The sequence below is a fragment of the Cynocephalus volans genome, chromosome 2 (assembly GCF_027409185.1).
Source record: "Cynocephalus volans isolate mCynVol1 chromosome 2, mCynVol1.pri, whole genome shotgun sequence".
In the NCBI taxonomy this organism is placed as follows: Eukaryota; Metazoa; Chordata; class Mammalia; order Dermoptera; family Cynocephalidae; genus Cynocephalus; species Cynocephalus volans.
In genome coordinates, this window is record NC_084461.1 from 133,982,351 (window position 1) to 134,126,529 (window position 144,179).

Sequence of the window (144,179 nt, forward strand, 5' to 3'; positions counted from 1 at the left end):
TATTGTACATTAATTAGATCTCTAGACTTGCTCATCTATATATCTGCTACTTTGTATTCTCTGACATATCTCCATCCCTGGTAGCCACTGTTCTGTTCTCTAAGTATGATCATGCAATAGTTTCCTTCCTGTGCCTGGCTTATTTCACTTAGCATAATGCCCTCCAGTTTCATCCATGTTGTGGCAAATGGCAGGATCTCTTTTTCTTTTTTTAAGGCTGAATAATATTCCATTGTATATATATACACCACAGTTTTGTTATCCATCAATGGATATTTAGGTTGTTTCCATATCTTGGCTATTGTGAATAATGCTGCAGTGAATGTGGGAGTGCAGATATCTTTATGAGGTGGTGATTCCATTTCCTTTGGTTAAATGCCCAGTTTAATTGAGATGATCAGGTGGTTTTTATCTTTTATGCTGTTAATATGATATATCACATTCATTGATTTGCGTGTGTTAAATCAGTCTTGCATTTTAGGAATAAATCCCACTTCATCATGGTGTATAATCTTCTTGATGTGTTGTTGAATTTGGTTTGCTAATATTTTGTTGAGCATTTTGGCATCAACATTCATCAGAGAAATTGGCCTATAGTTTTTTTTCTTGTCATGTCTTTGTCTGGCTTAAGTATTAAGGTGATGCTGGCCTCATAAAATGTGTTTGGAAGTACTTCCAACGGTTCTATTTTTTGGAAGAGTCAAGGAAGTATTGGTATTAATTCCTCTTTGGATGTTTGGTAAAATTCAACTGTGAAGCCATCTGGTCCTGGGCTTTATTTGTTGGAAGGTTTTTGATTACTTTGTCAATCTCTTTATTTGTTATTGGTCTGTTTAGGCTTTCTATTTCTTCCTGATTCAATCTTGTCACGCTGTGTTTTTCTAGAAATTTATCCGTTTCCTCCAGGTTATTCAATTTGTTGGCATATAATTATTCACAATAGTCCCTTTTTAAATCCTTTTTATTTCTGAGGTGTCTGTTGTAACACTTTCACTTTCATTTTTGATTTTGCTTATTTGAGTCTTCTCCTTCTTTCTTATTCTAGCTAACAGTTTGTTGTTTCTGCTTATTTTTCAAAATACCAACTCTTCATTTTATTGATTTATGGGGCTTTCTGTTCTCTATTTCTGTTTGGCTTTTTCTGTTATTTCCTTGAGGTATACTGTTAGACTATTTGGGATCTTTCCTTTTTGTAATGTAGGCTATAAACTTCCTGTTTTTAGTGCATCCCATAGGTTTGGGGATGTTATGTTTCCATTGTCATTTGTTTGACAATGTTTTTTAATATTGCTTTTGATTTATTCTTTGACCCATTGGTTGTTCAGACACATATTGTTTAATTTCCACATTTTTGTGAAATTTTCAAGTTTCCTCCTGTTGTTGATTTCTAGTTTCATACCATTGTGTTCTGAAATAATACTAGATACAGTTTCAGTCTTTTAAAATTTGTAAAGACTTATTCTGTGGCCTTACATATGATCCATCCTGGAGAATGTTCTAGGTGTACTTGAGAAAAATTTGTATTCTGCTGCTGTTGGATGGAAAGTTCTGTATATGTCTGTTAAGTCCATTTGGTCTGATGTGTAATTCAAGTCTAGTGTTTCCTTTTTAATTTTCTGTCTGGTTGATCTACCCATTGTTGAAAGTGGGATATTGAAGTCCCTTACTGTTATTATATTGCATCTATTTATCTCTTCACATCCATTAATATTTGTCTGTATGGATTTCGATGCTCCAATGTCAGGTGCATATATTTACAATTGTTATGTCCTTTTAATGAATTGACCCCTTTATTATTAACTGATGACCTTCTTTGTCTCTTGTGATAGTTTTTGACTTGAAGTCTACGTCCATATTTTTTAAAGGAAAAATCTATAGCAAGAAGGAGGAAAGAGGAGAAGCCTAGGTAATATAAACACCTTAAACATACTGAAATGTTGCCATCATTTAAAAATGTTACTTCACACAGCAAAATTGCTGGCTCAAAGGGCAGATGTCCTCGCTGCAGGTTAATCTACTGATTGATATGTTGAGAAAGTTACTTGATTTTTATGTAAACATACTGAGGAAATTGCTGTAGGAAAAGAAAGTGTTTGCTAAGAACAAGCTTTTGTTGGTGGATGGACTTAACCTTTTGCAAATTGCATTAAGGAAAATCACTTTGTTTATTTCATGGATGTTACCAGTTTCCATTGTTAAAACTATACTTAGCCAGGGGGTGGCCCATGGCTCACTCGGGAGAGTGTGGCGCTCACTAGGGAGAGTGTGGCGCTCACTAGGGAGAGTGTGGCGCTGATAGCACCAGGGCCGCGGGTTCAGATCCTATATAGGGATGGCCGGTTCACTCACTGGCTGAGCATGGTGCTGACAACACCAAGTCAAGGGTTAAGATCCCCTTACCGGTTATCTTTAAAAAAACAACAACAACAACAACAACAAAAACACTATACTTAGCCATAACTCTGCCCATGTCCTTGTGTTCTTTGTAATGATTAAATCAACTGAATTTTCTTGTGGAAAAAAAAAATGTTACTTCAAATTTTTAAATATATTAAAAGATAGTGTCGCTCTACCCCACATTCTTATTGCTAGTAGCAACCACAGAGAGTTTTTGCATACTTCTAGAAATACGATTAGTTGATTTTTAAAAAGATGTATATTTCTTGATTATAAAAGCAATGCATACTCATCTAGATGTGTTAAAAATGGAGCAAATGTACAAATTAGCGATATTTCACAAGCGCACAGCTCGGGGCACTGTACTTTGACTGAACTCTGCCCATGCTCCAAGATCAGTGCCTTCAGTTCCCACTCCCAGTCCCAGTTCCCTGCAGTTGGTCGCCAGGTGGTGCTGCGGAGCAGAGCGCCGGAGCACTGAGAGGAGGAGCGGCCAAGCAGGGGAGCACGTGACGTCGGCTTCGCTTCAGCGCCTTAATCATGTGACGCGGCCCGGAAGCGGCTGCCGGGCCAGCCCAGGAGGATGGCTAGGGGTGGGCGCTGAGGCAGGGAGGGGTGGTGGGCTGCGCTGGAGCCGGAGCCGGAGCCTTAGTGGTGAGTCCCTGCGCTGACCTGCTCCGGCTGGCGGCCGTCACCGCCTCGGGCGGGACCCACCTCGCCCTCCTCCCGGCGTAGCAGATGCTCCAGGTCAGGCACTTGACCCTCCTGGGCTGCGGGTCTGCGAGTCCCCTCGGCTCCCGGGCCGCAGCTGCGGTACGGTGCGGGCACCCCTCCCGGATGAGGGACCTGAAGAACCCTTGTCTCTCGCGCTCTCTCTCTTGACCTCGTGGGGTTGGGGTCTCTCCGTCCTTCTTGACAGGTGGTGAAACTGTGGTCCCGAGATGGGGAAGATCACCCGAACGACCAGCTAGGGCTTCTTCCTTGCTTCTCGAAGGGCTCGGGTGTCTCCGGCATGTCTCTTGCCCGCAGCGGAAGCCCGGCTCCGGGCTTGCTAATAATGGGTCTTAGGGTCATAAGAGTAGCAGAACGGCAAGAACCCTGTGAAATCATTTGGTGCAACCCCTCCTGGGACAGTTGGAGAAACAGTCCTAGGAAGGGGTAGGGGCTTGCTTAAGGTCACCCAGTGAGTTAGAATCCAGGTCTCCCTAAGCTCCAGCAGCTGTTAGCTTTTCACCACACTGCCTCCTGCGGAGAACTTGACACGTGAAAGGCAACCCCTTTCCTGTCCCTTTCTCTTTTAGTCCTCTCCTTTTCTAGCTCTCTGCGTTCTCCATCGCCCGGCTTGGTTTGGCTCTGGGTGTGGTTCCCTGTATGTTCATGATTTTTCTGCAAACTCATCATTCCGTAGGTTTGATTTTTAACTGTCCTGCAATTTTGTGTAAGTCATACCAAAATGTGAAATATGAATCGGAGTATGCTTCTGGGAGGTTAGGCGGCTCAGTGGAGGTTGAGCAGAGCCCTGACATTAGCTTGAAGAATGCAAAAACCTTTGCTTTATTTTTTGTGTAACTTGTCAGACTTGGAGAGACAAGAGACTTGGTTATTTGTGTGGATGTTTTACAGTTGTTTGAGACCTACTGAAATAAGATAGTAGCATGGAGTCATGGAAAGAACTGAGATTGGGGAATTGGAAGATTTTTGTTCTAGCTCTGCCACTTACTTAGCAACCCTAGGTGACTCCCATCCTCACCTGGGTTTAGGTTTCTCAGTCAGCACTATGATGGGATTGAATCCCTAAGGGCCCTTCTGCTCTGACACTCTGTGTGTCTAAGCCTGTTTTTTATTCAGAGAGATTCCCACCTCCCCCACCTTCCCATCCCCTCACTGTGTACATTATCAGCCTTGCAACAACATTTAATCCAGTTGTCCAGGAAGCACTTTCCTGTATTTATCTTATTCCTAGGTTGCCATGAAATCCTCCTCCTCATTCTTCCTATCACTGTGTTATGTCTAAGCTAAATGTTCGTAGTTGAAAATGATTTTGACTTGTCTTTTATTACTTTAAGTATGATCAGGGCCCTCTTTTGACTCTTGTCTAGAGTCCAGTTTATAGTAATTAGCTTGCATTCAGAACATGTTTTCTTTAAAGATGTCCTTGAGTCAAGAAGTAAGGGGACACAAAAGGCTCTGTCATTTGCTCTGAGTTTGAGACCGTCTCAGGGTGGAGGCTATATGTAGCAGAGACCGCTCTGATAACAGTATTAAGCCTCTCTCCCTTTGTTTTCTGACTGTGTCATTTATAATTGCCTGATCTTGAGTCCTTATTTTCCTTCTAAGCCATTTAGCTGTTCATTTGGCCTCATCGCTGTGGCATTCCGAGTGCTCAGAGCTGTCTTTGTCTATTACAAAGGCTATGCAAGGAAGAAAGTTTCCATTTATTTTGTAGTATTCCAGAGACTACAACTAGGACCAAAGGATGGAAGTGCTATAGGGAGATGGTGTTTGGTGAACATGAAAGTTTCAAAGAATTAGAATTCTCCCACATTGGAACACAGAGCATGGAGCTCCCTGTCCCTAGAGATAGAGGGTTGGACTAGATAAAGTTTTAAGTTATCTTCCAATTCAAAGGTTCTGTGAAATTCTAGGACTGGGCTTGTTAGCATGTGGGATGTGAGTTAGAGTAGATGGAGTAGGTGGTCACTTTTGTGAATGCTCTATGTATTTTTCCCATTGCCTTAGGTAACTATTCTCATGTTAAGTACTCTTGCTTTTCTTTCTTTCTATCCCCCTCCCCCATAAATGTGTCATTTCTTTAAATGCTTGATAACTCTTCAAGGGCCAGGGGTTGAGGAGTCATTGTTGTTAATAACATTTCTTCTTTCTACCCTGACCTGAAGTAAGATCCTAGGACTGGGTTGAGTGAATGAGCTTCTGTTTCTACCTTTGCTGGCCTGGTGCTGATAACCTTTTCCAGAACTGTGTGACTGACTAATACCACTAACATCTAAGCCATCTTTTCTCTTTTTCCCATAGAGGAAGCTCACATTGAGTCTGTTTACCTCAACCGAGGTCTTGGAAGAATCCTGTACCTCGCTCCTTGGGCTACGTGTTGCTGGGTTGAGCATACAAAGATAGCCTCTGTTTAATGGGTGTGGGGTCCAATGGATGGGACGTTGTAAGTACGCCAAAATAGGAACCACATGATGCTGCATTTGGTGCTTTCCCTTCTATTATCCTCCAAAACATTTCTCTGGGAAGCCTTGACACCCAAGGCCAGTTCTCAGTGACCCACTCTAGTAGGAAAGGCTCCTCCGTGCTTCCCTTTTTCATATAGTCAGAGAATCTGCCTGTGTGGGTTATGGACATGCTTCAGGCACTTTGACCACCATTTTCAAGATAGGGACCTGGCTCCACTCTCCAGAGTATTAAATGGATAATGTACTGCAGAGTTTATATGGTGAACTTTCTCATTCCCTGTGCCTGAACTTCTGTATAGTAATAATCACAATTGCTAAAATTAATAAGGTTCATATGTGCCAGACAACATAGCTAAATTTATTTATCTTTTCCTCCTATCTTCATAACAATATTGTGAAGTAGATATTATTAATGACATCTTTCAGATGAGGAAATTGAGTCATAGGTAAATTAATTAACTTGCTTAGAGTCACACAACTGGACTCCAAACTCATGCACTGATGCTCCTCAGCTTACAATGGGGTTATATTCCAATAAACCCACCATAAGTTGAAAATATGACTTAATATACCTAACCAACTGAACATCATAGCTTAACCTAGCCTACCTTAAATGTGCTCAGAACACTTATATTAGCCTACAGTTGAGTGAAATCATCTAACACAAAACCTATTTTAAAATAAATGTTGAATATCTCATGTAATGTATTGAATCCAAAAAAACTGTTGCCGTGAGCTTTGTCTTGATTGGTCTAGTCTTACTTTGACTGGACCACTTCTGCCTCTTGATAGCCACTGCTTTGATTGTGCTTTGTCTTCAGGATTGTACTGGTAAAGCCATGTTTCATCTTCTGTTACAGTTGTTCAAAGAAATGCTTCAGGTTCTTGATCCTACTTGTTTAAAATTTCCATTGAAAGCTCTGACCTTATCTGCACTGATCTGGGTGCAACAGTTTTGGCACCCATCGAACAGCAAGTTTGCTCAACTGTAATTTTTCAGTCAGAATTGTGTAAGCTGAACCAATTGAGATGTCTGTGGTGTTGGCTATTGTTTTTGTTGTTAATCATCAGTCCTCTTCAATTAGGGCGTGAACAAGATTAATTTTTTCCTTGCAAATTGATGTGGATGGTCTACTGCTGTGACTTCATTTTCAACATTGTCTCATCCCTTCTTAAAACGAGTTATCCATTTGTAAACTGCTACTTTCTTTGCAGCATTTTTCCCATTAATTTTTTGTAAAGCATCAATAATTTCACCATTCTTCTACCCACGCTTCACCATAATTTGGTGTTTTTTTCTTGCTTCAACTTTAGCAGAATTCGTATTGCTCTGATAGGGGCTCTTTTCAAATTGATGTCTTATCTTTCTCAGTGCCTCAAACTAGATCCTGTTCAGACATGTTATAAAAAGTTAGTACGAGTTTGCTTTGGTGCAAAAAGTGTTTGTAATCCATGAATAGTCTTTTCATAATACAAGTTTTTTGTGAAATTTTTTTGAGAAAGGGCTTCTACTTGGACTTTTCCAGGGATGGGGAACATACTTTCTCCTAGAGCAATCTGTTCCATTTGGACTACTGTCTTTGATATAAGGTTCTTCCTTATGTCTAGCCTAAGATCTGTCTGCTTTTACTTTCCACCTATTGACCCTGGTTCTGACTGATGATCTTTGAGGCCCCAGAGAACATGTCCAATCCATATGACAGCTTTTAAAGACAGTTTTTGTACTTCCCAAGTTGCCAAGTTGAACCTTCTCAGTGTTTCCAGCCATTCCTCGTTTAGTTGGTTTCCATCCCCTTCTTGATCATGGTGTTGACCCCTGGATATAGCACAGTTTGTCATTATTGCCTTTGTAGTATGCTGCCTGGAACAGATTATAGTGCATGGTAAAACTGAATGGTGCTGTCATCTACCTGGGATTCTCTCTCATCCTAATGCAACCTAGAATTGTATTAGTTTATTTGTCATCTATTATTATATCATTGACTTCTATTGAGCTTATCATCAACCAAAACCTATAAGTTGCATTTTTTTCCTTTTTTCAATATGCATGTGATTGCTAAGCCATATCTCCCATATCCTGCAGTTTTTTGTTGAACTCTGAACTTTAGATCTATAGATTACAGCCTTTTTAAAAAATTTTTTTAGCAGTTTTCTTAGCAACATTCTGCTGAGGGTAACTTCAGTTTTTATATACAACGTGAAGAGGCCTCTTTACAGTGTTTGAAATAAATTGAGCATCTATACTAAGTAAGCAACAGAGTGGTTTCTTGATGTATGGGGAGGAATTGGGAAATTTATCAGTTCCTATATTCTATCCCTTCACCTTTAGTATTATATAGGTGTGATGTTATGAGTGTGTGTGTGTATGTGTGTGTGTATGTTTTTGTCCATGATTCCTGGCTCGTAACTCCCATAGTCCTTGTTCTTTCCTAAGTGACTTCTCTCTGACCTTCTCCTGCCTCCCTTTTATCTGCTCCTTTTTCTCCCCAAGGCAGGACTCTAATCTTCCCCCACTTTTCCGGCTTGGAGCTTGCCATAAAGATATTCTCTAATCTGCTTACCCTCATATATTTGTCTATTTCCTGTCACTGATAACAAAATACCTGAAACTGGGTAATATATAAAAAGAATTTATTTCTTACAGTTTTGGAGGCTTGGAAGTCCAAGGTACCGGGAACACAATTAGTGAGGGTCTTCTTGGTGGAGACTCTGTACAGAGTCCTGTAGTGATGCAGGGCATCACATAGCGAGAGGGCTGAGCAAGAGCTTTTTCCACATGCTTTCTCCCTCTCCTTAGAAAGCCCCCAGTCTACTCCCTGATAAATCATTAAACCATATCCATTAATCCATGAATAGATTAATTCACTCATGAGAGCGGAGTCCTCCTGATCCAATCACCTCTTAAAGGCCCCACTTTCAAATACCATATTGGGAATTAAGTTCCAACATGGATTTTGGCAAGGACAAACATTCAAACCATAGCGCCCCATTTCAGAAGGATTCTTGCCCCATATCCGAGAGGAAGGAATGCTGCATAGAGAAACCACGAAGAATCCAGACAGGCCTTGCTGCATTTCCCCAGTTAATCTATTAGTGTTAGATCACACGCTTTTGCCCAATCACATTTCTGCATGGTTATCCATGCTTCAGTCATGCCTGTTCAATGAAGTCTCCATAGAAGGTTCAAGAGGACAGAGAGCTTCTAGGTAGCTGAATATGTGGAGGAGGTTCCTGGAGGGGGCACACCTGGGAGGGTGTGGAAGCTCTGCACCCCTTCCATATGCTGCACCCCGTGTACCTCTTTGTCTCCTCTATAATATCTGTTGCAGTTAACCAGTAAACCTAAGTAAGTGTTTCCCTGTGTTCTGTGAGCCATTCTAGCAAACTAATTGAATCCAAAGAGGGGACTATGGGAACCCTGATTCATAGCCGGCTTGTGAGAAGCACAAGTAAAGCAGTCTGGGGCTTGCAATTGGTGTGGGAAATGGGACTCAGTCTTGTGGATCTGAACCTTCAACCTGTGCGATTCTTTTTCTGTTAAATGAGGGTTTGGAGTGACCTCTGAAGGCCCTTTCAGCAACAGTCTCTAGAATTCTGGGGGCCTACATGACTCCCAAAATGTATCCTTATTGTGTATCTTAATGAGGCACTGTCCTTCTTTTTTCTGTGGTAGCATTACTGAGAAAGTCCACCCAGGGACACCACTTTTACTGTCTTTCCCCAGCACACAACAGGAAGGGTTTCTTCTCTTACTGTCTTTTAAAATGAGCAAATCCATGAAAATAAAAAGGAAGAAGAGTTGTGGAGGGGAGATGTTGAAACAAGGGCAAGAGGTAAGCATCCCTCATGCTCCTGGTCTTCCTCTGAGCTGCCTTCAGCTGCCACTTCTCAGTACTCAGGAAAAGAGTCCTAGGGCCAAGGGATAAGAGTTTCTCATGGCCTCCGAAGAGTATAGGATAGGACTGAGGTCATGGCAGAGAGAAGGAGAACGTCATTTGTGACTCTTGCACCTGGTGGGGAGTTTGAGCAGAACCGGATGGTCCAGAGGGGATTTCCTGAATGCAGTAAAATCCTCTAATGAAGGTAGAGGAAAGAGGGCACAATGAGAAATACCCAGATTCCCCTCCTCTGAGAGCTTGCTTTTGTGAAATCTAGTTTTCAAAGCCCAAGAAATGAGCTCAGAGGAAGGAGTAGTTAATCCTGACCTAAGTAATGGGGAAGGCTTCCTGGAAGCACTTGTCTGTGTTTCTAAACATTTTTCCCAAACAGTGTCTCACCTCTGTTCTACCCAGGTGTACTTTGGTGAATTTAGAAATTTATGAGTCTGATACCAACTGGGAAGGTGGGAGGCAGAGGCCGAGGGAGCCATGCCCGCCCTGTGTACTTTGCACCTTTTCCATTTCCCTTGATACCAGGCACACTGGTTGTACTTAATTCATAGAGCACCTGGCACTGTAAGCAACAGTGACAATGGCTGCTTCTGCCCCAGAGCCCACCCCAGACTTGGAGCTCAAGGACCCAGCTGTTGGAGGTCTTAATGCTGGCCCTTTCCCTCCAGCTACCATGTCCACGCAGAGACTGCGGAATGAAGACTACCAGGACTACAGCTCCACTGATGCGAGCCCGGAGGAGAGCTCCTCGGAAGGTCTGAGCAACTTCTCCCCCAGCTCCTACCAGCGTTTCGGGGAAAGCAACAGCACAACGTAAGTAGCCGTTATCTTCTTCTACCCTCCTGAGTGGGGCCATGTTCCTATGTCTCCCTTGGAGTTACTTCTCCATGCCCATTTCATCAGTTCCCCACTTTACAGATGAAAGGAGTGCTGAGATTTATGCTCCTTGCCTGTTACTCTCTAGTCTGTTTCTTCATCTTTGTTCATTTTAGCTGTGTTGATCCCAGAAGGCTGGTGCCTAGTAACAGCTTGGCCTGAAGAAAAGCTTCTGGAAAGGACAATCTCTTAATTTAGAACCATGTGTCATCTGTGCTAGAACCTCAAATATTGCCAAGCCCAACTGGAAGCCTCCTTTGCAAAGTCTCCCCCAGACTTCTATCCCCATCACCAAACAGCCAGTTCATTTGGCTGAAGAATAGTGTAGAGGGAGGAATAACTTCTGCACTTAAAAAACTCAGGTACTGATAGAGAAGAAGAGATCTGCTTTGCATTCCCTAAGGAGGGCTTAAGTCTCGTCCCTGGAAACTGAAGCCCAAGATTCATCTGGGCTGAGACCCTCTTCAGGCTTCTGTTTCCCCAAATGTAAGAAAAAATCGAGGACCCCACTATGAAGCCATGCCGACTGTGTGGTGCTCACCACTTGTATTAGAAAATTCAGAGGAAGGTTTTCTGCTCTATTGAGTTTCCCAGCTACTCCCCAACGTCAGCAGCCCTCTGTCATTTTCTGGATCCCAGCATGCCATCTGTTGCAGCCCTTCTGTTTATTCCTCAAGCTTAGCTGTTACCCTTTCTGTGTTCCCTTGTGGGTTGGGTGTGGCTTACCGAGGGATCCTTTCTGTCCTAAACTTGTGCCATCCCCTATGACTGTCTGAGGGGCCCAGGAAAGCTTCTCCTGGAGCCCATCACTGGTGAAGCTTCCTCTGCCTGCACTCTCTCCTGGTGCAGGGCGTTGTCTCTTACAAGCTGGGAAGGAACTAGAGGATATGGTCTGTCCACATTTCTGGCCCCTCACCACCACTAGCTGTTTTCTGTTCACAGAGATTCCACCTTTATAGTTTATTTCTCATATGGCTTGCTTTTGTAGATTTTGCATTTGCTTGCAGTTTTAGCTGATGGAAAAGATTGCTCAGAGCACAAATGGCAGCAGTGAAGACCATCCTTCTCCTCTTTCTTCTACTTTATTTGTCCCCTGGCATCCTCCAGATAGAGGAGCTCCACACGCCCGTGACAGCTTCCCTTCAGAGGTCACGCTTGTTATTGTGAAATACTTTTTCTCAGCTTCTCTCTCTGTAGTTACCCTTCCAGTTTTTGGTCCTTCTTATTCTCTGACATCATCTTGTCTAAGCAATACTTGCCATATGGAATCTGGAGTTTCATTTGTATAGAGACCTCTCTGAAGCTCAAAACCAACCAGCTAGCAACTTCAGGATAGTAGCTCATAGGTTTTGGACATGTGGAAGCTGATGCCTGCTTGTTAGCTATTCTGAATATCTCTTTTTTTCACATTTTATTTTAACTAATAGTCAACCAAAAATTATTCCCCCTGTTTGCTGGAAGTTGAGCAAATCAGAAGGTACTTTCCTTGGGCTTGCATTGGGACATTTTCCAGAGTATACTTTGTTCTGAGTTCCCTTTTCTGCCCAGATACTGTGATACAAGGTAGGTGACCAAGAAACCCCATCTGTAGGTGAAGGCAGGTATTGCAGTCCCATCACACGTACCTGGAAAAGTACACCCCTGGGACGTGGAGGACCAGTTCAGTACTTCCAGCCTGTGGCACAGGATCCACACAAGCATTTAAGTAGAATACATACCATGTATGATTAAAATATAAGTTGGTTTCCAGAAACTTTTTAACCCAAATGAGTCTTTAATATGTAAGAAGTGTTAGGGACAAGTTTTTGAGCTAGGTTGCTTTTCCATTTGTAATTTGCCGCACCCTTCTATTTGGTATGCCAAGGACAAAGTACATGGAAGTACTTCTTAGACTGCTGCACATATACATGCACACACCCAGCTCTTCTAGAAGTTAAGGGCTCAGTAAAAAACCCTGATTGGGGGTACAGATAAGAACCCCCAAACACTTCCATAATGGTGTGTTTAGTGAGATTATTTTCTAGCATTTGGTGTTATCAAGCTGTTGACCGCTTTGACAACAGCCTCATTTTATGCTTCTGGGCAAATTTTTCTTGTTCCAATGTTGCGTTACATAATACCACCTATTAATCGAGCCCCAGTGCTTCTTCCCCAGGCTGGCACGCTGAGAAACTAGCTGATCAAAACTGCCTTTCTCTAGGTGATCTGGAGCCATTTGCAAAGTGTGGTCTGCAGACCTTTTAGGGTGCCCAAGATCATTCTGAGAAGCCTCTGAGGTCAAAACTATCTTCATAGTAAGACTAAAGTGTTGTTTGCCTTTTTGCTGTGTCAACATCTGCACCGATGATGCAGAAGCAGTACGGGTGAAACTGCAGGTGCACTAACACGAGTTGAGGCAGTGGCACCGAATTATACTAGTCATCAGTGTATTTCTCATTGCCACAAACGCACAGAGGAAAAAGCCAGTTTCATTTAACAGTGTCATTGGTGCAACAGTCCGATTACTAATTTTATTAAATCAAGACCTGTCAGTACAGGTGTTGTAATATTCTGTGTGACAAAATGGGCAGTGCACTGGAGCACCTCTGTGGCATACCAACGTATGGTCCTTGTCTCAAGGTGAAGACCTTGAGTGATTCAGTTGTCAACTGAACTAGCTGTTTCTTTTTCATAGAACACTATTTTTACTAGAAAGAACAACTAAGAAATTAAAAGTTATTCAGACCTGAGTACTTGGCAGACATTTCTTGAAAATGAAAGAAATGAGCTCATCACCTCAAGAAAAACAGTCAACAGTATTTGTTGCCAACAGTAAAATTTGAGCTTTCAAGCAAAATTAGGGGAAAAAACCCAACAACTTGTATTCAGCACTGACAGCTTCCCTCTACTTAAAGACTTTTCTGATGAGCTCAGTGGTGATATTAGTGAATGTGATTTTTTGATATTGTGCAATGAAAGGTGTTAGCATTTGGAAGATCTGCATAACTCAGGGAACCAATATCCTCCAGATGACCAAAGTATGATGTTAGGAAATTGTGCATGGGGAAAAGATCCATTCAAAGAGCAAGACCACCAGTGGATTTTAATGTAATAGAGTATGAAGAGTTCAGATTCCACCTTGCAACTGGCTTTGAAGAAACCATCATGTGTTGCATTTTGGAGTAATGTCAAAGAAAAATTACCCTAATTGTCTGAAGAGGCTATTAAAACACGCCTTCCCTTTCCTACTGCGTGTCTAAGAGGGAACAAATTTTCTTCATATACTTCAGCCAAAAGAGTGTATCACAACAGATTGAATGTAGAAGCAGAAATCCAGCTATCTTCTAAGTGAGACATTAAAGAGATTTGCAGAGAAAGTAAGACAGTGCCATTCTTCTCACATTTTCTTTTCCAGAAAATGGAGTTATTTTTTATAAGAAAAATCTGTTTTTTATAATAACATGTAATGAACTTACTATTATTTTCAGTAAAATATTTTAAATTTTTTTTCAGTTTTGATTTTTAGTATAGTATGAGGAGTACTTCAAAAGTTCTTGGAAAAATAGAATTAAGAGATAATATGAATCTTTCCATGAACCTTTTGAAGTACCCTCATATGTATCAGCATATATAATCCACATAAGCAAAAGCTATTTGGGGTTCTTAGTAATTTATCAGAGAATAAAGGGGTCCTGAGACCAAAAAGTATAAAAACTTCTGATGGAGCATAAATGGAACTATAGAGATTTGCCGGACTTCTCCCTTCTTCCCTTTTTCAGAAAGATAGTCCCCCTTGTAGTTAAGACTGCAGTCCATGGAGTTGATTTTGTGATATCCACAGTATTGGGTAATCCCAGCTTGGGGCCATCTATTAAAAAGAGTAATTTTGGTCAGTCATCTAGAATCCTGGTATTTCAGAGCTGAAGGGACCATGGAGATCATCTTGTCCTAGTCCAGCTCCCTCACTGTACAAATGAGACAACAGGTCCAGAGAGGGGAAAGGGATCGTCATGTGGAGGTGATGGCACAGCTAGGGCTACAGGGACCTGACCTCCCATGAAATCAGCTCAGAGTCATTTGGGGGAGGCCTCTGGTAGGCAGGTGGGTTTGGTACAGTGTTTACCTTTGCCCTTAAGTGGGTTAAACATTCGTCAAGATAGAAGTTTAATAGGCCCATTATCCTGACCACTGCTGATAATGAAGGAGTCAGCACTGGGCCCTGCAGTCCTTAAGCTGTTTCCTCAGGATAGTCCAGGAGAGCACTTAACCTCCTCTCATTTAGAGTCAGAGTAGTTTCCTTGCTCAATCCTGAAATCAAGAGATCTTCTTGAATGTAAAAAGAGAAAGGTTAAAGTAAAATTCCTTCCTAGAAGTTGTAGATGGATCTGATAAAGGGCCTTTATGAGTAACAAGTGTTATTTGCTTTCAGTTTCTGCTGAATTGCATATTTGAAGAAATGTGTGTGAGCATAAGTTTTGAGGGATTTAGGTTATTTATAGTGCAGAATTTCCAGACAGTGCCAGGGGCCAAATCCTAAGTGATTTGGGGCATAGTGATGCTGTATTTGACCTGCTTCCTATTCTTCTGGAAGTAACAAAGGATAGAAAGCACTGCAGGCAAGCCATTCCTCTGCTGTCAGTCCTTTGATGACTTCCTATTCTCTATAGAAGAAAGAAAAATTCTCTGCCACCCACACCCCTACCTGAGCAGCTACTAAACCCCAGTATTCTTGTTCCTCCTGTCCATGCCCCATGTATTTCTCTAGGGTCTTGTTCCCAGGCCCTTTCCTGTGCCCAGGTGTCCTCTTCCCGGTAGCACATTTACAAATCCTGCCTGTCCTGCTGGGCTCAGCTCATTCTCTCTACTATAGAAAGACTCTCCTGCCTCTCTTCTCCCTGGGCTTTGTTTCTGCACTTTTCTTAAAACAGGGATCCTTTTACCTTGGGTGGTTATTAATATGTCTCCTTATTTTCCTTGAGACATTATTAATTTCTAGAGACTTAAGGTCTATATCTAATTCATATTCATCTTCACCACTGCAGTTAATACAATGTTTTATACATGACAGATGGTATTTGTTGCATGAAAACATGAATGAGGAAATGTGAGAGGCTTTCCATGGCAGTTTGAGGGGGACAGTCTACACAAATAGATAAGGGAAAAATCTGCCCTCAAGGCAGATGGATAAATTCAGTGACTATCAGCAGAGGGATTCTCCAATGCTAGGGCTCTATGGCATTTGACTTTTTTTTTTTTTTTAAATACAAAGTGCCCCAGAGACTTCCAGCCTCTTATGGTGTTATATGACTTTTATTCTGTTCACGTTGTATAAAACTTTATGTTACAAGGTTTGGGGCTTCCATTTTTTTCTTTCCCCTCTTCTCTCACACCAGTTTTTGTCCTTCATAGTTTTGTCTTCCTCTGTTGCAGTTTTGGGAGTCTTTACAGTGGCCGACCCAGTGGTTAGAACCAGGCCCAAATGTAACTAGGGAAGGACAGGGTGCCTGGAGGGGACCCCATTGTCTCTCTGAAATGCCATGGGGAGCAGAGACTTATAGCATAGAGGATACGAAAGTGAGCTCTGGGGTCAGGCCATTTGGATTTGACTCCTGGCTTAGCATTTACTAAGTGTGTGACCTTGAGCAAGTTCTTTCCTCATCCATAAAATAAAATTTCATAGAGTTGTGAAAATCAAGTGAGATAATGCATGTAGGCATAAGTGCTAATAAAAGTTAGCTATCATTATGGTTAACATTCCCTTGTCTACCTTCTTCCCACTTCAGATGGTTCCAGACCTTGATCCACCTGTTAAAGAGCAACATTGGCACTGGACTCCTGGGGCTGCCTCTGGCAGTGAAGAATGCAGGCATCTTGGTAAGGGTCTGCAGTGGTGGAGAGAAGTACTGTGACAAATTTTAGGAGAGAGTCCTTTAAAAAAAAAAAATTATTTAAAACATTACTAATAGGTAAACTTTTTTATTTTTTAATTCAGCTGAGAAAAAGCAACATTTAGATGTTGATTCATCTAGAGATATTTATGGAGGCCTTCTGGGTGCCAGGCACTGTTTCAGGTTCTTGAAATATATCAGTGAATTAAACAGATCCCCGCCCTCATGGTGCTTACCTTGTGATGGAGAGAATGTACTTAAAATGACTCAAGCAGTTTCTATCAATAATATGAGCTAATGAGTTAGTTGCAGATGTCTGTCCATTTTCTACATAGTCCCTCTATGCTCCATCCCTCAATGGCCAGCTCTAAGAGAGACTTCCTGTCCAAAGCCATTCTGGTTTTTTTTTTTAAGAGTTGGGGGTAGCTCAGGGATGTGGGTTGTGCTTAGCTAAGTTCTGTCTTTCTTGAACTGGCATTGCTCTAAAGATAACTTCCCCCTGCCCCCACATCCCTTAGCCCATCTCTTCTTCCCACAGAGTCACAGGAGAAGTCTCTTCTGCTGATTTGCTACAGTCTTGGAACGGACTTATCTTGTGTTCTTCTTCTCTATGAGATTAAATTTCTCAAAGGCATGCTGTGATTCAGACAGCAGCCATCTCACAGAGCTAATCTCCATTATCACATTTCTATCTATAAAGATGGTCCAGAAGTTTTAGCACTGGAAAGTGTCTTAATGGCATTTTAATCATGTGCAAATCAAGTCTCTTTTGGGCTCACTTCTAATTCTACCTGCTTGTCTCTCCCTCTTTTGCCTGCAACACCTGTCCCCAGATGGGTCCCCTCAGCCTGCTCGTAATAGGCATCGTGGCCGTGCACTGCATGAGTCTCCTGGTGAAATGTGCGCATCACTTCTGCCTCAGGTGAGAGCCCTCTGAGCCACCTCGTGAGAGACAAATTATCCTTTTGGGTTCCATTACCAACTCTGAAAGAGAGCACTTTTGCAGAACACTCTCAATTCTTTGCACTAGCTAAAGATGACTGCTTATTATTACAGCGTTACCTTTCTCTGGTTATTTTTGTGTTCTTTTTTGGCTCGTTGTCATCTGTTAAATTTACTTATGTTCAGTGGACAGAGACCACATTCTAATTGTATGTGCTTTATAATGATGATTCTTCTAGCTGGTCGTTAATTATAATGAAAGTAACCATCCAGTTGTCAGCTTAACACTTCTGGTCCTTGAAAGCATTAGTTACAGGACTCAGAGTGGTGCTTCAGGGTGACAGATAGGGAACTGGCCCAGGTCTCAGTGGCCACATTTGTTCAGTCACTGTCATTGTCTAATCCTCACACTTGCTCTTCCTCTCTACCTGCCCTTTTTCCAGACTGAACAAACCCTTTGTGGACTATGGGGATACTGTGATGTATGGACTGGAATCCAGCCCCAGCTCCTGTCTCCGCAACCATGCGCACTGGGGAAGGTAACTGGTTTCCTCTTTCCTTTGGGCTGTGGCCTCCTTGTGTTGACGCCTTCACATAGGGAGGCATGATGTGGGAGACTGTGTAAGGAATGGAAAGAGTGGTGTTTGGGTCAGTGGCTTGGGTTCTAGCTCAGCTCTGCTTATGGAAAGTTGTGTGATCCCTCCCCTGTCAGGGCCTCAGTTTCCTCATCAGTAAAACATGGAACCTGGCCTGAAAGGTCTCTAAGGGCCATTCCAGGTTTGACAGTCTGTCCCCACTCATTATATTTGATTCACTCATTTGTTCAACAACTGTATTTAAGTACTCTCTTATAAGTGGCACAAAACAGTTCTAGGTAGAGAGGGAAGATTCCCTGGGGTGCGTGATGTGGCTTCCGCGCTCCATAGGCTGGTAGTCTGTGTAAGGAGAGAGATGCATGTGAAGAAAAGCCAGAGAACAAGACCAGAGATCAGTGATAGTATACACTGATAGGAAGAGAGTGTTGTGAGATAGAAGTATATCCTAGGTGCTCAGTGGGAGGAACTTGAGAGATTCTCTCATCCAGCTGGGCCAGATGAGACAGCACATGGTAGGCAGGAGAAGAAAGGACTTCCAGGAGGAACCAAGGTGAGCTAGAACAAAGCGGGGAGGTGGGTTTGCCAGGAGGTGAGGAGTGTTTGGAAATTTCTCCTTATGGTAACTTTTCAGGTGCCTGGCGGGAAATATTCTATTTTATGTTTCTGATATCTAGATGTTGGGAATTGATACCATCAAGGGCTGATTCTTTTTTTTTTTTTTTTTTTTAAGTTAAGCTGCATTAAAACTATTTTTTCTAGAAAAGTTTCTTTTAGTGTTCATAGAGGAAACTTTTACCTTCATTCGTAGTCACCTTCATCTTGTGATGCATTTTATGTAAGTCTTTTGACAAAATTATTTTCTGTGACTGGGAGAAGCCAAATTGCCAAGTGACCACTGTAGGTTGATTGGTTGTTAATTTTTCCTTCCTTTCTTACCTGCTTCCTTTCTTCCTTCCTTTCCTTCATCCCTCTTTTCTTTTTCCCTCCCTTCCTTCTTTTAATAAAATTCATGCCCTTTTAATGTGTGCTCATAGTAAAAACACTTTTTTGAACAAGATAAAGGGACATACAGTGAAAAGTAAAGGTAATACTGGTCACAGTTGCATGGTATCCTTTTGGAATTTTCTGTATATATACAGACATACTGTGTTCTTAAAATTTTTTTGCACAAATTGACCATACTAGGCATACTGTTTGAAAACTTACCTTTTCCCTTTAAATATCTTAGACAATTTTCCTCTGTCAGCACATATAGATTTGATACATTCTTTTAACTGCTGTGTGTTCCATTTAAGACTGGTCTATAATTTAACCACTTTCCTTTTGGTGACCCTTCAGGTTGTTACCAGCTGTTGTTATAACAATGCCTCAACTGGAAATCTGTTGTGGTACATCTATTTCTGTGTACTTATGTGAGACTGGGTTGGTGTTGGAACCAAGTTAGAGAAAGAGACAGTGAAAAGGTCCACTTCCTGGTCTTTGGTCTTGTGGGCTCCCTGTAGCTTTAGAAGAAAAAAGTGTGAGATGGGATGGGTGGGCAGGTGGGTAGGTAGGAGGCCAAGGGACTGGGTAGTAGTCCTGGTGTCTGTGCTCTGCCTTGGGGGCTGCCTGACCTCATGCATCATTCTAGACTAGAAACCAGGAAGGGGACCTTGGAAACTACATGGATAGCACCTACCTCACTTTCCTCCAAAAGCTCCAGACTGGTGGCACCTAGCACAGTTTCTTCTCTTACTTTGTCACCTTGCTTGTTCTTGTCACCTGTTGGGAAGAGACAACTGTTGTGATGACTTGGGAAAAAGCACTATTTAAAACACTCATTCCTCTGGGAGTCTTGCATTTTTATTATAATGGTCTTTGTGTTCCTTCCTTCCCCATCTCCAGGCACATTGTGGACTTCTTCCTGATTGTCACTCAGCTGGGATTCTGCTGTGTCTATTTTGTGTTTCTCGCTGACAACTTTAAACAGGTAGGGTCCTGGATTTAAAAAAAAAAAAAAGATGGAGGATGCGAAGAGATGATGGAATTTCTTTTTAGGATTCCTTCCAAGCCAGTTTTGGTCAACAAAAGAGCTATGGTTTTAATACTGACATAGAATTGTCTTTTGCTTGATTCTCATCTAAAGACCTAGGGCATAGAGGAAATCCTGCATGTCCTCTCCTTTCTCCTGTCTTAGGTGAAATATGATCAAACTTAGCCCAGACACTTAGGTTGCTGATGATAATCATGAAGATCCCCAGAGGAGGCTCACTGCTACAGACTTCCATAAGTTCTGTTCACAACCTGAGCCTTTAGTCAAGAACCTCCTCCAGTGGGAGATCCACTGGCCTTTGTCCCATAAGAGGCTTTCCTTTTTCTTTTCCTCTTCTCATTCTAGGTGGTAGAAGCAGCCAATGGGACCACCAATGACTGCCACAACAACGAGACAGTGGTTCTCACTCCCACCATGGACTCACGACTCTACATGCTCTCCTTGCTGCCCTTCCTGGTGCTGCTGGTCTTCATCAGGAACCTCCGAGTCCTGTCCATCTTCTCCCTGTTGGCCAATGTCACCATGCTGGTCAGCCTGGTCATGATCTACCAGTTCATTGTCCAGGTATGAGTCCAGGCCCTCCCCAATCCTATTAAATATCAAAGAAATAAACAGAACAAGTAGTTATATGCTGCTTATGTGTAGAGCGTTTAGATTAGAGGTTCTTAACTTCAGCACTGTTGACATACTGGGCCAGATAATTCTTTGTTGTGAGGGCTGTCCTGTGCATTGTCGGATGTTTAGCAGCATCCCTGGTCTCTACCCATTAGGTGCCAGTAGCAACCAGTCCCCCAGTTGTGACAGCCAAAATGGTCTCCAGACATTGCCAAACATCCCTGGGAGGCAAAATCACCTCCACTGAGATTGCTGGTTTAGACTCATTCTGATTAGATGGTCAATGCATGATCATTGTATACAGTTGGAAAATAGGGAAAAATATTAAGATGAAAATAAAAAATCAATTTTTCTAACCTGTATTTAGGTAAAGTAATTCTTTACCAACTCCAGTTTTATATTTATTTGTTGAAATTATGAATCCATTTATTGTGTCCCCACACCTCCCCATCGCTTAGCTCAGGTGGGCAGGTCTGTGGGGTAGAGTGAGAGAGAGCATCTGCATATAGACAGGTAGAAGATCAGGCTGAGGAAAATGTGCTTTTAAACACTGTGGCTGTTAGTGAAAAAGTTTATTTTGCCAAGATTCCAGAAAAGGAATAATGTAAAAGGTGAGTAAAAGCATGACTTAAAAAAAGTTATTTAGATTTAATTCTCCAAATAATTCATCAACACGTATTCATTAAAATGCAGACAACACAAATACCTCTTGAATACCACATCCCCACACAGTTTCCTTCTCTCAGGGACCTACTGTGTGTGATTAGTCTGTTTCTTTCTAGAACCTATGAATGCATTTACATACTGTTTAAGTATGCAGAGAAATATATAATACAAAATTTGTGTGTGTTTTTCTAACATAATTTAAAAAAATTATATGTAGTATTCATCTGCCTTGCCTTTTTCCCTTGACAATGCCTTAAGGAGCTTTCCAAGTTGATATACCTGGCTCTACTTCATTCTTTTTAAGTGCTACATAGTATCACAGAGAACAGATGTGCCATAGTTTATTTAACCGGTCCCCAATCAGTGGAGTATTGGGTCATTTATCACTTTTAGTATGTTTCAGTATTAAGATAGTGAATATTCTTATTTATTTATTTATTTAAATCGACACATTGTAACTATACAAGCTCATGGGGTATAATCTGATGTTGTGTAATGATCGAGTCAGGGCAGTCAATGTAACCATCACCTCATGTATTTATCTCTCTCTGTGGGGAAAATATCCAAAAGCCTCTGCTAGCTGTTATGTAATACATAAAACTTAACTGTTGACCATAGTCACCCTACTGTCCAATAGGACACCAGAACTTATTCCTCCTGTCTAATTGTAATTTTGTACCTGTTGGCCAACCTCTCCCTGTTTTCCCTGCCTCCCCCCCACCCCCACTCCGGCCAGCCTCTGGTAACCACTGTTCTACTCTCAAGACAGTGAGTATTCTTATACATTCCTTTTTGTGGACATGTATAAATACTTATCTAAGATATTTATCTAGAGGTGCAATTGCTAAAGAGCATGCACTTTTGAATTTTTTATATTGTCAAGCTGCTTTTTCCAAAAGCTATGTACTGATTTCATAGAGACTCCCTTCCCCAGTACATAAGTGTCTGTTTTACCTCCCTAGCCAGCACTGGATGTACCAATCTTTTTAATTTTGGTCAATCTGATGGATGAACATTACTTAATTTTCACACAGTCTGCTTAACAATTACCCAGTTACCCACTGATATGCTTTCTAGGAAAACAGTGGGTCATAAAAAACAGAAACTTCCTGTACAAAGGAAGGGACATGATGAATTTAGATTAACATTGTACTTAGTGAGCATTTACTGTTTTTTCCTTGTCATGGTAAATCAGATGGGTGGCAGATACTGACTCTTCCTCTGCAGAAATATTTTTTAAAACATAACTCTCAATGTCCCATTTTTCACGTGACTATCTATAGGGTCTGTGAACACGTGATCAACTGTTTCCATCCTCAAGCAAGGAAAAGTAAATAAATGCATGATTTGACTTTGTAATAAGAGCTCTCAAGAAGTGCCTGGAACATACTCCAGGGGACATAAAGGTGAAGTGAGTGAGGCCACCTCTCATAGACATGCATACGTGCTTCATTTAATTATAAACATCGCAGGTAGTTGGACTGTGGTGGTTGCTATAATCTGAGATCTGGGTGAGAGTTCAGGTTCCTGCAGCATCTCAGTCTCAGCTAACTGGTAGCATCCATCTAGAGTGATGTCTATGCACAGCACAACCTGCACTTTGAGAGGAGGCAGTCCTACCGATTTCATGAGAGCAGTTCTGAGCTTGCTTTGGGCCCAGCCATACGGTGTGCTGTGACCTTGCAGTGCTGTCTGCCATGGGTGCAGCATGGGAGGAATGGGGACTTGACGGTGTGTTAGCATCGTCACCGCCCACCGTACTGTGACCGCTTAATTGTGATGTGGCACACCTCTAAAGATGTGCCCTCTGGGTTACTTTTGTTGTTGCTGCTGCTGTTATTTGTTACTACTGTTCTGTTTTGGCATTTTGCCCTGCTTACTGTGAGGGTTCCCCTGCTGTCTGGTGTTGGTGAATTTTTTCCCTAATCCTCAGCATGTATGTGACTGATACTCTTGCTCCTCATGCACGTGCCATCGTAGGAGGCAGACCACAGTCTTCCACCTGAGCATGTTTCCCCAGACCTTCAACGTGGGATGATGTTCTGAGCAGAGTGCCTGCCCAGAGGGCAGTGCACATTTTTCATTCTGAAAGGCATTTTTTTCACAGTTATAACAATTCCAAAATTAGAGTACATCTTGCAATCCGTATGTACACTTAACAGCATCTTCTCAGAAAGCTGTTATTATTATAATTGATAGTACTGTAGAATTGAGGAAATATGTTGATAATGAGCTGATTTTAATTTGTGTGTTTCTTTGTAGATTAAACTTTCTCCATTTAGTTGGTTGGGTTATTAGTCAGTAGCAGTCATTAAGTGTGTAGAATTATATATTCCTTCTGCTGGTCTCATTCACAAGCATCCTCAGATGTGTACTGTAAAATTCCCCACCTGATACCTCAACCTGTGTGAATCTGGGAAGTAGTCATCCACTAACCAACAGATAACACCCATTTCCAGGAACTTAAGTTCCATTTGTGACTCAGGAATAATTACAGGGCAATATCATTTTCATATGTCATTGTAGAGCAGAAATACCCATTAGTCTGTCTTCATTCCAGGTACTGAAATGCTTCTTATATAGAAGTCTAACTGATTTCTTAGCAGGGGCCCAGAAAAAAGTATTTATTTTTATGTTTCCCAGAAACTATGGTATAGTTGCCTTGAAATCTTTGAAAGAGAAGCCTATTATAGAGATTATTAATAGATGTCCTTTTGTTTACCTGACTTTATTCTGTTACACTGTTAGAGCATCCCCCATATTTATCTAAATACCTATATAGTTAAATCAATTTTAAAACATTGTAAAAGGCAGTTTTAAAAATTTTGTTTTTATTTTAATCTAAGCAATATACGTACTTGGTTTAAAAAGCCAAATTCTAAAAGCACAGCAGTCTCTGAACCACCTCTGCCTGTCTTGGTCCTTCGACATGGTCTGTTGCCAGTGATCGTTGTTCAGTGTGAGCTGAGTAGGATCTGTGACCACACCTCCTCGTTTGCACAGCCTTACACTCTACCTGCAGTTAACAACTATCTTGCTTTTTTAAAACTTGCCTATTTTTTTTAAGGTTATTCTTGCTATTTTTCCCAAAATATTCCAGTACTCCTCTTGTGTGCCTCTTGATAATATTTTCCAAGTGTTCAAACTCATTGACAAGAATTAAAAATGAAAAAAGAGAAAGAGAAGAAAAAAAGGAAAGGAAAAGAGCTGATCTAGAAATCTACCACAATCCCTTTCAGCTCTGTGTGTAGCATTTATGTAGTCGTATTATAGCAAATACATACATTTAAAAAATATTTTCTCACTATTATTTCATAAGCAGTTTTTCATATTCTACTTAGTTGTCTCAATTTTTACTTTTTAGATGGTGCATAATATCCTGTGGTACAGTTGGTGTGTGGTTAATGACTTAACTGATCACTTGTTTGTGAGCATTTAGGCTGTTTTCAGTTACTTTGTTAAATAGCTTTGCTCAACTTTTTTTTGTCTTTTGATTTTTCTGCTTGAATTAAATTTCTGGGGATGGGATTACCTAGTGAAAGAATGTGACTCTTTTTATGCAAGCTCAAACATTTGACTTTTTAACAGTACATTGGGCTAGTCTTTCCTCAAAGCAAGTAGGGTTTTTCTCAGCTGAAAGAGAAAAAAATACAAAGGCTAAATGTCCCCAAATCCCATTAGGTATCAGACTTTCTCCTTTCAGAGAATCTTGGATTTAGGAAAAGGTATGACCTGTCTGATTCAAGGTTCAAATCTTGAATCTCTGTATCGCCTTTTGCTTTGTTTTGTTTTCTGTCTTTCAGAGGATCCCAAACCCCAGCCACCTTCCCTTGGTGGCACCCTGGAAGACCTACCCTCTGTTCTTTGGTACAGCCATTTTTGCATTTGAAGGCATCGGGATGGTAAGAGTTATGAGCCTGGTTGCCCTGGTGCCCTGGAAGTTCTTGCAGTGTGCTTCAATGAATGCTGAGGAATGCTCTTAGAAATTATGCTGAGACTTACTGGCCAGTTAGTGAATAGTGCTTTAGGGATATCATTGAAGTTTCATGGCTCCAACTTTTGAAGTTAAATTATACATAATTTTTAACTGTTTACATTCAAAAGCCGTCCTCTGCACACTCATCTTTTGTGTGTGTAGTAAGCAATAGTACATAGTAGTCAGGAATGCAGGGTGCAGAGTCAGACTGACTTGGGGGTAAGTCCTGGCTCTGCTGAAGAGTAGCTGTGTGCTCTTGCACAAAGACTTAACCTCTCCAAGTCTTCATTGTTTGCTTCTGAAAAGTGAGCGTAATGATCAGTAGCTGTTGGGATTAAATGAGGTATGTGTAAAGTGCTCTCTGCACAGTCCTTGACACAGGTAAGTGTTCAATAAATTTTTATTTTTATTAATAATATTATTTATTTTATTCTGAGGGTATGTGGAAAAATAGAAGGAAAAGATAATGCAAATCTTCTCATGAACTTTTTAAAATATGCACGTATTAAATCCGTACACATGTGAAAAATTTCTCTGCCCTAGGACATTGGCATGGTGTATTTTCTATGTGTAAAGGAGCAGCCTTCAGTCTTGGCTCAGCTTCCCCCCATCATTAGTGCGACTTCACAAAATCCTCTTCCTAAAGAGTAATCTGCCACTCAGTTGTACCTAATTTGATTTCTGTTTGTATTTTTCATAATAAAGGTCAGAATTCTTCTCTGAAGAAAGTTAGTTATTGGTCCTGTCGACCAAGGGCTTAGAAATGGGAAGAAACTTCTTTCATGGCATTTCTTTTTCTTTCTACTTCATTTCTCTCACACCTTTACTTTTAAGAAAATCTAGAAGCTGGACAAATTTTTTATCAAAAGATGAGTCCTGATGATTTGCCAGGTGTTGTAGATGGAACATGTTAAGGCTCTGACATCGTGGGGGAGGCTTTGTGAGTGACAGCGTGTAAATGGCTCATTATTCTGAGGTTTCAGACCTTTCCCTGTGCTCTCTCTTGGGGCTTCTCATTGCCCATGAGGACTGTCCTGCCTTGATTTGTAAACACTGTGGTTCCCTGCTGCTGGGGCAGAGGCCTGAGTGCTACCGTATTTCAGCAGTAAGAAAGAGATTCCAAGAACTCAGGACTTGAAAGAAGAGGTTGAGAAAGTCTGGAAAGATGCCCAGAGACTAAATTTTTATCAATTTCCCCTGACAGCCCAGTGCAGAAGTTGTTCTTTGCTTCATTTCATTAGCCAAGTCTTGGATACAGAGTCATTCTGTAAACCTTGTTATCTGTTACTTCAAGATTCCTTTGTACTTTCCATTTTTACAATGGAGAGAGAGCACTGCTATTTTGATTTAGTTTTAGATTTAGGGGTTATTCAGTGTGTCAGGGTAAAATGCCAGGTTGCACACTGTGCTGTCTGTATTTATGCAGCTGACCCAGGCCTGATAGGACACAGAGATGAGCTTTCTGCTCTCTGGCTCTTTGTATTGTTGGTCTGAAGGAAACAGATGCATGAGTTTAGAAGCTGTTTCTAATTGGTTGTGGATTAACTGAAGTGTGAGACCCTGGAAGGGGGGGTGGGGGTTGAGGGCCAGACAGAGATGCAAAGCTGTGATGTTCCTCAGAATCCAGGCCGTGGTGCCAGGTGTATACAGCACAGACCAGTTGTGCCTTGTGGCCTCATGCACTGCAGGAAAATGAGTGTCATGACTAGATCAAAGAGAGTTTGTGGGGCAGCTAGACATTGCCCTGCGTTGCTTTTCCTCATTGGCCGTACCAGATCCAGTTGATAGATTGTGCAGATTGTCACAGTCAAACCTTCTATGTTCCCCGTTTCTAAATGAACTCATCTTCATACGGGGCCTTTACTTTGCTTTCATCAAAGTTAAAGAATGTCCCCTTTTATGACAAAGGAGTCAGCTAAGGTAAGTGACTTGAAATAGGAGTCTGGAAATGGGCTTTGTTAAGCACCCAAGTCTTGAAATCCTCTATGGACTCATGCTGACTCCTGCAGCTCCGTTTCTCTAACTTAGAAATTTAATCTGTCACTGCTGGTGCCTGCACCTATTGAGGTAAGGAAATACTTACTGGGAACTAGAACGACAATTTTCCCTGGCCCATATTTTACATTTTTTAGACAGGTGAGCAAGGAGCTGTGATCTCGGGTTAGGTACCATGCAGGCATGTTGTGAGAGGGTCTGCTGGTTGCCACATGGCTTCTCTCATGGGGTGAGAATCAATCGACAGCCGGAGTGCAGAGCGCCGGCAGGCCAGGAATCCTGCACTCTCATCCTGCACCACCCTTAGCTCTTAGGACTTCCTGCTCTGACAATGGGCTCGAGTCCCTTCTAGTCCTGAATGTACGAGTGTAACTTCTGATGAAATAACCTTGATTTTTTTGTTTGTCTGTCTAGTAAGGGACAGATGTGCTTTTGAGAAATTCTGGGGATAAAGAAGTTTTTTCTGAGGATTTTAATTTTTTTCTTGGCCATTAATCTTGCTTTTTTCTGTGCTTTCTCTCCTCTCTGACTACTCTCTTCTAGGTTCTGCCCCTTGAAAACAAAATGAAAGATCCCCAGAAATTCCCACTTATCCTATACTTGGGAATGGCCATCATCACTGCCCTCTACATCAGCCTGGGGTGTCTGGGGTACCTGCAATTTGGAGCTGATATCCAAGGCAGCATAACCCTCAACATGCCCAACTGCTGGTACGTGGGGGAAGGTGGGAACCCAGGAGCACTGAATATTTTAAAAAATTAATGGATCAGAATGTGTGTTCTTCCTCTTACATATCTCTTAAATCAGACCACCATCCCCAGCCACCAACACCCCTCATAGGCTGCCCTGAACTTCGTTCTTCGTTTGGATGGGTAGTTCCTCTGGAGGTTTGTACTGAATCCATTGGTTGATCAGCTGCCTGTTCAGCCATTTCTCCTTGGAAATCCTGAGCCTGGAAGGGCTGAGTATCCAGTCCGTTCACCTTAAACCATTCCAAGTAGATGGGGAAAGAGGAGGGCACATCTGCATTTGGTGACCAGCTTCCGCTATGTCTCCCCCTTGGCTGTCAGAGGCTTGATGTGCAGGCGGGAGCATCTCACTGTGGACCAGGGGTCATCAGTAGCCCTTTTTTACCTTTCTTTCATTGGCAGGTGTATTGTAAGGAAGCACAGAGACAAAATGAAATGCCTCCTAAAAAGGTAGATGTCATAGGGTGTATGCTAAGCAACAATTTTGTTTTGAAGATTAAAATCTCATTGTGGAGAGTACCAGTTAGCAGGCACTGAGAAACCAGTTGAGTGTCCCAGGGAAAAGAATAACCTTTCAGTCTAGCATGGCTGATCTGCCCGTGTGTGCTTTAAGAGTTCTGATCAGTGAGGCTTTGGGCAAGGACAGATTGAGAAAATTGAGAAAAATGTTTATTCAGTAATGTCAGCATCTAGCACGGGACAACCTAATCAGCAGGGGTCTGGGGATTAAATTTGTTGCACTGCCAGCCAAATGGTAGCCCTGAAGTGAGCTATTTTGGAGAAGTCTTTTTTCTCTTTCCCTTCGGTGCCTCCTTTTAAATTTTCAGGTGTTCCTGCCCTTCCAAGAGGGAAGAGTCAGGAGGTAGCTTGGTGTAACTGTGTCACCTTTCCCTGGAAGATAAGTGGATTGGGAACAGCAGAAGGAGCTACATAATCTGAAGCTTTAAACGAGCATCTGTCTTCTTCTCTCTGACACCCCAAACCCAACTGCTCTAATCTTTCTGCTCCTTTTGGGTGTGATTTATTTGACCATCTCAGCAAGTGACTCTCTTGATTCCAGACTTTGAGACACTCCAGAGGGCTTTCATGCTGCTCTGAGTTGAATTACAGAGCCACCAGCTGATTTTTCCAAAGAGTTTTTATTATCTGTTGTTGGAGTGAGTAAGACCTTTTGCCGAACTCAGTCTTTCCCAGAGTGTTCTGCTTATAGGATAAGAACATTTTCTAGGTATTAAGTTCAACCCCAGAGAAACTCAGTGCACAGTATACACACAATAGATTACCACATTTAAATAGATTTCCAACAAGGGCGGCCAAATGTGGTAATCTTTTGTGTGTATACTGTGCATTGAGTTAAGTACTTAGGAATCTGACTTGATCATCAAAGAGAAGGGTCACTCTGCCCCTAAGCAAAGCTCCGGTTAGGGCAGAGTGGACCCTTCCCTTTGATGATCCAGTCAGGTCCCTAATTACTTAATGATCACAGCAGTGGAGGCACTGGGGTGATGAGACAGAGATATCCCAAAGTGAGTAAACAGTTTCCCTAGGAAGGTACACATGAAGTGGTGGTAGGAAGGCACCCATAGTGGAGTGGAAAGATGGATTCTGCTCTGCCTCTTGGTCCTGCATGGTCACCATCCGAGTCTAGGAGCACTGAATTGGATGGGAAGGACACAGATAGACTTGTTACATTTTAATTGTATTTTTAATTTTTATTTTTGAGAGGATATAAGCCCATATGCCCATAGTAAAGATTCCAGTGTTCAAAAGATATACAGAGAAGATTAAGCTTTCACCCTCACCCCCACTCCAGTGCCCAGTTTTACAATTTTCTATTTCAGAGGCAACCATTTTGCCAAGTTTCTCGTGTTTCCTTCTGAGATGTTTAGTGCATGTTACAATGTCGATCATGTGCACACGTGCGTGTGTGTAAAGGGGTGTTTTTTCCCTCTTTTTTTCTTTTTTTAGACAAATTGTACCACTCTGTAGACACCGTACTGCTTCATGCTTTTTTCACTTGATAGTATATCGTGGAGATAGTTCTATATCAGCACCTAGAGTTCTTCTGCCTTAGACTTTTTAAGAGCTTTATGGAGACACCATGATTTATTTAACCAGTTCACCACTGATTAACATTAAAATTGTTTTCAGTTTTTCATTCTTAAATAATGCTGCAGTGAAATATTTTGAATATAAGTTTTTGTGCACATGTACAAATGTATCTGTGAGATAAATTCCTAGATGTGAAACTGCTGGGTCCGAAGGACATGTGTGTTTGTAACCTTGACAGTGTTGTCACATTGCACTGGGATGGTTCTGGACTCTCACTGATCATGTGTAAGCATGCTGAGTAGCCTTCTGAAAGCATCCTGCCTCTCTCTGTAGGTTGTACCAGTCTGTTAAGCTGCTCTACTCCATTGGGATCTTTTTCACCTATGCTATCCAGTTCTACGTCCCAGCTGAGATCATCGTCCCCTTCTTTGTGTCCCGAGCACCCGAGCATTGTGAGTTAGTGGTAGACCTGTTCGTGCGCACGGTGCTGGTTTGCCTGACATGTGAGTAGAAGACAAGATAATCGCCTTGTTTCTTTTTCCCCAAAGGGCCCCAACCCCCAAGGGCTTTCATGAGACAAAGCATGTATTGTGAAACTGCCTGTGCCATGTAAGCAGAAAACGTGGCACATTGTCTCACTTTCAGAGCTGAGCACACGCAGATGGTGAAGTGCATTAATTATGTATGTGCTCCAAAGGACACGGGTACGAGGACAGCAGTGTACTTACAGATGTGGTATGAAATGCTGTGGAGATGTCCATAATTCAGAGTAAAGACAAACAATCACTCTCCCATATTAAATAAGGTAAAAGTCCAAAAGAGAGCCATTTATCCCATATCTGTAATGAATATAGGTTGCTTTGGTAGAGGGTGCATGTTTGTGTTTCAAATGGTTGTTTTTGCGGTGTGATGATCTATTCCTTAGATTTCATTTTGAGCCTGTATGATAGATACTATTCTTGATCTTTTTTGATGTTGTTTTTATTAAATATACTTCTTAGAAAATTTCTGTTGATTAACCTAGATATTTGATTTATCACTTTGTGTTTTATTCCCCTTCCTCTGATCCCATACCAAGGGGTATGAGTTAAAAGACAGTATATCACCTTATTTGCTGTTGATTGAAAATTGGTATAAATTTTAAAAATAAAAATAATATTTTTTTGTAGCTTCTGTGAGTTGGTAGACTAGAGAATCCCTGAACAAATTGGTCTATAATATCTAATTTAAATTTCCAGGAGATTAGCCTGGCCAGTTAGCTTACTTGGGAGAGAATCATGCTAGTAACACCAAGGTCAAAGGTTCAGATCCCCATACTGGCCAGCCACAAAAAAAAAAAAAAAAAAAAAAAAAATTTAGGTTATTTGCAATTGTTTGGAAATCCTTGAAGCATAGGTTTCTCTTTTTTGGCTGTATTTGGCTTTTCTTTTTCTTTTTCTTTCTTTTTTTTTTTTTTTTTAGACTTTATTCTTTTGGGACAAGAACCTCTTATTATATTGAGACTTCCCTGGAAGTTTCCTTAAATTATTCAGTCTGAGCCTCTGTCTTTGGAATAATGATAGGTCTGTCTGATTTTTTAATTGAACCAGAGTTAAATGCTTCAGGGCTGAAAGATGTGAGTGTTGTCCAGCATTCGCTCGTAGTCTGGGAAGTCAGAAATGACTCTGTTGGTTGACTGTTGGTAAGAGGAAGGCAGGCGAGAGGCTGTCGGTTCTTTTCATCCACTCATCTAAACGTGAACAGATGCCTGCCCTGGAATTTAAGCCACCTGCACTTCTCTTCTTCATTTCACGTGAAGGACGTGGGTGGAAGCTCAAAAAAGCTCAGCATCCTGGATCTCTTTGAGGAAAGAACATACTAGAACTAAGGAAACAAAGGCATTCCCATGACCTTCTGATGTAGTCCTGGGTAGCACTCTTAAGGATTTCTTGGCAGAGTGGGGCTGGGTAGGAGCAGGGCAGAGGGTGAACACCTCGGATTCGCTAGGCCAAGAGCTGTTGGCAACCATGAATCTGGCTTCTCCTTGAAGCTTTCATTTGACAGACCTTCAGGCCCTCTCCCAGACCAGCCTATAAAAACAGCCCATGTGACAGCTAGTCCAGGGCCCAGGGCTGTCTGCAGCCAGTCCCTGCTCCCAGAGCTACTGAAAGGGAAGGAACATGGTATATCTTGCTTTTCCAGTAAACTGCCTTAAAGTGTGCTGGTAAGAAAGGATGCTTGGACTCTAGATTTTCATCCTCTCTTCTGCCAGCAGCTCCTGGTGCTTTGATTCAGATGTATATGTTTCCTCCATAGATGTATTAGTTCTCAGTGCTGAGGAGACAGCTTCCACGTGTACAGTATTTGTAATGTCCACTCTGAGGGCCCAGCTCTTGAATCCAAAGGGCGTTGTTAGAAAGGATGGGGATAACTGAAATAATTTGCCTTTTTAAAAAGTGGTTCCTCTAGAAAAAGTCTGCCTAGGTAAAATGTGCTAAACTGACTATGTAGCTCCTTGTCCCTACCCAGTGGAGGTGGGGCAGAGGCATGGGGCTGATTCCCCCCAAGGCCCCGTTTTCTTCTCAAGCCTGGCCTAGCCTCCCTGTGGCATATGTCTTGCTCCTTATCGGGTTTGTTTCCACTGTACCCCGCAGGAAGCAGCATCTCTGGTTTAGACCTCGTGCTATCCTCAGATGCCTCTTGGTTTTTGCTTGACTTTTCCTAGCTCTCTCTGGGGGTCTCATCTCCTTTCTACAGCACGATGCTCAAAGGACATAGGCTGCTTTTGATCTTCAAGTGCACATGGTTGCTTTCGCCTTCTCCCGTGATCTGTTTTGACTGAGCGTTGTGTCGTCATCCTGTTAAAGAAGGCAGGCCCTTCATCTATGAGAGCACTCCAGCTTCTCTTACCTTCCCTGGAGACTTTGAAGTAATTGTAGGAATCAGTAGACGCCGTCCATGGTAGCAACAACTTCCGTGTATTTATATGAGTTGATTTTGTTCTTGCTTCTCTTTTCTTTCAGATCTTTTTGTACGAGATTGGTACACGATTTTAGATCTTTGATGTAGTTAATTGTTTTACATCATATCCATAAATTTTAATGGCAGCTTGTTTTATTGCTATTTCTGGTATTTTCCTGTATTTTTTCCAACTTTTCCTCCTCTTCCTCACCTTCCATCTCCAAGGGGAACAGGGAGCATTTGGTCCAGCCTCATTTTGTTTCCCCCTTGGAGTTCAACTTCCTCACCACCCTCCCCCATCCCCTAAAGATTGCTATGGCTGATGACTACTTTTTGGTGCTTAATTTAGGACTGTTAGAGATGAGGGGAGGGCAAATTAGTATTTCAGAGACTGGTGCTCATTTTGTTATGATTTCTTAGGGGACACTATTTACTTCCAGCACATATTTTTGGAAATGCAGACTTACCAGGTCACCTTATGTCCAGAACTTGTGTAGAAGGAAAGGCTGGAAGAGGCTGGCTTCACATGGGAGAATCCAGAGGTGTAGGATGCATGGTTTTGTTGGAGTCCTTGAGGCACTAACCTGCCCTTCAGTGATTCATACTAATTCTCTGTGGCATTTGACACATGAAACGTTTTACTTCAGGTAGGTGTGAGAATTTCAGAAACCTATTGTTGAAGATGTCATAACATAAAACTACATTAATTAAGAGGCCTGTTCAGACTGGAATGCACAGATACAAAACATTCCAAGCATTCAGACCTTTTAGAGCATGAAGCTTCCACATCCATGGTGGCTTCTTAGTATCCTTTGGCCTTTCACTCTTCTCAGTCTTGCAGCTGCAGTGAGGAAGGGGAGCATCATTAATTAGGTGTGCAACTGTCCCCCACCCCCATGCCCCCAGGAACCCTCACAAGGCTTTAGTTTCCTCAACGGTATGATATGAAGCATATCTGATCTTTAAGGTCTCGCTCAACTCCAAAATTCTGTGGTTCTATATAGCTACTTTGGGCCTGATTTTAAATTTCTACAATAATATTGTTCTTTAAAAAAGAAGGTTAAAGTAAAAACATTTGGGAATAAAAGAAAAAAAATCCCAATATTCCACTGACAACAAAATTTTTTTTTCTTTTTATTTTCTATGTCTTAATTCTCATGGGTACATTGTAAAAATAGTTGCAGTCATAGTACACATATACCTTTGTCTTTCACGTTTTATTTAATATAGCATGAATTTTTATATCATTTATTAATGTTTTCATGACTGCATGGTATTCCATTGTTGACGGATCATATTGACTAAACTACTCCTTTAATGTTGGTCATGTAGGTTGTTTCCCTTGCTTTTATATTTTTAAAATTTATACCCCCACTAAATGAAATTATATACCTGTGCAAGAATATTGTTCATTTTAAAGGGAGATTTCTAGATATTTAAAAGTTATGCGCATCAATCATAAAATAGCAGAAAGAGCTTCCTGACAAAGGAGCTGTAAGTGTCCAAGGTATTTCTGTGTGTTTGTTCTTTTAAGTGCTTTTCTCTTCTCTTGTGCATAAGTCAGCTCTTTCTGATGCTTGTTCAAAACCACAGGCTCCAGAATCATGATCATTTCCTTCTCGGAACATGACCGTTTGCCTCATGTTGCTTCAGCAGTTGAAAGATCTCATTCTTACTGTCTCTTAGCCCGGAGGGAACATGTTCTGTAATACCACTGGAGCCCTCTTGGCTAATCATGTGGTCTGGATTAGGTTGTCCTCGGTACCCCTTCTGTATGTGCCACGTCTGAGCTGCTGCTGAGAGCTGTGTAACTGCTGCTGAGAACATGCTCTCTTCCACTTCGGATGGGGTGTGGTTTTTTAAGGAGGAAAGGGAGGGGAGGGTAAGAGGGGATGTTCCTACTTGGCTGCTTCCTAAGATATCTAACTTCTTGGTTTTCTCTTTCTAGGGGGCTTTAACTCCTAGAATAACGATATTTAGTGCTACAAGTGGCCTTAGTTGCCCCTGTATCTTTCCTAAGTAGTTGATTTCTGCCTCTAAAATTAAAGTCATTTTCATGGTGGCAAAACAGATTCCCTGCTCTGGAACCCTGGGGGCCATTTATACTGATTTGGTCGGGCATCTGTTGCTTCCTCTCCCCACCATATCAGTGGGAGGCGGAGGCTCAGTCTTCTTGCCTTTCCCCCATTATCTTTCTCCAATGTCAGGCTTTATTTAGGTTTAATTGTGGCGTACAAACCAGCTAGGACAGGAAGAGGGGCTTCCCTTTGCAGTCCTGTGGTCCTGGCTTTAAGAGAAGACTAGTGTTTTTCCCCTTTAAAAATCTCAGTTAAGGATATTTTTATTAAGCATGCTTATCTTGTGTAGTAAAAACAAGTTTTTAGATTGTGTCATGATGAAGTGGAAGATCTCTGTCCAATCTGAGAAAAGATTCTGATCCCACAAGCCTCTCTTTCTGTTTCCACTTAACTCTTATCACAGAATGGAGCCTATATTTGACTCCACTTGACGTGTATCATGGTGGGCCCACACGTCCTGCCAGGTGAGAGAGGGCAAGGAGATGCAGACTCAGGGCTGGGAGGAGCCAGGCAGGTTACTTGACTTGTCTCCTGCCAGAGGCTCCTTTCCTCTAATGATAAAACCTCCCTTCTCTTAAGTGGGCTTGAGCTTCTGTGGAGACACTCACGTGGCTGGCACTGGAGGAATAACTCACACTCCCTTTAATGGTAAAAACCAGGTGGGCTAGAATCTACCTTTTGGATACAACCATGTGTTCCAGGAGAGGAATCCTATCACTTGTGAGCAGCACACGGTGTTTTCTAGTCATCAGTGAGCTGAGGGACATGTCCCAGAACACATTCCTAAGCGACTATAACTGGATTGCATAGTTCTTTAAAATTTCAGAGTCAAGTGAGACTTCAGAGATCATCCAGTGTTATTGCAGTCACCTTATTTCATAGGTAAATGAATTGAGGCTCACCATTCTGAGCCTCAATTTGCCCAGGGACACACAGCTTGTATAGAGCAGGGACTGGTGATAATATTAGTGAACAATTAAGTGTTTATTTTATTTTATTATTTTTTTTCCACCTGAATAAATGCATATTATTTCACTTTAATTATTTTTTTGCTGACCAGTACAGGGATTGAGCCCTGGACCTTGGTGTTAGCAGCACCACACTCTAACCTACTGAGCTAACCAGCCCACTTAAGCGTTTATTATGTGCTTTTAGTACTCTAAGTTGTTTATCATGAATGACTTCATCCTTAGTTAACAGGTAAATGAGTCTCGAAGAGTTTAAGTAGCTGGCAGCTCAGTGGTGGTGCTAGGATTGGAGCCTAGGCATTCCGAGTCCAGAGCCTGCTCCTTATGCACATTCCTATACCACCCTGTCGCTGGGCTCAGTTCTCCTTATTGCTGCCTCAGCGCTGTTTCTACTCCACTGGAACACTGGAGCTGTCACTATGAGGTTGACATTAGTCAGATAGAAACTCAGACCCCAGAGAGGGCAAGTGTCTTAGTCCTGGTCACACAGCAGACCAGCTCTTGCTGAGCGTTAGATTACCCATGATGAGAATGCTGTTTTGTCATCAGCCTACAATTTTAACCTCTAGTTTTCCTCCAAATTCAACTCTCAAGTTTTGGGGGATATCACCAACTCTGTTCATTTAGAAATAGCTAAGGGCTGAAACAGACCTTGTAGCTAAGGGCCTACGCTTTTTGTACACTTTCCAAAAGCTTGAGATCAGAGAAGATGTTAATGGGAATTGCTATTACAGTTGATTAATAGAAGAAGGAAAGATGAAAGATTGCCCTAGGGTATAAAACTGTGGCAGAGATGGATCTGAGACTACTGGATGTCCTCGTACTCCCTTTGTTATCAAGCTTTGAGACCCTTGTCTGGTTCTCTTTGACAAAACAGAAAGAAGTCAGGGCTCTGGCACTGGATTCTCTGCCAAACGCTCGTGGTGTGTCCCTGGGAGAGCTAGCCTGAGTGTCCACCTCCCCAGTTCTTCACAGATAGCATCTCTCTGCTGATCTGCCAGACGCCCTGTTCTCCCTCCTTCTTGGGTATTGTTCTGTGTTTTCTCACTCTTCAGGTCTCTGAAGTTACCGCACCAGGGGCTTGAGGTCCTGGATTCTAGTCCTGGTTCTGTCACTTTCTATCATTTACTTCTCTGGATCTCTTTCCACGGGGACAGCAATGATGTTTTGGAGTTTTATACCCATGTAGCTTAGGCAGATTTAGCAGTGCTTTCTACCAGATGACACTAGTCATTCTTCAGTGATGGAAATGTTCCGTATTTGTGCTGCCCAGTGCAACTAGGCACAGGTGGCTTTTGAGCCCGTGACATGTGGGTAGTGTGAATGAGGAGAGAAATTTATTTAACTCTAATTCATTCACATTTAAATAGCCATCTGTAGCAAGTATTGGACAGCACAGCTTCAGGGTAAGTGTGAGACAGGAGATGTGAATCTGCTCCTCCCCTGGTAAGTCTTGGTTCCCACATGCCTCTCATCTTACCGCAGGGAGTGGTATTCCAGTTTAAAAGTAAGAGTTTCTCTAACATCTGGTCTCTAAATGTAGTCCAATCCTTTCATCTGGTGCTCAGCCAAAGAAGCAGCCATCAATTCAGACACTGGAGGCAAAATTGGCTGCATCGGCCTGAGGTGTTCTGGCAGGTGCACCAGTGTGGTGCCTTCCTCAGAGTGATTCGACTACGTTTTTGCTTTATGAAACGAAGTTAGAACCAAAATCCCCATGTAAAATGTAGCTCTCTCGTAGGATTCTTGAGGTGATAGATGAGGTCTGGCTGGCTGGCTGGATGCCAGGGACATCCTGTTACAGCCCAGCAGTGGGAAAGACAATCTGTCAAACTATATTTGGTTACAAACAAGTTAATGATGCACTTTTCATGATCAGCAACATGAATGCTAGTGATGATGACATTCACATGTATTGCATCCCTGTTGTCACCAGGCCTTTTGCAGAATGCCTGCGTAACCTCATTTGATCATAATGCCATCTCTGTCATGTAGGGGCAATTAGCATCCCCATTTTGCCAATAAGAAAACTGGGGAATAGGAAGAAGCCATAATTTCCTCAACGTCACTCAGGTAGTTAGCAGAGGAGCCAGGGTTCTAATGCAAGAATCCAATTCCAGAGCCTGTCCTCGTCCACGAACCTGTGAAACACTGGCCTTTGCCCCCTGTGGAAAGACGAGTGAGATGGGAACAGAAGGTCATTGGGCAGTACAGTATGTGTGGCTGGGGAAGCCTTCTCCTCTTTGTTTTAAACAGCACTATCTGACGGTCTTGAAGGTGGCTGGAGTGGTATGGAAGCTGGTGGCGTCTCCTAACATAATCCACCATTCACCTTCGTCACATCCACCTTCCTCACCCACCCGTGGCTGAGTCTCAGATGCGGGGGCTGCTGGTTGTCTTGGCATAATGGTCACTGTGTGGGGATGTGCTTCAGAGGTCAACCTGAAGACAGAACTGCTTTGCCTTTTGCCTGTATAAAAGTACTCCATGAAATGGGGTTATCACGGCATCTTTCCAGGAGAAGGAATGTTCTTTTTGTTTGTTTCTTGTCAATCAAGTAGAGATGTTTATGTTGGAGGTGCCCTCAGTGGTAAGAAAATGAGCATTTGCTGAGAAACAGCCCACCTCCTTTTCTGCTCCCTACCCTCCCTCCTTTGGTACAGACCAGATTGCCCTGGAATGTAATTTGGTTCCTTTTCCTCAGAAGGACAGAAGTCATGCACTGTGGCAGGAAAAGAGCTGAAAGCTAGGGGACTGGAGCCAGGAGATCCAGGTCACACTCCCAGTTCTGCCGACCTTACAGTGTAAGCCCACTTATTCCACATCTCTGGGCATCTATTGTCCAGAGATTGGACTGGATAGTGTCTAAGTCTTCTTAGATCTCTCCATTCTGTAGGATGGACAGAGGCGGAGTGGGCTCTGGGCAGTCTTGAACAGGCATGTCCTCTCTCCCTGCAGGCATCTTGGCCATCCTCATCCCCCGCCTGGACCTGGTCATCTCCCTGGTGGGCTCCGTGAGCAGCAGCGCCCTGGCCCTCATCATCCCACCCCTCCTGGAGATTACCACCTACTACTCGGAGGGCATGAGCCCCCTCACCATCGCCAAGGACGCCCTGATCAGCATCCTGGGCTTCGTGGGCTTTGTGGTGGGGACCTATGAGGCCCTCTATGAGCTGATCCAGCCAAGCCAAACTCCCATCTTCATCAACTCCACCAGTGCCTTTGTTGTGTCGTGATCTGGGCATTCTCTGCACCTGCCCACCCCACCCCTGTGTGTCCCCCCAGTACTTGGCCCCAGAGCTTCAGGTATGGTCTAGGCTCCGGGGAGAGGCAGGTTGTTGTCTGGGAACCCCGCTATCTAGCAGCTGGGTCCGCTGGGCTGGGTGAGGCTGAGGGCAGGTGAGAGGGTGGGTAGCAGACATGGCAGGTGCCACCAGTAGCAGTGCTTTCACTGCGCATTTGTACTTATTTTAACCCAGAACTTTTCAAGTCTTTCCCTCACCATGCCTTCTCCCTTATCACCTGCCTCCCTCCTTCTGGCCCACCTCACCCAAATTATTCCTGTTGCACAGCTTACTTTATTTAAAACTTTTAGTGTCCCCCACCTCAAGTTTTCTCCTTTCCTGGGCCAGGCTAGATTACATAAGTGGGAGCTCTCCCTCTTTATAAAGCTTGGCCTCCTCTTCATCTTCCTCCCAAATGTTGTACCTCAATATTCTCCTACCTAGTCAGGTCTCCAGGGAGTGTCTGGACCTACCTAGTAGTTTAAAACCAGTCCCCAAAGCTGAAGTTTGTAATCTTTACTCTCTGGCTTCCTGTGACCCCGAGGGCAACACCTTTTCTTCTCTGAATTCCTCAGTGTGGGTCACAACACTGTATTCTTAATTGCTTCAGCTCTTGAAAGATATCAAGTGCTGCCTAAATGGAAGATATTTATATTTTATTTAAGATTAGATTTTTGTTTTTAGACTTTGTCTCTAGATCTGGGGTTATAATGAGTTGCTTCTTCCTTAGTAACCTTTCACTCAGCGTCTCCTGCGGAAAATGAACTTGCCCCAGGAACTGTCTGCTTAGGTCCTCCGCAGTCTTGGCTGAGTGCCCTGAAGGTTTTAATCAGAATCATCTAAGTGTGTACCTCTGTGGGGAGGCATGGATTTTACCTCACATTGACCAACCTGATTTCATACTGAAAAGATATTGAAGTACTCAGGAAATATTTGCTGCACCAGGCCTAGGGGAAGGATTTCCTAGTGGGCTGTGCTTCTGCCAAGGGAGGCCTAAAATGGTTGCTTTGTACATTCAGGCCATCTTCCACCCTCGGCCCCCAACAAGCAGAAGGAGTGGCAGTATTCGGTTGCCATCCTGCCAGGAAGGCACCCACTTCATTGCTAGGGATGAGAAACTGAGGTCAGTGTGCACAGAGTTTAAGTTCATAGACTTGACACAGCTGGTCTGACACTACGTGCGGTGCTCGGCTGTTTACAATCACTGGGAGCTGGGGCAGAGCCAGTGCCTGCCCCATGCTGCCTCCAGGACCTGGACTTCGAAAGGGACCACTGAACACTAATCATGACCCCTGTTCTTTGCCCAGGGTGCCTCCCTGAGTATCACAAGCAGCCTCAGGTTTGGCTCATCTCAAGCTCAGCCTTCAGATTCGGGAGCAAACTTCAGAGAAGGCAAAGAAAGATACATTGCCTGGCTTTGAGTTGCCTCTACTTCCCTCTTGGCATGAGAGGAGTATTTCAGAAGGCCATTCATTACCTCCCATTGTGTCAGCTGTGCGGGTGTGCATGCGTGTGTTTGTATGTGTGTAACCCAGCAGATTTCTTGTCTCCTCCACTCCTGTCATCAGGCTCTTGCTCACCGGGAGATACGGTTTGCCCTGAACGTTGGTTACAGGAGAGCAGCAAACATTTATCAGGAGTTTTGTTTTTGCGTTTCACCAAAGCTGGTAAGGGCTGTGACCTACCCTCACAGCCCCAGCTTTTTTTCTTTCTCATCCATTCCAAAGCCAGTGGAGCCAAACTGAAGGGGAAGGGACAGGAAAAGTGGACTCTCTCATTGCAGTGGCTTCTAACCTACCTGATAATAGTTCATCAACTTAGGAAGATGTCACCATCATTGACTTGTCCTCCCTTAGGAGAGTGACACTTTTCACCCACCCCTTCTGCTCCTTTGTGGTCTCTAACAGGTGCCTATGTGACCAAAGTTCTAGCTGGGATTAGCAGAGGCCCTGCCCTCTGGAGTCTCAGGCTTAGACTTTACCAAAGTGGGCCCAGAAACTGTTAGCAAGCTTGGGCTCTGGCAGCCCAGCTGTTACCTAGCTGTCATCTCACAGCAGTACTGAGAGTTGTTTTCAATAAGGTACACGCCAATGGAAGGGGGCCAGGTGTGTGTCCTGCCACGGCCTCCTCGCTGGAGGCATCTGTGCACTCGGAACTGCTAGAGGCAGTCCTGTCCAGGTGACTTCTGAGATTGGGACTGTGATGTTGACCTGAGGACTGGATGACAGAATACTGAGGTCCTCAGCCTCTCTTAGCAAAATGCAGGCTCTTGCTTCAAGGTCCCTGGCCCCAAGAATATGGTGTGTAGAAGCTGGCTCTGGCTCTGGGGTTTCTGGAAGCTAATTTGGCATGGCCTCTGCCCTTTGATCTCTTTCCTGTGCTCTTGCTGCATTGACAGCTGATTGTGTGGCCACTTTAGAAGCCCAGGCAAGGTGGATCCAGCTAGAGGACCTTCCTGGCTGTGCAGTTGTACGACTCTTAGGTGTCTAGTACAGGGTCAGCCAGGAGAAGTTGGCAGTGAGGGGACGTCCTTCCTTTTCTGCAAGTAGATCTTGGTGTTATCAGCACCATGTTCTATCAAGTGTGCTAACCAGCCGGCCCCCAAATTTGCAGTTTTATCAATAGTCTTAAAGTGTTGGTCCCAAACAGTACATTAGAAAGCTCATTTTCCCCCTCCCTATTTTCTTGTCTTAATTTTTCTTCTCAAATTTCTCCCTTCCTAGAATATCATCTCTGTTTAACACTACATGTTCACCTCATGATTTTGGAAGTGCACAATCTCAATTTATTCATGTTTGCAGCTCTCACTTCCCTGCTCCCAGCAAGGGGGTCTGTATTAGTGGGTTTTAGTCCAGTTGATCAGATGTTGAAGCAGGTCTCGCATCGGCCCCTGGTGGGAGTACAATACTGTTTCCTCGAAGAGGAGACACAGCACAAGTGGCAGGACTTGGAGATGAGGAGGTCAGTTTCAAGTCTGCCTTAGAACTTAGCTTTCCAAACTACAGATATCCAAGACCTCTAGGGGAAAGAGTGCGGCTTGTCTTTGAAATCAGGGTCAGTATCTTCAGACAATTAGTGCTGCTGTGACCGCATCAGCCCAATAGGTTTCTTCCCTTTCCTGTGTACCACTGAGTCATTCCCTGGCCAGAGGACATAAACAGTGCTGAGGTTGTCAGGGTAAGGGAGGTGGAAAATGAGGGTGGAGGGTGCCTGCCGTTCACTGTATTCTTTGGTTTAAACCAAGGTGATGGTGGGGAAGCTATTTTGTTTTAGTGAACAATAAAATGCTTCGATTGTAAAGCATGTCCACGGACGTGAATGAGAGGAATAAATGTCTGACAACAGGCCGTAATAACCACACAGTACTGTGTATGTTATGTGCCTGCATGCGTGTACATTTCCAGCATGATGGAGAGATGTGGATTGTTCCAGAGCTTGTAGAAGATCTTGTTTTGGGTTCTGCACATAGATCATGTGTTAAAATTTTTCTTTTCAGTAAATGAATTTTATTTTTTATTTTTGAGAGCTTGAAGTCTGTGTTATTGTTTTCATACCTTCTCTTTCTTTTTACATCACTCATATCCCTTTACTAGATCTTAGGGTTAAAATGTTTTCTAACTTATGCCACAGAGTTCATACAAGAGCTAGTGCAAACACTAGAACCATCCATGACATTGAGAGGTGCCCCCCAAAAGGGACCAGGAATTTGTTGTTGTCGTTGTTAGACAATGTGGTCCCTAAATCTCCTGCTTCTCTTGAAAACTTGAATAAGAGTTGTCAACCCTCTCTGTGCTATCAGATGACCCTACACTACATAACAGGTGTGATGGTCAGTTTTAAGTGTCAACTTGGTTGTTCAATTAAACACGAATCTAGGTGTTGCTGTGAAGATATGTTGTAAATGTGGTTAACTTCTACTATCAGTTGCCTTAAAGTAAAAAAGATTATCCTCCATATGGTGGGAGGGCCACATACCATCAGTTGAAAGTCCTTTAGAGCAAAACTGAAGTTTCCCTAAGGAAGAAATTCTGCCTCAAGACTGCAGCATCAGGTCCTGCATGAGAGTTTCCAGCCTATTGGCCTGCCCTGTGAATTTTGGACATGCCAGTCCCTCACAATCACATAAGCCAGCCCTTGGAATTACTGTGCGTGGGTGTGTACGTATACATATATACATATATGTTGTGTGTGTGTATATATATCCTGCTGGTTCTGTTTCTCTAAAGAACTGTGACACAACAGGTAACACCCAACTTTCTCAAAATGTGGAGATTGATTTCAGGACAGGACAGTGGAAGAGGTGACTCTCCTGTTTTTGTTACATGTAAGAGGAATAGTAGGGCCATCTGAGCTGTCCCTTAAATGATTAGAAAACTAATTTTTTTGGTTACTGAATTAAATGTGTTTAAAAGCAGAGCCTTCAAGGAACACTATTAAAGTATAACACTTTGCAAAGAGAGAGAGGTGGGGAGTGTATTATGACCATTTTCATTATCTGTATTATTTCTGCAACTGGAAGGTCAATGGGATTCAGACTATTCCAGGCCACCAACCAGTAAGTGGCAGGCATGGGATACACATGCAAGCCGTCTAGTTCCAGAACCCAAGACTTCCTAAGGCACCAGCTGTCTAGCCCTCTTTGCTGCAGTTGCAGGAGGGAGGTCCACCTTGAGGGATTGCTTTGAGGGTTAGAGAGAATGTTGTAAAGTGCCATGTGTCGTAAGCGTGAAGGGCTTAAGGAAACATTTTCTGAAATGTTAGCTGACTTGAGGAAAACCGAGGCTCAGAAGGAGTTCTACTTGTTTGGCTATGCATTCATTCATTATGTTCGTACCTTGCTCACTTCTATTGTGCAGAGCACTCAACTTTTTGTGAGTTGTCTGCCTCGTCAGATGTTTTTTATTCCTCCTCACATTCATACCTGGTGGCTGAAGTCTCTCCTTCCCGATAGCTGGGCCCTCCAGGTAAGTCCACTGCACTGCTGGAGTGACAGTGGACGGGCCCGTGACTAGGCAGGCTGCTTCCTCACACTCAGCTCACTGCAGATGCCATGCTAAGAAACTGTCTTTAATGGGTGTATTTTATGAGACCCTTGGCCATTGGTCTCTCGCTTCTTTTTAAAAAAATTATATGTATGTTTACAAATAATAAAATTCATCTGTTTTTCAAGTGTGCAGTTCCATGCCTTTTACATGCAGTCATCTGACCACCATCTCAATCAAGATATAGAGTGTTTCCTTTACTCCAAAAAGTTCCTTTGTGTCCCTCTGCAATCAATCTCATTCCCACGCCACTCAGCCCTTGACAACCACTGATCTGTTTTTTCTCTCTTCAGTTTCACCTTTTCTAGAGTGTCATGTAAAAGGAACCATCAAGTATCTAGATTCACAAGAAGGTGCAAAGAAACATACAGGGAGGTCTGGTGCACCCTTCACCCGGTCTTCCCAGTGTTAACATCTTGGATAAATATAGTACATTATCAAACCAGGAAATTGTCCTTGGCACAATCCACAGAGCTCATGCAGATTTCTCCAGTTATACGTGCTCTCATTTGTGTGTGTGTGTATAGCTGTATGCAGTTTTATCATGTGTAGCTTCGTGTACACTGCCACCACAGTCAAGATGCCTAGCTGTACCATCATCACAAGCCTCCTGCAGGCTACCCATTTATAGACACACTCCCTTTGCTCCTCCACATCCCTAACCCCTGGCAGCCACTAACCTGTTCTTCGTCTCTCTAATTATGCTATTTCATAAATGTTATATAAACTGAATTATGCTGTTTGTATCCTTTTGAGATTGCCTTCTTTCACTCAGTATAATTTCCTTGATGTTTATCCAAGTTGTTGCATGTGTCAATAGTTTGTTCCTTTTTATTGTTGAGTAGCATTTCATGGTACTGATGTCTAACCTTTTAACCGTTGAAGAGAATTTGCATAGTTTTCAGGTTTGGCTATTACAAATAAAGCTGATGAGAATATCTCTGCATGAAAATACATTTATATTTCTCTGGGATACATGCCCAAGAGTGCAATTGCTGAGTTGTATGGTAAGTCCATTTTTAGTTTTAGAAGGAACTTTCAACCATTTTCTAGAGTGGCTGTACCATTTTACATTTCCACCAGCAATGTGCAAGTATGAGTGATCCATTTTCTCTGGATCCTTGCCAGCTGCTATGGTTTGAATATCCCCTCCCAAACTCATGCTGAAATTTAATTGCCATGGTAACAATGTTGAAAGGTGATTAGTTCATGAGAGCTGTGCCCTAGTGAATGGATTAACGTTGTTACCACAGGAGTGAGTTATCATGGGAATGGGTTCCTAAGAAAAAGGATGAGTTTGGCCAGATTTCATTTCTGTTTTGCGTGCTCTCTTTTGCCCTCAACGATGGGATGACACAGCACAAAGGCCCTCACCGGATGCTGGTGCCATGCTGTTGGACTTCCCAGCCTCCAGAACCGTGAGCCAAATAAACTGCTGTTGTTTGTAAATAAACCTATCTGTGATATTCTGTTATAGCAGCAGAAAACAGATGAAGATGTCAGCATTTGGTGTTGTCACTATTTTTTTATCTTAAGCAATTGTCAGATCTTGTGTTTTGTTAGATTTATACCTATGTATTTAATTTTCTTTGGAGCAGTTGTAAATGGTAATGTGTTTTTTTTAAAATTTCAGTTTCTGCATGTTCATTGGTCATATATAGAAATGCAGTTGATTTTTGTGTGTTAATTTTATATTCTGTGACCTTTCTTTATTCAATAATTCTGAGTTTTTTATTAGATTTCTTGGGATTTTCTTTGTGGACAACCATGTTGTCTGCAAATAGAGATAGTTGTATTTCTTCTTTTCCAATTTGTACACCTTTCCTCCCTCCCCTTCTTTCTTCTTTGCCTTATTGCAATGGTTACAGCTTCCGGTACTATGTTGGAAAACAGTGGTGAGAATGAACATCTTATCTTGTCCCTGATATTACAGGGAAAGCATTCAGTCTTTTGCTTTTAGTATGATGTAAGCTGTAAGATTTTTATAGAAGTTTCCTGCTGTTCCTATACTGAGATAATTTTTTTTTATTGTGAATGGGTGTTAAATTTTGTCAAATACTTTTTCTACATCAATTGATATGATTATATAATTTATCTTTTTTCACCTGTTGGTATGGTGGATTACATTGATTTTTGAATATTGAACCAGCCTTAGTTACCTGGAATAAATCCTACTTGGTATGAAAATTATTCTTTTTATACATTGTTAGATTGTCTTTTGTTTTTTCCTCACCCTCATATTTATTCTGACAGATATAGAATCCAGAATGGTGTCTTTTTATAAATGTGCAAAACCATATGCTGTAACTGCTATTTTTGGCATTAGCATACTTTTGTCAGAGCCTGGATACCCAGCTGCTATGGTGTCATATAAAGGCTGTGTGTATTTTTTTAGGACACAATTTCTTAACCTTGCTATTATTGATATTTGGGGCCGGGTAACTTTGTTGTGGGGGCTTTCCTGTGCATTGTAGGAGGTTTAACAGCATCTCTGGCCTCTTCTCACTAGATGCCAGTTGCAGCCAGGATATTGATACCCAAAAACATCTCCAGAAATTGCCAAATATCCCCTTGGCAGGGGTGAGGAGGGTGGGGTGAGTGGAAATCGCCCCCCTGCCATGTTGAGAACCAATGCCTTAGTACATTTAGCTCCTAGTCCCCACCTTCCTTTAGCTGGGATGTCCTTTTATGTTGGCCATGGAACAAAGGTAAATGTGTGGATATGGGTACTACACAAATATTTGCTTTTTTAATAGTAATGGTAAAATATCTAACAGCTTTTGGTCATTTACTATGCCAACTATGCTAAGCACTTTACCTATGTTACTTCCTTTAATACTCAAGTCCTGTGAGGGAAAGAGCTGGTAATCCCACTTGGCAAACTGAAACATAAAAGGTTAAATAACTTGCCCAAGGTCACATGTTTTCTAAGTGGTGAAGCCAGGTCTGTGTGACTTCAAGTCTCACATCTTTGCCCCTGGGATCACCTTGCCTGCGACCTGATCCTATCATTTTTTTACCTCACCCCCTTCAGTGAACACAGTGAATTTGCAAGCCCTAGTCTGGGTAGCTAAGATATCCCACATTCTGACCCTGCCTGCTTTGCTGGCCTGCCTTCTGCAAGGGTCTTCATAAAGTGTGTGGGAAAATAGAATTAAAAGATCCACGAACTTTTTGAAGGTCCCTCAAATAAGCCCCCCATTCCCACCCATGAGAACTACCCACTATTGCCCAAGTACTTAATACCTTGAGGACTTCACCATGGGTTGTTCCCTTAACCCAGGTGGTCCTTCTTTCTGTGCTAAATCTGAAGTTCAACATTAAGACCCAGCTCAGATGGCTGCTCCTCTCTGGAATCTTCTCTGACCAGGCCAGTCAGAGTTTATGACTCCCTCCTCAGCAATGCTGTGATGTTCCTTCTCTGGTTAGCTGCATACCTGCCTGGGCTGGAGAGGTGTGATTACATGGCCACTTTCCCTAGATTATGAGCTTCTTGAGGGCACTGACCAAGTCAGATTGGCTCTCTTCCCACTGCCTGCACATGGGGCTAATCATATATCTGGAACTGGCTGGTTACTAAGTTCAGCATAGTCTCTGTCAGTAGCAAATGATGCCCTGACCTGGTCAGGAGTTGACATCACTATATTATGAGTTTTGTATCAATCTAACCACGCACTTTCCTTGTTTGGACCCTGTGGATTTATTGAGGAATTTTGAGAAAATCCTAAAGGTGGTCTTTCTCCAGCCTGATCCCTGAGGAAGTTCCTGCTCTTCATTTAGTGAAAGAGCTGGTGCCTCTCCTCAAGATGGAGCAGGCAGAGGCTGCCTGAGGACGCCAAGATCTGTCCTTAGACAGTGCAACTTGGGCTATTGATCAGCACCTGGGCCAGCACCTTTGCAGGTTGGGAGCTCACCAGTTCATCAAGTTGTAAAAAGATTGGCCGTTCTATACTGAACTAGCTGTGGGCCTTGGGCAAGTCACTCCACATGTTAAAATGTCACATATTGTATCTTTTAAAAAATTTCCCCCTTTCACTCTTTTAGAATCTCCATAGTCTTCAGTCCAAAAGACAGCAGTTTTCCCCCAAGGCCTTTGGCCCTCCCTTTCGCCCACCCCAGGTACTCACTTTTTCGGGGTTCTAGCCATGGCTTCAGGCCTCCCTCCAAGAACTCACGTGTGTCCCTCCAGAGCACTGCTGTGATTTCTGGAAAACACACCTGACCTTTCTATAAAGCCTTGAGAAACACACGTGTGATGACAACTGTGCTAACTCCCTTTGCTCCTCTGGCACCTGAAGGGAGCAGCTTCACTGTCCTGGGGAGTTCCAGTAGCCTTTCCCTCCCTGTGGAAGCTGCCTTCTCCTCATCCTGAAGCTGTTCTTCCCAGGACACGGTGGTCAGTCCTCCCTCCCAGGCTGCTCTCCCTTGGCAGCACCCACAGTTGCTGTGTCACTCTTAAGGTCTGGCCCCCAAACTGGAAGCAGGGTTACAGGAGAGGCCTGGAGTTGAGCAGACTCCCACCTCCCCAAAGCTGGCCACTCTGGCTGTATTAATGCCACCTAGAATTAGAGCGGTGTTCATGGCTTGCACTGAACGCAGCCCTTCAAGTCACACTTCCTGCTCCCCAGCAGTCCTCTGGTGTCCTGTATTTGTAATTTGTTTCATGACCCCAAATGTAAGGCATAGATCTGGAGTCAGGCAGTCCTGGTTTGGAATCCCAACCCTGTCCACTCATGAACTCAGTGGCTTCACTTATTTAAGCTACTAACAGAAGTTACAAGCTACTTAATTTCTTGGTTCCTCCATCTGTAAACGGAGATGATTGATAGTACCTATCTTGTGAGGCTTTTGTAGGGGTTAAGTGAGATAAGACATGCTAAGTGTTTGCACAGCACCTGACACATAGCTCAGTAAGAGGTGGCTGCAGAGGTGAGATGGCTGGGGGCTGATAGTAGTGAGGGTTGTTGTGGTGAACTGTAAAATCTGCCTGCTGTGTCAGACTCAGGGCATTTGGAATCAGAGGCCCAGTGGCTTGAGACGGGAAGATTTCCCTGAAAACCTTTGGTCTTCCTGGGCTCAGTAAGCTGGGTCTTTATCCCAGAGCACCCTCTGGTGGCTGATCTGAGAAGATGCAGGCTCAGGAGGACAAAGGGAAGGAGGTGATTGTGGGAGGGAAGGATAGGTGGGCTGGGTAGAGAGCGAGTCACCCGTCCTGGGGAAGGCGATGCAGGGTGGTGCTGTGCAGAGAGCCCCTGAGTGTGGGTCTTATCTGTGTGAAATTCTGGCTGTGGGAACTCAGACAAACCCCTTCTCTGTGGGACTGGGGTGAGAAACATCAGGAATGACGAGGATGACCAGATCAGTTTCCCAAAGATGATTAGGGGGACCCTGGACAGTCATTTTTAAAAATCTCAATAGTTACGTATTTTCATTTGTGTAAGAAAAAATAGTAACTCTCAAATCCTTTCATTAATGGCTATTATCATTTTAAGATGAATAAAAATATTTTTAAAAAATTTATACTTAAAGAAAATGATCAAGTAGATAATAGTACAAGTGGTATTCTATGAGGGCAAAAATCATCAAAGTGGTAAGCAAAACAATGGATATTTGGGCAACATTGGACTGGATTATTTGTAATTTCCTGCACAATCCTGCTATATTTCCTAATAAGTTAATCCTATCTATATTTCCTATTACAATGACCACCATTTATTTTTTATGCTTCAATAAGCTCTTTACATTCACATTTATTCCTCACAATAATATTATGAGGTAGCTATTATGATTATTATTTACTGTCTTCATTTTACTGAAAAATGAGAGGCCCAACTGAACTTTGACAAAGGAGCAAAGGAAAAGATGGTCTTTTCAACAAATGGTGCTGGAACAACTGGACATCCACATGCAAAAATGAATCTTGACTCAGACCTTACATCCTTCACAAAAATTAACCCCCAATAGACCACAGACCTAAATGTAAAATGCAAAACTATAAAACTCCTAGAAGATAACATAGGAGAGAATCTAGATGACCTTGGGTTTGGCGATGAGTTTTTACATACAGCACCAGAGGCACAATCCATGAAAGAAAAAATCTATTAGCTGGATTTCATTAAAATTAAAACTTTCTGCTCTGCAAAAGACACTGCCAAGGGAATGAAAAGACGAGCCAGAGAATGGGAGAAAATATTTGCAAAAGACACATCTGGTAAAGGAATGTTATCTAAAGTATACGAAGAACTCTTTAAATTCAACAACAAGGAAACACACAACCTGATTTAAAAATGGGCCAAACACTGTAACAGCCATCTCACTTAAGGAGATAAACAGATGGCAAATAGACATATGAAAAGATGTTCCACATCATTTGTCATCAGGTAATTTTGCAAATAAGAGCACTGAGGCACTACTACACAGCTATTAGAATGACCCAAATCCAGGACAATGACAGCACCAAGTACTGGTGGAGCTGTGTGACAGCAAGACCTCTTGCTCACTGCTGCTGGGAAGGCAAAATGGTACAGACATTCTGGAAGACAGTTTGGTGGTTTCCTGTAACACTAAACATACTCTCACCATATGATCCAGGGCAAGCTCCTTGGTATTTACCCTAAGGAACTGAAAACTTATGTCCACACAAAAACCTGCACACAGATGTTTACAGTGGCTTTATTCATAACTGCCGAAACTTGAAACCAACTGAAATGTCCTTCAGGAGGTGAATGGATAAATAAACTGTGGTACTTTTGGACAATGGGATATTATTCAGCACTAAAAAGAAATGGGCTATAAAGCCATGAAAAACATGGAGGAAACTTAAATACATATTACTAAGTGAAAGAAGCCAGTCTGAAAAGGTTACAAACTGTACGATTCTACCTATATGACGTTCTGGAAAAAGCAAAACTATAGAGACATTAAAAAGATCAGTGGTTGCCAGGGGTTGGGGGGTGGAAGGGTAAATCGGCAGAGCACAGAGGATTCTTAGGGCAGGGAAACTGCTCTGTATACGATGATGGTGGATTCGTGTCATTATACATTTGTCCAAACCCATAGAATGCACAGCACCAAGAGTGAACCCTCATGAAAACTATGGACCCTGGGTGATAATGATGTGTCAGCGTAGGTTCATCCATTGTAAAAAATGCACCACTCTGGTGGAGGATGTTGATAATAGGGGAGGCTGTGCATGTGTGAGGGGGGTGGGTATATGGGAAATCTCTGTCTTTCTGCTTAATTTTGCTGAACCTAAAATGGCTTTAAAAAATAAGGTCGTAAAAAAAAAAATGAGAGGCTAAGTCATACCTGCTCAACAGGCCACCTAGTTACTATGTGACAGAGCTGGGTTTGGAATCAAGCCCATTCAACCCCAGAGCCACAGCCTGCTGTGGTGTCTCCCACTGTTTTAGTCCGTTTGTGTTGCTATAACAGAAATACCTGAGACTGGGTAATTTATAAGGAAAAGAGATTTATTTGGCTTACGATTCTGGGACAGCTGCATCTGGCATGGGCCTCAGACTGCTTCTACTCATGGCAGAAAAGTGGCAGGCAGCTGGCGGGTACAAGCAGATCACATGATGAGAGGAAGCAAGAGAGAAGAAGCAAGAGAGAGAGAGAGAAGGTGCCAGGGTCTTTTTAAGCAATAAGCTCTCGCAGGAACTAATAGAGCGAGAACTCACTCATTAATCCCCCCTCCCCCAGGGAGAGCATTAATCCATTCATGAGGGATCTGCTCCCATGACTCAATCAGTTTCCAACACTGCCACATTGGAGATCAAATTTCCACATGAGTTCTGGAGGGGACAACAGATCCAAACTCCATCATTTCGCCCCTGGCCCCCCAAAACTTATGTCACTCTTACATACAAAATACAATCATTCTATCCCAACAGTCCGAAAAGTCTTAGCTTGCTCCAGCACCAACCTAAAAGTCCAAAGTCTCATCTGAGACCAAAAGCAAAAGTCCTTCTACCTGTGAACCTGAAAAAACCAAATTTATCTACTGCCAAGATACAACGGTGGAACAGACATTGGGTACACATTCCCATTCCAAAAGGAAAGAATAGGCCAGAAGAAAGGAGAAACAGGCCGCAAACAAGTCCAAAACCCAGAAGGGCAGACATTATGTCTTAAAGCTCCAAAATAATGTTCTTTGACTCCAAGTCCTGCATCCTGGTCACAACTAGGCATCTGGGCCACCAAAGCATCAGGCAGCCTCATTCCCACAGCTCTGCCAGGTACAGCCCAGTGGGCTGCACTGGTGCCTGCAACTTTTCCAGGCCGGTGTCCCACTCTGGTAGTTCCATAAGTCTGGGGTTTCCATGGTGGTCCTGTGGCCTTGGCTCTACTAGACATTTCCCTGGTGGGGGCTCCCTCTGGGGGCTCCAACCCCACTTTCCTGCTTGGCATTGCTCTAGTAGATGGCCTCAGTAGTGGCTCTGCCCCTGCAGCAGGTCTCTGCCTGGGCCCCCAGGCTTTTCCATACATCCTCTGGAATCTGGGTGGAGGCTGCCACGCCTCCACTGCTCTCACGTCCTGCCAGTCTGCAGACTTAACACAACATGGACGCCACTGAGGTTTCAGGATTCTACTCTCCAGAGCTGCTGCATGGACTATACTTGGGGCTGCTCCAGCCCAAGCAGCTGGGACGCAGGGAGCAGGTTCCCAAGGGAAGCTGTGCGCCAGGTCTGTCCTCCAGGATAACTCAGTCCTTCTAGGCCTCAGGGTCTGTGATGGGTGGGGCACCCTTCCAGAGTTCTCAAATGCCTGCAGGGCATTTTTTCCATTGTCCTGGTTCTTAGCATCTGGCTGCCTCACTGCCAAGATAATGTCTTTAGCAAACAGTTTATCACTTTCACCCTTGCATTTTTCTCCTGCTCTCCACTTCTCTACCACATGGCCAGGCTGCAAATTTTCCAAAACTTTACGCTCTGCTTCCCTTTTAAATTCTGGCTTTATATTATGCCTTTGCTGCCATAACTCAGAGTAGGCTGTTAGAAGTAGCCATGCAGCATCCTTAATGCTTTGCTGCTTAGAAATTTCTTTGGCCAAATGCTCTGGTTTACAACTCTTAAGTTCCAAGTTCCACAAAGCCCAAGGGCATGGACACAATGCAGCCAGGTTCCTTGCTATGGTGTAGCAAGGGTTATCTTTTGTCCAATTCCCAATAAGTCCCTCTTTTCTATCTGAGACCTCATCATCTGCATGGCCTTTACTGTCCACATTTCTATCAGCATTCTGCTCGCCACCACGTAAGTCTCTAAGACATTCCAAACTTTCCCTCATCTTTTTCTCTTCTTCTAAGTCCTCCAAACTTCTCCAACCTTTGCCCATTACCCAGTTCCAAAGCTGCATCCACATTTCCAGGTATCTGTTTAGCAACACCCCACTTCTGGTACCAATTTTCTGTTTTAGTCCGTTTCTGTTGCTATAACAGAAATACCTGAGACTGGGTAGTTTATAAGGAAAAGAGGTTTATTTGGCTTATGATTCTGGGACAGCTGCATCTGGCATGGGCCTCAGGCTGCTTCTACTCATGGTGGAAAGTGTCAGGCAGCCTGCAGGTACAAGCAGATCACATGGCGAGAGGAAGTAAGAGAGAGGAAGCAAGAGAGAGAGAGAGAAGGTGCCAGGGTCTTTTTAAGCAATGAGCTCTTGCGGGAACTAATAGAGCGAGAACTCACTCATTAATCCCCCCTCCCCCAGGGAGAGCATTAATCCATTCATGAGGGATCTTCTCCCATGACTCAATCAGTTTCCAACACTGCCACATTGGAGATCAAATTTCCACATGAGTTTTGGAGGGGACAACAGATTCAAACTCCATCACCCACAGACGTGCCTTCTCTGCCCAAATGGATGAGGAACTCGACAGAAGGCTCTGGGTTTTCCAGTCTTGACATTTCCACAGTTGCCTGGTGAAGTCACATTCAGCTGGGCCTCAGGGTGAGCTGTGGAGTAGCAGCCACAGGCTGACTCTGAGCACCAGGAGAGCTGGCTTCCCAAGACCTGTGATTGTAAGTCTGCTCCGCCAACAGTGCAATGTAGTGCAGAGAACTTGCCAGGGCAGGAGAGTCTTGTCCCTAGGCCTTTGGCTATCCTGTTAGTTAGCGAACTCTGCACTCAGAGCCTCAACATGCCCATCTTTTAATTGAGGAGCTTGAACCACCACAGATAGTTGTATCAGAGTTGGAGGCTTTTTTTCCAAATAGTTTCCTAGAGGTTCTCTTTTGTGTGTCTGGGGCAGGGCTCAGGAACCTACTTTAGCAGTTTTGCCAGGTTTGGGAATCACTGTACTTGATGATCTCTAGGGTCTCTTCCAGCTCCCAAATTCATGGAATCTTAGGTTGGCCTGTAGACCCTTGTGTCCCTCCTGGGACCCAACTCCAAACAGGCTATGTGACACAGAAAATAACAGTAAAAAAGATACTTTATTGTTTAAAAAAAAAAAAAAAAACAAATGACCAATGAAACTGTGCATCCTGTCACTCACGCTCACAGTCACACGCACAGCTGCAAGCCACTCACACAAACACGCTCTCACCCACACAGCTCCCTCTCGCTGAAGCAGCAGCCCCATGGGTGACAGTCTCTATTGCTCTTGCTTTTGACTTTTGTCTCCAGAAACAACACACGTGAAAAGGCAGTGGACCGAGGGAGGGACTGCAGGGGAGTGATGAGACTACCAGAGGGCACAGTGGCTTCTGGTCCCCGCCACTCCTGGCTACATACACTGCACATTTGTACACACGTACCATACATGGGCACCCACATGTGTAGACAGGTGCCCACACTGACCCTCCATGCATAGGGTTAAGTCACTGTGGGTAACACTTGACTGGCAGGCATCTGAGATGGGGAGGCAGGAGCAGGCGGGGCACCCAGCCTGGACACTCAACTTTCCGGCTCCCTGCCTCCACCTGCCTCAATGTTTTGAGTTCCTTGTGTCTAGGGAAGAAAAATCCCTTTGGGGAAAGTCATCCAGACAGCAAGGTTGAAAAGTGCCTAAGAATTTTTTAAATGAAGAATTATTTCCTTCCTGCCTTTGGCCAAAAGTGCCTGGGAAACTTGGGGTGAAGAACCCAGAGTTCCATGAGGTCTGAATCCTTTAACTATGAAAGTTCAGTGCTTTGCAGGATCCTGGCAGGCCCTGGCTGGTAGAAGGTCGTATGACTTTAAGAGGCGGAGCAAGTTCCTCTGAGTCTGGGCTAGCTGAGCGGACACCTCTGGGAGACTGGGGCCCAAGTGATGCTCCTTGGAGCCCTTGATCACCATTCTACCTCTGGTGCCTAGTGCAGCACCTGACATGGAGCAGACACTTGACAAATTTGCAATGACAGTACGAATGAGGCAGGGTGCACAGGTGACTCTCACACCTGCTCACCTGCTGCTCACTTCTCAGCCCTTAGGAGGATGACGTGGCCCTCCAGGGTCCAGTAACCCTGGACCTTGGCTCTGTAGTGAGTGTCATGGTTGCCTGGCAGGCACAAGCCTGCCTGCTTCCAGAATGGAGCTGTGGGCAGGTGTAAGAAATTGTCCCGGCAAAGCTGGCCCAGTGGTTCAGGCCCCACCTCTCTGGGGACTGAAAGATGGCAAATCAATGAGACAGGCCGTCTTTTGCCCATACCAGGAGTCAGCTGTCCCTGATTTTCCAGGGTGCCTGCTATGCGTCCCCTCTCTCCTGGGGCCCTAGTGCTGTTTCTGGAGCTCTCCCTTCCACTTCCCTCTACCCTCAGGGACTAGCTGAGGGACCAGAAGAGCACATTTTAAGGGGTGGCAGCCTGGACTGGGCATGGGGGCTTCCTTCCTACTTCCCCAGCCACACTCAACTCACTCCCTACGAGACATGACTCCCACCTGCCTTCCCCTGAGAATAGGAAGCTAAAACATGACCTCCTCACAGCTCCCGTAATCGCTCTCCACCATGTCGGAGCCCTCATAGTTGGCGGGGCCCTGGGGCTGGCCCCGGCTGGAGGGAGGCCCCCCCTCCATCTCGCAGTCGGCATAAGAGGGCCCAGCCCGGCTGAGGCGCATACTCACCCCCTTGTAGCCCCCCTCTGCCGGGCAGGGCCCTCCCCCACCCTGCCGGAACTGTGAGTGGTAGTAGCTGATGGCCGTGTACTCGTTGAGACGGGGGGCAAGCAGGCAATCCCGGGGACTGGGGGGCCGGGAGGGCATCAGATCTTCCAGGTTCTGGTTGCTGTAACGTGGAGACAGGGGTGCCCGCTTGTTTTCCAGCTCCAGGGGGAAGGGGAACCCCCCATAAAGGGCAGTGGGCTCTGGCATCACGGCTGGGGTTGGGTGGCAGTCAGATGAGGGCGGCAGAGGGCCCTGGGTGGCTTCAGAGGAGGGGTATTCCCAGCGTTCCTTCCTGGAGTAGGTAGGGGGCCAGACCGTGGTTCCACCAGGGTACACTGAAATGGAACAGCAAGATAGGGTGAGCTCTGAATCTCCCTGGTGAAAGTTGCAGCTGGCCCTGTAGCTACTATATATAACTTAGCATGTGGGGGGATGGCTCAAGGAGTGGGTGGTATGTGCCTGTCTATGCATGTTGTCTTTGGCAGTTTAGGTCCATATATAGAAACCAGTGGTGGCAAGTTCAAGGCCGGAGGTTTAACCCAAAGCCCACCCACCTTGCAAATCTCTGCCACTGATCCCAGGGTCATTGAACAAGGAAGGAATATGAATGGTCCCTGCAGTCCACCCCCACTGCTGGATACAGCAGCTCCATCCCAAGTCCCACTGGTGAGTTTCATTTCCTTGAAGGAAACAAGACACTGTTTGTACTCGGTGGTGTGATGGCATCTATCAGAGAGAGAGATGAAATGAGATGTGCCTGGAAATCAGAGGACCATGAGTACTTGTTGCTAGCCCTGTCTCTGATACTGATTAGTTGGATGAGTCAGAACAAGTCAGTTCATCTTTAAGGGCACCAGTTACCCTATCAACAAATAGTTAGTGAAAATGCCTTTGTAACTACTGGTGAATATGCCAGACAATGTAAAGTGCTTTACAAATTCACCCCCCTTTTGAGCCCTCCTCTAGGCCAGCCAGCTCTGGCTCAAGGCTGCTGCACCTCCAGATTGGGCAACTAGAAGCTTGGACTACTGCATCTCTTTCCCTTCCCAGAAAAGCACAGATGTGCATAAGTCCCCTTTGCACTCTGAGAATTCTACCCAACCCTATCCAGGGTCTACACGTTTCTGCCGTGAACACTAATCCTATGGAATGACTTGGAATTTAGAGGAATGGATTGTGGTGTAGCAGAATGAGCCACAAACTCTGAGTTGAGAGACCTAGCATCTAGTCCAGCTATTAGTGCACTGTGACCTTGAACACATTCCTTCATGTCCCATGCCAAGGGACTGGGACTGGATGGTGGCTAAAAATGCTTGTGCCTCAAGTAGAGGAGTATTTAGGTCTACCACCCCATTTCATCAATTCCAGAGGCTAAGGGCCTCTGGCTATACTGACCCATATTCTCGCCTGACCAGGTTCTCTTGATGATGGACCCATTGCCAGAGTGGGAAGAGATCGCAGCTGGTGGGAGTCTGGGAGGCACACTGCAGACCACTGGCCGTTGCTTAGAGCTGGGTCCGAAAGTGACGAGTTCATTTGGAACTGAGGTCTTGCTAGGCTCTGGTTGGTTCAAGTCGTTGCAGGAGCTGGTGCTCAGGGGGTTGAGCTCGATGGTAGGCATGGCTTGGGTGTCAACGCCAATGCTCCTGGCTAAGAGGTCTGGATCCTCCATGGCCACAGGCTTATGAGACTTACAACGGCGGCAATAGAAGAGAAGCCCGGCAGTGCTTACAATGATGAACAGTATGGCCACTACGATGATCAGTAACTCCTGCTGCCCCCAGTCCCCACTTTTGATATCAGGAGTGACCAGGCAGTGTCCTTCTGAGCACCCCCTTGCTTCCATTTCACACCTGCACAGAGAAGTGGTCAGGGGGCCAAGTCATTACACTGCCCTTTCTGGGTCCCATCTTACAAAGATCTATGGGATAGAGACACCCACCCTCAAGCCTAACCTCTCCCATTTTATACACATACACAAAAACAATTATCAAATGTGTCAACATCAGAACTTTCCATCTTCCACCAGTAAAGTATGAGCCTCGGCTATATTCTCATTTGTTTCCATTAGGATATGGGCTCTAGGCATGCCCATTATTTTCCACCCATGAGATGTAGGCATCAGATATACTCTCCACCAGTGAGATCAGATTTCCAACCATGCTACTGCAGTAGAGGCATCCGGCACACCCAACTGTCCTCTAGCAATAATGTCAGGGTCCCAGATACAGGTCAGTAGTTGCTTAGCAATTGTGACCAGGCACCCGTGTTACCTGCTGTTCTTCACCAGGAGGTCACAGGAACTCAACATGGTCCTGCACAGATCAGCTACCTTACACTGGGCAACTTGCTCAGAGAAAGTGCTTGAAAGCATATGACTTTTCAGATTGGCATTTCATAGTGTAAGATTCCTAGGAAACATCTATGGCTAGCTTTATCCACTTTTGAGGAATATTGGGAAAGTTTCTCCCTTCCCATTTGAGTCCAAATCATCTCTCAGTGTCTGAAATTTCACCTACAGTTTGTCCTTTTGTGTTAAATGTTGCTTCCCCAAGTTTCTCTTTTAAAATGCAAACATCACTTTCAGCCATGAAGTGTCCTCCCCCACATCTGATAAATAGATAGCATTCCCTACTGCAAACCAGGGCATGAAGTAGGGCAGGAAATGCCAGTTGCTGAGAAAAAGGACTTGGGTCATCAACACATGGGGTAATTGTGGGCAAGCCCTTTCCCTCTCTGGGCCTCAGTTTCCCCATCTGTAAAATGAATGAGTGGGCTACATTGACTCATATACAGGCTGATAGCAAGGGGTCCTCTGGGAGCTTGTGAAAAATAGAATCCAGGCCCATTCTTGGGTAGGGTCCAGGAAACTATATTTTTCCCAAGTTTGGGAGCAATAAAACCATATAATTGCTGAAGTCTCTTTACCTCTAGGATTCTGGGAATGATTCTTTTCCCCTTTCAACCCCTACAGCCCAGCACAGTGCAAGGCACAGACAGCTTGTGGTGGGTTCCAGACAGAGCAGTGCCTATACCAGGTGGAATCATTTTCCCCAGGCCACTTTCTGGGAAGTCACAGACCAGAGCAAGAGAATAAAACTTCGGCCATTTTCAGACTTCAGCAAAGATCAGAACCACCTGAGGAGCTGGTTAGAAGTGCAGATTCTGGAGCCCCAACCGATGGGTCTGATTCAGTAGGTTCAGAACAGGGCTTGGGAAATCTGTCTTTTTAATAAGCACCTTCTTCCCAAAGTTTTCTGATGCAGATGGTTGGAAAAGTTAGGTCTCTGGAGCATTCAGCTCCTGGCCGCCCAGTGGCCTCTCTAGAGGTCAGAGTGCAAAGGTCATCCCCTAATGGTGCCAAACCCTGGGTGAGGAGCCAGTGGCAGGTGGCCTCTCCTGTGCTTACCTATCTCCTGTGTATGGGTGAGGGCAGTTACAGGAAGCTCCTTCAGGGGAGGAGACACAAGTTCCACCTTCCAGGCAGGGTGCAGAAGTGCAGTTCTCCCTTCGTTCACAATGCTTGCCAGAGAACGGTGGGTGACACTTGCAGATGTAGCCTGGGAGAAGGAGGGGGAAAGTGAGAGTGCATTGGCCTGGCAGTTGGGGAGACTCTCAGCATGTCTGCAGACTCGTGTGTTAATGCAGCCATTCAATCACCATTCAGTAATTGAGTGCCTCCTGTGCGCTGAGCACTGTGCTGGGCATTGGTGCCCTGCTGACCAATAGCACTAGGTCCCTGCTGTCAAACAACTTACAGTCCAGCAGAGAAACAGGCGTCTCAAGAGCAGTAATGAACATAATAATAATAAACACTTATGTAGTACTAGTCGCTGTTCTAAGCATCTTTGTGTATTAGCTCATTTGATACTTATGATGATCCCGGGATCAGTTACTGTTACCATCCTCATCAGGGGCAGGTACAAGGAAATGGCAGCTGAGGAAAGGAGACAAAGAATGTATGACATTTGCTAAAGGTCACACAGCTAGTCAATGGCCAAACTGGGATTCAAACCTAGAACAATATCAATATCTCAGTAATACAGTAAAATTAGTCTTATTGGAGGGAAATGTTGGGTGGGGAGGGGGGAGCTAGCTTAGCCTTATATTTCAGTTGAGACCTGAAGGATGAGCAGAAATTGGCCAGGCAAGAAGGTAGAGGGGCAAAGAGAAAGGAGTTTCAGGCTGAGGGGAAGAGCATGTGCAAAGGCTCAGAGAGGCTGTGGCATGTTCTAGGAGCTAAAACTACAGCAGGATGGGCCAGCCTAGTGAGGAACAGGGTGGGTATGAGCTACAGGGCTGGGAGGTGGGGGGCCAGAGCATCAGGGAAGTGTAGGCCCCCTGCAGGGATGCAAACTCAATCCTAGCAGCAGGTGGTGGGGGTGAGGGGATGAGAGGCTGGGAACTGAATGATTCTAAGCAGGAGAGTGGCATGCGCACATCTGCATTGTATAGAGATGGAAGATGGAAGTAGGGAGAGAAGCTGGAGAAGAATAGGGAATTGGCTGATGCAGTAGGAAAAGTGAAAGGAAATGGGGGCTTGGGTCAGAGTGATGGCAGTGGGGATATTTGCAGGTAGAAATGACAGTACGAGGGCCGAGCCCGTGGCGCACTTGGGAGAGTGAGGCACTGGGAGCGCAGCGACGCTCCCGCCGCGGGTTTGGATCCTATATAGGAATGGCCGGTGCACTCACTGGCTGAGTGCTGGTCACGAAAAGGACAAAAAAAAAAAAAAAAAAAAAAAAAGAAATGACAGTACGATTAGCCAGACAAAAATCAGAAAATGGGAGTTGCTGTCTGCTGCTAAGATTTCTACTACAGATGCAAAAATCTTCACACTTTTCACCTGTCTGATTGTGGCAGCCAAGACTGAATAGAGGATACAGAGGGAAAAGATGGAGAGAGAATTTTTGCAACTTGGGAAGACAGTGAAGAGCCAGTTTTACTCCAGAGAAGATCCCAAAATTTGAGTTTACACAAGAAATGTTGGGAAATATCCTCTATCCCCCTCACCTGGTTGATTATGCCTTTAAAAACTTAAAGTTCTAACTAATTAAAAGCATTCCAGTGACTTCCAAAAAAAAAGAAGAAGAAGAAAAGAAAATGGGATAATGCCAAGTGTTAACACGGATGTGGGCACAAGGGAAACTCAGGCATGGTTGGTGAAATCTAGACTGTTGCGGCCATGCTGAGAGCAATTTAGCCCTATTTAGTCAAAATAACTATTTGCATACTGTGGGCACGTGACTTCCTCCCTGAGTGTGGGGTGTACGTGTGTGTGTGAAGGGAACTCTCACACAGGTTCATAAGGAGACACACCTGAGGATGTTCGCTGCGGCACTGTTGGTGGAGATGGGAGTTTGAAGCCATGGGGTGTGTGTCGTTGGGAGCGTGGAGGGGGGAAATGTAAGTGCATGCACACCATAAAGCATTTAGCCACAAATAAAAGCACCGAATAAGAATTGCTCGTGGCAGCATGGACACATCTTAAAAATACGTTGCTGAGTGAAAGTGTAAAAATTATATGCCATTTACGTAAATTAAAAATTCAAGCATGTGAAAAACAATAATATGCATTTTGCAAGAACTCATTCAAAACCTTTAACTGTTTGCCTCTGGAGTTGGGGAATGGAGTACAGGTTAAAGGGGAATGAGAAAGAGACTTTGCAGGGACCAGAGATGACACTAGGTATATGATGAACTCAACCTTCTATATGAACCCTTCTATAAGAACCCTAACCCTGCTCTCCCTCATCCCCCCAAAAGTAGAAAGACAGTTTTTGTTGAAGGAGAAGGAAGACTCCTGGCTTCCCCTAGTGAGGACCTAGCAGATCCCAATCTGTTACACACAAGATAGTGAGGGGAAGAGAGGGAAATTTGGAATTGGGAAGATCTCCACTGAGATCTCCACCCTTAACATGCCTCTCCGACTTAAAAGCCACGTGACCTTGGGCAAGTTCCTTTACCTCTCTGGGTATCCCTGACAGCCCAGCAGTTTCCTGAGCTGCAGAGTTGGAGCTATTTGTGGCTCTCTTTCCTCCCTCCCTCCCTCCCTCCTTCACGGGGCTATGGTGGAGGAACTTGCTTTTTAAACTGGACAGTGATAGATGATTGCTAGTTCAACGTGTCACTGTCCTTCCAAGAGCCTTCTGGGATATACCTTGGGGTCACCCCTTCCCCCAGCCCTTACCTGTGCCGTGGCTCTGTGAGCACTTCCCACCATTGAGGCACGGGTTCTGGCGACAACCACCACTGTGGGAGCAGCACCGGGTGAGGGCCTGCCTCTCCAACGTGCCTGCCACCTTCCTGCCAGGGACCAGCAGCTCCAGCACCTCTCCATTGACCACAACAGTATCCAGGCATCCTTCGAAGCCCTGGGAGACGTTGGAGGAGGAATGTGAAAGGACAAGGCCACCCAGCAAAAGGTGTCTTCCAGGCCTCAGACCACGGCAGTTCTCTGGTGTTTCAAGGGAAGCATTGCCTGCGCTATCAACCAACAGGCGAATGGAGGTGTCCGTCTCCTCCACCAGGATGGAGTGCCACTCTTGGTCATTCACGAGGCCCTGGGAGGAAAGGTTTCCATAGAATCCACCAGGACAGTGGTATTCCAGCTGGGGCACTCCATTGACGAGCTGCAAAGAAAACCCAGACTGCCATCAGCTAAGCCAAGAAGCCCTTATAAGCCTACTAACAGGCTGCTGGTTCAAAGAATGCTGTGTGTTTTCACCAGTAGAAGGGGTAGTGTTTGGTGATTTTCAAGTCTGTTTTAGACATTGCATTTGTTGAACGTTAGAGCCTTCAAGGCGTTCCGGTCAAGATGGCGGAATAGATGGTTCCCAGCCTCACTCTCTCCCACAAATCAACCAATTTACAACTACAAAAATGTAACATCATCCAAGCTGGGACCACTGGAGCTCTGGGGAAGAGGAGGAGAGACCTATGGAGTTCATGAAGGTGGGAGAAACCATGATGAGAAAAAGAAAAAACTGCTCAGAGCATTTCATGCTGCAGCCACTTTAATGCTGGAGCTACTGAGCTCATGGAGCAGGAGCCAGCAGAAGCTGCAGCTGTGCCCTTCAGATGGAGTTGCTTGGAGGCAGAAGGGGAGAAGAGGGCTTTGGCAGCCCCTAGGACAGCAAGACCACTAATAGGGTTCCCATGCAGGAGATAATAGAGTACCCAAGCAGGAGCGAGGAGCCAGAACAACTGAAAAAAGAGGAGCCATTCAGAGGCTGGTGATTCATCACAAGGGACCGGTGCAGGGCCCGTCCCATGAGAAGTGTTTGGTGCACAGGTGGTGGGGGAGATGGGCCCACCAGAACAACACTGGGACACAGCAGGGACAGCCAATCCACCCCCCAATCAGAGCAGGACCCCTCAGAGGAGACTGGTTGGGAATGCAGAATTGCATGGGGTGCAGTTTGTTGAAAAGACTCAGGCCTGGATTAGAGTTTCTGTACAACCCAGGTGCACAGGGTCTCTGGAGAGCCAGAAGTACTTATAAGGTCAACCATTAAACCCTGAGCTGCACAAAAAGTCTTCCCTAGGGAAACAGCAGCAAAGCAACAATTTAGCTCAACCACACAGCTCAAGTACTGGTTCCCACAGGAAGTTCCCCCGTTTTACAAGTAAGCAAAGGACAAAAAATTAGTTCTGGCCCAGGCACACTATCAGCACCTTGAGGCTTGGAGCTGGGGACTGGACCCCACTCCTATGTCCAGGCACAATGTGCCAGCACCTCAGGGCCGGCCTGGGGACTGGAGGCATGGAGAAGGGGACTGGACCCCCATCCCACAACCAAGCACATCGTGCCAGCACCTTGGGGCCTGTCCAGGGACCCGAGGTGTGGAGCCGGGGACTGGGCACCCCCTCCCACAACCAGGCACACCATGCCAGCACCTCGGGCCCTGCCTGGGGAACTGAGACATGGAGAAAGGGACCAGAACCCCCTCCTACAACCAGGCACACCACACCAGTGCCTCGGTGCCTTCCCGATGACCTGAAGCATGGAGCCAGGGACTAGACACTCCTCCCACAACCAGGCACACTGTGCCAGTGCCTTGGGGCTTGCCTGGGGACCAGAGGCATGGAGAAGGGGACCAGACACACCCCACAACCAGGCACACTACACCAGCACATTGGGGCCTGCCTGGGGACCAGAGGCATGAGAAGGGAACCAGACACACCCCACAACCAGGCACACTGCACCAGCACATTGGGGCCTGTCTGGGGACCAGAGGCATGGAGAAGGGGACCAGACCCACCCCACAACCAGGCACACCACCAGTGCCAAGGAGCATGCCAAAAACATCACCTCCATCACATCCACAAAAGCGGCTAGATGCCGCAACCACCACACAGATGGTCTGCCAACCACTGGAGTGCATTGACACAAGGAGAGTCACCAGCAGAGATAAAGAAAAGAAGAGGATGTTTCTCTCCACAAAGCCCATTTCAGAGTGACAGAAGAAGCATCTGCTCTATGATAATATTGGGGGACCTGAACACACCTCTCAGCGTTGGACAGATCATCTTAGCGACAAATTAACAGAGTAACCATTATTCTTTCAGAAGGAGAGAAGAAATCTAGGGTAATTAGAGGGGGGAAGGGAGAGGTAGAGGGGGATGGGAAGAGATTGGACGAGGGGCATAAAGAATAATTACAATTTGTAACAATATATATACTAGTAGTATTGATTCGATCAACATATCTCAATGCTGAATCTCCAAAATATGTATAATCAATTTTGATTCAATAAATAAACTAAACTAAAAAAAAAAAAAGCCTTCAAAGTACTCTTCTGTCTGTGGTCTCATTTGGGCCTCAGCACCCTCCATGGGATGGCCTGGGTGGGGGTGACATCTCCATTTCACAGATGAGGAAACTGAGGCCCAGAGATGCGTTGCTGATCAAGACCCTGCATTTTGGGTTCTTCTCCATGGGCCTGTCTGGTGTTCCACACTCGTGAACGTCGGCCATCAGGGATCCAGGAGACCTCCCTCTCATCCCACTTCCTTGTTCAACACTTCAGCAGTTCTCAAAGTGGGGCTCCGAGACCTTTCCAGGGGATCCACAAGGAAAAACTACTTTCATAACAATCCTAAGACATTATTTGCCTTTTTTAACCCTTGTTTTTTCACAAATGTAGAGTGGAGTTTCCCAGACATATGCTATCACAACAGATGAGTGCAGAAGTAGATGTGAAAAGCCAGCTATCCTCTATTAAGCCAGACATAAAAGAGACTTGCCAAGATGTAAATCTATGCCATTCTTTTTTATTTTGGAAAATGTAATTATTTTTCATAACAAATGTGGTATTTATGTTAACATGTAATGGGTTTCTTGTTATTTTAAAATGAATTAACAAATATTTTGAAATTTCTCAGTTTTAATTTCTAACACTGAAAATGTTGATAGTTATAGCCTACATAAACAAAACTTCCCTGCGATTCTCAATAACTTTTGAGAGTGTAAAAAGTTCTGAAATCAGAAAATCTGAGAACCACTGGGTTAAAAAAACTTTAGTTCACTTCAAACCCAAGAAGTAGGACTGCTTATGGCCAAATACTCGCCTGCTCACTTTGGGCTGGGTAAACTTTACTCTGGTTCAAATATGAAAGTCTAACCCAGTGTTTCATAGAAGTTGGCTATTTGTATGTCATCTTTCTGATTTTCGCCTTGGTTGAATACTACCTAAACCTTTATTTACTCTAAAAGGAAACGATATTATTATTGTAAATAGAAAATAATATCATTTACCATTGAGAAAAGGTAATAACAAAAATAAATGCAACTCAAAAAAAAAAAACATTGCAATTAAATCATTCCTTTTTTCCATCTGGAAACACAATCTGTGGATCCCACCATCTTTCCCAGTCTCTCACCTCTCTAGTGTCCTCCGTCCTCACTTGTCGAGCTTAAATGTCACTCCTCGTGTTCACTCCCACCCCTCATTCAATTCATTGAGATATCCTGTTGGCTTCACCTTCAGTATCTTTCCAGGATCTGACATCTTCTTCACAGCTATGCTGTCATCACCCTGGTTTAAACCACCATCCTTTCTCAACCAAATTACTGGGTCTCTGCTTCTATCCTTGTTTCTCTAAAGTCTATTCTCAACACAGTAGCCATGATGACCCTTTAAAAATATGTCACATCATTGCAATTATCTGCTCAAAGCCTTCTAATGCTCACAATAAAAGCCAAAGTCCTTCCAGTGTCCTAGGAGACCTTCATAGATAGGCCCCTGTCCCGTTACAACTCTGACCTCAGCTCCTACTGCTGCTGTCTCCCTTGTTCACCTCACTGGAGCCATGTAAAGCCCTGGGCTGTTGCTTAAACATGCTAAGCATTCTCCTGCCAAGAGGCTTTTCTTCCCTCTACCTAAAATGCTGTTCCCTCCACATACCCACACAGCTAACTCATCCCTTTCAAATTACTGCTCAATTATTACCCCAATGAAACCTTTCCTGACCGCCTTATTTAGAATTGCAACTTCCCTACATCTAATAGAGGTTTAAAATCAGGTAGGCAAGCTGAGACTTTCTATGTAACATAATCAAAAGGACTGAAAGACTATGAGAAAGGAAATTAACTTTTCTTCCATGTGATTCCATGTGACTTCATGCTGGGTTTCTCATCTTGAGCACCCTCAGTGGTAGCCAGCCTTCCATGGGAAACACTGGTCTATTACTCAACAAAAGTGATCACAGCATCAGGGCTAGGTAGCTTCATGCATTTCTCTTTCTATCTTACCCCACAGAGCAAGCAGCCCCACCTCTGCTTTTCCAGGTGGGGTGGCTGTGGCCATGCAGGACTGGACAGTTCCATGCTTTGGCCCGACAGTCACAGCCAGCATCCCTGAAAACCATGCAGGGATTTCTTTGTCAGAAACTGGCTTCTTGACCATCTTCACCTCCCCAGCCTGGGATGCCCACATGAAATCTCGTGGGCTGGCAGTGCCTTACCTTCAGTGAAATCAATGCTGTCTCATTGGTGAACAGGAGAATGGCCTGTGGCTGCTGTGTTTTCAGATAGAAATGAATGTGCCAGTTCTGAGCCTTTGGGGGCCTGTACCGCACGTAGCTCTGACCGCTGAACCTTGTGGCAGTACCTGTGAAAGCAACCAGAGATGTCACCTCCACTTGAAGTGGTCCCTATGGAGCCATTGGACTGATTTTGTCTCATTCAATCCTTGGGTGGCAAACAGGGTCATCGCTCACATTGTATACATACAGAAACTAGGATGGAGGGGATACTTTCCCAAGGCCACACAGCTAGACAGAGGCCATGATCCTGGGTACCTTCCTTTGGCTGCAGGGACCTCTGCCATAGGTCCCAGTCTGGGTCAGGAACTATGAGCTTAAACCATTAAGAAAGCAAGAATCACGTCAGAAAGGTAATCAATCAAGTGTGCAGAAATCAAAATTTTTATCCTACATTGTTTCTATGTTATTTCTGACATCACTGGGGATGAAGAGGGTAGAACTGGAGAGGATTTAGTATATATGTGGGATTTCAGGACCACAAGCATTTTTGCCTCATATCTCCAAGATACAAGACATCTCCTTGTATCAGTAGGAACGTAATCACAGATTGAGCACTTCCCAAATGAAATGCTGTTCCCTGAAAGGTCAACAGTCATTCTGTGATAAAGAAAGTGGGGTAATGATAGACTGTGTGGCCAAAACTTCTGTAAAGTCCTGTATCCTCCAGCCTCCAGCCACCTTAGCAACTAGAGATGCACAGTTGCATAGCAAGGAGTCTGGGACTTCACCTAAACTCAAGTTTCTCAAGTTTATTTGACCATGGGACATTCTTGTATGGACTATCCTTGGAAACAGCATTCTGCAGAACTCCCTCAGGGAAATACTTTATTATATTAAGCACTGACCTCCCCAGATTTTTAAAAATCCACCCTTCCCAGAAGTGAGATCAGCTATTAAATCCCTAAAACCCCAGAGTGAATAAGCGTATCAGTAGTCACAGGAAGGAACAGGCCCCAGATCCATATCTAGGGAAGAGGAGTTGTTGAAGAAAGGGAACAAAGGCCAAAAGGAGAAGAAAGAATCAGAAAGCCTGAGGCACAAGGGATGACAAGATCCAAAGATTCTATCACACCAGAAGCCTAAAATTATCTGACACTGGCAATTCCATTCTTGGATGGGATACTGAAGATGATCTAGATCAGAAATTCCCAAACCTGGCTGAATATCAGGAGCAGCTAGAGAGTCTAAAGTACAGAATCCCAGGTTCTCCCCAAAGAGAGTGTGATTCAGTGGTTCTGGGTGGTACCTGGAAATCTGTACTTTAAAAATCTTCCAGTGGTAGGAGGGGGCCCAAGGGAGGCTTTTGAGATATTGATCATATTCTGATCCGTGATCTGGGTGTTGGCTATACATATTTTCAGTTTGCAAAAACTCATTGAGATGGACATTTATGATACATGTATTGATTTTCTGTATGTCATATTTCACTAAAATGTTGTAATAATAACAATTAAAAAACAAAAACAAAACCAAAAATCTCTCCCCAAGTGATTCTGGCCATCAGTGAGCTGATCTAGTATTTCTCAAAGTACAGCCCTTGAAACACCCGCTTCAGTATTAAATGCCAATTCCAGGGCTCACCCAAGAACTTCTAAACAAAATGCTCTGAAGGTGATACCCAGAAGCAGGTATCTTTAAAAACACACTCCCCAGATGATTTTGCACAATTTTGAAACTCAGAACCTCCGCTTCGATGCCAAGTAGTCAAGAGAGATCATTCAGCCATCACAGCTTTCCCTGCAGGAGTCCTGGGGTGAGAGACACAGAGAAGTGGATCCCCTCACCCACTAAGAGTAGCCCACCCAGTCTAAATCCAATGGCCCTTGGAGGAAGTCCACAAACCTTCTGAGAAGGAATTCCCCTAGTGCAAGCTTGGTGGACCCATAAAGGGCAGGGCAGGCCAGGAGGGGGCGATGGTGAGCCGCAGGGATGCCATTTCCTTTTGCCAGGGCCTTGAGCTGTTCCGGTGCATTGGTCTTAATGCCAGGAGTGCTGGGTGAGTCTTGCCAGAAAACTGAGTTCCTGAAGAGCTTAGTGAAGCATTCAGGCTTTAGGGTGGGACACAGGTATTTATAACCAGGCCTTCATAGGAAGCTGTACAGTTTCAGGCAAACCAGTACAATCTCAAACCAATACAACCTCAGTATCACCTGTAGACAGGGCTAATGACCCTGCTGTATAGGGCTGTGGTGATGATTGATTTAGGTGATATATACGCAGAGTCTGACACACAGCAGGCTCCTTATGGCAACAACTGCTACCATGCGAATGACAGCCTCCACCGACCTGGGGCATATTGTGGGCTAGCCATGAGCCAAGTGCTATTATGTAGTTTACTCCTCAAACCAACTCCAGGAGGCAGATATTATTTTCACTGCTTTACAGATGAGAATCTGAAGCTCAGAGGATTTTAATAACCCACCCAAGGTGACATAGTGAGCAAATGATGGAGCTAGAGTTTGAACCTGAGCTGTCTGACTCTAAACCTTGAGCTTATAACCACCAGGCTGTGGTAATAATAGTAGTAACTCACATTTTCTGAGCACTTTCTGTATGTCAGACAGTGTTCTAAGCAAGCACTTTACACTTATTACTCATTCAATCCCTACAACAGCCCAGCTCAAAAGCACAGGGAGGTTAGGTAGTTTTTCTAAAGTTACCTGGCTAGTATGTGGTAGGGCTGGGATTTGAACCCAGACAGTCTGATGCCACGGTCTATGCTCTGAGCCACAATGCTAAACTGCCTGTAGTATTCTTACTGTTATTTTCAAAATTCCAAAAAGTGGTCAGGAATCGGGTATTATTCTCTGAGTGGACTTTGTGAGGCCACTTCCTGTCTTACGGTGGTCTGTGGCCATTAACCTTGTTAGAATTTCCCTTGAACTTTCTCCAGAGCCTCCGTGGAATCTCCATGCTTAGTGCCAGGCAGGCTGAGCCCAGCAGCACTGGCTGTCCCTAGGCAAGGCCCATTCCTCACCATTGCAGGAGCAGGTCCTCTCCAGGTGGTGCCGGGGGGTTAGGATGCTGAGCCTGGCTGTGCTGTATGTGGGCCCCACCTTAGGGTCCAGGTGCACTGTCTCTTGGCAGACTTGACCCTGGCAGCTTGGGCCCTGGCAGGGTACCACGGGCATGGCTGACCTCATCTGAATTCCCACTGAGTGCTCCATCTCCTTGGCTGAGCGAGCGATGATGGATGCCAGCTCCTGGGGCTTGTAGAAAGTTCCGGAATGCCCCTCAAAGACCAGGAGCACATCCACACCAGCCATGACTTCTGCAGGCTGAAGGCTGGCCAAGTGGATGTTGGCTCGTTTGATGTCCAGCTTGTTGCTGAGGAATCTCTGCAGGTTCCGCCAGTGGTCGCTCACCAGCTCCTCTGGGCTGAGCTGGTGGAAGCCCATCCACACGGCCTGCTGCAGAGCCTCCTGCCCCACGTGCCACACGTGCACGTGGACACCAGTGGTGGTGGTGAAGGTCCCGTCACTGACTGTGACGTTGAATGAGTAACGGCCACGAGGCAGTCCCTGGGTGGCGATAATCTTGCCATCGGGCGTGCCCACTGAGAAGCGCCTGCCGGGGGTCTCCTCTCCTGCCAGGCTGTAGGTCAGTGTGTCCTGAGGGTCTCGGTCTGTGGCATGGATCTTACCCACCATGCCACCTTGGAACTCCTCCTCCCCGATGGTGATGAAGATCTCCAATGGGAGGGCGGAGGGTGGGTAGAGGCTCTGCTCTGTGATATGGACTTTGACAGATGTGGAAGACGAGAGGGGAGGGACGCCGCTGTCTGTCGCCTGTGGGAAAACAAACACTGCCATCACCCAGCGCACCATAGTGCTCTCTGTGCCCCCCTCCCTGGGGCTGGCCTCCTTGGGGAGCCACATCTCTCTGCCCCACACCCAGAGGGCCGGCTGAGCATGTTGTTGCATTTGAAAAAAAAAGAAATCCAACTTAAAAAGCACTGGTACATAATGTAGATTTTCCTAAGATTTTGTAGAGAATGGAAGAGGACGTTACATCCATACCACACAGAAAAGAACTCAATGTCTCCATTTGACATCTCTCTGAGCCTGTCCTAAACCTCTCCAGCCACACAGACTCTGGCCCCCTTCCTCTTGAATGTCCTCATTCCGTCTCTCCTCAAGCGAGTCATCAGATGTCTCTTAGCAATTCCAGTGCATATCCTTCCATGGCACCCTGCTCAGCCTAAGAAGACTCTCTCTGGATTCCCCTTTACTATGTGATTGGGGTGGGAGTAGAGATTTATTCCTCTGGTGAGTCAACAGATTGTTTTCAAGTGCCTTCTATGGGCCAGGCCCTCTGCTGTGATTAGGAGAAAAGAGACGATAAATAAGCAACCAAATATACAAGAGAATGTCAGGTTTGGATAAAGTGCCAGGAAGGAAATAGACAGAGAAGTATGACAGAAAACTAGAGATAAGGGACCTAGTTTACATCCAGCTGAAGGGAAGGAGATCTGAGGAGTGACATTTGAGCTGAGTCCTGCGGGATGGGAAGAGGTGACAGACTGAGGGAACAGCGAGTGTAAGGGCCCTATGGCAGGAAAGGGGTGGTGTGTCAACAGCACAGAGAGGGGCCCTGCAGCTGGGGCAGGCTGCAGAGGGAAGCAGGGGCACTTTCACAACAGGCCGAGGAGCACAAGCCTGGACTCCATGTCATTGAGATGAAAAGCCATCAAAGGTGTAAGGGTGACATGACCTCATTTAACTAGAAAAGAATGTAAGTCAAAAGTGCATTTTCCTTTCAAGTTTCACTGCACATCCCTGCAACTTCCCACTCAGCTGAGGAAGGACAGGCTTGCCTCCCTCTCCTCAGTGACTTTATCCCTTTCCCAGCTGTTGACAAGGGTCTCCACGGTTTTCCCTAGAGGAATATCTTGTTTGCACGCATTCCAACACTTAGAGCGCTCCAGAAAGTTGCAAAATTACACCTACTGCTGGAAATTGTGTGTAACCCTGAAGAGACATTGATACCAACAGCAATAATTAATACTACTATTAATTATAATGCATAGCTGACATGAACTCTGACAATGATTAATACTATTACTAATTATAATATAAAACTAACATTCACTGAGTACAAACCACGTGCCGGTCACTTTTAAACACTTTAAGTGCATTATCATGGTTTATCTTTCTCATGAGATAGGTACCATTAAGTCTCCCATTTTACAGAAGATAAAACTGAGGCTCAAAAAGGTCAAACAGCTTGCCCAAGCTCATGCAGCTGGTAAGGCCCAAGCAGATTCCAATTGCCTGTGTCCATGGCCATGTGTTTCTGTCCCTGTGCTGGCCTATGCCGCCCCCCAGCAAATGGAGGTAGAAATCCAGGACAAATGCCAGAGACACTGATGATGCTGATGGTTACTAAGTGCCTGTCTGGGCTGGCCCTGTGCCTGGGTCTGAGAACACAGAGGTCAGGAAGTCATTCTCTTTCCTCTCTCCCTAGGCTCACATTCATGCTCCTGGCTTTGAGGGCCATCGACATTAGCTCACACCTGTCCTCTGAGCTGCCAACTCCCATTCCCAGTTGCCACTGGACACCTCCACTTGGATGTCTTATGGATACCTGGGAGGTAATGTGCTTCATTTTACCCCTTAAATGTGTCCTCCCTCCCACCCCAAGTTTTTTCTGTCTCATAAATGGCACTACACCTGGTCTTCACTGGAGCCAGCAGTTTGGGTCGTCCCTGTTTCTTCTCTTTTCTTTCTGTCCCCATTCAGTCCATCACCAACTCCTGTCTATTTACATACAAAATATGCCCCAAATCTGTCCACTTCTTGTACCTTCGCCACCACCTCCAGCCTGGATGGCTCTCATTGGCCTCCCTCACACACCCTCTATAGAGCTTCCATGATGAGCCACCTGAGGCACAAGAAAGGTCCCTTCCTTGTTTGAAACCCTTCAAGCACTTCTCATCGCACTTACATTAGAATCCAAAAGAATTACAAGACCTATAATTAGGATGATTATACATCCTGGTTGCCCAGGACAGTCCTGATTTTGACCTGTTATGGATCAATTATCATCAATTATTTTGAGTACCTGCTATGGACTGAATATTTGTGTCCCCTAAAAACTCGTACGTTGAAATCTAATCCCCAATGTAATGGTACTTGGAGGTGAGGTCTTTGGGAAGTAATTACATCATGAGGGTGGAGCCCTCGTGAATGGGATTAGTGCCCTCATAAGTAGAGGCCAGCTAGCTCGCTCGCTCCATTCCTTCCTGCCAACATTCAGTGAGAAGTCTGCAGTCTGCAACCCCAAAGACAGCCCTCACCAGAACCCGACCACCCTGGCACCCTGATCTCAGACCTCCAGCCTCCAGAACTGTGAGAAGTGAATTTCTTTTCTTTTAGCCACCCAGTTTATGATATTCTGTTGCAGTAGCCTGAGTGGACTCAGACAGTGCCTCTCTCACGCTCAAAAGGCCTCAGTGTGAACTTCAAACAATGCGGTCACCCAAGCCACGAGGCCTCCACGCTCCGCCCAGCCCATGTCTTCAGCTTCAGTCCCAGCATTGCTCACTATGCTCTGACCACCTCGGCCACATCACAGGACACTTCGAGCTCTTTCCCAACCTGGGACTTCGCTTGTCTTCTTCTTCCTGCCCGGAACACTCTCCTGCCACTTTTCATACGGCTGGCTCCTCAGTCTCCCTTCAAAAGTAACCTCACGGCAGCAGCCTCCATCTGAATACGAGGGTACTTTGAAAAGTTCATGGAGAGATTCATATTATCTTTTAATCCTACTTTTCCATGAACTTTTTGAAGTACCCTTGTATGCATGTCCCCTGTGCCATATGATTCTCTCATCACTTTATTTCCTTATCATAATTTGTAAGGATGTCATTTCTTTCTTCATCTATTTACTGTTTATCTCCATAATTAGAATTAAAAGCTCATGGGGACAGGAACCATCTCCTTCTTGTCCCCTCTGTATTCCTAGCAGCTAACATAGGGCCTGGCCTGTTGAGAGACTGAGTGACTCAATAAATACCTGTTGAGAGACTGAGTGACTGAATGATTAAATGGATGAATGAATGAATATATCATTCCCACCCCAGGAGTTCACAGAATAGTAGGGTCCACTAGACTTTGAGATTTAGGAAAGAGATTTTGGGGAGATGAACTGAGGGAGAAATGTCTGACTACCCTCTTGGCCACTGTTCCTGGGCAATTCCCATAACAATGCCAACATAATCCCCTACACGTGCACACACAATCTCTCGTCTGACCCCCACACCAATTCTGTGAAGTAGGTCCTGTTATCACCTGAGGTTCAGAGAGCTGTTCTAGCCAAACTCAAGAGTTAGAGCCAGAGTGAGGATCTTCCGCACAGGCACAGAGTGGGGATTAAGAGTTTGGGCTCTGGGGTCAGAGTGCTTTGGTTTGAAGCAAACCACCTCTGCCACTTATTAATAGTATTATTTAAGTCAGTCACTTCACCTCAGTGTGCCTCAGTTTCCTCACCTGTAATGTGAGCCAGTAACTGTGACTGCCTTAAAGAGTGTTGAGAGGATGTAATGTAGTGATGTATGAGAACCACCTGGCCCAGTGCCCGATGCATCATGAGAAATGGAGGCACTGGTAGTGCTTTGCCAGCGCATTTGCTGTCCTCGTGCTCACCACCAGGGGCCCGGCACAGCTCTCACCTCGATATGAAGCTGATACCATTCCTGGACCTTCCTGTTCAGACCTGTAGTGGTCACCAGCCATCCATCTGGGGTCACTCGGAAGGCAGAGCCATTGTTGCCCTTGGTGATTCGGAAGGAGTAGGGGGGGCCATTCTCTGGGGAGTCTGGGTCACTCAGGATTAGCTGCAGGACTTTGCTGCCAATGGGTGAGTTCTCCTGAGACCAAGAGTGACAGGAAACCAAAGAGCAAAATGAGTTCCGGTCCTTCCTCTCGCATCTTTCTGGATTGCTTCCTCTGAGATGAGTCCTTGGCACTCTGACTGCTCCCAGGCTGTGCCTGCACCTCAAGCTGACACTCATTCATTCTGCCTGCCTTTGAGGTAGTTGTTGACTTCTCAGCCTAGACAGGAGCTCTCTGAGGGCAGTGTTGGGTCTTAGAAACAAAGCCCATTAGAGCTGGAAGGGTCCTTAGAAACCAAAGTTCCAACCCTTTATCCTATAGACAGGTGACTTGCCCAAGGTCAAACAGCTGATGAACTGCATACATACATTAGTTAGCATTTCGGATACATGTGGGAATTTTGTGATTTGCAGGGTCAATTAAACACCTATAAATGGTTTCTTGTGAGGACCAATGCTATATACATTTGATGAGTAAATTCAAAGATGAATAGGAATTCAACTAAGAAAAATTGATCCCCTGAGTATCATTCCAGCCTTTGTTCTGGAAATGGAAATTCAGTATGCTATAACACAATGGTTGTTAACTGTCTTCCTGGCATCACAATCTTGTCTACAAACAGAATCTAATAGGAAACTGACAGTTGCCTATCCCACACACAGTCTCTCTTCCTTTCTTATAAAACTCTGCTTTTGTTCAGGCATGGGGTGGTGATATCCTCAGCAAAGATGTGCCCCTCCTAAGAGGAGAAGGGCCATGATAGGGCTAAGTCAGTTATAATAATCTGATTCTCTGTGCCAGTTTTTGGCTTAAGGGTGAGCCAATAATCCAATTCTGACCACTGGAGAAATCTACCAGGTAGGGTTTCTGAAAAGTCTTCTTTGATAAAAATAGAACCTTCAAAAGAAATCCCCTTCTGTTTGCCTTTAAAGATGGTTAGGCAGGGATGTGATGCTGGAGTTGCAGCAGCCATTTTGCACCCATGCAAGAGAAGGTAAGAGTATTTCAAAGAAGTTAACCAAAAGCTGTGATATTCCTACTGAAATAACTGATTGTGGAATGGAATTTTCCACCATCAGATCTCTCATTATGTGAAATAATAAGTCATTATTATTATTATTATTATTATTATTATTATTATTTGACTGGTAAGGGGATCGCAACCCTCGGCACAGTGTGGTCTGCACCACGCTCAGCCAGTGAGCGCACTGGCCATCCCTATGTGGGATCCGAACCCGCACTCTCCCGAGTGAGCCACAGGGCCAGGCCTAAGTCATTATTATTTAATGAGCTTTTAATCAGGTAATCTGTGATTTGCAGCCAAAGCATCCTATATATATCCATAACATATAAAGTAGGTAAAAGTGGAACAATCCTGGGTGGTGTATAGTAGGGTCCAGAACTCTGCCCTCTTATCCATTTCCTTACCTCCCTCACTCCTTACGGCCCAGACAATTCCCCCATAGAAATCCAAGGCCCTCTCCAAATCCTATTTGCAAACCATTGGGATGGTGGAAATAGCTTGGAATCTGGAATACTTCCTGGGTTTAGATCCCAAGTTTGCCACATTCTAGCTATTGCATGTTTCTGCATCTCCACTTTTTAAATCTGTAAAATGGGTACTACCTACTTCATATTGCTGTTTTGAGCCCCAAATGAGATAATGGATGTGGAAGTGCCTTACACAGTACCTGATTATTTTTAATCCCATAATCAATAATCCCCTTCAGCAGTCTGTGCTACCTTTAGGGATATCAGTGACAAGGTCACAGTGATTGTTTGGATGGACTGATAACACTGGGAAGCACCTTCCACTAGGAGGGAAGCAAAGGGAGGATGGGCTCGGCGTGCCTTTGGAGGCTCAAGCTTACCTGGACAGTGGTGCTGTAGTTGAGCTGGAAGAATCTCGGTGGGTTATCATTGACATCAACCACTTGGATAGCAATGTCTGTGTCCTCATGCAGTGGGGGCTGCCCACTGTCTGTGGCTCGGAGCCTCAGGGAATAGCTAGAGATCTGTTGCAAGATGCCCAGTGGAGAGTTAGCATGAGGCCCCTCATTTCTGCCCCCTGACTCATTGCTAATGTTTTCAGAAAAATAAGATGGAGATACTTCCCTATGCCTGTCCCCATTGCCCACCCATAGCATTTCAGGGCTCAGTTTCTAGAATCAGGCAGAAATAGGTGTGACTTCCAGCTCATCCACTTGCTAGCTATGACCTTGGGAAAACGACTTTATCTATGTCAGGATAATATCAGGACCCACTTCCTAGGATTATTTTGAGGATCAAATAGCATCATGCATGTAAAAGCATTTAGCAAAGTGCCTGGCACAGAGCAGGTGCTCAGTAAGTGGTAGCTATAATTATAATGATCTAATGATCCCCGGTCAATTGTAGAAGCAACCTGAGACTCTCTGGGGAAGGTTAGGGGCCACTCAGCCCCTCTCTTGCCTCTGGCCTCACAGTCTGCAGAAGCCCTGGAGAGAAAACAAGTGGGAGATATTTCAGGCAGGTCTAAGGAAGTGTCAGGATAGAGTGTTGATTGCAATTCACCTTCTGGACCTGAGTGGGGCCATAGCTCTGCTCTGAAGAGCTCATACTGGGCCCTTCCCACATGACCCACCTGTTCCCAATCCAGAGCCTTGGCCACCTGTAGCTCCCCCTTCTTGGGGTGAATGGCAAAGTGCCCAAGCTGGTTCCCTCCTACCAGGCTATAGGTAATGGCACTATTTAGGGGTCCATCTTCATCAGTTGCTGACACCTGCAGTGGGGGAGGGTGATTGTGAATAGAGGGACAAGAGGAACCAGAAAGGAATCTTGACCCCTGGGAGTGTATGGAAGACAGATATGTCCCTGCCACAATAACTGCCATTGGGCTGGCAATCCCTGGACCACAGTCATCCCTGACAAGAGAATCTCTTCTTTACATCCTTGTGTGGACTTCGGCATGCCATGGTTCATTCATTCATTCATCCATTCATTCATGCATTCAGTCATACTGACAGGGTGCTAGGGCCTGTCCTAGGAGGTGAGGAATGTGCCAAAATAAGTATATCTGCTAAAAGCTTAATGTCTAATTTTCTGGGTAATTTTGATTTGGGCAGAGTGTGATCAACCTTATGAGACCACAGAGAACACAGTGCTACATTCTGCCTGGGGAGATTAGAAAAGGAGACATTAAAACCTTGGAGGATAAGGAGGGCTTCTGGGAGTGAAGCAGGCATTCCAGGCAGAGGAACTGGTGTGAGCCCAAAGGTGCGAGAGTGCAAAAGAAGTTTAGGGAGAGGCACATCTTCCCACGTGGTTGGAGCATAGGGTGCATGTTGGGGAGTGGAAGGAGAGAAGACTGGAAGGCAGAATGAAGAGGGACATAGAGAACCAAGAGTATGGGCATATGGATTTGGTTCCACTCCATCCAAGGAAGAAGCAAGTGCATAATTAAATGAAAAGTGGTATGATTTGACATCCCCTCAGTCCCTGTCCCCCTCATGCTGGCATTCCATGTCACTCACTATGTCAGACTTTGGAGTCTCTGGCAGTCCTCTGGGGTCTATCTCTTCTCTTTCCTCTCCTATGCCCCCATTCTATCAGTATCCTATCTTGTCAGATGACGCTGAGACACTCTGTCATGAGAGACAGTTTGCTGAGTAGCTACAAGTCAGAGTCATCTGTAGTGTGTTAATTTGATGAAGTAATTCATGCTCATAGATTTAGTGTGTTAATTTGATGAAGTAATTCATGCTCATAGATGAATGGGGGTGAAGGGAAGTAAGATCAGAACCCACCCCAGAGTCCATGCCCGCAAAGAGCAAAGGTGCGGTCCTTACTGTGAGGACGACATCACCCACGATGGCACTCTCGAAGACCTTCGTGCTATACACATCCTGGGGGAATCTCGGCCGGTGTTCGTTGACATCAGTGATGTTGACCACGATGGTGGTCATGTCACTGAGGGAGGAAGAGCCTTTCCGGCTGCACTCAATGGACAGGAAGTACTTAGGGCTTGTCTCAAAGTCCAGGCTTCTGTTGACATACAGGATCCCTGAAGAAATAAGAGGTGATGGGAGCAATGAAGCAGTTGAAACCACAGTGGTGGAGAACTGAGCGATCTTGAGCCCAACCCCAGGAGAAGCAGCTCAACAGGGCTGGGAGAGATGAATCTCCTCCATCATCTCTGCCTTCATCTCCCACTTCCTTGTCCCCCTTGCCCCTCCATCTCCTATAATTTTCCTTATGATCATTCCCAACAGCAGTGTCTCTGCATTTATTTCTGTAATATCTCATTTAAATCCGTGATGTTAAATGTATTCCAGGGTCTGTAATAACCCTGTGCAGCAGGAAAAATTGTGATTCCCATTTCCTAGGTGAGTCCCCTGATGCTCTAACAGGTGAGTGACTTGCTCAAGCTCACCCAGCTAGTAAATAGCAGACCTCAGATTGTAAAAAGAATTTTATAACACCCAAAGTTGTTCAACCAGATTGTTAGGGCATAGATTTATTATTCTGGAAACTGAAAAAGAAAACAACAAGGATTTATCCTGCTGTTCCTAGATAACCAAATAGTTCGTGGTGCAAACTCTTCTTTATAATTCCAGTCAGTAAATGGATGAGGAATGACAGGATTAGAAAAATCACCACTTTGCAGCCCCTAATGAAATAGTATATCTAGGAAATAGTCAACAATGGCTGCTACAATCACTAGAAGAAAGGCTGATGAAGAAATCTTTAATGAATGGATCAGACTGACAACACCTGAACTCACTGTCGACCTTAATGGTAAAAGGAAGAGCCTTCTGACATGATGCCAACAGCACCGCATCACCTATGAAGCATTATTGGTCAAGCATTGTTGACTGAATCTGATCAAGTTCTTCGATCCAAATGTCATTCATAGGGACTTTGCAAGATGACACTATAAAGATACAGCCAGCCAATCCAGATGCATATGGAAAATTCTACCAGACACAACTCAAATGTTTCATTAAGTAAATGGTGGGGGGAAATAAAGTGGGAGAAGAAAATGTTACAGACTAAAAGAGATGTAAGATCTTGCATATTAACCAAATGCAATATGTAGAAATCTTGGGGATACTGACAAACCAACTCAAAAAGACATTTATGAGATAATCTGAAAAATTGTCTGGGTGGGTATTAGATAATATTAAGGAGTTATCTTTTAGGTATGAAAAAGTATTGTGGTTTTGTTATATAAGGAATCTTTATCATTTAGAGACACACTCCAAAGTATTTACAAATGTCTGGGGTTTGCTTTAAAATAACTTAGCAATGGGTGGGGCTGGGGCTGAAAGGTAAGAATGAAACCAGACTGGCCTATGCTGATTATTACTGAAGCTGGTTGGTGGGAACGTAGCGGGGCCATTACACTGTTCTTAAATATGTTTAAAATCTCCATAATAAAAAATTTTTTAAATACTGCCCAATGATGATGTGTCTGTTTTGAGAGGTAGAGAGCACCATTCCAGGGGTGCAGGTAGAAGAAAGGACCTAGGACCTGGAGAGATGCAGTCTGCTCCGGGAGGGGGCTGCGCAGGGCAGGTATGTCTGATACATAAGGGAGATAGAGTATAGGGGGTGGGCTGGTCACGCGCCATCTCACCTGTGCGAGCATCCAGGTGGAACCTCCCCTGCTCATTCCCGCTGACCACGCGGTAGCCAGTCTTCTCGGCACCTGGGCGAGTGAGGCTGGCCAGCTGCAGCACCTCCGCGCCACGCCGGGCGTCCTCGGGCACCTGCACGCTGTGCTCGGTGTTCAGGAACACAGGCAGGTAATCATCGAGACCCACCACGGAGACTGTGACAGTGCCCAGTGTGGAGAGTGGGATTGGGGTGCCCAGGTCAGAGGCACGGACTGTGAGCTCCAGCACTGCCTGTGGCCTGACCCGCAGAGGCTTCTCCAGCCTGATCACGCCCGTGGTGGCGTCGATGGAAAAGTGGCCTTCGGCTGAATCCGTCAGAGAATAAACCACCTGGGCATTGGTGCCTGCCGGGGAGACCCAGGGTGAGGGCACATCCTCTGGCCCTGTCTGCAGCAAACCCTGCAGCCACAGGAGGGCTTGGGGAGGGGGCGCCCCACAAAAGTTAACATGCTCAGGGCATATTAGGAGTGAGAATCTCTCAAGTAGGGGTTCTTGACTGAGGTTGGGTCCAAGGCCTCTCAGAAAGGTTCTTGTGGGGAGGGTGGTGGTCTAGCCTTGTGAACTTTGAAAGGAAACAAATTAACCCCAATGAAAATAATGTCCTTAAAATTCAAATTTAAACTACTGAAAATAGGGCTGGCCCGTGGCTCACTTGGGAGAGTGCGGTGCTGATAACACCAAGGCCACGGGTTTAGATCCCTATATAGGGATGGCCAGTTAGCTCACTTGGGAGTGTGGTGCTGACAACACCAAGCCAAGGGTTAAGATCCCCTTACCGGTCATCTATAAAGAAAAAATAATAATAATAAAATATTGAAAATGGTTCAACTTCACTGTATAGAAAATGAATCAAGAAATTTAATAGGTTTAATGGGGTTATGCCAAAGATTCCTTTCTTGTAGCAAATTCATCAGAGTTGAATAATTCTGATTGGTATATTTTTGATTAAATGTATGCATTCAAAACTTATCAAACTATCTGAAAATGTTATGTGGGGCTTAGGAGTCAATGTCAGTTTATAAATGAAAATTGTGCCAGATAAAACCACCCAGAGTGGTTCCTCGGTTGTGATAAAACAGTTCTGTATCTTGATGGTGGTTACGAGAATCTATACATGAGATAATATTGCATAGAACTGTACAAACACATGCTACACACACACACACACACACACACACACACAAATGGGTGCATATAAAAACTGGTGAAATCTGAATAAGGTTTGAAGTCCAGTGACAAGTAAGGTACCAGTGTCAATTTTCTGGTTTTGATAATATACTACAGCTATATAAGATGTTGCCATTGGGAAAGCTGAGTGAGGAATGTACTTTCAGTACTATTTTTGCAACTTCCTATGAGCCTATAACTATGTCAAAATAAAAAGTTAAAAAAACAAACACACCCATGGAAAGTTCTTAGTAAATCAAAATATACAGTGTTTCTCCAGCTTTGGCTCAGATTCTATTATTTTCTTTGGTTATGTACCAGAGAAGCAGTTGCCTTGTGTAGGGGCCGTAGTGTGTGAAAAATGCCAACTTTTAATGCTCAGCTGTGAGATCCTCACCCAATTGAATGAACACAGGCCCTGAGTCTGAGGGTCTCACATCTCACACACATGGGGACACACACCCCTTTGATGGAATGGTGGCAGGAATTGCCTGTGAGAAGAGTTGAATTTACATCTGTTAAATGCACATACCAGCAACTCCCCCATATACGCATTTTCATGGAGGGATCATATTTTTTCTAAAAAAAGGGAGATGCTGGTCAGGCCACACCTGGAATATTTGGGTTTAATATTTGGGTTAGAGTGCGGCCGGCCTGTGGCTCACTCGGGAGAGTGCGGTGCTGATAATATTTGGGTTAGAGTAACTGATTTGAAGTATTAATGGTAAACTGGTCCAAGGCTGGAGAATATGTCCTGGAAGGAAAGTGGAACCGTGTGATTGGGACCATGTGACTGAAGAAACTAGGGCTCTTCTACCTGAAAAGGAGGCTTGAGGCTGGAGCAAGTAGTCACCATCTGCTAGTGTCAGAAGGGCTGCCATGGATGAGGGATCTAGGAGATCTGGGTGGGTAAAGAGGGCAGGCCCAGGACTGATGGGTGTCAACTCCAAAGAAGTTGCACTTGGAAGCATGGAAGGAAATGGCTGCCTAGGAAGTGGGCAGCTTCCTGTCCCTGGAGGTATGCAAGTAGTGACTAATTGAGCACGCACAGGGCCTTGTAGCCATTAGATGAAAGGGGAGAGGAGATGGCTCATGGGTCACTCCAGTTCCGATGCATTCGGGATCTGTCCTATCAAACCCAGCTCTACATCTCAAACAAGTCTGTGCACTCATTTTAGTTACCTGCAGCACATGTGTGTGCATACACACGTTTCCCAGGTCTGGCTACCCTGCCTTTGCACTGACTGTTTGCCCTCCCTAAACCCCCTGCATCCCTCCAAAACCTCTCACCTCCTTCAATGCCAAGCTAAAATTCACTTCCCCCAAGAAGTCTTAAATTTACTCTGCTGGTATCACACAAAGCAGGGTGTTTTGATCCCACTATTATAAGCATCATTATCCCATGCTGATCTGACTACTTTGACCCCGAGGGCCTTTTTTACTCTACCTGAATTATAAAATTTGACTCACTAAATCTATCTTTATCTATCTAACCACGATAGAACATTTCATGACGATAGAAGCTATAACTGGTGCAATATAGAACAGATACTCCTGGATGAATCCAATTTGTCTTGTACATTTTAAAGAAAAAAGAATGAACCTTTAAAATAATGTAATTATTATGAAAATGTAATATATTGAAAATGGCTCAACTTTACTGTACAGAAAATTGATCAAGAAATTTAATAGGATTAATGGGGTTTGTACCAAAAGTTCCTTTCTTGTGGCAAATTAGTCAGAGTTGAATAATTCTGATTAGTATATTTCTGATTAAGTATTTGTATTCAAAATGTCCTGAAGTTAAATGGCAGTGTTGAAAGGCCTCCAGGTCTAAGTGGCAGAAGAAGAACAATGAGGCTGAAATATCTTGTACCTGCCTCAAAATGTTGCTAAGATCATTTGTCATATAGCACTGATGTATGAAGTTTGTGGACAGTTTCCACTTATAAGTGTCCACAGACTCAACAGGGGGGCACAGTTCTTACCAGTCCCAGAGATGCAAAGTGCGAGACCCTCACCCAAGGTGACCCAGGGAGCTAATGGCAGAACAGGGGACGTGGCCTCCAATCCTTCTCAGACTCACCTTGGTCAGGATCCCGAGCAAATACCACGGCCACGGGGGTCTTAACTGTGGTGTTGTCGAAGACAGCCACAGCACAGTGGCTGGGGAAGAACCGTGGGGCATTGTCATTCACGTCATCCACATGCAGGGTCACATCCGCCTGGCACAATCGGCCACCTCCATCCGTCGCTTTGGCAACAAGGCTGTACACATCCTGCCTTTCGCGGTCTAGGGCTGTGAGTGTGGTCAGCTCCCCTGGCCAGAGAAATGACAGAAGCTGAGCTTTCTCTACAGCATGTGCCATCTAGATATCTACAGGAGACAACCCCAGCCACACAGAGTTTTGCATACATACAGTCAGGAAAGACACACAGCCTGTATCCCCCCACACCTGCCAGCCTCCCTAATTCTCCCAAACACACTTCACCACCACCATCACCAATTTAAGATTGTCACCAACAAGACACAAATAGGCACAACATTTTTAAAGGGCAATAAAGCAATTTCTAATAACATATAAAATGTGTTTATCCTTCTAGAAATATATATTTCCTATGGAATAACTATCCCAAAGATAAAAATATATGTATAAGGATTTTTTTGCATCATTGTTTATAATAGTAACATTGAAGTCATCCTATATGCCTTTCAGAAAGAGACTAGTTAAATATATTATGATTTAGCCATACAGTAAAATACTATGCAACCAAAAATGAATTATGATAGAGCTTCATGTACTGCCTTGGTAATATCTCAAAGATATTGCTAAGTGAAGAAAAGCAAATTTAAAAATAGTATTCTGTTTTCATGAAATTATACAGAGATCCTGGAGATGCATGGAAAACCAGTCTGACAGAATATACAGCAAGAGTCCTTATCTTTGGAGAGGGGGTTATTACGCAGACTGTCCAGTTGCTGCATAATACACACCTACATTGTTTGAATTTTATACAACAATCATGTCTTGTTTCCATATTCAGAGAAACCACCCAGTGTTTTTTTTAGTCCTCACTGATCATCCTGCAGCTGAACAAACAGCAGCAGAGAGAGATTAGGCAACCTGCCTCAGTGTGCCCATGCTGGGGTCAGAAAGGACAACGTTGTCTCCTCTCCACCCAGACAGCTTCCTGGAATACCACTATCACCTGTCACTTGCCTGCTCAGGAATCTCCATGTCATCCTTTGAGCTACTGGATCCAAGCCAAGTATTGGCAGCTGTCCCTTGTGACTTGGGCCTTTGGTGCTGTCCATCCCCCCACCCTCCTTTACAGCAGCAGGAGTCCCACCTTGGTGGGCTGCTCTTCCAAAGAAAGCATACCCTTCCCTATCCTCTCCACCAGACTCACAGCCCAGCCTCTCCTGGGTATTCATGACCTGCCCTGCAGGCTCTCTGCTTCCCACTCTGCTTTGTTCCCTAACTAGTAATAATGACGATGGTAACCACATCTCCTGATCTCTTATTATGTGCCAGACCTGGGCTAGGCTTCCATATGCTTTATCACTTGTGATCTTCACAACAATCCTATGAGGCTTTATCCCCAGTTTGCAGCACAGGTATCTTGAGACCACATCCTTGACGCTCACCTGCCTATATCTTCTGATGGCTCTAAAGGTGGGATTTGGCCCCACCTGCTCTGAGGGCCCCATCTATTGCAACTCTCTCTGTGCACCAGTTTCTGGCCCTCTGCCAGATCCTCAGATATACATACTCTTTTCCCAAACAAGGTCCTTGTGTAAATTCCCCTCCTGCTTTGAATGTCCTTCCCTACCACTTTCTTACCCCTGGATAATTCCTATATGTCCTCAAGTCTCACATAAAATGGCATTTCCTCAGACAAGTTTTCCTAACCCCACTCCCAAGCCTAAGTTCTGCTGTCAAACATTCCCATAGCACCGTTCCAAACCAGATTCAATGACCACCTTTACCACTAGATTGTAAAGACCCGGATCTTGTCTTATCGGTCTATTGCTTATGCCCCCAACGTCTAGTGCAATTCTTGGCCCATAGTGCCAATGTTTTTGCTCAATATATGTTGATGGATGGATGGGTGGATAAGTGAATTTCTACTTCTCCAGGGAGCCTACCATGGCATGAAACACTTGGTATTCAGTCAATAAGTTTCTGGCTCATTCCTGCAGCTCAGGAAACTCACCTGTATGAGGATCCAGCTTGAATTCATGTGCCCCAGGACCATGCAGAGAATATGTGATCTGAGCATTGGTGTCAGTGTCCAAATCTGTGGCAGAAATTTTCAAAATGAAGTGTCCTGGAGATACGTCTTCACGGACCTTGCCGGTATAGAGAAGCTGGAGATGGAAAGACAAAGAAGAAGGAGATTGTGGGAGCTACGCTTAGATCCACAGAGAAGCAGAGTAACAGAGAGAGGGAGGTGGAAGCAGGCAAGAGACTAAGAGAGTGAAGATGGGCAGAGACAGAGAGAGAAAGTGAGAGGCAGAGAGTGGGAGGGAGGCGAACACAGGGAAGTAGAATAGCACAAGACACGCAGGGAAAATGGAGATTAAAAAGAAAGATGGATGACAAGGGAACAAGTCAGAACAGAAAGAATGAATGAGAAGTCCCACCATCCGAGTGTCCACACCCTGGGCTGGAAGGACCTGCTGTGACCTGCTCCATGAGGGGCTCTTTGAGGCTTCTGGATAATGTTGGGGAGATGGACCCTGAGACGAGGCATTCTGGAAGGTGTCAGGTGAAGCCAGTCCAGGCCACACCCCTGCCTCTGCCATGCTGTCAGGCGTATCTCCCTGCCCACACCCCCGGGACAGGACCTTGGCCTCTGAGTCAGGTCTGGACCCCAGTGGCCCTATCACTCATCCCACCTTTCCCACATGCAGATAACATCATGGGATGCTTGGGGTGTGGCATGGAGAAGAGGCTGGAGCTCCCTGAGAGCTCAAATTTCCTTCAGTGGCAGGCTGTGGACCCAGCTTCCAAGCATCCCGCTGTCCACCTCTGCAGGATGTGAGCAAGCATGGACCCCATGCACGCTCTGGGTGCAAGTTTCGCACCTGGGTGGGCTGTGTAGATATGGCTCCCCAGGCTGTAATGATGCTGAGGACAGTCCCTGGGAAGGCCAGGGTGAGCATGGTGCCAGCCTCTCCCAGCATGCGGAGGATGGAGGTAGGGTGTAAGGGGAAAGAGGAGGAAGGTGGCTACCATTCTCCCCAAAAAGGCTGCCCTTCTGAGACCACCCAAAATGTGGTCATCTTGGGTTCTGAAAAGACATTCTGATAACCCGGGCTCTCTTTTTCTAGGATGCTTTTATGTAACTAAAGCATAGAAGAGCAGAGGAAGAAATGGTGACAGGATATATATATTTATATGTGTTACAAAGTATGTGTCTATATGTGTGTGCAAATAACTTGAAGTATGTATATATGCAAATTGCCTATGTAAATGTGTTTATGTGAATTATATACATGTATTTGCATGGATGAATGTGGTCGGTGTGTAGGTATATGCTTATGTGTATATGTATATATATGTATTGGTATTTGCCTGTGTATGTAGGGTTATAGATGATCCTTTGTGTATGTGTATATATGAACATATGTACTAGTATGGATTTACGTATATATACTGAATGTCTAGATTTTATGTAAATATGAATTATGCTAATTTGAGATATTATAGGATTAAAATGTTAACAGTTTGACTTTTTCTGCAAACTTTGAAATAATGCAAATCACCCCCAAAGTTAAAAATTACTTAGTGTGTTTTAAAAAATATGTTTTAAAAAAAAGCTCTGTGACAATGATTGTTGGTTTAAGTCCTCTAAGAATGGAGTGCTTTTCCTGAAAAACACCCACACGCGAACACACACATCAACACACCCTACTCAACATTTGTTCCCACGAGAAATTTAGGGTTGAATTATGTGAGGTCCTTAGGAAAGTATCCCTTACCAAATGTGACTGTCCTGCCCGCATGTTTGTGTATATGTATAACCTAAAGGAGGATATCTGCATTTGGACTGTATTACCCAAGCAGATGTGGGGATATTACATGGGGGGTGTCTTTGGTGTCAGGTCTCTCTGGATGTATTGGATATTAGTGAACCACACACACAAGCTGAGCAGTAGGGGGGTTTGCCCGTTGGGCATAGCAGTCTATGTTTGGAGAATGCATATGTTACTTTACTTCTGGATATGTTTTGCAGAGAAGTGGAACTTCATACGGAGTGGAGGGGGAGAGATGTGGATGTTATCCTTAAAGAGCTTGGTATATCCCCATGGAGGGGCCAAGGAATTGCCTAGAATGGTCCATGCCCTAGGGCACTAGTCTGAGGCCATCTGGGGGCAAGCAAGGGCAGGGAGGTCACTGATGGACAGCTTCTGAGATGGTACCCTGGGTCCTTCTTTCTCTTGCCCCTCACCCCATCTTCCCTGCCTCCATTCCCACTCCACCCTTCACCAGGCTCTCACCTGTGAGCACTGCGGGCTGTTATCATTGATGTCCAGGACGAAGATCTCCACAGGGACCGAAGCCTGGAACTTGCCATCAGAAGCTGTGATTCTGAGCAAGTACTTGGCCGTGTGCTCTCTGTCCAGAGTCTTCCTTGTGGAAATCCTCCACTCATCCCCAACTTGGCTGATGCCAAACTGGCCCAGGGGGTCTCCCTCTAAAAATATGGGGTAGAGCTTTCAGAAGCCAAGCAACAGGAATGAACCAGGCTTTGTGTCATAGGTAGCTGCCATCCTGACACTTTTTTTCAGTATTGCTAGGAAAGGCAAGAATTTCTTCTCTTAACTAGGGATCCACAATTGCACATTGAGTCCATTTTCTGTTGTTATGAAGGCTTTTCTGACTCATGTGGCTAAGAGACTTTTTTTTTTTTTTTTCTTTTTGGTGGCCTGGAAGGCATTGAGGGAAGATAAAGGAAAGCACATTTCAATTCTATGTAAGAAATTTCTAATATCAACAGCTATTCAACAGTGGAGGGGTGGGAAGTGATCAACAACACTAAAATCTCTGAGGTTTTAATTTACAGCTAAGGACACAGACTAAGTGGAGGTTCAGCAGGAGCACCAGGTTTGCTTTTAAGTCATCTTTTTTTCCTTGACCCCAATCACTGACAAGGGCATGGGAAGATGGGTTTCTCACTCTGAGATTCTAAGATTCCAGAGTTCCAGGATTCAGCTATTCCAAGAATTGGTGACATATTGACATAATTATTCAGGTATTCTGAGATTTTAAGACTTTTGCATTTTTAAGAGTCTGATATCATAAGATGATAAGATTCAATTGTTCTAAGACTGTATTTCAAACAGCTCTGATCCTCTGTGTCTCCAGGAATCTATGGCTCTTGGTTGGAACTTCAGGCTCATTAACTCTCCACTGGACAGTTGTGATAGCAAATAGAGCCATGTTTATGGGATGGGAAGAAAGGGACACTGAGAAGTTAAGAAACTCTCTCATGGCCACTGGTTGGCTGATTTAACCATTGGGTAGGGAGTGGAGTAATTTTATTTTGTAATAGGTGTCCACTGAGGAAAGCAGCTTGTAGGATATGGTATTAATTCCAACCCTGTCACAAGGTCAGAGTGTGGCCTTGGTTGAGTTTCTCCCCCTATCTGAGCCTTGGTTTCTCCATATGTGAAATGAGGGGATTGGGTTGGATTCGTATCTGAGGAAGTGCTGTTACTCCAACACTTAGGTCCGTGATTGACTAAGAAGCATTTTCTATCATCCATAACTTTCCCTGGGCAGGTCACTACTCTACAAACACAGTCACCTGACAGAATTCTCATGGATCAAATGAAATGGTGCCTCATCCATCCGGAAGATAACTGATAAGAGTTAGCGGAGGACCCTTCTATTCTACCTACGCCACCTAAGATAATGATATCCTCTATGCAAAATAATTTCTAATTTATAGGCTTTCAGAGCTCTCTCCAGTTAGATGTTACCAGCGTCCCTGTGTGAATGAGAACAGGCATGTCAAGTCTATAGATGGAGCAACTGAGGTCCTAGGGGATTAAGTGACTTGCCCAAGGTCACACTGCTAATAAATGGCAGAGCTAGGACTTAAACCCATGTTTTAGGGAACCTCTTACTGGACTTTTTTCAATGCATCCCAGTGCCTCCAATTCATGACAGGTACCCTTACCTGTGATGTAGCAGGTGACCTGTCTGTTCTGCTCAGAGATGTCAGCATCCAGGGTCTTCAGAGTGACGACAGGTTCACCAGGCTCACTGTTTTCCACCACAGATCCTCTGTAGTCTTCAGAAGCAAATTGGGGGGCATTGTCATTCTCATCTGTAATGGAGACCTCAACCAGGGCCTGAGAAGATAACTGGATGGTCTGTCCATGGTCATAGGCCACTACATATAAATGATAGGTCTGGCGGGTCTCACAGTCAAGTTCCTGGAGTGTGGTGATCCAGCCACTCACACTGTCAATAGCAAAGAGCTCATGGACATTGCTACCAGGCTCTGCTGACAGCCTGTAGCTCACCTGGCCATCTCTCCCAGTGTCCTGGTCATTGGCAGTCACTTGAATGACTGCGGTCCCCACTGGCATATTCTCAGTGAGAATTGCCTTATATGGATCAGCCTCAAATATAGGCCTATTGTCATTGACATCTTTCACTTGGATGTTAACAGAGACTAAGGACACCACGTCAGTGTCCTCATGGGAACAAAGAGCCATCACCTCAATCTGGTACCATTTGGTGGACTCGTGGTCCATGGCCTTCCTCACCTTTATGACTCCTGTGTTTCGGTCCAAGGAGAAGACACCATCCTTGTTGCTCTCTGGTGTGGTGCCCTGTACCAGACTGTAGATAACTGGATCTTGGGCTGCCACTGCTTTAACAAACCCAATCTCAGACCCCTCTGGAAGGTCTTCAGATGCAGAGAAAGTATACAGAGGTTCAGAAAATTTGGGCAAGGATACTTTTTTAGGAACCACCTGAAGTCGTACAGGCACCAGAGAGTCCCAGTGAGGAGGGCCCCCATCTTGGGCTTTGATTTTGAAGTCAAAGGCCTGATTTTCCAATCCCACCAGGCTCTCTTTCACCTTGACCACACCAGTGGTTGGGTTAACTTCAATGATCTCTTCAGCCAGGTCCTCCATTGAGTCCACTGAGTAGGTGACATCTGCATTCTGGCCTTCATCTGCATCATAGGCCAGCACCTGGATAACCGGGGAGTCTTTACTGACATTGGATTGAATGGACACGATGTACTCAGATGCTTTGAACTGTGGGGGGTTGTCATTTTCGTCTGTGAGAATGATATTCACAGTGCAGAAGGCTACTCTTCCTCCTCCGTCTCGAGCCATGACCTTAATAGCAATGACTCTTTCTGTGGAATTTTCCCGATCCAGTTTCTGCAGAGTGGTGATCTGGCCCCTGGGGTCTATGGAGAACTTCTCGCTTGCTAGTTTATTGATGATGGTATAATCTACAGTGCCGTAGGGACCACTGTCTTTGTCTATGGCTAGCAACTCAATCACCTTGGTTCCTACCTTTGCATTCTCTGCTAATTCTGCCTCATAAACATGCTGCTGAAACTCTGGGCTGTACTTGTTAGCATTTGTTGTGTTGATATACACAGGCACAGTTGCTCGGAAGACCCCATCAGAAGCACCTACCCTCAAATTGTAAGAAGAGTCCAGGTGCTTTTTGCAAAGATTGAACATAGAAATTATTCCCGATGATCTGTTAATGGAGAAGTGCCGGTCCTGATTGCCAGAAAGAATGAGGTACTCCAGACGGGAGGTGTCCCTGCTGTCAGGATCCAGAGCTTGGACTTTAAGAACCAGGTGTCCACAGGTTGCCAGTTCACTGACATTGGCTTCATACTGAGGCTGCCTGAACTCTGGGGGGTTGTCATTGATGTCAGACACATTGACAACCACAAGGGTTTCCCCAGTGAGTGGGGGATCCCCTCTATCCATGGCCCTGACCTTCACGTGAAAGTGTTGTTGGGCCTCATAATCCAGCTCTCGAGCTGTGGACATCTCCCCGGTGCTCCCATTGATCTGGAAGAACTTGGAAATGTCGGAGCCATCCTCCACAATCTGATAGGAGACATCGCGGTTCTTCCCTGAGTCCTGGTCAGAAGCCAACAGTTGGATCACAGGGGTCTGTGCAGGCAAGCCTTCTGAGACCGAAGTGGTATAGACTAACTGGGAGAAAGTGGGAGGGTTGTCATTGATGTCCTCCACCAGAACTTCCACTGTGGCTTCAGAAAATGACCCCAGAGCTGTGTCTGTGGCCCTGATTGTGAACACGTGTTTGGTCTGAGACTCATAGTCCAAAGGAGCTGTCACTGTTAGGACACCAGTCTTAAAGTCAGTGGTGAACAGCCTCAAGGGCTCTTCCTCTACAATGTTGTAGATGAGCCGGAGTCCCTCTGGACTCCGGGCCTGGGTGTGGAGAATTGGAGTATAGAGTGTGATGTTTTCAGGTACTCTGACTTTGTAGTAAGGACTCTGAAACAGTGGGTTGGATTTATTTCTCACAGTGACAAGTACCTCTTCCTCAGTCTGGAGGGATGGGGTTCCTCCATCCCGAGCAATAACTTTGAGGCGATACTTGTTTAAAGCTTGGTAATCAAAGGGTTTCTTGAGTGATATGTCCCCAAGATAGGGGTCAATTCGGAAATATGTGTAATCTTCTGCAAATGCAAATGTGACAGCCCCATTTGTCCCCAAATCCTCATCAGTGGCAGATACCTGAAAGAGGACATCTCCTGGCTCTGTGCCATCTTGGATGACTGTGTAATAGGGCAGATGCTTAAATTTGGGAGGATTGTCATTGACATCCTCAACAGAGACTCTCACCAAAGCCTGAGCCACCCGCTGAGGAGTCCGATTGTCCCTTACTTCCACTGCCAGCTCATGAATGTCCTGCTGTTCCCGATCAAATGCCACTCCTCTTGTCTGCAACACACCTGCTGACTTGACCACACGAAACATATCTGTGCCATTCAAGAGGAAGTAGAAAAGGGTATCATTCAAATGATTGCCCTGGACGCCGAGAATCAACAGTGCCTTTCTGACCTGCAAGTTCTCCTTCACTGTTGCCCTGTAGACATCCTGGTCAAACCGCAAGCTTTTGTCAAGGACGTGGATCAAAGAAAGTTTTACCAGTGCAGTGTCTTGATACAGGCCATCAGAAGCCCTGATGCTGAGCTTTCGAGACTGTCCCAAGAAAGCAGGCTTCAGCACAGATATGCAGCCAGTGATGGGATGGATGGTAACAGCTTCATCAGCATTGCCAGCTTTGATGCTATAATTGACTTCTGAGTCATCATCACTGGCCCGCACCACGAGCAGCTCCATACCCAGATGGATGGGCCCCACTACTGCTACCTCGTATATCTTGTCTGAGAACCTCGGAGGAGAGTCATTCACATCTCTGACATTGATGATGACCCGTGCAGGCCTAGGTGCAAATAAGATGGGGCTTCCTTGGTCATGGACATAGACACTGAATTGGAAAGAAGGAATGCTCTCATAATCCATCTCTGATACGATGGTTAGGGTTCCCATGCTGGGATCAATTGTGAAAAACTTCAAGGCCTCTGGCTCCAAAATTTTATAGACCAACAAGGAATTAGCTTCTTTGTCACTGTCAGAGGCATGAATCACAAAGGGGTTGTTGTTATTATCCATGATCATGCTGTACAAAGGAGCTGCTTCACTAATTTGGCCCACAAAAGTTGACTTTAAGAACATGGGAGCATTGTCGTTTTCATCAATTATGTAAACAAGCACCATGACATCAGTAAATGCGCCCGCCATATTGCTGCCTCGGATTTTCATCTGGTAAGATGAGATTTTCTCATGGTCCAGGTTCTTCTGGGTGGAAATGAGGCCAGAATATGAGTTCATAGAGAATACACCATCCTTGTTTCCCTCTCTTAATTCATAGGTAACTTCAGAGGAGCTTGTAGCAGAGACAAGGAGGACCGGGGAACCAACAGGGATTGATTCAGGGATCTCTACAAAGTACTCAGTTTTTGAAAAGATGGGGGCACTGCTCTCTGAAGCATGGACATGAATGATCACTGTAGCCAGGTCATGCCCCTGTGGGGATCCTTGATCTTCTGCCCTCACTGTCAGAGTATGCCGGGCATGATTTCCCTGATCAAATTTCTGGGCTAGAGTGATGATGCCTAGTAGGGCATTGATGTTGAAGAAACCCTCACTGTTCCCTGAAACAGAAAACAAGACAAACTGAAGTTACCACATGCTCAAGAGGTACCAACTAGGCTTCTAGATCAGTAGAGAGGCTATCATATAAAACATGGACTGGGCAAAATCTGCATCCTGCACCACCCTAGATTTAGTATGATATAGTATATAGAGTAGATATATGCTTCATAAAATTCCTGGCATGATGCACATAGTAGGTGCTTCATAAATGGCAGCTTCAATGATCACTCTGTCTCTGGGACACAATTTAACCTACAAACCAAAGCTGTAATAGGTCTTTGAAGCAAAGAAAGGAAACTTATACCTTGTAGGAAATGCACACTCCACTGTAAATTTCGGTGATGTCTTTTGTAGGAAAAGCTCCAGTGACATTATACAGAATTTTTAACCATCCTTTATATGACTTTTAATAGTTTTGGTTATATGCTTGATAGATGAAAGTGGTAAGTATGGAATCATAAACTATCGAAATTGACAGAGACTTTAAAAATCACCTTGTCTACTCCACTTATGGTCTATTGTGGGAAAGTCCCTTGTCAGGCTTGTAGAGTGAGGGTCAAGGAATCCGTGGGGAGGAACTGAATAGAATATGTTTCTTAAACTTCAGGCATTCTCACATCGCTTTATAATTTTATTCAATATCTAGCACTGCCTGTACTATTTTATATTGTTATTTAATGGATGTTTTTCTTTAAATTGATATTTTCTTAAAATTCAACAAATATTTCTAAAGGCAACTTTATATCACTTCTTTAAAAAGAAAACCATTATCGCTTGCCGTAAATCAGAGGTTACCTCAAAACCAAATCAATGAAAAAAAAAATCTTATTAAAATCTAGATAAAAATCTATTGCTTGCTAAAAAGTGAGAGCCTGAGACCTATCCTCTTTGTCTGGTAGAGACAAAGAGCAGCAAATGTTACAGAAGACTTGAAAGAGATTCTAGTATCCAGCTGAGGCTTTGTCCTTGATTCGATCAGGAAGCCTGAATGAGAATTAAAAAGGTAGTCTGTTCTCCATGCCTGATGACCTACTTAATGCTGTGACTGAGTGACCTTTGAATCATTTGCTCACCAGCAGAGGCATGGGTCTCACACTTGAGAAAATATTGCTCTTTACATTTCTCATTCCCTTTATCACATGGGTGCATATTTTATGATTTTGAGTGGCAAAGCAAACAACTAAGCTTCATCATAAAACTTTCAATCTGACTCTTCTGCTCTTGAAGCCCTTCCCCAGCTGACTAGTTAGGTGATTTGTGATATAGACACTAAGTTCAGCTGAAGAACATGGTTTCAATGAGTAAACTGCCGTTTTAAACTGGTTCCATTAAAAGTAGCTAACTACTTAAATATAGTTCTAATTATAATTTCTTATGTTACGCTGCTGAGAGAAAAAAAATCAAGGCATGAAACTGTATATTCATTATGATCTCAATATTACAAAAAGATGAGCGGGAAATACACAAATTATTATCTCTGGGTGATGAAAATTAGGGCTGGGTGTTATGCTCTTCTTTATACATTCCCATATTTTTCATGTTTTCAGAAATGAGCATGTGTTATTCTGTATTCAAGAAGGATATTTTAAAACTAATCTTATCTGTGAAATAAAATATTATCTCCATTAGTAGGGTTGTCAGTGAGATAAAATGAGATAAAAGATGTGACTATACTTCATAAATCACAAAAAGTAAACAATGCTTTATAATTTGTATTCTTCTTCAGGAACGAATAGACTTCTGTCATATGGAAACTGTTTCTTCAAAAAAGAAAATGTGAAAAGCTCTGATTTCTTAAAAGTGTATAAGATACTGATACACAATAAATTAACATTGTGCTCACAGAGCAAGTCATGTTCATCCTTGTCCCTCCATAGAACTAGCTCCATGAAGTGTTAATTATTATTAAGGATAATTATTATTAATTAATATCATTAATTATGCATCATCAACCATTACAAATTATCATTAATAATTAGTTGGATGCTGGGTATTATCACTTTTGTTACATTAATTACTTATAATTAGCACTTATCGATGATAGTAATAGCCCCCAGCATTTGTATAACATTTAACAATTTATAACATGTATTAACATACATTTTCTCTTTTCATCTTTACAATGACTTTCTAGCACAGCTAATATTATTCCTGTTTTTGAGATGAAGAAAACCATATAATAGATACTAAATCATTATGTGGCCTCAGCAGAAAATAAAATTTACTCCTAAAACTATGCCACACACCTTACAAAGTATTTATGGGTCCCTTCTAATGTACATGCACAAAGGTTATTACATTTTTAAATGATACATAGACTTCATAAGCATCTTCTGCACGTATGGCCACTGGTGACTTTATATAATGTGCAAATTCTCCCATAACTTGAGTAGTCCCTTTGTTATTGATAGTACCGTGTTTGGAAGTGCATTAACTTGGGTCATTATAGTCCCAGGGAATGCTCTAGAACTATCATTTGCCAAAGCTTGGAGGGCTCAGCTCTCGATTAATTTGCAAAGTCATGCCTCTAGTGCTGTCCTGTATTTCCAAAGCACCTTTACCCATCCTCTGAACCCAGGACCAGCTTCTCACCTTTCAGGAAAGAGTAATGGACCTCAGCGTTGGCCCCCCGGTCAGCATCCACAGCTCGGACCTGTAGTAGCTCCGTGCCGGGGGCTGTGGTGTCAGGAACACTTGTCTCATAGTGGAGCTGGGTGAAATGGGGTGGGTGAAGGTTTCCATCCTCCACGTAAATGGTCACCCACACGAAGTTCCTCTTGATGGGCATCTCCTGGTCTCGAACCTGTAGGCCCAAGGGGGCAATAGGGTGAGTAGTGAATGAAACAGGAGGAAGCAGGGTTAGGCTAAGGTCAATGAAAGAGAATGACAGTGAACAATGTACCACATTTTAGCTCTCTGTATTCCTTTAAATCTTGTTCTAATCTACATTGTTTTCTCTTTTTAAATAAATTCATCCATTAGTGATTATTTGATTTAACTTTTTCAATGGATAATTCTACTTTAGGAGAAAGGCAGAAATAGGTAGAGAAGCAGCATTTTCCAATTTAGGTCTCAGAGAGTATCAGTTTTTCAAGATGCTAACATGTTATGCAGGAAAAAAATACCCTAAATTCTGTGGTCAAATACATTTGAGAAGCACTGAATTAAATAAGTTAAACCATTTTCTTTGCTGCAGGACTTCTCAGAGTCTTTAATATATATTAATGTGCCCAGAGGATGATAAGTTAGCACATAAGGACTTTGACCCTTGAGATAGGAGGCCAGACTCTGATTTTGGTTCTATCATAAATAACTGTACGATGGTGAGCAAGTCTCTCTTCCTCTGTGGGCTTCAGGTATAAGATAAGAGAAATGGGTGAGGTCAGGACTGGGACTAGAGTGAGGCATGTGAAGCATGTAGGGTGCAGAACTTAAGGAGGTGCTTACCTCTCAGGATCATAAAAACACAAGCACTGCTATAGAACACTAGAACTTCTTCCTCTTTAGCAATAAGTTTGTATCCGTTAGCCAACCTCTCCCTATACCCCTTCTCCCATCCTTCCAGCCTCTAGTAACCACAATTCTACTCTCTACTCCTATAAACTCAACTGTTGTGGTTTTTTTTTTTTAGCTCCCATATATAAATGAGAATATGTGACATTTGTCTTTCTGTGCCTGACTAATTTCATTTAACATAATGTTTTCCAGGCTCATCCATGTTGCTGTGAATGACAAGATGTCATTCTTTTTTGTGTCTGAGTAGTATTCCATTGTGCATAATCACCATATTTTCTTTATCTAATCATCTGTTGATGGACACTTAGGTTGATTCCATATCTTGGCTGTTGTGAACAGTGCTGCAATGAACAATGGGGATGCAAATATCTCTTCTATAGTAGTGCTAAGTGAATACAATTAACAATGACTGTATTTTCCAAATGGCTGGAAGAGAGGAGCTCAAATGTTCTCAACACACACAAAAAAATGATAAATGTTTGTGGTGATGGATGCTAGTTATCCTGATTTGATCATCACACATTGTATATGTGTATCAAAATATCATTCTGTACCCCATAAGTATGTACAATTATTGTGTTAATTAGTAATAACAATAAAGCAGGCACATGACCCAGAAAGTGAGTCCTCAAATTTTGTGCCCTGCACGCCTCACTTGCCTGACCCTAGTTCTTGCTCTGAGTGGGTGGGTCTCTGGGTCCCTTCCTGCTCTGACACTATATGTATCAACATTGTGGTCATGAAGTCATGCATCAGGGAGAGAACTGTTGGGGGATAGTTGGGGTGAGTCCAGGGAAAGCCAAGGTTGACAGGAATTGCCTTGGCAGCTGTCCCGTCTTTATCTTCACTCCCAGGCACTTTTTATGCAAGGTGCCTCTGGCCAACTGTGAAATGTCACAACTCTGTCTCGTGAACTATCATTATGAGCATCGGTACACATGGCTCATTAGGGGAAAGGGAACCTTCAGCATGCCGCCAGGCATGCCCAGTCCCACAAGTCCTCAAGATCATCCTTACCTGTCTTTTCGGTTCACTCACCATAACTGTCAGTGTGTGTTGGGAGGGCCCTGAGCCTAGGTCCAGTTTTCCCACAGTTACCAGGACACCACTGCTCGGGTCCAGCTGGAAGAGGCTGGCACTTCCTGGGTCTTGGCTGCCATGTATGGTGTAGATGAGGCCTTTGCCCCTGTCTTGATCCATGGCCTGGACTTGGAGGAGCTCGACCCCGGGCAGTGTGTCCTGGGGAACTCTGACCTCATAATGAGCCTCCAGAAACTGGGGCCGATGGTGGTTAACATTGGCAATCATGAAGATGTAGACCTAGGGAGGCAGTGGGAGAGAAGACAGCCTGTAAGCTCCATGGGGACAGGGACTATGTCTGCCTGGATCTCCACTGTACCATCCGTGCCTAGCACAGTGCCTAGTGCACAGCAGTCACTCCATAAATATCTGTTGAATGAATGATAGGATTTCAAAATCACAAGGCTTTCAGATACCATTCAGTCTAGTGGTTTTCAAAAAACAAAAATTTTGTTAAAGGACCTTTTCTTCAAAAGAAATGTTGTGTGAAATCCCAATCTATGAAACATAAAACTCTGGCTGCAGCCAGAGTAGAAATCCAGACCCCATTTACCTGTCCATCATTCCTCATACCCATGGTAGCCCCTGTAGCACTCTATCTTTAATTGAAAACTACTCATTTAGACAACCCCCCTCATTATACAGAGATCCAGAGTGGGAACAAGAATTCTCTCTTAGATCACAGATGTAGACTGCATTAGACAGGACTGTAGCCCAGAACCTCAGTTCTCAATTCAGTGTACTTTCAGGTACACCATATCCACAGAAAGCTTTCTATGCCTCATCCTAACCAAGGAAGCCTCCCATCTCCTCTCAACTTGGGGTTCCCAGCCAAAGACTCTAACCTGGGTGGCAATGGTGTGGGATCCATCAGTCACCTCCACGGTCAGGTTATAGCCTGACCTCCTCCTTGTATCGAGAGACCTGGCAATGGCGATGCTGCCAGTGGTCTTCTCGATGTCAAAGTCCATGTCCTTGTCTCCACCTAGAGTGGGAGTGGAGAAAAAGCACTCACAACCTCAGTGATTTAGGCAGCGGTAGCACAACATGGGCTGTGACCATGAGATTTAGAGGATGTGGTAGTGGATGCCAACCTTGGCTGGCAGGACTGCGGGCATTCAATGTAGGTCCTGAATCAGGGATTCTTAGACTCTGTTCAGATATAGTACTATATCTGGGTGACCAGCTGGAGTTTATCATCCCAAGAGTCTAAAAAGCTATAATTTATCCCATCAAGTTATTGTCAAATTATTATCAAGACCCAAGTGGTGATGCAGAAAAGGCCAACTTATAAGGATTTAAGAGTCCCATAGGAAGATCAAAATTTGCAGTAGAACTTATTCTGCTACTGGGATTAAATCATGTAGGAGTAATGGAGCTCCCCTTCATGGTTTACAAGTAGATATTATGCAAACTACCTACAATAGTGCTGGGCAATAGTCCTGTGCCTACACACAGAAAAAAATGGAAATAACTCTGCTTAACAAGAGAGAATTGACTTAATAAACTGTGACAAAATAGAATAGCATGAAGCTATTTAGATGTCTAGTAAATAGACATCTGTTTAGTGACATGGAAAATTGTAACAGTGGATTATCTTCTAATTGGGACTTCAGGTGATTTTTATTTTTTTTCTCTGCATTCATGTTTTCTAAATGTTCTATAGGGTATATGCATTAATTATGTATAAAAGGGAAAAAAGTTAAACCATGAAAAGAGCAGTGAATCAAAACCGGAAGTAAGTCCAAAAGGTCAAAGAGCTTGGGCCAGGAGCATATCCTATCCTATCTCTGAACCAGGCTGGAAAACTCTGTAACAGGATTCCACGGTTCATGTGGATGCTGAAACTCTTAGATTAGAGATTTTTAGCCTAAAATCTCCAGATGGGTTTCAGAGAGCCTATAAAACCTCTAAATTTATTTGCAAATTTACATTTGTGTGTGCGTGCGCACGCACAACTTTCTGAGAAGAGAACCTAAGCATTCATCAGATTCCCAAAGGGCTCTGTGACCCCAAGATGTTTAAACGAAAACTTGATTTAGAGACAGGAATTTTGGATGAGGCCATCATAGCCTGGATCCAACTGCCTCCTAGAATGAGAATGGGTACTTTCCCCTGATCCTGAGGATGGAACCTGGGACCAGACACTGAGTATGGCCCAGCGTACAGCTGGCCTCAGGTTCAAGGTCAGTGAACTCAGCTCCATGCTGATTTCACACTGAGGCAGAAAAGAAAACATAAAGCTTGCGCTTTCTGCTCTGGGTCTTTCTGGACCATTCATCTTAGGTAGCCCAAGCACTTGGGGTAACAGAGGCACTGCCCAACTCTGGCTGGTGTTACCAGCAATATCATGATGTTCCACCTGAGGTGATGGCAGGAACAGAGGGAAAGCTTGGCAGAGGTGCATTCTATTACCCACTGCCCCAGAGAACCAAGGAAGGGCCATCACCACTCAGGGCCAAAAGAGGGGCTGCCAAGGAGCATGACAACAAGTGGGGTCAGAAGGATTGTACCATGAGGACTAGACTGGTCTATAAGGACTAGAGGGACTGGCCCTCCTGGGGCCCTAGACCTCATCTCACCTGAGATATTGAACCAGAAGAGGCCAGGCCGGCCCTCTACACTGATGACTCCCACCATGTGGTTCACGGGGTCTGTCTCCATGACTGTAAAGCTGTAGTGGGTCTCATCAAAGGCCAGTGGTATGGAAGACGGCCGGGGCTGGGGGATCCATTCAATGTGTAGCCGGACACTGGCTGAGAGCGGTGGCTGCCCACTGTCTGTTGCCTTGACCTAAAAAGGGATCAACACTGAAATTGAGGGCTGAGGCCAAGAAACAAGAAGACACAGGTGGCCAGGCCAGAACAAGAGTGCCATGTGATTCTGACCAAGTTGGCCTCTCATCCACTCATTCGTTCATTCATTCAATGCACTCTTGAGGGCTTACTATAAACAGACACCATGCTAGTTGCTGCAGGCATAGTGTTGGACAAAATGTGCAACCTGTGCTCAAAAACTCATGGTTAGTGAAAAAATAATAAAAGCCACTACTAACCGAAAACTTACTGTGTGCTAGTTCCTAAACTGGACTTTACACACATGTCCTTTATCTATCCCAACAATCATAAATGTAATAAGCGAGAATTTATTGAGTTCTCACTATTATCAGGCCTCGCTCTAAGAGTTTTGTGTGCAATATCTAATTTAATCCTCACAATAGCCCCGAGAGAGGAATTATTATCATCTCCCTTTTACAGGAGGAAACTGGGGCTCAGCGTGATGAATTCACCCACTGGATTATATGCCTGGCTGGCCATGAGGCTAGGATTGAATTCAGGCTGTCTGATATGTGAACTCATGCCCTAGCAATGTGATATTTTGGCTTTCTACCAAAAAAAAAAAAACCTCTTATTCCCATTTTACAGATGATAAAACAAAGACTCAAAGGGGTTAAATGACTTGTCCCAGCTCATACAGGTGTAAAATTGGAGTGCTAGGTCAGAACTCAGGCTTATCTTGATTCCAAAGCTCCTGTTACTCTCACTAAAGTACTTATCTCTGAGAATAGAGGATTTCCCAGGCAAATTTTGAGGATATACCCTCAAAGAGAAAGGCCCAGAATGCTGATCCTTTTTCTGAAGTCAGACTCCCAGTTTTTCTGGGAGAAGGCCAGGGTGGGTAGTACCGCCTCCCTCATGCTGGCTGTCTGTCTCCATCCTCCTGCATCCTCAAAGAAAATCACAAACCAGGCATGCCACATGCCACTCCTCCCTGCGGGGCCTCCATCCATCTACTCACTGTTAGGATGTTGTACTCTCCGGCTGTGAAGGTGCTGCTAGAAGATACCACGCCCGTGACAGGGTCAATACTGAAGCCCTCCTCATCACTCTCCTCAATACTGTAGGAGACCCTGCCATTGAGACCCTCATCCTGGTCTGAAGCCACCAGCCTGTACACAGGCCCAACAGACACCGGACTCAGCCTCTCAGGAAGGCGAACATTGAAGAGCTTGTGGGAGAACACAGGTGGGTTGTCGTTGACATCCAAGATGCGTACCACCACCCTGGAGCTGGACTTTAGGGACGGCTCCCCATTGTCCAACACAGTCACCTGGGGACAGAATTGAGCATGAGCACCCGAGCTGCCAAATGCAAAGTAGTGAACATGTATTGCCACTCACCGCCACCCCACCACCACTGCGACAGCCTGTAGATACGTAGTCTGTTCTCTGGTATGTGCTTGTTGGTTGTATTGTTGTAACCTTACCTACTTGGAACCCAGCTCTCTGGTAATATCACCCAGAGGAATACCGGCAAGAATGGAGAAAGGAACCAGAAAGAACTGGAAGAAGACAATGTCAGAGACTTCAGACAAAACCTGGTGATCTTCACTTCGGATGGCCCGTGTGTCATTTCTCAGAGACCACTTTTTATTTGCTCATAATTCTCTGAAGCTTTGTTCCCTGGTTTCTTTAAGCTACTTAAGTTAGGAAAAAAACAGTGAGAAGATGTTTCTGAAGGAATGGGTGGTACCTTTGGAGACACACATGCAGCCCAGAGCATGAAATGAAAGCCAGTGAGCAGAAAGGCACCCAAACAATTTCAGAATCAGAAGCTATTTTGTGTAGGGGCGAGTAGTTGCAAGGGCATTGTATGAGATAGAACATTTCCACACAAAGTGGTTCAGAATTTTAATAATATTTTGGTGTTTAAAGGTAAATATCTACTTCTGAACTATGGAGAAGCTTTGGTCTCTAGGCAACCTAGAAGGCCATTTAGCTGCTGCTTACTAATAACTCCTGTTTCTTACAAAGAGAAAGAATGTGCAGTGCCTGGCAGCATAGAAGGCAAACTTCAAATCTGCTGAGGAATCGGTATTCCTCCCTTCTGATGCCTTCAAGAGTGGAAAAAAGGCTTGTTCACCAGTTACATAGAACTCAGGAGGGGAAATAGCTAGATTTTCTACCTGAGATACTTCTCTTCAGATTTAATCCCCTCTAGGTCACTGACATGAGCCTCTCATTGGAATTGGCACCAGGGATGCCCATGTGATTTTAGAGTCATCCTAGAGAGAGCACAGATCTAGAAGACAAAGGTCTGGGTTTTCATCCCGGTTCTGCTACTGACCTAGTGTTTGACCTCGGGTGATTTTCTCTCTCTGAGCCAGTGGAATGGACTGGAAACCATACCTGACAAATACATAGTACGTGTGTACTGCTCTCCCTTCCTGCACTCACTGCAGACAATGCTCATCAATCAACAGTTCCTGCCCAGCCTGGACATGGTTTCAGATTCCTTCCCTTTTCAGTGCTGAAGAGCCAGCAAAGACCCAAGGATCTTTACCACCAACCACATCAAGGCCCAGCTCTCAGGTGTGTCCTCCTCCCTGACCCTCCTCAGCCTCAGTGCTAGAGACATGCATGTGGCTCCAAGGCCTGCCTTGGCTTCACAAATGACCTTCAGCCTGGTGTCCTTCAGGAGGCTTCCAAATCCAGTGAACTGCTCAGCACCATTACTCACCTCTAGGATGTGTTCTTCCTTGCTCTCTCGGTCCAGCTGCCAGGCTGTGGATAGAAGACCTGGGGGAGAGATGGTAGGAGGGACACGTGAGCAAAGGGCTCCCAGCGCTGCTTTACTGGGGCGAGTTCAAGGATTCCATTCAAATCCCAGATGAGAATTCTTCTGGCCTTGGAGAACATGTATATTAAGGGGAAATGGAACTCTGGGGACAGGGAAGGGGAAGAGAGGAGGTGAGAGAGAACAACACAGATGACGCATTAGCTAAAGTTTCCAACTCCTTCTTGCTTTCACCATTTAGGAAAGGGTGATCTGTCAGAAACTCAGCAACCAGCATGGCATGAGCAGCCTTCCCGAGTGTCAGAATGGCCTCCAGCTGGAATTAGCCAGGGGGTTACTGGTTCACAGGGGTGAGTATAAGCACTTCTGGGATGCAATTTTGGTTCCTTGTCACTGAAATTCATAAAATATGTTTGCATTGGATGTCTTCTGCCCATCATTCGTTCCCTCTTCTTTTACTAAATGAACTCTAGTTTTCCTGAAGGGAAGCTACGCTGCTCCTAATTTCCTTTGTGATCTTGGGTGAGGCTGTCCCAGTTCATGTCTGGGGAAGGGTTTAAAGCCTCAGATTGGTCAATCAGTTACACTATCCCCCTGGCCCTCATGACTGGTTCTGTGATGGACAAGTGACCTCTCTGGTGAGAATCAATTCTGGAACTTTGCAAGAACCATAGGAAAAAGTCTTTTTTGCTGCTGGGTGTTCTGAGAGTATAGGATAAAACCTGAGAGGAGCAAGGAGAGAGATCCTGAGAATAAAACCCACTCAGAGAAAATGAAGCCAAGAGGTGGACAGAGGCAGAGCTTTCGTTACACCATTTGGACACATATGATGCAGTCATATATGTCTGGACTTTTCAATAAAGTAAGAAAGTTAGTGTCTTCTACGGCTTCAGCCAACCTGGATTCTCTTCTACATCTGGAAAAGTCCTGACAACTAAGTCAATTCTGAGATCTCATAAGTTGGAACAGGAGTGAGTTGGGGGTCATAGTGGGGCTGGAGAAGCAATCAGGATCTTTAGAATTGTGGGGAGCAGGGCTCCACGCTAGGAAGGATGCTGCTTCCTGGCTCAGCCCTCCCTCTCCTTCTTGGGGTACGGCCAACTGTCAATTCTAGCCTCAGGTTTCTTACAGGGGACCTACTAGTTCCCTCTGTGCCCTGCCTTAACTCCAGGAAGCTCCTGCTTATTTCTCCACCTCTTTTGTGGCACCTCAACCCCAACCTTTTCTGTAAAAAGAGGAGTTGAATTGGGTGAACTTTAAGGCCCTCTTGGCTTAAGTTTGAAAATTTCATCACACTTTGAAGAATTTATTCCAAAGAGATAAATACACGAGTCTGGGAAGACGAGTGCACAAGGATGTTCATCCCAGCAATGTTTTAAAAAGTTAGCAAACACAGGGGGCCGGCCCGTGGCTCACTCGGGAGAGTGTGGTGCTGATAACACCAAGGCTGCGGGTTCGGATCCCATATAGGGATGGCTGGTTAGCTCAATAAGTGAGCGTGGAGCTGACAACACCAAGTCAAGGGTTAAGATCCCCTTACCAGTCATCTTTTAGAAAAAAAAAGTTAGCAAACACAATCCATATAAGGGAAGAGTTGCATAAATTATACATAAAAAGGAATATTATTCAGCCACTTAAAATGTACTTTTCATAGATATGGAGATATGTTGTTGTGTAAAAAAGGCAGCTTGTCAGGAGTTATCACAGAGATCACCATCATTGCCTTCAGTTCAAGGGAGATCACAGAGTGGTCACTTTTTACTCTTTTGTTGTTATTATATTATCATTCACCCGGGTCCTAGTACCAGCTTTTCTCATGACCAGCTGATACAAATGAGTCAGAGGAAGCCTCCTCTGGGCTCCTCTCAGCTCATCCGTAAATTGAAGAAGTTGGACTTGGTGACCCATAATTCCAAGTTATGGCTCAGAAGGTCATCCCAAGCCCTTAGCCTAAGAGCCCACACTAGCTATGGAAGATCTCTTTAAATGAAAGCAGAGCTATTGGTAGGGGCCAAGAGGCCATCCGAAAACTTTCAGTAAGTTTCTTGATCTTGTTTAGGTAGTGAAATGATGGAGATAATGGAATTAAGTGTGGAAATGGAAGCTCAGTGAAGGGCATGGGGATTCAGTGTTGGAGCCTCCAGTGATGGAAATGGGAGCGTGGCATGAAGATGTGGCCTGTGCTAGGGCCGTGATCTTGCCATGTGCTGTAGAACATGAGTCATCCCAGCTTTTTCTTCCCTAACAGAAGGCAGGCACTGAAGGCACCAGAGAAGGCTCCTGGAAAGCCCCACACCCAGGCACCCTTCCAGTCAGAGAAGGAAGACCAATGGAAACCAGAGTCATTACTCTGGGGCAGGCGTGGATACTGTCCCAGGTCACCCCACCCAGCTCAGCCCCAAGCTGAGGGGCTTGGTGGGGAAGAGCCCAGGATCTGGGAGCCCCTGGGAAGAGGGCAGGACTCAGGGGAGCTCCCACCTGGCTCCATCCCTTGCTTTCCTCCCCGCCTCTTCTCTCGCTTCATCCCCTTTTCTCTCTCTCTGTATGTCCCTTGCCACCCTTCTCTCTCTCTCCCTTCTCCCTGCTCCCTCTGTGTCTCTCTGAATCTCAGACATGCTTCCTCTCCCCATTCCTTTGAGGTTTTTCCCTCTCTCCACTGCCTATACTTCTAAAGGCCTGTGTCCCTGGAATTGCTGCCCTCTGGCTTCTTGGGCCATTACCCCTGTTATCTCTGAGGTCAGCGTCAGGATTCCCAAGGAGTGCCTGTGTAGAACAGGGGCATGCGGAGCCACCTAGAGGGCTGTGTGAGCATCCACGAAGGAGGTGTACAGAAAGCCCCTCTCACCCTTCCCGGCATGAGGTGGCACCCCGTCAATTTAGCTCTTATCATTTTCTCTGCCAAATGAATGTTGCCCCATCACCCCATCTCAGGTCCATCTTTGACCCTTCCCTTCCTCTCCTCCCTCATCCAGTAGTTTTCCAACTGCTATTGATTCCACCTCTGATAGATTCCTGGTCCTTCTACTTTTTCCATCCTGACCCATCCCAGCCTAGGTCTTGACCTGACCACCTTCCCTTCTTCACCTGCCTCTTCTTCCTTCCCTCTGAATCATAGAGCCAACACTCACTGAGCTCTCACATGCCCAGGATTCCTTCTAAGCACTTTCTATATCTCTATATACTCATCTTAATTCATTTAAATCCTCACAACCCCCCAGGGGGTAGTTATTAGTATCTACATTGTACTGATGAGAAAACTCAGGCATAGAGCAGGTAAGGAACTTTCCCACAAATCTCATAATTTATGAGTGGTGGAACTGGGATACGCCTTGAGAAAACTGACCTACTTGCTCTGTCCTCTACAGGATGCCTCTTCCCCGCCCCCCCCATGCTACTCAGGTCATTCTCCCTGCCCATGTGCCCTCCTAGGCTGCTGCCTGTTCCAATCCTCCCCAGCCTTCAGCTGGGCATCACTGTCCCTGTTCCATGAAACCACAGCACATGGATGTAGTTTGCATATGTTTGTCCCCACAACGCTCATGCTGAAACCCAGTCCCCAACGTTGCAGTATTTGGAGGTGTTTGGGTCATGGGGGTGGATACTTCATGAAAAGATTAATATCCCCCTGGGGATGGGGGTGGGGAGGGAGAGTTCTCAGCAGTTAGTTCCCGCTGCCTTTTAAAAGGAGCCTGGTGCCTCCCCTCCCTCTCTCTGTCTCTTGCTTTGCCTCACCATGTGATCTCCCTGCATTCACCGGCTGACTGCCAAGAGTGGAAGCAGCCTGAGGCCAGCACCAGATACAGCCATCCCAGAATCAGGAGTCAAATAAACCTCTTTTCTTTATAGATTACCCAGTCTCAGGTATTCTGCTATAGCAACGCAAAAACAGACTGATACAGACGTCCACCATCCTGCGCGGCTTCCTCTCCCTCTGGGCAGCTGTGCCCGACAGCTACACGTCTATGGTGTCTCGCTCTTTCTCACTGATTCTATAGTATTTACATCAACATCTTCACACTCCTGAGGGACTGACTTCCTCAAGGCCTGAACTGTGTTTTTTAAATCTTCACATCTCTCCACAGCACATCATTTAAAGGCCTCGTAAAAGTAGACCCTTGAAATGTTTTCTGAATAAGTGATTGAGTCTTGAGCTTAACGCAAGATGGTGGAAGCTGGTGGAGATTCATTCATCCATTCAACGGTTATTTATTGAGCTCCTACTCTGTGCCAGGTACTGAAGATATTACAGTGGGCAGAAACATCAAGGTCCCTTTTCTTGAGAACCTTTGAAGTCTAGGGAACGATGTGGATAATTAATGGAATAATCACAAGAATGAATACAATGGCCTGTGTGATAAGGGTTACACAAGGGAGTAGGTGGTGCTAGGAAGTGTGTTATGGTATCAGGAAAAACTCCTCTAAGGAAAGAACAGCTGGGCTGGGATCTGAAAGAAGAGCAGGAGTTACCTGGACAAGAGGAAAGGAGAGGAGACTCCTCATAAAGAGAACAGCACTGTAAAGCCCTGTGTCAGGAGGGAGCATGACCTGTAGCTGGTCATGTGGCTGGAGCTCAGGGAGAGGCAGCGAGGGGCAGAATGAAGCTGGAGAGGTCAGCAGAGCCAGGTCAGGTGGTCTGTGGGACATGGCAGGCTCTGACTTCGTCTTAAGGGCCCAGGGAAACCATCCAAGGTATCCAAGTAGGGAAGTGGGACAATATTATGATGGTGATGAGAAAAGTGGGCTGGGGCTCATTGCTAATTTGTTCTTTAATTTTTAAAAAGATTCATGCTAATAAAGATTTCTTCTCAGCTGCAGGGAGGCTAAGAATATCTCTACTGTCTAGGGCATTTTGCCGACCTGCTGTCAGGGAACTGTTGACAGTAAACAGAACAGGGATTTGGAAGAAGTTGAGAAGTTAATGCCTTAGGTGAGAGATCTCTTCTCTCTGTTAAGGAGGGAGGGACAGGGCAGGCCCAGGTAAAGAGCCAGCGTAGGTCTGATTTCTAGCAAATGTCACTGGGCAAATAGACATAAGTAGCCCGTACCCACTGTCTGCCCCAGGCCCCCCTGGGGACCTTCTCCTGGGTCCATTTTGTCCTAAGCATCTGGGGACCGCCACCAGCATCCTCCCTTTTCCCTTCCTCCAGTCTCACTGGGGTTCTGTCCTTCCAGGACAAGAGTAAATGGTTGGAGCTGGAGAATTAGACGTTGGATTCAGAGGAGGAAATGTCAGCCTTCTCTACAATAGGGTTATTCTTCCCCCAAGAGGTAGGTGTGGCCTTTGAGAAGTGTCTGCAGCAGTGGGATGTGGTTCTTTAACTCCAGAGCCAATGGGAGCCAGGCAGGTGGCATAAATGAGGCAGCGGGCTGGGAATAATACAATAGGGGAAGGTGGGGACCAGGGGACCAGGGGATGGAAGCCTGGTCGACATAGGGAGCTGCTGTCGGCTCTGGTCCATTGTGGCCCTGTGGGACTGTGGAGGCAGTGTAGCCGGATCATCTAAGTTTTTATGAACAACCAGAAATCTGGAATTTTTTGTGGGATTGCCTAATTTTTAAGTGTTGGCCACAGCTTGAAAAATCATTGCTTAAAGCTTTGCAAATAGAGCAAAACATCTCTGTGGGCTACACCTGGCTCACAGCTGCCAGCTGGTGACCTCTGGATTCCTCTACTCCATTCTTGTCCCAGACAACCTCGGGCCAAGGACAGTGAGGTGGTCAACTCGATGTAAGTGGATCCCCACAGCCACCACTCTGTGGGAGGGCTGAGACCTGTCTAGAACTAGGGATAAGGGGTTCATCTAGTGGCTTGGGACTCGGGGGAGAGGCCAGTTTGGGAGCATTTGGAGTTCTGAAGTAGTCCCAAAGATGAACTTTGTAGAACATTGTTCTCGGGCTTGAGCACATATCAGAATCCCCTGCGTGTCTTGTTGAAACAGATTTCGGGGCCCTAACCTGAGAATCCTAATTCAGGAGGTCTAGCGTGGGGCCTGAGAATTTAATTTTCAACAAGTTTGCAGGTGATGCTGATGATGCTGTTTGGGGACCACACTTTGAGAACCACTGTTGTAGAGATTTCTGTTTACCCAGCTTTCTGGGTCCTTACCTGTGAGAGGGTGAATAATGAAGAATCCCATGTGGTTCCCACTGGTGATGTTGAAGGTCAGCTTCCCCTCGGAGCTGGAATCTGGGTCCCAGGCATCCAGCTGAAGCACAGAGGCACCCAAGGGCGCATCCTCCTGGATGGAGGGGTAGAACACAGGTCTGGACATCCGGGGTGGGTTGTCATTGACATCCGTAACTTCGATGTAGACTTCAGTTAGAGAAGAGAGGGGTACGGAACCCCTGTCCACTGCCAGTACCGTCAACCAGTAGTAGGAGGCAAATTCTCGGTCCAGGGGCGCCAGAGTCTGAATCATTCCTAGGAACAGTGAATCACCAAACCCAAAATACTTTAGAACTTAAAGTGGCTTTAGAGATCACCCCAAACAACATTCACTGCACTGTGCTTAGAAAGGATATTAACAGGTATTCCATGAAAAGAGGGAACTGTTGCCAATACAATGTGGGAGACGCTGAGTTGAGCACAGGGGAATTAATATCCTTAAGGTAGAACCTCTCAGAGCCTTTCTCTGCTAAAATGGGCCCATGGCTCTGGCATATGGGCATATGTAGGGTTGCCAGGGGACTGTGGTAGTTGACCTACTTTCTCCTGACTGCTTCAACCTAACATCCATCGATTTATTTCACATTCTGTAAGTGGGATTTCCTTGTAGTTGTCCTTGAACTGCTTTCTTCATACTTTAAGTCCTGGTAGATAATCAATGCATGGGTTAGGGACATGATGAATATGTTGCTGTTCCCTCATCTTCACAATTTTAGGGGCTTAGCTCCATTCTTCAGTTCACTCACTCCAAGATTGCTTACTATGGGCCAGCACCGTTCTAGAAGTTGAGGATCCAACAGTGAGCAAAACAGTCTTTCACCCTAAAAGCTCTCATGGATCACACGCAGCTGGAAGGGCTTGTGTGGCAGCACAGGACCCATGCTTAGACCCATAGCATGTCATAGATGAGAAATGGGGAAACTGAGGTCCAGAGAGGGAGCATGACTTGACCAAGATCATGTAGTAAAAAAGTGGAAGAATTGGTCTGGAACTGACTCTCAATCTAATGCTCTTTCCACCACATCATCTTGCCCTTTACCCTGGAAATAAATCACCCACCAGACTATAAATTCCTTGAGGGCAGTGACCTGCCTTTAGTCACCTTGGGTTTCCCCGAGGTGCCTATCTTAGGACCTCACAAGTAGTGGGTGCTCAGTATTTGCTGAATTGCACTTATTTTGCATGAAGCTTAAAAAGAATAGATAAGTTGGTGTTGCCTTTTTGGAGGACAATTTGGAAATATCTATTAACATTCAAAATGTGCACTATCCTTTGATCAACTTCATTTTTAAGTTCTTCCTGTAGAGACTCATGCATATGAGTAAAAGAATATGAACAATGATGTTACACCTATATAATAGGATAATATGCAGCCAAAAAGAAAAAAAAAAAGAAAAAGATTTACATGTACTGACAAATGGGATGCCCTGATGTTACAATATGTGAAAAAATTTCAGAAGTAGTGTCTATTGTATGTTTTCATGATAATAAAATGAACAATGACAATATATCGGATACAAAGAGAAAAAATTTAGACAATTACAGACCAAATTGTTAATAAAGCTCATATCTGGGGAAATGGGCCACAGAGGAATATTCATTTATTAATTATATATAAAAAATTTATAACCAGCCTGTATTACTTTTATAAACAGAATATATATAATATATGTGTATGTGTGTGTGTGTGTGTATGCACATATATGTAAAGATAAATTTAAAATAAATAAAAGGGACAGGAAAGAGAATCCTTTTGTATTACCTTTTTCTTTTCAGCCTGATTTCTTTTGGGACAGTTCCTGATTTCCCTCTGGCCCACCTCCCTGCCAGGCCCTGGCACTCCCATCCCACCCCACCCCCAGTACCTGTGTCTTGGTTGATGCTGAAGGCTGCAAGGCCAGTGCCAGCCCTCAGGAAGTACTGGAGCTCCCCATCCAAGCCACTGTCATAGTCATGGGCAGCCACTACCATCACCTGAGTTCCCGAGGGGCTGTTCTCCTGCACCTGGCCCTGGTGCACAAAGGAGGCAAAGTGGGGAGGGTGGAGATTCTCATTCACATCCAGGACTATCACCTCCATGTGGCAGAGGGTTCTGTGGGCCAGGGGCCTCCCACTGTCACTGGCCCACAGGCTCAGATTGTACCCAGAATGCCTCTCAAAATCCAGCTCTCTCTCCAGACTGAGAGCCCCCGTCATCAGGTCCACCCGGAAGGTCCCATGGGCATCATCCAGCAGGACATATCGCACTTCACCTGCAGGGCCGAGGTCAGGATCAGAGGCATCCAGAAAGGTCAGGATGGTCCCTGTGGGCAGGTCCTCTGGGACCTTTAGGCTGCTGAGTTCTGTGATGCACTGGGGAGAGTTGTCATTGGCATCTTTCAATGTGACTATCAGGTCAGTGACAGAGAAGAGCTGGTGGCCCTTCCTGGGCTGATCCCTGGCCTCCACCTTAAGTATATACTGAGGTTTTGATTCCCGATCCAGGTGTCCTGTGACAACCAATTCCCCAGTGAGGGGGTGGAGGGAGAACTTCTCTGTGGGGCTTAGCAGGGTATAGCGAACCTTCCCATTGTCCTCTGAGTCAGCATCTGTTGTTTTCAGCTCTGCAATTGTGGTTCCAACTTCTGTGTCCTCTGAGATGGTTAACTGGTACCCACCAGGAGGAAATCTGGGTGCATTGTCATTCCAGTCCTTCACATTCACTGTCAGAAGCTTCCAGGAGGACTTTTGGGGAGTGCCCAGGTCATACACTGTTACATTGAGGATGTAGAAACTGGTGGCTTCATAGTCCAAAGGAGCAGCTATGGTGAGCAGTCCTGTCTCCAGCTCAATGTCAAAGCAGCCCTCCTCATTGCCATCTGCAACCACATAGACCAGTTTTCCATTAAAGCCAGCATCGGGGTCAGTGGCTGCCAGTCGGGCCAAGGGGGTGTTAATAGGAACATTCTCAGGAACGTCAATGGATTGGGGGAAGTGGTCCTCAAACTGGGGGGTGTGACGATTGATCTGAAATGTGCTTAAAGAAGTGAATTCCTCATCACTGGACTCCTGGTTCTGAAGCCCAACAGAGTGGAGGATAGTCTTTGTGAATTGTGTCAATACCCCTGTTTTATCACACGATATAGGGACCTCAAAACGAGGGTCCTTCACCACAGTGACATTCAAAGTTGTGGGTGAGGCATAGTTTTTGCCATCAGAGGCTGTTATTTTCAGGGAATAGCTAGTGGGTTGACCAGCGGTAAGATTAATAAAAGAGCGTTTGAGGGATATCACTCCAGAGAAATGATTTAGATCAAAATAATCTAGTTCATTGCCTGATACAATCTCATATTTTAGGTTCTGAAGCTCATCCACATCTATGGCTGACACAGTCATTACTGATTTCCCTACTGGCCAGTCTTGGTGGATAGACCCAGTGCAGTTGACTTCCTCAAACATAGGCTGGTTGTCATTCAAGTTCTTGAGCCTAAGAGAAATGGATACTTCCTTCTCCTGGCGAAAAGGAGATCCCCAATCTGATGCCCGTACCTGGAAAGTATAAATTCTTTTCATGAGCTCATAGTCCATGGGTTTGGAGGTGGAGATTATCCCCAGGTCAGGGTCAATAGAGAACGGTACAGATTTTGGACCAGCGATGGAATAGGTGACATATCCATTCTCCCCATGATCCTGGTCTGTGGCAGTAACAGTCAAAACACTGGTGCCTGGAGGGATGTTCTCATCCAAGGTGCCATCGTAGGAAGATCTGCTGAAGATGGGAGCATGGTTGTTACAGTCCATGACTTCGATGACCACCGTGGTGGAGGCCAAGCTGGGCGAGGTTCCGATGTGCAGCTGATAGTGGGCTCCGTCACAGAAGTCTATGAGCTTCGTGGTGGTGATCAACCCAGTGCGAGCATTAAGTTTAAAGCCTGCACTCTCTGAGGATGGCTTTAGAACATACTTCAGGTTGGGGAAGGTGGGGGTTACTTTCACCCTCACCACGCGGCTGCCGGGAGGGGAATGCTCACTAAGCTGCACTCTGTAAGCAGCCTTCTCGAATTTGAGCAAGCCCAGTTTGGAAGGGGGTAGGTGAAAGCCCCTAATCTGGGAATGAAATGAAGGTCTGCTCCCACTCCTGGCCTGGAGACTGAGGTTGAATCCATGAAGGTGCTCCATCCAGTTGATGTCTTTGACGGACACCAGACTGAACTCATTGCTCTGGGCATAAGATTTGACGGCTTTGAAGTGCTTTCCAGGGTCTCCACCAACAACTTCCACCAAGTCCACTTCCACTCCCGAGCTGTTTGCATCTACCACGACAGTGGCGTAGGTGGTATCCTCAATGCCATCTGGTGAGGTCACCACCACTGAGGCAATGGCTGGGGGCTTCCTGGGTGTAGGCTCCACATGGATGATGAGTGATGCCAAGTTGCCAAACCCGTTGCCCTCGGAGATTTTTCGCATGCGGTCCACAGCCAGCACCTGGAGCTCATACTTCCCTCTCCAGGTGACATTGAGCTTCCCAGCCACAGTGACCACACCGCTGGTGGGATGGATGGCAAACATCTCTGACCTTGGGTTAAAGGCATAATAGAACTCAGCGTTCTGGCCCAGATCGGCATCCGTGGCAGTCACTTTGCAAATGGGGCTCTTGAGGGGCATGTCCTCAGAGATGGTGACTCTGTATGAAGGTGGGGAGAAGAGGGGCTTCAGGTCATTCTGGTCCAGGATGTGGACTACCACACGGGTCAAAGCTTCAAACTCCAAAGTCTTCTCTGTGGCTTGGATGATGAGGGTGTAAGTATCTTGCACCTCCCTGTTTAGAAGAGCTATGTTGCTGTTCTTTGTCCTTATTCTCAGAAAGCAGAAGTTGCCCACCACATACTCCTCTGCTTTAAATACATTGGCCACATCCCCAGAGATGATCCGGTACCTCACTGTCCACTGGGGCTCCACGAGGTAGATGCCCATTTTCACAGAGCTCTCCACATAGGTCTTGGGAGCAGAGTTTTCATAGATGGTGGTGTTGTAAAGAGAGTGTGTGAAATGCCAAGCTGTGGAGGAAGTGATCCCTTCTAGGGGCTTCTCACAGGTCACACAATGGAGCAAGAAAATGGCAAAACCCAGCAATGCAATAGTCATGGTGAAAAAACTCCTGAAACCCTGGGCAAAAAAAGGAAGAGAGGGTGCAAATTAGGAAGTAAATGGTTCCTATTGCTGTCGTTCTTAACTGGAGGTGATTTTGACCCTCAGGGTACATTTGGCAATGTCTTAAGATATTTTTGGCTGTGCCAACTTGGGGAGGAAGTGCTCCTGGCATCTAGTGGGTAGAGGCTGCGGATGCTGCTAAGCATCCTACAATGCACAGGACAGCCCCCACGACAAAGGTACCCAGCCCCAAATGCCAATAGTGCCCAGTTTGAGAAACCTGTGGTTGGAGAACAACAGACTAGTTTAAAATGCTCTCTCAAGCATTTACAACAGTCCTGACCATTTACTCCTTTTCCCAGAAACTGTCTGTGGCTCCCTGGTGATGGTAGAATAGTCCCAAACTTAAGTCAGGAATCCAGGCTTCACAATCTGCCTCTAAACCATACTTCTCTCTTTCCTTCCTCCAAGGTCCCTCCATGAGGGCTCAGCTCCAGCCAGATTGAGTTGCATCTGTACATGCAGGGGCTGCAGAAAAACAAAGTACCAGAGATCCCAGGCCTGACATCAGGCTTTTCAGCTCTTGGCCCTGGCTCCACCATTTGCAAGATGGGTGACCTTATGGGCAAGTTATTTAACCTCTATGAGCCTCAGCTTCCTCTTCTGTAGAATAGGCATAAGAATATTATTTATCTCATAGGATTGCTATGAGAACTAAATGAAATAATGAAGGTAAATGACCTAGCAGGGTGCTTGGTATATAGTAAGTTTGAACTTAATATAGCCATTATTAATAATAGGAATTTGAAGTTCATAAAAGGAAGAGAGCTGCCCAGGACCTTACAGCTAGCTAGAAGCAAAGCGAGCTAGGACTGGAGCTACCTCCCCTGCCCCAGTCTTGTCTATCCCTATCCTACCACACATTCTCTATGGACAAGGCCTGATTCTGAATCATCCTATAACCAGGAACACAGAAAACCCCTGGACTCCTGGAATGTCAGGGCTGAAATGGACCTCAGAGATGATGGAGTTCAGTCCCTAATCCTCATGCACAGATGGGGAAATAGAACCCCAGAGGGGGGCCTGGGCTTGTCCAAGTCACACAGTGGGTGGCCGGGTAAGAACTAGTTCTTGTTGAATTGACCATAAATGAATGCTTTGCCCCTCTAAGGCTTGCTGCTGTCCCCACTGTCTCCCTTGCTGTTTCCCGTAGTACATCCCATCCCTGAACTCCAGCCTGGGTCAAAATGTGAGACTTATCAGGGCCAAGGATGGGGTCGGGGCTGGAGGAGAAGCAGGGTTTGGGAGGGCCAAGTGTAAGGCTGGGTGCACCAGGCTGTTACCTGGCCTGCCTGGGGGAGTCTTGACTCCTAGGAGCTTAATGGCTGCCTGCCAGATGTGCTGAGCATTCCTGGATGAAACAGGCAAGACTTGTTTTTCCTGTTGACTTGCTCTTCAAAGGCGAGGAAGAGTTAAACTTTTAGGGTAAAGGGAATAGGAGAGGCTTAGAGCCATGTCTTTGCAGAGTCTTCAGTGAACTGGGCACAGGGCTCCATAAGATCCTGCTGATAGCATCCTGAGATGGGAGGCAGGACAGAAGCAGGAATGGGAAAGTCCACTTAACTTGGGGTCTTAAAGCCTATGACTGAAGAGAATTTGAATATGTCCCATTCTTCCAGCTTTACTGCCAGAATCCCTCACCTGAGATCCTGTTGGTGGCACCCCAGGCACCTCAGAAAAGAGGGGGCAGGATGGAGACAGATTCTACACTCGGGAGTCCTAAAGTTAGATATAGGAAAAGCTGTTGTATATTCCCCACCCTGCCTGTCCCCTGCTCTCACCCCTTCCTCACCACTGTAGCCCACAAGGGAGCCAGCCCCAGGCAAGAGCCATGCTCACCCTACCCCTGACATGGCCCCCAGAAGCAGGAGGGGACCCCTGAGTCATTCAGCCCCCAACCTTCCCAGGATAGCATTGCTTTTGAAGCTGAAATACTAGGAGAAAAGGTGTCCTTACCCAGGTCCACTGGCTCCACAGCTCAGGAGCCCAGGGTGCCTGCAGCCTGCCAGCTCTGCCTGCCCTGCTTTGCAGAAAGCTTCCTGTTCACCAGGTCAGCACCAATGTTGGGCAGGCCCCAACAAGACACACTGCTCAGCTCAGCGGCTGCACAGACACCTTGCAGAGCGGGAGCTGTTAAGATGCAGGGAAGGGAGCAGGAGTGGGGGTTCCGTGGAGGGGGATAAGCTGATAGAGAATGCACCCCTAGATGGTGGTTTGGTGCCCATGGCCATGTCCAAGCTGTAGGACTTGCACCTGGCGAGTAGTTTGCTGAAGGAAAGAGCAGAGTCTGGACAGTTGTTTCCTGGTCCCAGGTTCAAACAATTGCAGAGTGCAGGGGCATGTTGGGCTTCCTGCACCAGCCTCCCAGCCCACAACACCCAGGATCATTATTTTGAAACATCTTGTGAAAACATAAATTAATTCATATCACTTCTCTGCTTAAAATTTTCCGATGACTTCCTGTAGCACTTAGATTAAAATTTAAACTACTTACCATGGCCTGGAAGTCCCCATGTGATGTGGACCCTGTCTGCTTCTCCAGTGATATCTCCCAGCACTCTTCCCATAGTTCACCAAGCTGCAGCCACACTAAGCTGGGCCCTGCCCCAGGGCCTTTGCACTTGCTGTCCCCCTCTACTTAAGACTCGCATGGGTGGCTTCTTCTTACCATCAGTTTTCAGCTCAATTGTCACCTCATGACCTCCAGTTTGTTGTAGCCTCCCTCCCAACCCCTTCTTTATCACTTCACTTCATTTTCTTCATGGCACTCAACAGTGCACAATATATACACCACCCGATGACTGTCTCCCTGGCTTGACACTGGGATCCATGAAGACAGGAGCTTTGTGTATTTTATTCTTGGATGAATCCTCAGTGCCTAGATGAGTGCCTGATATACAATGAAGCTCAATAAATACTAGTTGAAAAATGGGAGAATCTGGACTTAGGAAAAGCAATGACAGAATGAAAACTGAAAGAGACTTTAGAAATCATCCCCTCCTTTCTGAAGCTGGAAAATAAAGACCCAAGGAAAGAAAGGGACTTGCCCAAGTCAGGGTGAGGATTAGAGCCAGGTTCTTTCCCCCTGCTGTGCTGCCAGAAAGAGATGCTATGGTCACTTATGAATCCAGCTGCGTGGATTCAAGTCCCAGCTCCACCACTTGCTAACTGTATAACCTTGGGTAAGTTATGTAACATGTCTGGGCCTCAGTTTCTTCATTTGTGAGTTTGGGCTACTAAAGAGCACTGCTTTCATGGGGTTTGGTGAAGGCTAACTAAGATCACACATATTAATGTCCTTAGCACAGTGTGTGGCACACAGTCAACACTCCGTCCACATGAGTTCTTATTTTTTTTCAATGTCAAGGCAGAATCAAAGCCTGGGTTGGGGTGAGGGTGAGATCCACTGAACCTTCTGGAGAAGGTCCAGCCTGCGCCCAGTAGAGCAGGAAGCCACTGGTCTGTGATCGAGTCTAAGCTTGCTGGCCTAGCCACAGGCTGTTCCAGGAAGCTGCGAGCAGGCGCTTGTCTGGGGTGGGGCCTCATGCTCCCTGCTTCCCCAGGTCCAGAGAGAAGTCTGTACATGGGTGAATATGCACATTTTCAAAAGAGCACCCATGTATACTTAGTAGGTCTAGGTAGGTCTTATTTTTGAATAATTGTGTGAGTACATTAGTTGTGTGTACCTGTTTATGAATAGACCCTTTTAGGATGTATGCATGAATCTTCCTCTGTGTAACTCCCAACCCCAGTTTGAAGATGCAGAAGGCAGAAGGAAGTTAACATCACACAGGCTCTGGCTGTGTGGCCTGAGCAAATGGCTTACCTTCTCTGATCCACAGCTTCCCTACTCCATAAGATTATTTCAGGAACAAAGTTAGCTAATGCACGTAAGTGCTGAACGTATTACGTGGAACAGTTTTTAACAAATATTACCCAGTACTGTCACTTTTTAGCAGCTGGGTCATATTAACTGCTGTTGTTTGAGTTTGTGGATAATGAAAACTTTCAAACAAATTACGTCATCCCTGATCTGTTCTTGTGCAGGCGGGTTTTCTACAACAAAATGCTATAGGACTTTAAGGAGGCCATGATTTCAGTTCATCCTATATTTCAGTTCATTGCTCCAGCTTCTCAGAATCTTGATTCTGACATTCAGAAACTTGGTGGTTGTAATATCTATGTCTTTATCCAAGTCACTGATAAAAGTTTGAATGTGGCAAGCACCTCGTCACTGGGGGAATGTAAACAGAGTCTGGGTGGCCACCTGGGAAGGATGTTTTACTCTAGGGGGATATTTGAGCTTGGGGGGAGATGGGAAGAGTTCGAAAGTTCCTTCCAACTTATAAGGTATGATTCTTTGGTATGTGTGTGCCTATGGTCTGTCTCAGACCCTAACTGAGGCCCCCAAAGGCAGTGAAGGGATTTCCTCTGGCTGTGGATCAGAGTTGCACACTTGCCAATGCTTGTTCAACAGTCACTGGAATAAGCTGATCCTTGACCTGGCTCTATGGAGACCTGGATCTAAAGTCACTCATATCCTGTGCAGTCTTGGTCAAGTAAGTCACCTAAGCCCTACGGAACTCTTTCCTCATCTGTAAATGACGTGTGTATGTTGTGGGAATGGACTGGATTGGATGGGTGATTCCAAACCCCAGTGCTTTCAGGGAAACAACCTTTTCTCCTGATGGAATTGTACCTGGCAACACAATCTGTAAACAGACAGAAGCAGACTGCACTGTTATAAGCAGAGGTGGAGCCAAGGGTTCTGCCTGCAGGTGTCCCTTGCTCCCCTGGGAAGCATGGGCTTGAAAAATTGGACTAGATGACCTCTAAAAGCCCTTCCAGATCCGATAAGCTGGAGCTCTGCTGTTCCAGCATTCTGTATCCTATCATAAAAAGGTCTAAGCCTTATGGCTGGAGGTGTTATGATGCTCACGCTCTGCGATTTTATTTGCAATGGTCTGTGTGCAGTGATTCAGGCTTTTAGTTTTAGGAGTCTATAACTCTATGATTAATTCTGTCCCTTCCATGGGGAACTTGATGGAATTCAAAGCCAAATCAAAGCTCCACTAAAGAAGCTCCTACCAGATTTATTCAAAACATAGAGCTTTGTTTCTGACAAAGAAATTCCTCCTCATCACTCCCAGAAGTGCCCCGGCACAGAATAGTAGTGACATTCTCCCTCGTGGTCCCACACCTTCCCCTTTCTCAGGAACGTCACAGCTGCTAATTAGTAACCCACATAATACTCCTAAGAAACATATCTGCCCTTTTACTTCCACTTCTCAGATAAGGGAAACTGAGATTTGTATGGCATACCCAAGGCCACCGAGAAATTCGATGGCTGAACTGAGAACCGACAGCCAGACTTCTCAACCTGGGCATTCTAGATTTCTAGGCCATGGGGAGAGATGAAATGTTTTGTTAAACTTTGGAGAAACTTTCATGAAAGAAAGAGACACTGGAATCATTCCTCTGGTTGGAGAATGTCCACCCTGTCCCCAAATCTAAATGTGAAATTACAATGGATTTTGTTGCCATCGGTATTTGTTTTCTGCCCTCACCCCTACCCTACCCTGCCCCACGTACTAAGCTCTAGCGCTAGCTCTTGTGACTCTCAAGAAAGAATCCTAAACATATTCAGTTACAAAAGCTTAAAGGGAGTGTAGGGGCATTGGGGGATTGGGAAGGATTGTGCCTTTGAACCAGCGTAAAAACTGTAAGTGAGAGAATGGTGACAGGCTGGGTACCTGCTAGTCAGCCACTGAGATAATTTTCCCCTTAGTAATAAGAAACCATTGCAGTTTATTGAGAAGAAGCAGGACCAGAACAGGGCTACATTCTGGGAGGAATAATCTGCCATCAGATCAAAAGGGAGATTTTCCCATTCAAGATTCCCACTGTGGTGTGGACTGGGCTTGAACACCAGCTCTATTGATTTAAGTCAACTGGAATTCACTGTGGGTAGGGAATTTGTGTCCAAGAAACTTGAGTCATTCGTTAGTTTGTAGGCAGCTACTGGTGGGTTCTCAGGTAACAAAACACAGGTCAAAGAACTGGATGCGAGCATGAGAGGAGCCAGTGGCTTGAGCCACTGATGGGTTGCATTACCCTAGGAAGGCCACAGAACCTCTTTTGGGCCTCAGTTTATCTGTCTGTAAGATGGAGATGATAATAGCTGCTCTTACCTACTTCCCAGGGCTGCAGGGAAGATCGATAATATGATAGGTGAAAGCACAGGGAGGAAAGACACAGAGTAATGCCTTATTAGGACCAATAATGGCTCAGAAAATGGCAGCCTGAACCACCAGCTGGGCAAGAGGCTGTGTCAGGAGAGCGGTCTGTAAAAGAGAAGAGAAACAGCTAACAAGGAAGTCCTTACCTAGTACACGGGTGAAAGAGAGCAGGAGACCCATTCTTTATTATTATTATTATTATTATTATTATTATTATTAATGAAAAAATTATTCTGTCTTATGTCTGTATGATAATCTATAAATTTTCCAAAATACTTCTGCGAAAAGTTATCTCACTTGGTCTTTGGGTAGAGGGTGCAGTACTGGTAGAATTAATAGCCAAGGAAGTGGGGTCTGGAGTCAGATAGACCTGATTTCAAATCCCGGCTCTACCACTCACCAGTTGTGTGGCCTTGGGCAGTTATTTAACCTCTCTGTTCTCAGTAAAAGGGAGACGGTAATAGTATAGTACTTATCTTGTGGAGCTGTCGAGAAAGCCAAATGAGTTATCTTAGGGAAAATACCTAGCACTGGAATATACTCATCACAAGTTAGTAATGTGTCATCATCATCCTTATTATGACGCTTATTAATACTCTCATTCTGTAAATAAGAAACTGAAGTGCAGATGATCTGAAGACTCTGCCCAAGTTCACTACAGGCCCAGAATAGGAATCCACATTCCAAGAAGAGAGACATCTGACAGAGCTGGAGTAGCTAGAGCCCATTGTCCAGAACAGCACTCTCCAACAGAACTTTGTACAGTGATGACAATGTTCTATATCTGAGATATTCAGTATGGGAGCCACTAGCTGTGTGTGGCCATCAAGCACTTGAAATGTAGCTAGTACAACTGAGGAATGGAGTTTTTCATTTTATCTCATTTTAATTAATTTAATTTAATTTAATTTATTTATTTATTTGTTTCCATTTTTATTTATTTATTTATTTATTTATTTTTAAATTTTATTAATTTAAATTTAAATAGCAACATGACTGACTAGTGGTTACCCTGTTGGACAGCCCCACTCTAAAAAGCACAGCACAGGAATCCAAAGATGCATCAAAAGGGCATTTGGAGAGGGATGCAGGGTCCACGCACCTGTTAGGCACAGGGGCACACCCAGGACTCACAGTACTTTTAGGGGCCCATAAAAATGTTCTAATTTCTGTTACATTCAGAAGAAAGAAAACAAAGATTTTTTTAAAAGTTTTGGTATATAATAATATATTCATTTTTATACCAATGCTGTCATAAAATATAATTTTAATTTATGGTTTTATTAAAAATCAATAATTATTATGTAATTATTTAAATTAATAATTGTTATATAATTATAATTTATAATATTTTGTGGAGAAAGGGACTGACAAAGGCTAAAATGCCTTGTGTCCTCAAAAGTCATAATGTGACCCTGGAAAGATGGACATTTGAAGGAAGGAAAGGGCTTCCAGGCACCTGGGCTTTGGGGAAGAAAAGGGACAAAGTAGGGATGGTGAGAAAGTAATTGTTTCCAGACCTCTCTGCCGAAGTCATTCATTCATTCAGTACTTATATATTGAGGGCCTACCCTGTGCCAGGCATTCTAGAACAGAAAACAAGACAGATAAAGCCCCTGCTTTTGTGGGGATTGCATTCTAGTGGCAGCAAGGGAGACAATAAACAAGAAAATATTCACTGTGCCAGATAAAAAGTGATATGAAGAAAAATCATGCAGGGCTTGGGATAAAGAGTGATAGAGAGATGTTATTTTTTAAAGGGTGCTGAGGGAAGTCCTGTACAACCAGGTGACATTTGAACAGAGAGCTGTATGGAGTGAGGAAGAGAGCCACAAAGCTGCCTTGAGGAAGAGAGTTCCAGACAGAAGAAACAGTGAGTGCAAAGGCCCCGAGGCAGGAGCAAGGAGGTCACGCAGATGGACTAGAGGGAGCAATGGAGAGAGGGGTTCTGGTGAAGTCAGAGAGGTGGCCAAGGGCCTTTCAGTTCAGAAAAAAGACTTGCAGTGATGTGGGACATCATTGGAGGGTTTACATGAAGGTTACACAAGACTAGAAGGAAGAGACGGACATGGTTCTGAACATAAAATCTTAGAACCTTTGAAGAGCGTGGCCAGCTGGTGGTATATGGGTTGATACCAGCCTGCAGTTATTATTATTATTTTTTGTGACCGGTAAGGGGATTGCAACCCTTGGCTTAGTGTTGAGCGCACCGGCCATCCCTATATAGGATCCAAACCTGTGATGGGAGCGCCGCTGCGCTCCCAGCCCCGCACCCTCCCGAGTGCGCCACCGGGTCGGCCCAGCCTGCAGTTATTTGTAACAACTGTTAACATGTTGTTTTGTTGTTTGATAGTTTTCAACTTAATTAGCTATTAACATGTAAACAGTGGGACACTTCAACCCCAAAACTAGATCCTAGCTTCATTAAAAAGTTGGACGACATAGCATCTGTGCCCTCACATGGCACCAGTCATCTGGGGCTGAGTGGTGGCTGCCCCCTTTGGACAGAGCCTGCCCTCTCCACAGGTACCATGGTCTCCCTGACACTGAGGCTGAGTTTCAGGTCCTGTTTATCAACAAGGTCAGTCTGTAACAGAAGAGAAACACATTGGGTACCTGCATCTCTATCCAAACCAAGAAGAAAATGAGTTCAGGATGGCCTCATGTTTCTTACATGGGGCCCCTTCACCCCTGAATGCTACCCACTTGGCTGCTGTGGGACTTGGGTTTGCAGACCCTGAGACTCACTGAGGCCTGGAGAGAGGAAGAGGCATGCCTAAAGTCTCTTGTCTTGTGGTCACCTATATGGATTCATGAGTTTGCCATCCCTAAGCCAGAGGGAGCTTCAGGACCAAAGGTCTTAGGGTGGGAGATGGGGAGGTATCCTGAGGCGTCCACAAATCTAGCCCCACTTCTCCTGGGACACTCTGATCAGAGGGGTTTGTAATTTCAAAACCGACTCCAGCTTGGCAGAGAATTGACATGACAGAGCAGGAGGAACAGAGCACCTCCCTGGGTTCTAGGTTTGGACTCCCAGAGGGAAAAGACCTCTGTGTCTGCTTAGGGCACAAGTATGACCTCAGCCATGTGGGGTGCAAGTGGGAACCCTTGACCTTCTCTTCCTGGCAGCAGCAGGGCAGCCTCTGGCCAGCAAAGGACTAGGAGGCCCCCAATACAAAAGGAAGCATGGGCAGAGGGCAGAGGGGCCTGCCCTGATGGCCTGGCTTTGGAGATGGCTCCTTGGGAGGGAGAAAGGTTGTGCCTGAGATAATGAGATAGACGGTCCCAGAGGACTGGAAAGCTGTGTTCAGAAAGAGAACAGAATAAAATTAAGAGGCCAGAATGTCTCTGCTGAATGAGCCTCATTTAGAGGGTGATTACTATTCTGTGGTTCTTGCTACTTTGATGCAATGAAACCCTTTGCAAAAGAGTGAGTTTTCAAACACAGACCTCAAGCCCCAACTTGGATGACCTCAGATAATGTCTCTGAGCCTCTGTTTTTTCTCATCTTTTAAAAAGGGACTTAATACCACAATGAGATATCTGTTAGGATGGCTTTTAACAAAAGACAAGATCAGTGTTGTCAGGCATGTGGAAAAAAGGGAAACCCTGCACACTGTTGGTGGGAATGTGAACAAGTAAGTCCATCATGGGAAACAGTGTGGAGGTTCCTCAAAAAATTAAAATGACAACTCCCATATGATCCAGCAGTCCCATTACTGGTTATACGAGGGGTCTTCAGAAAGTTCATGGAAAGATTCACATTATCTTTTAATTTTATTTTTCCACGATCTTTTTGAAATACACTCGTATGTCCAAAGGGAATCACATTAGTATGTTGAAGAGATATTTGCACTTCTGTGTTTATTGCAACATTATTCACAATAGCCAAGATATGGAATCAACCTGCGTGTCCATCAGTGAATGAATGGATAAAGAAAATGTGGTACGTATACACAATGGGATACTATTCAATCTTAAAAAAGAAGCAACTCTGTCATTTGCAACAACATGGATGAACTCAGAGGGCATTATGTTAAATGAAATAAACCAGGCACAGAAAGACACTATGAGATCTCACATATATGTGGAATCTAAAAAAGCTGAGCTTGTAGAATAGAGGTGACCAGTGGTGGGGGGTATGTTGGGGACTGGGGAGATGTTGGTCAAAGGATACAAAATTTTAGTTGGACAGGAAGAATTAAGTGCAAGGGATATATTGTACCACATGGTGACTATAATTAACAACAATGTGTTGTATATTTGAAAATTGCTGAGAATAGATTTTAAATGTTCTCACCACACACAAAAAAATATATGAGTTAATGGATGTGTTAAATAACTTGATTTAATCATTCCACAATATATGTGTGTGTGTGTGTATATATATATATATATATAAACATCATGTTTTACACCATAAATATATACAATTTTTGTCAATTTTTAAAAAATAATTTTTTTTAAAAAGAAAAAGATGCAAACTGAACCCACCTCAGTTCTTTGGAAGATTCAGATGGTTCATATTAAACATTTAGCACATGTGTGGCACCTGGTAATTGCTAAATAAATCCTAGCTGTAGTCAGTTTTAAACTGTCATTGCTATGAGGTAAAATAGTTCAAAACACTCTGCTATGATAGATATGAGTGGGGGCACGGAGCCCCATCCCCTATTTCTTGCCCCCTTTATCTTCTGAGACAACTGTGAAATTCTCAGGCCTCCTTAGGGCACAGTTTGAAAACTGCTATAAGTCTAACCTCTGTTTTGTAAAGACAGAAAAACTATGCCCAGAGAAAGGAAAGAATTGTTGTAAGTCAGATATCATGTGACTCCCCGTCCTGGGCTCTTTGCACTGGCCAGGCTGCTCCCCTCACCGCAGCTTCTCTCCCAACCTGGGGGCTCCTCAGGAACTTATAAGGCCATGGACCTCCTACCCATCAGCCAGGAGGAGCGTGCAGGGAGAGGGAGCCCAGCTTCAGAGTCAGAACTGCCCTCAGTCCTGCCTCTGCATGACTTAGCCTATCCAAGCCTCAGTTTCCCCATTTGTGAAATGGGGCTAGCAACACTTACCTCACTGGAGGATTTAATGAACACATGCATGAAAAGAATTTAGCACAGTGTCTGACATGCAGAAACCAGCTAATGGGTTGTCGTTATTATTATTACAGTAGGTGCTCAAAAAGTATGTGTGGAATGCAGGAACTCTTCTCTGTGTGCTGACCCTCACCTGTGCTCCAGGGGCCCCTGTGGGAGCACCCTTCACACACACCCACATATACACACCCCTCTGGGTCTTTGTGACATTCTTTCTCTCGTTGCAGCGATTTGCAGCAAAACTCAAGCAGCAACTTGAGCAGTATTAAAATAATAACAGATGTGATCTCACCCGGCATTTAAGAGGGGACAGTAGGGGTGTGTGAGGTGGTCAGATGGGACAGGCAATGAAAACAGAAGGTAGAAAATGTCCTGAACACCCTCGAACAACACATATCTCCTGCTCTTTTGTGTTCCGCCAATGACATGTTGGGTGACCTCTCTGGGCCCCATTTTATGTCATCTGTAAAATGGGGCCACTCCTTACTATTCCCCTCTCCATCAAGGATACAGTGAACTGCCTTCCCAGGAGCCAGTGGGCCCTGTGGCCACCAGTGAAATGAACGCTGTTCTTCTTAGGTGGCCCTGAGAAGTTGCTGGGACAGAACCTTCTCCCCGTTCCTTGTTGATAAGACCATCAGCCACCCATGGCCACTTCTAGCCAGGTTGTGCCTCTAACTCCGGCACTCTCAGGAGATGGGGTGCTGTTGTCAGGGCCACATAACGTGGTGGTCACATGCTTAGCCTCTGGAATGAGGCAGCTTGCATTTGAGTCCAGCCTCCGCCCACTGCTGATTGTGTGTGACCTTGAGCAGACGTGGGACCTGACCGAGCCTCAGTCTCTTCATACTTGAACTAGGGAATGTAATCATCAGGCTGTTAGGAGGATCCAAATTAAGATGAAATGCATGAAGTGGGGGGCGCAATGCCTCGCATGTGGTCCTCATGAGGGGCTGCTGTGGTGAAGATGACAATTAAGGGACTGGAGCCCCTGCTCCTCTGGCATTACATCACAGGGTCAAGCAGGGAGCCCATGAAAGAGCCCTGTGCAAATCCCGTCATTCATGGGGTCTCCTCGCAGCCATCTGGGACTTGGGACTAGTCCCTGCTCCCCTGCCTTGCTGAGCTAACCCGCCACTGAGCTATCGGCAAGATGCCCTGAAGACGATTTGGGAATATGAAATACTTGCAGAGGCACATGCAACTGGTCACAGCTGACATTTATTGAACATTCTCTATGTGCCAGGCCCTGGCATGCATTATCCCTTTTAAGCTAGCTTACAACAACCCTCTAATTATCCTCATTTTATAGATGAGATAAATGAGATTCAGAGAGGTTACCTAACTTCCAAGATCACACAGCTAGTATGTGGCCAATACAGGATTAAAACTTAGATCACCTGTGCATCGCACGGTTACCTGGCCTGCCTCCCCATGCCCATGGGTTGGAAAGAGAACCTGGGAGGGGGAGGGTTATATGATCCCTCCCCTGCATCAGGGATCATATAGACAGGGATACTTTCATACCAGCAAACACAGATTCTCAGCAAAGGCACCGTTTCCAGTCCTCCCTCTTACTTCTGTTCCATCCAGCCTGGCTTGGCCTAGCCCAGGCATCTGTCTGTCCTATCCCCTCTGAGCAGAGCAGCTTAGGACAAAGCAGGGCAGAAAGGCAGGTCGAGGCAGTTGGGGAGCAGCATTCTAGCAGTGGGACAAGACAGGCTTTCTGCCGTCTGAGGCACCTGGTCCTGCTGCTGGGCTGGCTGGACCTGACTGCAGGGCCAGAGGCACAGAGGGTTTAGGGATGATTTGGGAGTATCCTGACCTGACCCAACGTGCATACTAATGAGATGCAAATGAGCTTCTGCTGGCGGGCTCCAGGCCAAGCACCTGCGTTCCACATTCAAGCCCCGGGGGCTCTGTCCACACCAATTTCTGTTATGCCTGGTAACTCCATGCTCTGCCTGGCCATGGCAGACATAGAACTCAACAGAACTGCTGGGCCCGTCTATGTTCTCATCTACAAAGCTGGCAGCTGAATTGAACCAGTGGTTCCCAGCATTGGAAATCCCCTAAGGGGTTAGGGGTGAGGGTTAAAAAAAAATATTCCCAGCCCCACCCCAAATCTACTGAATCAAAATCCTTAGGGTGGGGCTCAGGAGTAGATGTTTTACAAGTTCTCTGGGTCATTTTGGTGCGATGGTGTTCAGAATCCACTGAACAAGGTAAACGTCTCTTTCTTTAGGATCTTACATTCTACCATACCTGATTTCAAAGTTGATATCCTTTATGTGGCCCTAACCTAAGCCCCAGTGGAGAGCGGATGGAAAAACTGGGGAAAAGACTAGAGTCTTCTAGAAGTTTTTAGGCTAGAGGAGTAATTCTCAAATGTTAGTGTGTTAAAAATCACAGCCTCATCCTCAAGAAGTCTGATTCAGTAGAGCTACCTTGGGACTCAGAGAGGAGTCACATTTTCCTCTGTAGGTGGCCTACTGGTCTCCAGGGAACTCTGGCCCTCAGGCAAAGCAGATGCAAGGTTATCTCTAAAGTCAAATGCTCATAGAAGAGAGACACAAGAGGGAAAGCAACAGATCTGATTCCCACACCTGATTTTCACCTGGAAGTCTCTGAGTCTGCTTGTGCCACTGTTCATCAGCATCTCAAACCCCTGAGGCAACTGTTTACCTTCCTGAGGACAGGTCTGCTGATCTCCCAGATACAGACTCAGACCTTTGAACCATGTCCTACCTGTAATAAATAGAACTGAACCTGAAAATAAAAGGGCTCCAGCTACATATGCATGCCTCATGACCTAACAGTTCTACTCCTAGGTATATAGGAGGGTATGTCAAAAGTTCATGGAAAGATTAATATTATCTTCTATCTTTCCACTAACTTTCTGAAGTGCCCTCATACAGCAAAGTATGTATATGTATTCACCAAAAGACTCGTCACAAGAATGTTTGTTCAAAGCAGCACTGTTTATAATAGCCTCATATTGCAGACAACCCAAAGGTCCATCAGGAGCAGAATGGAGAAGTAAATTGAGGTATTGTCATATAATGGAATATTTTACAACAAAGAAAATGAATATCGTTCAAGGCAACAGTACAGATGAATCCCATTCACATAATGTGGGGTGAAAGTAGCCATGCATAAGAGTACATACCATGCTGTTCCAACTACATAAAGTTTAAAAACAAGCGAAACGCATCTGTGAATTAGATGAGAATGAAGATACCCTTGTGTTGAAGAGGGGAGTCGTTAGTGACTGGAAGGGACACAAAGGGGGTTTCTAAAATGGTAGTAATGTTCTATTTTTTTATCTATGAATTGGTTAGTTTCTAGAAAATTCATTGAGCTGTACATGTATGATTTGTGCACTTTTTGTATGCATATTATACTTCATTAGGGCTGGCTGGTTAGCTCAGTTGGTTAGGACGCAGCTTTATATGACCAAGGTGATGGGTTTTGATGCTGCAGGGGCCAGCCAGCAGGAAAAAAAAATTTTTTTTTAACTCTAGTAAAGGACTTCAAACAAGACCTTAATAAAAAGGAAGACATTTGAATAATAAAAGCATTCTGACTATCTGTGAATTGCATGGGATTTCATAGCTATGGGATCTTGGACTCTTCCTGCCCCAGGAACCAGGAAGGAGTCAGTTCTCAGAAACCAAGAAGCATGGGAGCCGGGCCAGGGCATACCAGGGCTGTGGAAAACCGACGCCTCAGCGGTTCCCTCCCCTCCCCCTCCCGGCCTGCCCTCCGCAGAGCCTGGAGGACAATGTCGAGCCCACTTTCCACTGGGTTCCCAGGTTCAGCTGAGTTCATTAGGGTTTACTTCATGCAGAGTTTTTCTCTCCTCAGAGAAGTTTTCTGGTTCATTTTCTTATTTCACCCACCCAAGACTTTATGAGCAGAGAAAGGAGTATTTCCATTTTATAGATGGGGAAGTTGAATCCAGGAAAAGGGGGGTCAAAAGACTTGTCCAAAGGCATGCTGCTAGCAAGTGGCCCAGTCAGGACTCAAACATGAGGCTTCAGATGTCAAATCCAACATCCCCTTGGCTCCACCACAGATGGGTGCTTCCCGGAAATAGTAATGCAGATTACAGCAGCTACCACGGAGTGAGCACTTTCCCTGTGGAGTATTTGAGCCCTTCACAGCCCAAGGAGGTAGGTACTATCCTTTCTTCTCCACTTTACAAAGGAAAAATTGAGAGTTAGAAAAGCCAAGTACCTTGTTCAAGGTCAATGGCCAGTAAATGTGGAGCACGGATTGGACCAAATGGTCTGGCTTGAGTCTAAGCTCTAAACCACTCACCCAGTGGTTCCCAGACCAAGTGAGACCTCATCTGAAGCTTGTGAAAATACAGATTCCCTGGCCCCACCCTCAGACTCCACATTCTAATTTTGTAGATTTAGGATGGTGGTCAGGAATTTGTATTTTTTAAGAACAGCCCTAGACATTTGGGAAGCTTGGGTCTAAATTAGGCTGCCACTGAAATATGACAGTAAAAACAAAACAACTTAAAGGTAATGTTTCATTTAGCAACTTCCAAATTAACTCATGGTACTTCTCTAATAATTAGAGTTCTCCAAAGGATGGTACACATCCATGAAAGAGGAAGAGATGTGGCCATCCTCAGAGGTTTTTGAGAATAGCTTGGCTGGCTGGATAATAGTTACACTGGAGTTGGGGGCAGTGACTGGCAAGGGTCATCAGGAGGGCCCCTAGGGGCTGGAAAAGTCTGGTTTTTGCTCTGGTTTCTGGCTAGCCACCATCTGAATATGCTTTATAAGAACTCATCATTTGTAACTTACAATTTCTGAACTTTTTAAAAATTTACCAAAAGAAAAAAAAAGGCTGACCATTTGTTGGATACTGTATGTACAAGGAATCTTTACACAGAGCAGAAAATTTAACGGGGACCCAATAGCGTTCTTCAAATTAGACACCTCCAAGAGTTTGAGATTCTAGGATTTGAATTTTCCAAGATGGTATTATTCTCTGAGTCAGTCACCAAGAGTTCAGGAGCCCCCGAATTATAATAGTAACTAACATCTAGTGAGCTCTTAGTATGCACTGACTATGCTAAGCACTGTACATGCATGAATTCACAGCAGCTCTGTGAGGTAGATGGTATATGCACCCCTCAGAGATGTGAAATCAAGTGTCCAATGTGACAGAGATGGAAAGTGGCAATGCCAGGACCGGGACTCGAGCACCCTGGCTCCAGAGCTCACGTGCTCAAGCAACAGTGCCATACTGAAACCAAGCTCTACAGCTTCCCAGGCTAAACTTCGAAGTGTCCATAATGATATATTTTACACTGCTGAGCCTTGCATTTGCTGGAGGACCCAGAGGGGAGGGGAGACTTCAGGGACAGACGGCAGCACTGACGAGGGACACGTGAGCACACGCAGGCCAACACGCACACACACGCTGACGTTACCCCACAGGTGGCATGTATCATCCTGCTCAGTTTTTGCCCAGCCAACTCCTGTGGGCACTGGAGCCAAATGGGAACTAGGGAATTCACTGGAGAATTCTCTGCTGTGGGCTCCCCACCCCACAACCAGGGGAAGCATAGATACTATTTTCCTGTCACTTCAGGTTGCCCCGCAGGGGAATATAAGGGGTACGGGAGGGGTTTCTCTCTCCTATAGACTCCAAACTGAAAAATGCTTAAGTAATCACCCGTTTCAGGAAGAGATGGATTTTAGAAGATAATTTGTTAATCAATGGGTAATGGTAGGCTATCAGACACTGGGTTCAGCCAAGGGGGACACAACAATCTTAACCTTCTAATCTGACCCCCTCCCTTAAATTCATGCTCCACCTACAGACAGATATAACTAGCCAAGGCACTCTTTGACTTAAATTCCTTCAATAGTCTTCCCATATCTATAAAAATAAAAGCCATGCTCCTGTGATAACTTTCTGAAATCTTTATGTTTTAAAGATGTACATGGGAATATTTTCAGATGCCATCATATTATCTGGAATTTGCTTCAAAATAGTCTGGTAGGGGAAGAGCAAGTGCAGGCATAGAGGAAACAGAATTGTTGAAGCTGGAGGTGGGGGTTCTTTATACTATTCTGCTTACTTTTTTTTTTTTTTCAAAAGATGACCGGTAAGGGGATCTTAACCCTTTACTTGGTGTTGTCAGCACCACGCTCAGCCAGTGAGCTAACCGGCCATCCGTATATGGGATCCGAACCCGGGGCCTTGGTGTTATCAGCACCACACTCTCCCGAGTGAGCCACGGGCCGGCCCACTATTCTGCTTACTTTTGTGTATCTATGTAAGTTCACATTAATAAAAAGTTAGGGCTGGCCAGTTAACTCAGTTGGTTAGTGTGGCGCTGATAACACCAAGGTCAAGGATTTGGACCAGCCCCCACAAAAAGAAAGATTATATATAAATTAAATTTAAAAAAGAAAAAAAAAAAAAAAAAAAAAGCAGTTCTCCTTGCTTGGCCTGGCACACAAGGCCTTCAATGAGCTGGCCTCATCCTGCCTCTCAGACCATGTCTCCAAATGTCTCCCACCCAGCTTACAGGTTCCTGCACACATCTGCTGTTTTCTTCCTTTAATTGCTGTGCCTTTGCGTCTATTTTCTCTGTGTGAAATGTCTTTTCCACTTTTCTTTCCTTATTTAATTTTCATTCAGCCTTCAAAACTAATGTTCAGTGCCAGCTCCTCCAAGAAGGCTTCACTAAATCTGTAACCTCTGGGCTCCTGGGCCATACTGAGTTTGCCTGTATTTTATGAACTATCTCAAGGCATGAGGGATCTTCAAAAAGATCATGGAAAGCGTCATATTATCTTTCAGTTTCATTTTTCTATAAGCTTTTTGAGGTACTCTTGTATTAAACTATCCATCTATGGACCTTCCTCCACCAACTGTGAACCTACCTGAAACATCACAAGTGCTCACTGAGTGTCGATCAAGAGAACAGAAGCTGTACAACCTAGAGAAAGCGGCTTAACTTTCCTGAGGCTCCATTAGTTTCCACACTGAAAACGGCAATGGCAGCAACAGAAAGAAGCCGTAGAGGAAGGTGAGGGTACTTGTGCAGAGTAGAAGAGAAAGTACATGTGATAGGGTCTAACCTGGAGGCGTGCTCATAGAAGGGCTCAGTAAATGAGAATTCTCTATTTGCCATTTAAATCCCATGCTCACAGTTGGCTCAGTGTTGAGTGCATGCTGACCCAGGACACCATCACAAACTGGTTATCTAAGTGTAGGCAAATAATTCAAAATCTATGGTTTCACTTATAAAATGGGACCAAGTAAGTCTTTACAGGGGACTTCAGGGGACTTCAGTTGTACAGTTAGATACCTCGCTGGCAATAGTGATGGAGCAGCGTGTTAGCTTGTATGTGTGTGTGTGTATGTGTGTGTGGGGGGTGGGGGGGGTGTTGGGAGAGGGGTCAGATTAATGAGGTTTATGAATGAGGTTCCCCTTGGCAGGCAGTTTACAATCCAGCAATCAACCTCATTGCTAATCCCAAATTGCCTCCAGTGAATGCAGTGATGATTCACTGGCCTTCAAGACTGACCAACACCCACATAAAAAACAGTGACATCTCCTGAGCTAGGCCAGGCAAAGTGAGGCAAAGGAAAGCCAAAAGATCTGGCTAGTGGTCCTGCCTTCCCCATTGGCTGTGTGACCTCAGTCAAGTTACCCACCTTCCCTTGTGAGTCCTCAGCCTTGCCATCTGTCTGATTCAATGATTTCTAAGGACCTTTCCACTCTGGACTCTGTCTATGACAGTGTTGGGGCTAATCCTTAGCCCACTTAGTAGCAATTCTCATCTATGAATTAGGAATGGAGATTCATTCCTTCACTCAACAGATATGCAATGAGTTTCTTCTATGTGCCAGACACCGGGCTGAACATGGCACCAGAGCAGTGAGCCAGACAGAGCCATGGCTTACACCTTAGTAGGAGAGACAATGTCAAACAAAATTACACAAACAATTGATCGTTATGATTGTGATCAGTCTTAGGATGGAACCCTTCAAGGTGCTGTGAGATGATACCTACGCCAGGGGAAAGATAAAAGAACCAAGTAATCGATGGCTGTGAACACAGTAAATAGAGCCTGTGCCTGACGTACGTTGCTAATTTAATTCTCATATCAGCTCTCTGGGAAAGAACTGTGATTACCCTCAGTTTTCAAATGAGGAGACTGAGGGTTTTAGAGAAGTTGCAGCCCAGGTCGCACAATTAAGGATATCCAGGATTTGGACCCACACTTGTCTTTGCAAACCCATCTATAAACCTTCACTATGAAAGTAAACATCAGTTCTCTTAGTCTAAAGAAATACTAGCATTAAGGTTGTGAGCTAACTCAGCTTGTGCTGGGGACCCAAGAATGATGGGAGATTTCCGGGGGTTATACCATCTGCTACTGAAAGGACCCCAAAGGCAGGGCCCATCCAGGGGTTGAAGAAAGCTCCCCTACTGTGCCAACCACACCACCACCCAAGCACACACTGGTTTTCTCTATGGCTTAGCACCTGCTACTCGGCCTCTCCCACCTGGTCCTACCTGGCCAGTGGCAGTGCTAGTTCTGTGGCCTGTCGTGGAACAACCTGAAGGTGCACTTCCAGGCCCAGGAGAGTTCAGTTGTACCCAAGGATGAATTTGCAGGGAGTGGCGTATGGCGGTCCAACTCACAAGGCCATGTGCAGAGGGAACCCGGCAGCTCCTGCCCGTAGAAAGCACAGGCACTGCTGACATGCAGGGGCTGGAGAAGGTCGGTGTCCTTTAGTGCCTAGTTCCCTGGGTCCTTAAGGATAAGACCACTAAGAGTCACGGAATCAGAAGGGAGTTCTGGAGAACTTTACTCACCTGAGTTCCTCCCACATTTTACAGATGAGGAGACTGAGGCCTTGGGAGTTACTGGCAGAAGGGGACTTGCTGTTTAACTACATCAGACTGGGCCACATGGATCCAGCATCTTCCAGCAAGAAGTCTAGCATGGGTTCTATGGAGAGCCCTGGGGAAGACTCAGGCTTGCCTCTTACTGGGCCAATGGACATTGAGCCCTCAGGCTCCTTATCTGCAAATTGCAGACAATCATCCCTGCTCTGTCTACCCAACAGCGTTGTTGGGATGAATCAATTAAGAATGGATCGCAACAATCATCCAAACACTGTTATTTTGTATGTAGAGAAATAGGCCCAGAGAGATATGAAACCGTCCTGAGACACATAGCCTGTGATTCAAAGAGACATGACTAACAAAATTCTCTTTTCATCCTGCCTCACAGCCTGGCTTTGAAAACTCAGAAATTTCGAAAGACCACATACACTCAGCATAGTTCCCAGAACATAGCAAGTGTCCAGTGAGCATTAGCTGTATAACTATTCGAGGGGTCATACAGAGAGGGTGTGCTAACCTGTCCAGCCTCAGCTGCCCACTTGTAAAACAAGGGGACTGGAAGTGCTCAGGTTCTGAATGTGTTTCTTTATCTCCCTCCTCTCGCCTGAGCCCAGACTGTGGCTGGGGACAGAGGTGGCCTTTCCAAGCCCTCGGCAAACCTCTGCAAGGCCTTGCTGTTCCCCATGCTGGGGCAGAAGGCTGAACTCTGGCCCACTGGCTCTGCCCAGTGTTCTACTCCAGCTCTCTTGCCTCCAAAGATATGCATTGGATTCCTACTTCCCAAAGATGGGAACAGAGCTGCTCCCACCCCCAACTTACAGCACGGTGTCACGTCAGGTGCCTCTCAGATCCCAGCTTTTCACAGCCCTTAGACACTATGCACGACCCATTGTGCAGTCAGGAAAGCTGAGGATCTAATCTGGGTGAGCCACGCAAGGCTGACCAGGTTCTCTGACTCTCCCTCAAGCCCTCCCTTCTCCTCACCAGGTGACTTTGTCTGTGATAGGGTCCCTGTGCCCGCTGGACACACACACAAGAAGCCAGCACTTCTCAGTTCCTGGCCCTGGAAGTTCCCTCTGAAACACATACCCATGAAGGCTCATCTCCAGAAAGCTCAAGCGAGGGATTTGATCCTTCCAAAGACAAGAGTCCAATTTTCCATACATGCAAATATGACCTTGCTCCTCTACAAGATCAAAGTTTTAGCCTTGTCCATTCCTGGGCCCCAATCCCCAGCCCCCAGCCCCGAGCTGGCTGCATCATCAGCTTCTTTCAGTGTACCTAGGTGGTCCAGGCCCAGGAGTCCTTGTCCTCCCCCCTCCATGCCTGTCCCAGCCATCTCCTGGCTCCTCCACCTCCCAGGAGCCCCCAATGCCGGCCTGCTCTGAGACGAGGAACAAGAACGGATTAGCTTTGCAACCCCCTCCCCCCAACCTCCCATCCTGCAGCAGTTCTTACCTGTGCCCTTCAGGTAGGGGAGGGTGCCTCGGAGCGGGCTGCTGGGCTGGAGCCCCTCTCACAGGGGCCAGGCTGACACACTCGGAGGGAGGGAGGGAGGTGCAGAGACACGGAGCAGGAAGGCGCGCAGCCCGGAGAGGCTGCTGAGAAAGTTGGAGTAGGTGTGTCCCAGCCCAGGAGGAGGAGGAGGAAAAAAGGAGGTGGGAGAATTGAGGCGGATCATCCCCTCCTGCCAGCTCTTCATCTCACAGAGAGGGAGGGAGGAAGCCAACTGCTCTGTGGCCCAGAACTCACGGTGAGGAATCAAGTCATGGAAAATGATGGCTGGAAAGGAGCTGAGAAATCAGGCCTATCTCCACCTCCCTTCTCAGTTTCACAGAGGGATAAACTGAGGCCCTAGACAGATAGTATTGCCCAAGGTCACACAGAGACTAAGAGGGAGCTGGAAAAGCTCGCTTGGCTCTCTGGCCATGTTCTCTCCGCGGTTCTCCTCCACACTCCGGATCTGAGACTGACAAGCACAGTCCCTCCCAGCCCCCCAAGGCTTTGGATCCGTAAAGCAGACCTTTAATCTGCTTCAAAACTCTGGCACTGTCCCCTACTAGCTTGGTAATCTTGGGCGAGTTACTTAATCTGAGCCTCAGTTTCCTTTTTTGAAAAGATGGGGATAATAATAGCTTCTACCTCATAGACCATAAGTGACGTAACCTCTCCAAACTCAGGCTTCCCCATCTATAAATGGGAGTGACAAGAATCTCTGCTTCATCAGGTTGTGCAGATTCATAAGGCAGATAATATGTGTAAAGTGCAAAGCACAGTGTTAGACATCTCGGCTTGGATACACTTTATGGGGTGCCTCTCTGCTCTAGCTCCCCAAATGATTCCAATGTGCACCCTGTGTTGAAAACCAAGTTACACAGGAATTAGCCCTCCTCTCTTCCACTGCCACCCTTTTTAGTTACAGAACACATTCATTTGCTTATTTTGTGGGTTCACCCTGTATGCCCACCCTTTTCTAGACACTATGCTGGGCACTGGGAACACAGAGCCCAAAAAACTCTGCAACCATCCTGTCCAATGCTTTCTTTCCCCCAGGATTTGAAGCCCCTCTGCAGTATCCCTGGCAGGTAAGTGAGTCTTTGCTTGCACACCTCTGAAGACAGGGAGTTTATTACCTCTCCCAGCAGTCAGTTCAGTCTCTTAGCAATTCTACCTGATGTTCAGCTGAACCTGGTAAATAAGCAAGAATTCTTTGTATCTTTATTATTACTATTATTATTAAAAGCTATGTGACCCAAGACAAATGACTTAAATTTGCTGTCTCTGTTTCCTTATTTGTTAAATGGAGTCACAACTGGGCCACTCAGAACAGATCTGCTTCCCCTACCATGTGACAAAAGCTGAGGCCTAGTTTTATGGCTAGGCCTGGGGTGTTAGAAGTGTAGGCTGGACCCTATGAATAAGTGGGACCATTAAGGTTCTGGTTGTGCTGCTTATACAGGAGGGATGAGGCGCTTGGCTATTTCCTGGCTCTCAGTGAGATGTTCATGCATGGAGCTGCTGCAGCCACGGTGAGTTGTGCCTTTGCGGACCTGTCACCAGCACTGGGGATGACCACAGGCATCAGGCCTGCAGCTTATGGCAGCAGCTTGGGCTGCTGTGGTGTGTTGCCCAACATGTCCAGAGGGATCCCCTACCAGTAAGAATCTCTGAGGCTTCCCTCCTCCAAGCTGTGTCAACCCTGGATGAGAGGCCAAGGGGTTTACAGTGTGAGGGGAGCTACTATGACCAACTCCAGTGGGAAGGCTAACCTGGACAATTATCCACTTGGCTGATTGCCACCCAAGTCTCCAAGTCTGGTCCGATTAGGCATTAACTGGAAGGAGGGTAGCTGGGGGGCCTGACGAGCTCTTTGACTAGTCATGTGCAAAGTAGCAGGCAACTGTCTTACTTTGGGGCCCCCCACCCAGGCCAAGGCTGGGCTCCAACCTATCCAGTGCGGGAACTGCCTGTGGCCTGATGGGGGGGTGTTGGGATGGATTGCAAAAACCCCATAATGCTGCTGGCACCCATCCCTTTTCTCCAGTTCCCCTGCCTCTCTCCTGACCCAGGCCTGGTCCTTCCTGCTGGCCCCTAGACTTTTCTGGTGGGTCTCTGGTCTCCAGACTCTAATGTACCAGGAAATTGGGCTCCTTAGTGTCCCCCAAGCATGCTTGGAACCTTCTTATTCCCAAGCTCCTGCTCACAGCTTCGCAGACATCTGAAATCCCCTCTCTTCCTGCTAAAATTGAACCCATCCATCTTGGTACAGCTTGTACACCACTCCCCTCCGTGAGCACCCCCTGACCATGCCCCTGACCTAAGAAGCAATAAGAAGAAGAAGAACTAATCTTTATCTCAGCACTCAACTCAGCACTCTGCGTGGATTATCTCATTTCTCTGAACATCACCGCAAGGAATTAGGCACTGTTATTGTGCTCTATGTTTCAGATGAAGAAACTGAAGCTCAGAAGAGTGTTAATTAGTTGCCCAAGGTCATCAGTCTAGACTAAGCTAAGACCCAAGCCCTGTTCTGTCTGAACCCCTTAACCACTGGGCTGCACTGCCCAGGTCTCCCCTCTGCCCTGCAGCCCTCTGGCTGACCCTCCTGTGTGACTCTGCTTTGGGTGGGCTTCTTTACTCCAGCTCCTGCCCCACTCTATTTTATGTTCCTAGGGATAGATCTATGTCTACTTCAGTGATTCTCAGCCAAGGCTGCATACTGACATCAACTGGGGAGTTTTTAGAAATCCTGATGCCCAGACCCCACCCCAAACAAGTTATATCAGACTCCAGGGGTGGGACCCAGCATCAGTGTTTCCTAGCACAGGAGCAGGCACACTGTAGGCATTAAGAGGAATTACACCTGGTTCTGAATTCCTTTCCTGGACCTCAGCATCCCTATCTCAGTGAAGCAGAAGTTGAACTCTGGTCTTTAACATCCAGATCTGCTATACTAAAGTTCTAATAGTCTTTATGGGATGTTGTCAGCTTCTAAAGAAAGACCTAGAAAAGAGTCGTTGTCCATTCCCCGTTTGTCTGAGGAAAGCTCTCTTCTCCCCTGTGGACCGGGTGAGCTCCTTTTCCTTCCCTCCTAGGCTTTCCTTCCTAGAGCAATACAACCACATTCACCAAATAGGCAGATAAACGGAGGGGATGGGCAGTGATGCAAACTCTAACCAGGTAACAAATTTCAAGGTATGCATAAGTGTAGAAGCACAGACAGTGTTTTAACTTTTAACAGACTGAATTCCCTTGATTTCTTCTGGGGCAGGCCAAAGGCTCAGGTCTGTTCAGTGAAAATCATAGACAGAGATCAACCGAGGCAGCACATCACAGGTGCATGCACAGAGCTGGCTGACCAACCGTCCTGGTGGGTCCAGGACTAAGGAGTTCCCCGGGAGGCAGAACTTTCAGAACTTTCAGTGCAATAACTGAGACAGTCCCAGGAACACCGGGACAGTGGGTCACCCTGGTTGAGGGAACTACTGCATTTCTGCACAGTGCTTGTCACACACAGGGTAGATGCTGAGTGTGGTCCACCTTAGAAGACCAGTCTCAAGAGATAATTCAGCTCATTGGGGACAGTTGGCTGATGGGTTGGTCACACTAAGACAATGTGTTCAATAAACATGAAACGCAGACTGTCCTTTCCAGGCCTGGGGTGCCCTCCACCATACTGTGTTCTCCCTGGGGAGGGTCACATAGCAGGATGAGAGTGGAGCTGGGAGACAGGTGCAGAGCAGAGACCCTGAAGTCTGGTCCATGGACCTGTGCACAGGAGAGGCTTGACTGTCAAAGGACATGATGCCTTTAAGGAGGATGAAGTCATTGCGGGATGAGGCCACCTGGCTCTGAGAGGGCTACATCCGAGAGGAAGAAGCAGAAGGTGGAAGGCAGGTGGGCTGTGGGGGACAGGCCTGGGATGGCAGCTCTGCGGCTGACAGATGGGACCCAGCAGGAGTAGGAACAGCCAGCCCTGGCGTTTCCTGGGGTACCCGGGAATATAATCAAACACTCAGTAGACCCACTGGCCATGGGCATCTGGGCACCACCAGGTTCTCCTGCTCATCCTGACCCCCAGCCGGCACTTCTGACAGGCTCCTGCCAGCTCAAGTGTCCGGCCTTGTTGGCCAGGCCTGTGGGCATGAGCTAATTTGCCACCAATCCAGTCCTCAGCCGGCCTGCCCCAGGCTGGTGCTGGCAGGCAGGGCTCTGGTGCTGAGCACTGCTGGAGCCAGGCTGGCTGGTTCAATGGCTTTGATTTGGTCACTCCAGAGGGAAGCCTGGGAGGTCGCGAGCCAGTCTGATGACTTGAAACAGAACCTCTGATGTTATATCCACCCTTACATGCCCCCAGATTTGCGGCTTTGATGCGGCCCTGGCCTGAGGAACCAGTACCCCTCCCAGATCCCCTTCTCTATAACCATGAACTATATTTCCAGCATCATCTCCCATTTCTCCCCATTGCATAGTAACAGCGGCAATTGCAGTCATAATAACAATATTTGATATAATTTATTAAGTACTAGGCTAAGCATCAACTCATTTAATCCTTGAGTAGATCCTTCGAGTGAGGTGCTATTATTATCAATTGCATTTTGCAGAGGAAGGAACTGAGATTCAGAGAGATTTAAGTGAATTGTCTAAAGTTGCCACACCCTTCAATGGTACAGCTAGGATCTGAAGTAAGTTTACCTAGCTCTAAAACCTATGCTCCTTCCCACCCCCCTTAGATGTGTTCCAACCAAATCACAGAGTTTGGATTCGTGGGCAGGCCACCCGTGTTTTTAGAAAGACCTCACACTTGGTTCATTGCTTTGCTGTCTCTGTCTTGCAAATCTCAATAACTTTTGGAGAAGATTTCCCACATTTTTATCTTTTGTTGGGCTCCGCAAACTAGGTAACTTGTTCTGCAAATCAGCCAGCATACTGCTCCTCAGCTACAGCCTATCACCCTCCATCGCCTGTGCTGGGTCTTTACGTGGACTGCCATCCCATGCACCTACAATGTCCATTTTTTGCCTGCTCATAAATGGCTCTTGCTCCCACCACTACCACCCATCCCATGGATTGCCAGGGCTTCCCTGCTCTTGTGGAACACAGATTGCTCTGTGCTGGTCTCAGTGAGATCAGGGCGGGATATTCCTATGTGGTCCTCATCCCCCTTGCTGTGCCTATGGGGGAGTGAAACACAGGTTGATGTTTGGACTTGAAGCTGGACAGAACTGGATTCAAACCCAGCTCTGCCATCTGGCAGCTGTGTGGCCTTGGGCAAATTACTTAACTTCTCTGGGGAGTTTCCTCATCTGACAAATAGAGGTGATAACAGTTCTTATCTTGCAGGGGTTGTCATGAGGATTAAGTAAGGAGATGAATCAGTAAAACACTAAGCACTGTGCCTGAGGTTAAAAAAAGGTAGCTTTCTGAATCTATTTGGTGTTTAATTCATCTGTGGATTTCCCAAAGCTGTTTGCATAGTGCTAATAAAATGTGATAGGCACAGAGGATTTATAGACGCAAAATTGCTTTGGAAGTACCAAAATGCCACACGTGTAGAGGAGGCCACGATTTTATGGATAAAGAAACTTGAGGCCTCCTGAGACTTCCTGGCCTGTTCAAGGCCCTACAGCCCTCCCTGGCTCACGTGGGTGCTTGGGTCCTGCAGTCACTCCAAGGCAGGGCAGGTGTCTGCTCTCTGCTACCTAAATTCCAGAGGCAGCTCTGGCAGCCCTGCAGGCCCTGTCTCCCTGGGCAGCCACATTCCAGACATTCTGCCCAGGCTAGGAAGAGGCCTGCCCTTGGGGAAGAAACCCCAGGGAACCCCAGCCTAGACAGGGGAAGCAGGGAGAAGGGATGGGTCTCCTGGGGAGCAGGCATTACCAATCCACTCTGATTCCTTGGCACCCCAAGCTCTCCTCACACGTCAGGCCTCAGGCTGCCAGAGGCCCATGGCTCAGGGAGCATTGCTCAGAGGAAAAAGACTCAGCAGCCCCATGGTTTTCTAATTTCAGAGTTTATAGGAGTTGTCTGGTGGAGAGGGGAAGTTGGGGAGAGGTGGAAAGGGGTTGTTGAAAATACACATTCCAGGCTCTACCTCTCCATTATTAAGGAGCCCAGGATTCTGCATTTTTATTTTAAATTATTTTTATTTTTTTAAGTGACTAAAAAATGTATATATTTATTGAGCACAACATGTTGTTATGAAATATGTTGCATTTTTATTATTCTTATATGTTTTATTGATTATTCATATTCATGGGGTACAAAGCTGACTGTCATCACCTGTGCCCAAGATGTGATGATCAGATCATTACTATCAGCATGCCTATTAGCACAGACTGCAATTATTCCCTGTGTCCCTCACCCAACCTCTTCCCCGACCTCCTTCCTATCTCCCCCTCCACTCACAGCAACCTAGGTCTGTTCTCTTCCTCTGCAAGTCCAACGCACCACTGTGGTCTTTCTTTCCTTCCTTCTTTCTCTCTTAGCTCCCACTTATGAGTGAGTACATGCGGTACTTATCCCTCTGTGCCTGGCTTATTTCACTTAACATAATTTTCTCCAAGCTCATCCATGTTGCTGTGAATGGAAGAATTTCATACATTTTTATGGCTGAGTAGTTTTCCATAGTGTATATATACCACATTTTCCTTATCCAGTCACCCATTGATGGACATTTAGGTTGGTTCCATATCTTGGCTATTATAAATAGA

The 144,179-nt window shown here is 45.2% G+C and overlaps 2 protein-coding genes across 5 annotated transcripts; one reads left to right on the top strand and one right to left on the bottom strand.

Moving 5' to 3' along the window:
* Positions 1-3,017: 3,017 nt before the first annotated feature.
* On the top strand, positions 3,018-72,825 carry SLC36A1 (solute carrier family 36 member 1). 4 transcript variants are annotated; one of them, XM_063085403.1, is made up of 12 exons: positions 3,018-3,051; positions 10,153-10,297; positions 16,123-16,213; positions 17,061-17,149; positions 17,613-17,708; positions 19,650-19,734; positions 20,143-20,361; positions 24,882-24,980; positions 27,593-27,759; positions 30,184-30,353; positions 38,795-39,142; positions 40,140-40,177. In XM_063085403.1, the coding sequence occupies exons 2-11, from the start codon at positions 10,158-10,160 to the stop codon at positions 39,070-39,072; spliced, it is 1,434 nt and encodes a 477-aa protein (XP_062941473.1). In that variant the 5' UTR covers positions 3,018-3,051; positions 10,153-10,157; the 3' UTR covers positions 39,073-39,142; positions 40,140-40,177. The 4 variants fall into 4 exon arrangements, with proteins under 4 accessions (XP_062941473.1, XP_062941475.1, XP_062941476.1 ...); XM_063085405.1 differs by lacking the exons at positions 38,795-39,142; positions 40,140-40,177 and adding an exon at positions 72,759-72,825; XM_063085406.1 differs by lacking the exons at positions 38,795-39,142; positions 40,140-40,177 and adding an exon at positions 61,107-61,180.
* FAT2 (FAT atypical cadherin 2) lies at positions 55,572-115,666 on the bottom strand. Its single transcript, XM_063085402.1, has 23 exons — positions 112,408-115,666; positions 110,483-110,797; positions 104,320-104,378; positions 102,599-102,910; positions 101,383-101,593; positions 99,646-99,785; positions 98,759-99,040; positions 96,797-97,007; positions 90,145-94,203; positions 88,460-88,656; positions 86,170-86,323; positions 84,038-84,271; positions 80,745-81,128; positions 78,955-79,169; positions 77,751-77,888; positions 76,999-77,142; positions 74,965-75,162; positions 70,270-71,080; positions 67,212-67,357; positions 62,434-62,875; positions 59,653-59,803; positions 57,639-58,096; positions 55,572-56,578 (listed from the first exon to the last, which is right to left on the bottom strand). The coding sequence occupies exons 1-23, from the start codon at positions 115,664-115,666 to the stop codon at positions 56,046-56,048; spliced, it is 13,053 nt and encodes a 4,350-aa protein (XP_062941472.1). The 3' UTR covers positions 55,572-56,045.
* Positions 115,667-144,179: the final 28,513 nt, after the last annotated feature.

Bases quoted from the DNA above. Each gene is read 5' to 3' on its own strand.
- SLC36A1 (XM_063085403.1), top strand. From the start codon at position 10,158: ATGTCCACGCAGAGACTGCGGAATGAAGACTACCAGGACTACAGCTCC. The intron at 20,362-24,881 runs GTATGAGTCCAG...TCTGTCTTTCAG, and splicing joins TCTACCAGTTCATTGTCCAG to AGGATCCCAAACCCCAGCCA. The intron at 27,760-30,183 runs GTACGTGGGGGA...CTCTCTCTGTAG, and splicing joins CTCAACATGCCCAACTGCTG to GTTGTACCAGTCTGTTAAGC.
- FAT2 (XM_063085402.1), bottom strand. From the start codon at position 115,666: ATGACTATTGCATTGCTGGGTTTTGCCATTTTCTTGCTCCATTGTGTG. The intron at 84,272-86,169 runs GTGAGTTTCCTG...TTCTCTGGCCAG, and splicing joins CAAGCTGGATCCTCATACAG to GGGAGCTGACCACACTCACA. The intron at 59,804-62,433 runs GTAAGGGCTGGG...TCCTTCTCCCAG, and splicing joins CTCACAGAGCCACGGCACAG to GCTACATCTGCAAGTGTCAC.